Source organism: Diospyros lotus, chromosome 8 (genome assembly GCF_014633365.1).
Source record: "Diospyros lotus cultivar Yz01 chromosome 8, ASM1463336v1, whole genome shotgun sequence".
In the NCBI taxonomy this organism is placed as follows: domain Eukaryota; kingdom Viridiplantae; phylum Streptophyta; class Magnoliopsida; order Ericales; family Ebenaceae; genus Diospyros; species Diospyros lotus.
In genome coordinates, this window is record NC_068345.1 from 27,501,712 (window position 1) to 27,645,890 (window position 144,179).

The following is a 144,179-nucleotide window of genomic DNA, read 5'->3' on the forward strand; positions in this document are numbered from 1 at the left end:
GGTCCTAATCCTAGGAATGATAAGTTAAGGGGTTCTCGCATTGTTGATTCTTTTGGTCCTAAATAAAGGTATCATGCATCTAGATTAGTATTTGAACCTATAGTTTGAGGTTTCTAATGTGCTTGACAATAACCTATTCAATATGAGGAGGTGGTGTGGTTTTAGCCACTCTACTAGCTTCTTGCTAAGAGTGCTTGACATGGTGGCATGGTGGAGGACTGCTTGAAAATCTAACGATGAATAAGAAGTGATCAAGCCTCACGATAGGCACTAAATGGTGTTGCTCGAATGAGCACCTACCACACAAAACATTAGACTATTGGAAGGGTGGGGCTTTTGTCCCTTGAAATAAACTTTGACAACCAAATTAGTATCTCGTACGAAGACGATGAGCACTATAATAATGAGTAAGCTCGAGAATATATTTGTGTATACCTTCTAGAGACTTATCATTTATATAATTCAACCCTCGACAAGTGAGCTAGATTCTTGACAAGGTCATCTTCCATGATTATTGAACAAGATTGTCAATAGTAATCGATCAAAGATTCTTAGATCCGATAAAGGAGAATCTAAGGTGTCAGTAGATTTCTTTTGCTGGGATAGGGAGGAGCATGATATATGAAACCCCTAATAGAAAAGACATATGTCATCTCAAAATTGGTTCCACACAAAAAGAAATATAATGATGTTTTCTCAAATATAGACCCCTCATCATCCTCAAAGAGTTAACTAGGGTCTAGATTGAGCTTTGGTAGATCCAAAGAACCCTAATAGATTTTTATGGTAGTGTCATGACTTCGATTAATCCTTAAACCTAGATATATGTGTTGGTCCCTTAAGACATAGCCACTCAAGAGAGGGGTGAATTGAGTGTTTAAAATTTTTCTCTATTTTAATAAATATTATTGATTATTTATTTTCTCTAAAAATATATAAATTATTTTCTTTTAATTAAATTCTTGTTATTTAATTTTAAACAAATTAAGATTTTAAAACTATATATATGTGAGTTTGAGATTAATAAATTGCAAGTCACAAGATATAGTAAGAATAAATAAATAAGGCACATGTAAAACAATTTATAATGGTTCGGTGTCTCCACACACACCTACTCCACTCTTCCAAGGTCTTAACCACCTTTGGGGTTCCACTAATCTCACCAAGGTTTTCACACTAACTCACCTTGAAAACTAGATACACTTCTAGATTACAATGGGTTCTAGAAAAACCATCAACACCAAGGTTTTCTCCCTAGTTTACCTTAGAAACTATAATCACCTAGATTTTAATAGTTCTAGGAAACCTATACAATCCACAATGATAATTTAATTGTTCACAAATAATTGTCCACACTTGGACACAAATAAACAATTAAACACAAAATATACAAGGCATTATATTTAAATAAACAAATAAATTGTGACTTCAGTTTGAATGGAGAAAATTGGATTCGACTTTGCAGTCTTTTTTTCTCCTCTTGTCTTATGACTCTTCGGTGGATGTGCAATGAATCTTAAGAGTTTTGAGTGCTTTGGATAGGCAATATAAGCAAAAAATGCTCTCCAAAATGAATTTTGAGCTATGTATAAGCATTCTGAAAATTACTGTAGTATCACTGTAGCAAAGGTCAAATTCACTGTAGCAATGGTCAAGTTCACTATAATAACGGTATTGTATACTGTAGCAACGGTCAAAATTCTGACCGTTGGAGGGGCACTGTAGTGTCACTGTAGCAATAGTGAAAAATTAATTTTTCTGACCAAATTTCGCAAAATTATTTTTTATACATTTTAGAAATACTTTGAAAAATAATTTTAATGGAAAATAACATTTTTGAAAATACATACACTTATGAAAAAATGTTTAATAAATTAAATTAAAAAAATATATTTTTAATAAAAAACAATATTTTTGTTAATACATATACTATGAATTTTTTTTATAAATTAATCTAAAAATTATATAAAAAATATTTTTAATAGAAAATAATATTTTTGATAATACACATGTTATGAAAAATATTTTATAAATTAATTAAACATAATTCGATACTATAATTAATATATTTAATAAAAATACTCTTTTTATTAATCACTAAAAATACTATATTTGTATATTGAAAATTCTCTTTTTGTTAATCATCAAAATTTAATTAATATAAACAAATTGACTCAATAATATGCATTGCATGAGATTACATCAAAATCTAAACAAGGGTGCAAGGAGGATTGAAATCTCAAACACAAAGTCCTTAACACAACAACACGACGTCCAATAATCTAAGCTACCACATCTATGGTCTTTCTTTTGGTAGAATGTAATTTCATTATATAAACTCATATACATTTACTTTTAAGGAAAAGAAACAATTTACATTCGTCAATATTTTTCACCAGAAACAAACATATTATAAAAAATTATACTACATGTACATTACTTTTGTACATCTTAGACTACATAAAGAGATATTATGACAAAAATACCCTTCACTTTCATGTACCTCACGCGCTTCTATGCGCCTCATGAGAGATTTTTTTGTCATTAGTACACTTTTATGTAGTCAAGGATACACAAAGGTGTACCAATAGCATTATTTTACTATAAATGAAACTTTGCTTTTTTTTTTTTATAAAAACAAAAAAAAAACCAAAAAAAAGGGTTTTTTCTGATCTTCAATGTCTAATCCATCAAAGTAGTCGATTTCCAGTCAAACCGATCTATCCGATCTAATTGTCCCAACAGCAACTTCGGCTATTCATGTTGCTGAATGACTTAAGTATACTTCATTAAACGAGACTAGGAGATTAATAAGTTAATGGGGCTAGTGATGGATTTAAATAATTTAGGGTCGGACAAGTGAGAGTGTGGCGTTGCGTTGCCTTGACCACCCATAATTTCTGCAGCTGGTGGCATGCATAGGCATTGGATGAGCTTGTTTGTACATACAAAAAAAAAATATTTAAATAACACTTTCATAATATATATAATATATGTATATATCACGCGTGATGAAAATGATGAGCCCCAACCCAGAAGTCTAATCAAATCAAAACTACTACTCTTATCACTGTCAGTGACTCTTCAACTACCAAAATGCCTTTCACTCTCCCTTTTCGTTATGTTTTAACAGCCATGCTGCTCACTTTACTTGCTTCTGTTTTACAGTCTCCTCTTGTTAATTAATTACTTGCTTTTGCTTTTCTTCCAAACGGGTCCTTGTATGTCTCAATTGTTTTCTTACCCATGTGCTGTCAATGAACTCGATTTGTTTTATTTTCTTTTTGTATAGTTCCATTGATAACATCGTTGGTTTGATTCTTTATTTTTAAATTTAAATTAATTTGGTGTTCACTCTCAAGGGAGAGTGACGTTGGACATAAGATGATTTTTGAGATAATTATTTGATGTCGTTAGGTTAAAAAATCCCTAATCTCATGTCATTTGAACTACTACTCTATTACTTTAGTGATTATTATTCGTCGCTATCATTATTAAAGAAATAATTTTATACATAATTGTATGCTGTCATTAGGTTAAAAAATCCCTAATCTCTATCCCTTCAAACATTGACCAAGAACAATTCGCTAGAGTAGTACATATTGGGTTTGTAATATCTCAACAAAAATGGAAAAGAGTACTTGTAGTGACCCTATGATTGGAATGTCATGAATGAATGAATGAACTATTTAAGTTAGAAAAATAATAAAAATGTTATTTGGATATTAATGAATGACAGTTATTATAGTGATGTGTATAATAATACATTACTGCTAGATACCATACAAATTATAAGTATTGAATGTTAAAAAATATTTTCATATGAAAAAAATAATATCTTTTACAGTAAAATCATGTACAAAAATGAGACTAACTCGCAAGTGCATAGTTTAGTTGTCGGCCAAGGGATTGGTAGCCATGATGAAACAGTTGAACACTTTTAAGTGCAAAGGGGGATGGATGCATTCATGGAAAATGGAGAAAGACATAGGACTGGGTGGAAGCCACACAGAAAAGAAAAGGAAGAGAAAGGGGGGAGAGTAATAAGAGAGGGTGAGATAGGGCGAGACAGTCAGGCCAGGGGGATGTCAAAATCCACCTTATCCAAGACTGTCAAATCCGACAGAGCAGGAGAAGAGTAGACTGCAATTATTAAAAATTGCAAAAGGCAAATAATGCTTGAACACTAAGTTGATGTCTTCTGTGTGATATTTAATAAATAATTTTGTATAAAGTTGCTCTCTCTCTCTCTCTCTCTCTCTCACTGTGAATATAATTATTTGTAAAGTTATATTCCCATTAAAGCTGAGGACTCACTGTTATATTACAAAATTATTATGATGGATGGTTACACCAAAAATAACAACTATATATCCAAATAACAAATTAGGGTTACAAATATATATTAATATTGTAAAATTAATGGGTTGGCAATGGATCCATGTGTATATATGTCACTCTCAATGTCAACCCAAAAACTAAAGGGAACCCACAAAAATGGAGTGAGGGCATCGCATCCACACCACCACGCATGCCCCTTAAACCCAACATCTGAGGTTGATATGTTTCTGTCTCAACATGGGATATATAAATTAAAATAATATGTTGAAATTATTTAATGATGCTCAAAAATAATAATCTTCCATGCAACAATGATTCAAGTTTTGAAGTGAAGTGAGTATATAGCTAGTGACAAATGGAAGCCGCTCTCTCCTTTTTCATGGAATGACTTGGAATCCATTCATATTAATACTAATATAATTACAAGAGACACACCATCCATGCCTTATTTAGTTCTTTTTTGCCTCCAAAAAGAAAGGGGCCGGCCGGCGTGCAAACAAAAAGTGTATAAAATTCTTCCCAATACTACGTACTACTATTACTATTACTACCACCACCAGTACTACTACTACTACTACTACTACTTTGTACTTAATTGTAAAACTCTATACCTTTGGTGTTTTCGATTTATTAGGTGCAAAATGCCAACCTAGACAAGGTCGAATATGGGAAGATGCTTATATTACAAAGCACTAAAAAGAGAGAGGAAGAAAGAATAATGAAAAAGGGTAGGTGCCATGCGGATAAGATAAGCCTCACTGACTCATCAAACCAATTAAGACCACCCGCGAGCTTGGCTCCACAAGCTTCTGCCACCCCTCAACCCCCCCTTCCTCTCTCTCTCTCTCTCTCTCTCCATTATCATCTCTTTTCTATAATAGATATATATATATATAAAGAGTAACATTAATTGTGTATAAAAATAACTCTAAACTCTTATTAAACATAAAACTCTTAATCTCATACAAGAACGAGTGCTTTTTCTAAAGGAGCTACCTGCAGCACTCTATTTCTTTATTTTTTTTTTTTATCCTTCTAATATAAAAAGGAAATTCACTTTATGGTGTTACCATTCATTGAAGTCATATTAGGTTTCTTGAAAATTTTGAAATACCCTTGACGTATTCGGCCACAAAAAAATAAATATATATATATATATATATACTTACAAGCATTAAAAGAGAAACTACGATTACGTACATGCAAGAACGTGGTTAGCAAAAAAATAAAATTAATAATTTTTTTACTTATATGTATAATTTCTTTAATATAAGTATATATATATATATATAGGGGATCGGGAGGATTGAGGGGAATTAAGGGGAGCCAAAGCAAGCTTTAGTTAATTAGCTCATATACGTACTGATGCAAACCTACAAACTAAACTGAGCCTCTCTGCTTGGTGCTGAAAGTTGATGCCTTCTTCTTCCACTGAGTATAAATTAATTGTGTATATATGTATGTTTGCATATAAATGTATATATATTTATATATATGGTCATCTCCTCGTGACCATTCATTTCTCCGGTCCTTTGTCCCCCGGCCCCAGCTCTCTTTTCTGTACTTACAATTAATTACCCCACCTAACTTGCTCGCACAATTTAATGCCCTTCACTAATAATTAATGTACATATATATGTAAACATTCATTTCATTTCATTTTCCCTTGCATGCAGACATAGCATAATTATAATTTAACCAACCATGTTAGAGTTACATTGACACCATATATATGTAGCTAGCCCTAGCTAGCTAGATATATAGGTGTACGGGCTTGGATATGCATGACACGCCGGCCATGCATGCAATGTCAGTATCATTTCTCTGATAAGATTATGATGGTGATGATTATGTGTTTATAGCTTATATATATATATATAGACACACACAGAGAGAGAGAGAGAGAGAGAGAGAGAGAGAGATGGGGGGGGGGATGTCAATATTGGAGGGCCAATGAGAAACATGAACGCTGCAACAAATAAAGAAGAGGGACCAGCCGGGCAGCAGTATATGTTTTACTTTGGAGTGGAGACTGGAGAGGCCCTTGAATCAGATTCTTCCTTGGCCACACGCATAGACCTAGAGAGAGAGAATAAAGACACCTAGGGCCGGGGGGGATGAATGATGTTTGGTGTAAAATTTTTAATATTAAGATAATTAATCATAATTTATATAAAATTTTAAGATCATTTAATATTTAAATAAAATAATGATGAAATTAGATAATATTGGTCTATATTTGGTACCAAAAAAAAGTATACTTTAAAGTTATATCAATCTTTTTTATTTGACATGTTAAATTATAAAAGAATATGTCAATCCTGTGAGTTAATTGTTAAAAAATTAATTATTTCTTTATTTAAATAGATTATAATTTTAAAAATATATTTTTAAATTACATAAAATATATTTTAATTACAAATATATATATCAAAATTTTAAAATAAAAAAATAAATTTGAGAAAGAAAGAAAATAGTTAAATTTATTTATATAATTAGGGACAAAAAAAATTGAAACGTTCAATTTCACTAATTAATATATTTATTTAAAATCAATACTCCTTAACTTTCGTATATATAATCACATTTCGACAGAATTATTTTAAACTTGTTTGCTTTATTTCATGTTGAATAATGAGATATGAAAACATAGTATTATTACGTTTTGAAGATAAATATTATATTTTAAATTTTTTATTAAATGGGTCAATAATATGTCTACGTGTACAAGTCTAGTAAACTTATAGAATTTTGACTTTAATTAAAGATCAATAAATAATAATATTTAATTTTAAAAAATTTCAAAAATATAAGGGGATCATATATATATATATATATATATAATCCCTACGTCGTAACATAAATCCAACCCTGGTTATAATTAAACCAAATATTTCGGATGGATGCATTTACACACATCTAAGGTGAAATGTCTATCCTGCCCTTGGACACGTACCATGTATGTCCGGCCTAACATACATGGTCCATAAACATATATAAAGGGGGGGGGGGGGGGGGGGCGGGGAAGTGATATTTATTGTTAAAAATTAAAATAAAAAATCAATGTACAAATAAATTGAGAGTTAAAGGCATGGCCACCCCTGCCCTGCCTGCCTGCCTGCCCCTCCTCCGGCCCGCCGACTACTGATGAGTATCTGCAACACTATATATGAATTTTCTGATGAAGATGATGATGGTGCATGCATTCATGCATGCATGAGGAAGACTGTCATGTTGCAGTGTTTCTCATCTCTATCATCAGAGATGCATCATCACCTTTAATGTTGCAATCGTCATCATTACCATTCATTAATCTCTCCCCTACCCTTCGGGGGTTATTTTACACGAATTTTAATTAAAATAGCCCTTAATTATATGAGTAGTTAAAGTATTTAAAAAGAACTTTTATATTTACATTTTTTTAATAAGAACTTAATTAATTGTCCATTACTATGTTAATTATTTTCCCAAATGAAATTTAATATATCAAATATTGGTAGGTTTATAAATAATATTTAAATATTAGAAAGAATTTCGTTTAACAACTCACTCTTCTTGTAAAGATCCACTCACAAGACGAGAATGATAAAATTTATGGTCACAAAATTTTTTTTTTACTTTTTTTAATTCAACTTACTCGAGATCTTTAATTTGTTATTTATTAAAAAATATTTTTTATTAATTAAATAAAAAAATAAAAATTATCATGAAATGATGTGATGTGATCAAGGTGGACCTAATCTAATCTAAATGTTTGAATGTTGGTTATTGATTTGTCTATTTAGGTATATATCAATACGAAGTTAGTGATGTTACCACAAAAATTAATGTATTTAAAATTTATAAATTATACCTAACTTACTTTATTAAAATGAATCAATGGATTGGAATAGGGAGGTAGGTAGGTCGGTAGGGAGTTAATGTTGTTGTAAACACAAGAAGTAAATAAAGATGATGTGAAATACAAATACTTGCATCAAACTTAAACTTAAACCTATCATATGGGTCACTTCATAACCAATCAAATCAATGGATCCCACGTAAACTGGTTTGCAATTTTCAAATAAATTTACAACTGGCATTGACGGTAGCTTGCAAATTCCAAACACTGCCCTTCCTCCTCCGGACACTGCAAATGCAAACGACAACTATGCTGTCTATTTTGACATTAGGGGGGGGGGGGGGGGGGGGGGGGGGGGGGGGGGTCTGTAGGCAAGATTTTTGAGGCGAGTTTCCCCTCCAAAATAGATATTAACATCGTGTTGTGTTGGACCATAGAACGTACAAAAATTTTAATTTAATTATTTCTTTGCCACTTCCTACAAAACTACTACAAAAAAAAAATTGTATAGAATAGAATGCGATAAGATCAGATTTGATCTGTTTGCTCGACATTGATATAACATTGTCACATCGAGACGATAGTCAAAAAATGGGGGAAAGGGGGGACCCAATTACCCCACCCCCTATTTCGCCCACACCCCCTTTACTCTTGTCCTCACTTGACAGTGTCACATTAATATTGGACAACATAATTATTATTATTAGACACGAGTAATATAATTATTGTCCGATCAAATCCCGCGATAAGATAACAGTAATCTATAATTGTTGAGCATATGTTAAATCGTATTCAGTAAAAATTGTAAATAGTTTGAGTAACTAAATAGTGATATAAGTAAGTATATTTACTAATATAATGAAAAGATTTTGTGAATTTTTAAATTATTTGAATAATTTATTTATAATTTAGTTCAGGCAAACTGATGATAAGTTAAGCAAGTGACATTAACCTAAAATGTTAGAACATAGACTAAGATATGACATATACTTTTTACTCGTTTAGATAAGGAGATTATATCTTTATATATAATCAATGCCCAATCCAACACCAGTGTCTATATATCTAGCACTAGAGTGGTCATCACCTACCTTGTCTTGATATAATTCAAATCCAGCATCATGGTTTTCATTGAGTTATATGCAATGGACTACATTATCATGTCAATTCATAATTCTTGGATTGCCCAAATTGTTATGTCATAAGTTAGCTCAAATCACATCTCAAGGTTAATTCCGATCAGTCCAATTAGTGAAGCCCCAATAGGGTCACTTCCATAGCCCGTGATCAACTAAACCATCCTTCATTTGAGTCACTTATTAATTCTGCAAGATTTAAAGGGAACCATATATATTTGGTGTAAAATTAAAATCTAGAGTCAAAACCAACTTGATCGGATGCGTTTGAGGTGTTTTATACATATGAAATCCACGGTGAAACTGAGTTAAATTTATCTTGAAATTGAGTCAAAACCATATTTGGTGTTTTATATTAAAAGTTTAAGATAAAAAGTTAATGTAACTTATTTTTTAAAAAAATTATAAATATAATAAAAAATACTTTTATTTAATATATTTTTCATATCTTACAAATTTTTTAGTCTATATCTTGATTAACAAAGTTAGCTTAATTGTTAAAAAAAATTATCCTATTTGAATTGTTGGAGAAAAATGCAAATCATTCATAAAAATATATATTAGAGCATATTATTATCTAATTATTTGGATAATATTTTCTTAAAAAATATTAATGGCACTACTTATATATATGTATATAGTATTATTATTATTGGCTTAATTTTATTTTTCAGGAAATTTATTATTGACACAAAAATAAAAATACTAAGAAAGAGGGTCACTCTCTTCTAGATATACGTTGTCATGACAAGACAATATAAATAGCAGCCCAAACGTACAAAGATTTCTCCTCAAAAGTCCAAGTAGGCAAGCAATCATCTCTTCTCCCCGGCAAGGCAATGGGTCCAACCCTCCTGGAAGCTCTGAACGTCCGGGTCGTCGGCTTCGGCGAGAGAACCCTGGTCCTCGCTCACGGCTTCGGCACCGACCAATCGGCCTGGAATCGCATTCTCCCCTATTTCTCACCCCACCACTTCCGCATCATCCTGTACGACCTCGTCTGCGCCGGCAGCGTCAACCCCGACTTCTTTGATTTCCGCCGCTACACCACCCTCGACGCCTATGTCGACGACCTCCTCCAAATCCTCCACCTCCTCTCCATCGACCGCTGCTTCTACGTCGGCCACTCCATCTCCGCCACAATCGGGATTCTCGCCGCCATTCGCCGCCCCGACCTTTTCTCCAAGCTCATCCTCATCGGCGCCTCTCCAAGGTACGCAATGATTTTGAGGAGGAAAGAAGGTATATCTTGCTGCGTGGGGGTGTCAGATGAATTGATTGATACTTTTCGTTGTCAATTTCAGGTTCTTGAACGACCGAGATTACCACGGCGGATTCGAGCAAGTGGAGATCGAGTCCGTGTTCACGGCAATGGAGGCCAACTACGAGGCGTGGGTGAACGGCTACGCGCCGCTGGCGGTGGGCGCGGACGTGCCGGCGGCGGTGCAGGAATTCAGCCGGACGCTGTTCAACATGAGGCCGGACATAACGCTGTTCGTGTCGAGGACGGTGTTCAACAGCGATTTGAGGGGGGTTTTGGGCCAAGTCAAGGTGCCGTGCTGCATAATTCAGACGGAGAGTGACGTCTCCATCCCAGCGTCAGTGGCGCAGTATATGAAGGACCATCTCGGCGGCCGGACGGTGGTGGAGATACTGCCGACCGAGGGCCACTTGCCGCACCTCAGCGCGCCGGGGATCCTGGCCGCCGCGCTCCGGCGATACCTTCCCCGGTAGCAGCACTTTAACCATCTTATTTTTAATATTATCGCAATGCTAATGGGAACAGCTACTGCATGGGGTCCACTGGGGAATAAGGGTAAGATGTTGACACCTGGCAATAAGTAAGTTGCGGAGTCAAAAAAAAAAAAAAAAGAAAAGGAAAAGGAAAAGGAAGGGTGTGCTGGCTGGGGATAGATAAGAATCTTCACGTGAGGGTCACGTGACGACGTGGCCACTTTGTCTTCCTCCACCAAGCGTAGCCTTTGCTTTGGCTTGCTTTTTCTTTGGGTCCAACGGCAGCCACGTTTCTTTCAGGCCGTTGGCAATTGGTGTCTTTCGTATTAATTTGGGTAAAGCAAACAGACAAAATTGCTAAATTTTTAGGCTTTGTGTTGTTACTTTGGTCGATGAAAGATGATGGATAGCTCCACTTTTGTGTATGTAATACCACTGGATTTCAGCCAACCCCTCTTTACTTGTGTACTTTTCTAGTTGGTTACATCATTATTTATATAGTAGTATTATTATTATGAGCTTAATGACTATTCATTATTCCAAATTAAAAGATTAGTCGTGTGGATTTAGAATATCAACCATTCAATAAACCATGAGGATGAGGTGTCTGTCTATAAAAATAGATTTTGTATACGATCGCATTTATTCCATAATCAATAAAGAAATAAGATTTTGGATACGTTTTGCTAAGTGGGCCCGCCGAGCTCTTCAATCCACTTAGGACTTAAGGCCCAATATTTGCAGCCCCAAGCACAGGCCTTGTGCTTTGTGAACTGTGATGCCAAATCTGTCCAAATCCATAACAACCGAAGAGTTGAAGAAAGCACAAGCTGAGTTGAGCCCACGATTGAGATTTTGTTGCATGAACTGAACTTTCCTTTCCTTTCCTTTCGTACCACACAAGTCCTTCCATCTAGTTTGGACAGCCCTTGCCGCAGCCAATCTATATATGCTATGTAATGTACCCTTAAAATTTGATTATTATCTATATCTATCTATATACATATATACGAGTTAATTAGAAATAGACGGCCCACCTTTTATGGTGTTTTTAATTATTAATTATGTATTGAATATTTAATTTTTTTAATATTAGAACTACACTTAAATTTGTTTCTAATTTGTACAACCCCTTTGCCCTTCGTTATATGTTGAAGTTGGGCCGAAAAGTCCAGTCCATTAAAGATTAAAAAATAAAAATAAAAAAAAAGGGAAGGACGGCGGTAACCTTCGGGCTGCGTAGAAGCGGAAAAAACAAAGGCAGCAGCAGTAAATTCTCGCTCAAATCGATCGAGAATTGAAGGAAAACATATGTACGAGTTTGGTTTAGTGGAGAGTGAATTTTTCTTTAGTTTTAGATTACAACCACAAATAATTGTTGTAAGGATTTGTTGGGGAAGTAACTTTATGTATTGTTTATTATTGATGCTCTCAAGTTTGGTTATTAAATTTGAGATTTAACTGTACTTGACTGCAAATTTAATTCAGAGTTTGGTTAGTAATTTTTCTCTCTACACTGGACGGGTTTTCACATAAAATATTATGTTTGTATTTGTGCTTGTTTATTATTCACGTAAAATATTATGTTCCTAGTTTTTCTCTTTACACTAGAGTACTCAACACATATCATGGGAAGTAATTTAAGTGCAAAGCCTTTAAAGCATTGTGTGAAAATTTGAGGATATAATTGAGAATAGTCTCAATAACCTATCCTCAAGCTAATGGGAAAGCAAAAGTCAGTAATCTACCCACATGGGCAGTTCAGCTGGGGGCACAAAGTGCCTCCAAGGTGAAATTTAAGAAAAGGACCAAGGATCGAGTCTCGCTAGCGGCAGTGTGAGAGCAATCTCTCAAAATGAGAGGGGCTCCTTGTGCGCAGTGAGCACTAGTCTAGCCACTGTGTCTAGCTGAGTCACCATGATTAACCCCCTCACATTTTGTCGGACCGGGTGTAAGGGCGCCTGGGGTGAGCAATTCACCTTTTGGGACAAGAAGTCAGTAATATGACTATATTGCATGGGCCAAAAACTCATTTGAAAAGACTAAAAGAGCTTGGATATACGAGTTACCCTCAATACTCCGAGCATATTGGACAACTTATAGAGTTTCTACCAATGAGATGCCATTCAACCTAGTTTATGGGTTAGAGGCACTCATTCTTGTTGAGATTAGGGTTGGATCCCCTTGGTTGGGTGAGATCAACGAGGGTGCAAATTATAAAGCCCCAAAGGAAAACCTAGACTTATTAGAAAAGTGAAAGGATCAAGCATACATTAGGCTAGCCACCTATTACAAGTGAGTGGCAAGTTACTATAATTCTAGAGCAAGAAGCAAGCCACTAACATATAGGGATCTTGCATAACCAACACCCTCAAAGAAGAAGAAAAGCTCTATGCTAATTAGGAAGCCTCTTATAGAGTCTAGAAGATGATCGAGCCCAACACTTGCACACTATAGATACTTTAGAGATGTAAAATAAGCAGGACTTGTAATACTAATCATTTGAAGTTGTATTTACCTTTTGATATATGATGTAATTTCAAATTACTTGAATAAAAAACTTTCAACTTGTTATAGTCTTTTTTTTTTTTTTTGTATATTTTATTTTTTAGGACAATGAATGCATAAAAAAGATTGAAAGGATGGACGGCCAAACAAACCTAGCGTGCATCAAAAGAAAAAAAATGCATAAGAATAATCTAGGGTCTATCATCCAAGAAGATGAAAGCTGTTAAAACATATAATGAGCTAAGTAAACTAGGGTTTTGAAGGAGAAACACTGGGTCTCATTGTGGATGCACACAATAAAAAGCTTGAATAAGTATGAAAAACCATGAAGCATGTGGTTAAACCTTAATCAAGTTTAACACGACTTATGACCGTTTTAGTGTCAATTAGAAGGAAAAGTGCAAAGAACTATTAAGACGTATAGGCGAGCACGAAAATGTCAATTCATGTTTGTGAATCGACGTTGACTGGCAAATTGTGTTTGTGAATTGACAGCGAGACCGAGCAATTGAAGTTGTGAATTGACGGTGACACTAAGTACCAAGCAACCATGCGACAAGAGGAAAAAACGGAAGATTGTGACAAAGGTGTTTGAGAGAGATAAGGGTTCGCAGACACAAATGGCATCCCTTAAATCAAAATTAATACTATTTTGGACAGTTATAAAATTTCATTAAAACTGAAAAGAAAATTCTATAGGATAGCTATAAGACCAGTCTTGTTATATGGCTCAGAATGTTGGGTAGTCAAATATCAGTATGAGCAAAAGACGAGAGTAGCGGAGATGAGGATGCTAAGATAGATATGCGGCCATATAAGAAAAGATAAAATTAGAAATTAGGTTATTCGTAATAAGGTAGAAGTAGTGTCAATCGAGGAAAAGATGAGAGAGATTAGACTAAGATGATTTAGTCATATGAGAAGAAGACCAAGAGACGCTCATGTGAGGAGAGTTAATGAAATAGAATAATTAGTCAAAAAAAAAAGGTAGATATAAACCCAATAAGACTTTGGGAGAGACATTAAAATTTGATATGAAGTGTATAAGCCTAAATGAAGATATGACAAAAGACAAAAATACATAAAAGTCTAGAATTCATGCAGCCGACCCCATATAGTGGAATAAATGGTGGATATATTATTCTTGAGTCATTTAGAGGTTCCTAACTCATAAAATCATACGAATTGAATTGGGATTTTGATAACCATGATTATTGGTATATCATTTTCAATTGGTATCTTTTTTCAAGCAGCATCAATTGGTTTCTATCCTAAAATTTTATCAAGTTGAAGACAGTAGACATAAACTCAATGGGAGTTTTGTCTTTTGATTTTGACTGTTTTGATGACTTCTTCTCTATTTAGGAATGACTTTGATTTGCAAAGATTACTTGCAAATAAACAAATTTTAGGGAATGTGAAAGTCCTCAAAAGAATTCATCAATTCATATCTCATTTCAATTGGTATCTCCAAGGAATTCATGTTATCTAATAAAAAGGGAGGGGGAAGAAGGGTAAAATGACAAAATGAGGGAGAGTATATTGATATCTTGTATTATTCACTAATTTATCCTTTTTGCTAATGACAAAAAGGAGGAGAAGAAAGTGAAACATTTGGATTAAATGTTCACACATCACATTAAAGTTTTGTGTTATTCTAGGATTTAAAGATTAATCAACTAACATATATGAGCTTAATAAGAGTAATATTCTTTTAATCGAGTAAGAATATAGTTTACTTGAGTAACAAGTATTATACTCGACTAACTTATTCTTTTAATCAAGTAAGACCTAGAAACTCAAAAGTTTAATTCATTATACACTTGTATTTACTTGACTATGTGATGGAATAGCATTACTCAAATAACCAAAGAGTTAATTGACTAACTACTGTATTAGTTGAGTAGCTATATCTTTTAATCTAGTAATAAATTTAGGACAAAATGACAAGTCTCTATATATTTTATCGATTAAGAAGAAATATTAATCAAGTAACTTCATACCTTAGTTGAGTAACTAGATTTTATAATTGAGTAATAATTCGTAAGTAAAATGTCAAGTCTCTATACTTGAACATTTACTCTACTAAGAAGTTGATCTTAATCGCATAACTTCATGCTTAATTGAGTAAGTACTTTAGTTGAGTAAAAATTATTTGAAAAAGAGTGAATCTCTATATTTGAATTATTAATTGACTAACTAGCAAGATTACTCAAGTATCTGCATATCTTACTCAAATAATACCAATATTCGACTAATGTTCAAAAAATTAGTCATTACAAAAAGCATTAAATGCATGCAGTTTTCATTTTTTTAGACATCTCAACTACATTTAATGCATTCTGATCATTCTTTCATACACTTGACATGAAATTTATTCTCAAAGACACATCTAACTATTGGAAAAGAGAGAAAACAAAAATATCCTGCGAGTCACAGGACAAAACTTTTTATCTTTTGGACAATTCAACAAGTGCATTGAAGAAACAAAACTATAAATACCCATGACATGCACCAGGTTGAAGTTAGGAAGTCACTTACAAGAATTCTCTTGAGGAAAATGAGAAAGAAAATAAAGATAAAGGATGAGCTGAACTAAAAGCCAAATCTTCTATGTTCATCTATCTTCAAAGTACTTCATACATAGAGAGAGTAGAGGTTTTTCATTATCCATCATTTTACCTTCTCTATCTGTAATGGTTAAATCTTTCATTACAAAAAAGAAAAATATCTTTAACAAGGGAAAATTTATGAGAGAACAAATATCTCGTCGTTAAAAGCATAATTTTTATGATTATAGTGAGGAATTATTTATACTCTCATTAAAAATGGTGCAAAATTAGTTTTTAATGACGGACTTCTAAATTTCTAGCTATTAATTAAGAAACCTCGTCATTATTGAGGCTAAAAAATCAACTTAAATATTTTTCGCTAAATATATATCCATAATCTTAATTAGGCAAATTTTTTTATTAATTTTTCTTTTTCACACTTCATTTTTCTTTTTCTGAAATATTATTTTTCAGCAAAACATCATCTTATTTCTTTTAACACTTCTGTTCATAGCTTAAGCTTTTTACTTCTTCCCGCGCGTCCAAATCTCCTCCTAATCATGTTAAATCCAAATCCCTACCAAAAGGGAGTCTATCTCTTCCCCCCAAATCCAAATCCCTCTACCAAATTCGCTTTCTTCTTGTCAATCCAAATCTAGATTTTTGCCCCTTCTTCGCCTATTGCGCGAACTCGTCTTCCATACAGTCGGCAATCGAGGGCCCTACATATCGTTGTTGCCTGTGTCGTCCTCAATCTTGGTTTCGGGTAAGTTTTTATATTGCTCTTCCAAGTTTTATTTCTTTTGGTTCATTGTTCGGATCTCAATCAATTTTGTGATCTTAATCAGTTGATATTATTTAACATTATTCGATCCTTTTGTTATAGTTTCTTTGAAGGTTGAAGTTGAATTCTGTGTTCATCTATCTTCAAAGTACTTCTTAGTCTTTATTTCTTATTTTTATAGGGATTTTACTCTGTGAGCTTCTACTCATTCATTTGAGAGTTGGTATTCTTGTGAGTTTGTGCTCCATATTTTTTTTTCCCTTTGAATTTACTAAAAGATTATAACTGAGCTTATAAAATCTACTGTAAGCCTTGAAAAAACTACTGAAATGTTCCAACTAAGCCTGTGAAAAGTTGTGTAAAATGTTATAACTAAGCCTTTGAAAAGCTACCATTATAAAAGATAGTGTTCGCCTCTCTAAACAGGCACTTTTTAGTGGATTTGGATAATCCTTGGCGACGAGACAAGGTGGTGGAGTAGGCTGGTTGAGTTAAACCACTTGCTCTTCCTCTTCCCTCAACCATCATCAGAAGATGAGGCATCATTAAAAGAAGAACTAGAGGATTTTCACAAAATGCCATCCTTAGAAGGATCTTTGATGGGTTCAAAAAAGAGTTCCCTTCCTTTTTGCCTCGAAGAAAGTCGCATCTCTTGACTAGAGGGTTAACTAGATTAGTCTCTCAATCACTCAAAGGCTCAGAAGGCTCCACTGGCAACGCAACTAGAAGTCCCCATCTTGTTGTTGCTATGTTCTCACGAATCAACACCTCACAAAGCTAGAGAGGGCTTTGTGTGATTAGCCTCTTGATAAACTCGTAATAGCGTGCGCGAACATCCTTGAGAGGAGACACTTGAATTGCATGCATTTCCTGCTCTCTGTCCTAACACCATTGCAGAGGAGTATTCTTGCCTGCCAATGGCTTCTCCATGAACCACCTAATTTCAATGGTGTCAACCTTACTCGAGAGATTGACAAATAATTTTTCAATCCCTAATAAACTCTTAAAGATAAAAAAAACCTGAACTAGTAATCTATGCCTCACTTAGTAGAAACATGTAGGCACCACATATTTTTAATAGCATAAGACTAAAAATGCCACCAATTGGGCTCATCTGTTTGGCTGAAGTTGGGCATAGACCAAGCAGCTCTTCTTTAAAAAGTTCATCCCAAATTCAAGAATGAGGAACCAAAGATAGGCTTCCAACGAAGCCTTATGGACTTCTATATGGTCTTCGTCAACATAAGTTGTACAGGTATTCATTCCCTTAGGAAGACTTATCTCATAATCCTCTAGGAAGGGGTATAACATACAAACTAACGCAAGGTACATCGCCAAAAATTAGAACCTCTGCCTAGAATTATTTCTATTCCCTTAAGAATGGGAGGTCTCTATGTTTACCTCACTCTCACCATTTCTAGGAGCTAGAGAAAATCTCCTAAAGACTTGGAAGAACTTACCAAAAATTTTGAAAGGAGCGAGAAAGTCTCTAGGAGATTGGTTACACACGAGAGAGTTTTCAAGAGACTAGGAAATGATCAAGAGTCTATGGGAGTGCAAGAAGAATCTTTCGAAAGCTTTGAAGAAATTAGAAGTTTTTAACTCTAACGATGGTGAAAAAATGAAAATGACTAAGGTCCCTTTTATATAGAGGAAGGCCCTAGAAGATGAAGCACTAAAAGGTTGTGAAGATTCTAGAAGAAACAATCTGTACTATCTGATAGGGAGCCTCCAGAAGATTACTATCGTCGAATCACTAGAAAAGAGAGAAACAAATAAACATGTGTGACAGTTCTAACCTTAGGAAATTAAATCCAAGCAAAGATAAACAAGTTCATAAAGACAAGTCTCCATTGAAAAGGTCAACCATGTCCTGGGAAAGTCTCCCAGGAAAAGGCAGTTCGATGATTAAAAGATATTCTTCCTTCCAGGAGTCCTTAAAGGAAGAGTAGGGAGTTCTTGATATACACTTGGACTCAAGCCTAGCGAAATGATTTCGAGGGACGCACTTAAATATGGGGTCCATGGGACTCTCTCGAAAGACTTCAATAACAAGAGGTGAGACATCTTGTCAAAAGAGGACTGAAGTCTCTAAGAAGGTCCTTAGGATCTCCTTAAGACCTTGTTGCAGGGCACCTTCTATGGAAAATATTTGCGAACATATCTGCCCGAGTCCTTTTGATTATCATATAACTGATGATTAATGTCAATCTCACAAAATCAAGAAACACCCATAAGTTAATTCTCACTCAACTATAAATAGTTAAGTCCTCATTTCTCGAGGTAGGCCACTTTTACCTAATTTAGAGCTCTAGAGTTTCTTCCGCAACTTCATCTCTCTAATCATTAGTGTTTGCGTAGAGAATGGCTTGTACTCTCTAATTATTTTCTTTCTCGTAAAATTCTTAAAACTTAAAAGATGACTTTCACCAACAAATAAATATATTTATTGTGTACCAGCAATAATAATGTTGAATATATACTTGTAAGTCAAGGAATTAATTCAGAAAAAAGAAAAAGAAAACTAGACATATAAAGAGCTGCTTAAGTATATAATTGACATTACAATATTGTGTAATATACATTACCCCATTTGGAAGTTTCGAACCTCAGCTCCAACAACTCTCCATCAGAAAATTTTAAAATATAGATCCACTTCGTTGTTGATAATGTTATATAATAATATAAGTCACATCACATGTAATGGAAATGCTTGTATTATATAGAGATACATATATATATATACGAATCATTATCATATATCATAATCATCATCAAGTTGTAAGCTTAGACCTTCGGTTCTGCTCCTGGCCGGGGTTGGATATATATCCAAATCAAAGGTAATGGTGGCGGCCCGTTGGTTTGGACGTCCAGATGTTGCCGTGATTAAACGCCTAACATCTTTTCCATCCGCCCACCAACAATTTGGAAGGTTTTTGTTTCATGAATTACATTCTTGTTCCTTCTATATTTTTTGATAATATAACCAAAAAAAGAGCAAATCTTACTCAAACTCTATATAATATTTGATTTAGGGGAGTGTTTTGCAATTCTTTTTGATTGCTTATAAGTTTTTATTAAAGATTAAACGTTATATAACTTATTTTGTTACGCTTTTGTTAAAAATTAAAAAATTTAAACATTGTCGAGCTTGTAACATATTTTAACAATATTTTCAACAAACAATGTATTAACTTTTCGAAATAAGCTGTTGATAGCTCATTTCATTGATCAAATCAATTACAAATTTATCATTGTTGTTAAAATCCTGATTTTACGCGTACGATTTTATGATTTTACGATTCGAAGACCCCCAAACGATTCAAATCCCATGTAAAATCCAATTTGGGATAAAATCCTATAAAATCTTGATTTTACATGTATGATTTTACGATTTTACGCTTCAGAGATTTCCGAACGATTTTACGATTTAAAGACCTCTATTGATTTAAGTTGTAATTTAGAGGATGCTTCCAACGTCTCAATGTCACATAACATCTGACATTGGAACTTATGCAATGAATTGTTATATTTTGCCTCTAAATTGGAACTTGATTTAACATTGATTACATAAATTCCAATGTCACATAGCATCTAACATTAATTGCATAAGTTTCAATTTATTTGATTTAAATTATAATTTTTACTTGATTTAACATTGATTGCATAAGTAAATCAAGACAAACAAGTAATTAATTAATAGACCACCCAACCCCAAATTGAGATATTACTTAATTTAATCAATGTTAAATCAAGAAAAAATTACAATCTAAATTTAATGGAAGACATTGGAAGCATCCTCTAAAGAATTTTAAGTTATATTTTACCTCTAAATTACCTCTAAATTGCCTATACCAACCTGCTAGTTTTTGAGCTATATTTGGGAAGTATCATTTTTTGAATTATAATAAGGAATAATCAAGTTATTAAATAATATTAATTCATTTTTTATAAAATTATATTATTATAAACATATATTTACAAAAATTAAAGGATATTTTTAATTATCTCTAAAATCTTACGATTTTACGATTCGATTTTACGATCCGATTTTATGAACCCTTTATCGATCCCACTTAAAATCTCGATTTTAACAACCTTGAAATTTATCCTCAAATAATTCAAATATTTACACTCTCTCATCTTCTTCTCTAGTCGCCTCTTCCATTGCCAACTGTCATCATCGTCATCTTTAGCCTAGCGTCGTCATTGTTGTCGTTGTCTGGATCTCCTCATTCCACATCCATTATTGCCTCATACTTCTAGATTGGTTGCCACCTCCAGCCCATCGTCATCGTCGTCTACTCTCTCCTCTCGCTGCTACCCATCCATCCTTCACTGTATATATATATATTAATATCTATTGTATTAATATATTTTTTAATAATTATATATAATTTATCGACATCTAATAATAAAAATTTTATCAGTTGGATATCAATTTATAATTTATTTTTATTAAAAATTAGTATTTTATAATTTTTATTTATATTATTCAGTAACATGTTTATTTTAGTATTTTTTTTAAGTTCTAATAATTTATCAAATTTTTCAAACTAAACACATAACTATATAAATAACAGCTTAAAGTAAATTTATTTAAATACGTTATCAATTTAAACGTTAACTATCTTTTAAGTTTTACACTAACTTATAAATAAAAAGGCTTATAAACTTTAAAAAAAAAATGACAAACCAAACAGCCCCTTACCCTTGTGGACTTTTATATATATATATATATATATATTCTATCATTGTCGGTGTTTGGATCACATTTGCTGTAAAAATAGTATAAAAAACGTGAAACTTAAAAAAAGATAGAAAACTTATAAGCTTGTTTCTGGAAGGGCTAAATCAAATGTGAATGGGAAAAGGGCCATTTAGTCTGCTAAAATTGGCTGGCTGGTCTCCAGCTTACGGCAATTTAATATTCATTACAGACAGACTGGGAAAGTTCGACTCTTTTCTCTAGACATTCCAACAAATAAATAAAGGAAACTAAGGACAACAAATGGAGAAGAATGCGACTATTCAAAGGAATGGACTGTGGTCTAATTGCCCATCAATTCAAACATGACCAAGTCTCCCCTCGACTATACTTTTTAAGTGAGTTTTCTATTTATATTTTTCTTTTTTTATAGAGAGGAGGACCCAAAAAATAATTTAGTTTGATATTTTGGACATCATCACAAATTCTTATATAGTTGAAATTAATTTTTGAATTTATTAGACTAAATAATATGTTAATAAATTATCGACCTGTTATTTTTTTGTTTTGATTCATAACATTCTCATTAGACCAAAATTTTCATATGTATTTTGTATGGGTTAAGTAAGTCTCAAATACTTTTTTAGGTTCCACCCACAAAATAATCATCTTGAATTAATTCTAAAATATTACTTGTAAAACCACCACAAGCACTCCATCCTATCATATCATATGGCGGATTGAAAGTGATTATTGGATTAATTAAACTAAATAATATACTTAACACCTCTTGAATAAATTATTAATTTTGCATTGAATGACGACAAAAGATACTTTAATAGCTAATCTCGTATCGAGATTGAAAATTTCATATTTTAACTTGACTGGTATCGATTTTAAATACTTTCCCATCTTACACTCAAATAGTAGTTTTAGATTAAGTTTGATTAAAATGTCAATATTAGATTAAGCTAAATTTATTGAGTAATGCTATTCATTTAAGCTGAAAATGAATCTTCAGTCTAGGTGATATATTTTCATGATGCATTTTTTCATTACTCAATGAAAATGTATCACTTTCATTAGATATTCATCTCCGGTCTAGATGAATAGCATTATTTAAATTGATTAATCAATTAAAATGTCAATATCAAATTAAGCTAAATTTTATTTTTTTGGTAAATAAAATTATATGGCTTGAAGCTTGAGGGAAGAAGCAACTTAGTACATCTAACGTAGAAAATAAATGAAGCTCAAATAGCAACTTAGTACTTCCTTCATTTGTAAATGGCTCTTTACAAATGAAGAAGGATTAGCTACTGGAGGTTGAGAATTCCATTCCCTAATCCTGACAAAGTAATTCAAGTAAACTGAACGAAATCCCAGTCTCACAAACGTTAATCCAGAAACAAAACGAAAATCAAAACTATCAAGATCGATTCAGGAGTCCAACAGCCAGCCGAACAGGGGCACTGGTGTATTCGATCTGAAGCACATCTCAGGACCGATTCAAACAGAAGCATGGAGCTGAGGAATGAGGCAGAACCACCGGAATCCGAGGCTGCATTTCTCCGGCAACGCCGGGCATTTCGGCAGCCAATGCCAGGTCCCTCTGGAGACCTTGTAGTACAAAATCTCCGGCCAGTTGTAGCAGCAAACGCAAACCAAACCTTGATGCCAGAAGCAATAGACGTGCTCGTAATTGTGGTAGCAAACGGACATGAATTTCCGGCACATCATCTCCGGCACGGTCACGACCTCGACCCAATTCAGACTCAGTTCCCACAGCTTCAGGCTCCTCGAGATTCCGTTCTGCCCGATTCCGCCCACCAAGTAGAGTTTCTCGCCGCCGTTGCTCATCAATCTCACGAACGTAAGCTCCTCTGGCAACTCGATTGTTTCCCTCTCCCATTTCCCGGTCTCCAAATCGAATCCCACGATCGAAAAGGGCTCTGTCGTTGTGAAATACAATTTCCCGTTGAAGAAGACGCCTTCCTGGTGATAACTGTCTGCTAGAACCGAGTCGACTCGGTCGAATCGGTTCCAGTGATGGAGCCTGGAATTATAGAGGAACGCGCCTGTTGGTGAGAGCATGAAGAGTGAGAACCCATTTGGGGAAGAAACAAATGTGATGAAGTCGAAGGCGGACGGGGAAGGGGTTTCGGGGAAATTCACGATTCTTGAAGATCTTGACAAGAGGCTGCAGACGAGGAAGGAGGATGCGGTGGAGAAGCAGAGAAGGCCGCGGGAGATGGAGACAAGAGAAGTGGCGGATGGCAAGCCGGAGAGCCTGGAGGAGAGGCAGATGGATTGCCGGCGCCATTTGTGGAGCTTGGTGTCGAAGAGACGGTACCGGTGACGGAACTGGGGATGGGAAAGCAGGAGAAAGGAATCCAAGTTTGAATCGGAGGAAGAAGAAGATGAAGAGTGTTTGGAAATGAAGGAAGGAGAGAAGATGAGAGAGTTGAAGTGTTTACAAGTTGACCGGAGGCTTAGGAACGCCTTGAGCGGGAGGAACGAGAGGACGTGCTCGAGGAGGTGCTCCGGCAGCCGGCACCAGATTCGAGCGTCCATTCCTGGCGAAGTAGATCGGAAAAGTGAAGTTCTATGATCCGCCATGGGAGAGAAAGTGACGAGAACTGTAATAAGAAAATGGTATTCTGTTGATGACTTTACATACTATGTTTGATGTGGTGTTTGTTTCAGATTTACATGAAAAATTGGGAAGGACCTACAAATTAAAAAAAAAAAAAGAAAAAAAAATTGTGAAGTTATCGTCAACATGGATGGTGATATTTAAATAATGTCCAGTGACTGCTTAAATTTCCAGAAGAGCTGACCATTCACGAGTCCACATTGGCATCCTTGATGCCATGCGAAGAGTAAATGCTATTCGAACACTCTCAAAGGCACCCTTGAGACATAATGGTATATTATGTTTTATCGACTTCAAAGTATCATATCGTGATACGAAGAATGATCTAAAACCTATTATTTTAAATTTTACTTCATCTCTCTCTCTCTCGTATTGGTCGTGTAACCCTTCCTCTCATTCTAGCCGTCACTCTCTCTCTCTTCCGATAGTCGTTGGATTGGTCCGACGCAAGCATTATCCTTCGGAGTTTGTTTGTCTCTCTCTCAATCTCTCGCTCGTGCAACTTCATTTTCGATGTCTCTTGGTCTTGTTCTAGCCCTCTCTTTATCTCTCTCATTCGTCGTACATTTTCATTTCTTCGATCTACAAGGAGGTATGTCTCTCCCACAATGATTTTCAACACACATCCATCATATATACGTGTATATATATATATATATGTTATTGGGTTTGACTGAAACTTTAAGTTTGGATTTATAAAGTTTCGATCATTAAATCTTATTGATTTTTGGGTATGTTGGTTGATGGGTCTTTAGGTGTCAGGTGGTTACCTTTGATCACCAAAAACCATCGACCACGACGCACAGTGGCACTATTAGTGCGTATATATGCGCTATTTGGGTTTGGCTGAAACTTTAAGTTCAGATCTACGAAAATTTGGCCATTAAATCTTACTGATTTTTTGGTATGTTGGTCGATGGGCCCTTGGGTATTGGGTGGTTGTCATTGATCGTCGGAAACCACTAGCTACAGTGCCCGATGGTGGATAGCAATGCATTTTTAAGTTTATCCGAAAATTAAAAATCAGATCTACTAAAATCCAACCATTAAATCTGTCACATTTTTTTGTATATTAACTCTCTTGACATGGTATTTCTAATGATAGACTCTGACCGTGGGATTTTTGGCCAGCGATGGTCGTTGACGACGTTGGTGGCGACGATTGTAAGTTCCGTACGTACGTAGATACATACATACATACATATATATCTATATATATTTACTTATGCCCTTTTGTTCTACATTAATTTTTCTTGTTTGCTTAATGTTAATTTTTTGACTCAATGATAATTTGATTGTTGAAGTGAAAATTAAAAACTTGATTTTTTTTTTTATTGTGTTTTGTGTGCATTGAGATGACAAGGAATTTGGGGTCTCGCAAAGGAAAGCGAGAAGAATTAGGCCTATACAATGAGGGCTTTGCAAATTAGTGTTTAAATATTATTTTGTAATTATTTTAGTTTATACTGTGAATATTAATATTTAATATGATATTTAATTATGAATTTATACTGAAGATATTGAAGTTGAATATTGAGTTTGTGATCTTTGAATATTGTGAAGGTTAAAATTGAATTGAATTGGTTGAAATTTAAATGTTAATAAATTGAATTGGTTTGTTTTGTGAATTTTTGAATTGAAATTATTAAGTTTATTTAAGAATTGAATGGTAAATAGTTATTGTTAATTTTATTTGAATTTAGATATTTATTAATGTGTATATATATATTTTAAATCTATATTAAATAAAATTTAAATTATGTCAAATTTTTTTTATAATAAATTGAAGATTTTAAAATGAAAAGTTTTAATTTTAATTTTTTAATTATATTTAGATAAATAGATAATATAATAAAAAAATAAATTATGTTTTATAATTTAAAATAAATTATATTTTTAATATTTATTTTAACTATTTAAATCAAATTTACTCAATATAATAATTTAAATATAATTATATAATTTTAAGTAAAAATGTTTATTGCATCAATTGTTTGTTTCTTTCATATATAAATAAATATAAAATATTCAAAAACTTTGTTAGCAATTTGACAAACAAAAAATAATTGAAAAGTACAAATATTATTTAGTTAGACATATTTTAAATATAGTTAAACATTTGTTACAAAAAAAATTAATCAAACAATCAAATATTTAAAAAATACAAAATTATTTAACTAATTGTTATCTTACCAAAATTCAAAAATTTTCACTTTTTTCTTTTATCTTTCTAATTTCTTAGTTTGATGATCAATCAATGTTCAATCTTTAAAGTATATAATTTTTAATAATTCAATTTAACTATATCAAGTCTTTTTGATAATATATATTTTAAATTTAAAATAATAAAATATTATTTCAAATAATTTTTGATATTTTACTCTTATATTTAGTTTTGATGATGAAAAACAAATGATTTATATCTTAAATCAAATATATGATTTTCAAACAAAAATCAATTTTAAATACTTTATGAAAATAAAAGGCAAATGAATTATGTGCATGGAGATTTGTAAAAACAAATATTAAGATTTAAAATAATCTCTTAAATGATTTTTTTACAAATTGATTGTGAATAATTGGATAAATGAACCAAAATATTTTCGAAAGCAAAAAATCATGCATGTTCTTTATGGATTGATGTTTTTGTCTTTGACATGATTTTTAATAATGAAATTGAGTTGTATTTTATGATGAAATTATTTTATTAATTTGTATTAACTTGGTGCTTTAAATTTTTTTTATATAATTTATTAACCATCAAAATAAAAATTAATCATACAATTAAATGTCAAAAATATTGTTATAAATTTTTCGATAACATTTGAAATGTTTTGCTTCTATTTGATCAAATTTATTGAATAAAAAATAAATTTAATGTCAAAATATCTTATAATAAATTTTTTAATGGCATTTAGAATATTGTGTTTTTAATTGATTAAAAGATATTAGATGAAAATTAGTTTAACAATCTAATGCCAAAAATCTTGTGAAAAATAATTTGATTGCATTTGAAATAATATGATTTTTTATTTGATTGAAAAGATTGATCCAAAAATGATTTTTAAAAGGCTAACAAAATTAAAATGGAGTGTGCTGCTACCAAGATTCGATCCCCGGCCTCCAGCATGTCCAAGGCCTTATGCAAAATGAAGGAACCATTCTAACGACATATTGCCTAGGCTTTTTGCGCGCACAAATATATATATAATAAATCGATTTTCAGTGTTTTTACTCAATGTATGTCAACTAAACCTCTGATTTATTTATATCTGTGTTCTCTTGTATTTGTGTTTTTTAATTTATTTATCTTTTTAAACATTTCTTTATTTTTCATTTGATTCACATATTTATCTTTCTTATTTTTTTTTAAATTTTACATTTGTCATTTTATATATTTTATAATTCAAATCACTAAAAGCTCAATTGAATCAAAAAAAATTTCAAGTTCTATTAAATTTTTAAATTACTCAATTCACCATTCTCTTAGGTGTGTGTATCATAGCATTTTAAACCTATCAATTTTTACATAAATAATTTTTAATTCATTATTAACCTCTCTACCCTTATTAACAATTATTCACTCCAGCATCTCTACCCTTATTAACAATTATTCATTCTACCATCTCTACCCTTTTAGTTAATAATGTGAGTGATTTTCTTTAATTTATTAAAATTAATTAATAATAACTTAAAAATCATATTAATACTTTTTAATAATGAAAAGATAATACTAATAAAATTATATTTAATTTATTTTTAATATATTAACTTGTGAATCAACAGAAGATAAGATGTCATTTCTTGATCGAGATTTTCAGATGTCAGTCAATCTGTTCAAGCTCATTCTCCGATCAGAAAAGACATAAATAAATAAAATTGAATAATCTAAAATTATCAAATGATACATTCAAATTTTTATTTTAAAAAATTAAAACATAACATAAAATTAACATAAACAAAATATACAACAAATCATGGCTCTCTTTAAACACCATCTTGTAATCTGTCTCCCTCACTATCACCGGTGGTTGTCCGTTTGTCGGCCTTATCACATAAGCCTGATTCTCTCTCTTTCACAAACAAGACCCAAACTTCCTTCTGAATATTTGAATGCACACACAACACAATATAAAAATAAATCACGTTATTTAATTTTAATTTCAACAAAATCATATTTATCATTACCATAAAAAAATAACATAAACAAACAATAAAAACTAAAGCACAAAAAAGTGAATATACATATATATATTTGTATACAAATATACAAAAATAGCCCAAACCAGCCTGCCACCACTAGCGATCGTCGGTGACCATCACCAGTCGGAGATTCCCACGATCAGAGTTTACCATTAGAAACACAAAGTCAAGGGGGTTAATATTAAATACAAAAATGGGCTAGATTTAACGATTAGACTTTTGTAGATTTGATTTTTAATTTTTGGCCACAACTTAAAAACGCATTGTCAGCTGCCACCAACTATTGTGATCGGTGGTTTCTAGCAGTCAAAGACAATCACCTGACACCCAAAGGCTCATCAACCAATATACCCAAAAACCAACAAGATCCAACGGCCCAATTTTCGTAAATTTAAGTTTAAAGTTTCGGCCAAACTCAAATAATGCGTATATAAGCACTGCCAGTCACCACCGGCCATCGTGGCCAGTGGTTTCCAGTGATTAGAGGCAATCACCCGACACTCAAGGGTCCATCGACCAATATACCAAAAAATAAGTAAAATTCAATGGCCGAAACTCCGTAGATCTAAACTTAAAATTTTAGTCAAACCCAAATAACATGTATATACGTATATATGATGGATGTGTGTTAAACATCATTGTGGAAGAGACTTACCTCCTTGTAGATCGAAGTTAATAGAGACGTGCGACAGATGAGAAAGACAGAGAGAGGGTTGAAGTGAGTCCAAGAGACATTGGAGATGTAATCACACAGGCGGGAGATCAAGAGAAAGACAAACAAACTCTGAAATCAAGAGAAAGACAAGCAAACTCTGAAGGCTCAGTTGCACGAGTAGAAGACAACAAGCTTGATGATTAGAAGGGGAAGAAGAAGATGGAGCACACGCGAGAGAGAGAGAGAAAGGAATGAGAGGAAGTCTCGCGCGGGAGATATATAGTGAGAGAAGAGAGTAGGAGAGAGAGAGAGATGAAGGATAGGATTGAGCTTGCGGATTAAAATTGAGGGTATGTTAGTAATTGGCTCAATGGGTAAATTTGTAATTTTGTTGAAGGTGATTTTGAGGGTGGCCGAATATTTAAATATTTACTCTTACAGCTTTACTAATTTTAATTTTTATTTAAATTATACCTTAAAAATTATTAAAAAACTAGACCATAATTATCAATTATCACTTAATAAAATTTTATTTAAAATATTTTATTTTTTTTATTTACACATACATGCATAGGAGCCCAGATCTATTGTCCCATATCCCTATCCTTTTAGTTGTCTCGAGACAGAATATGTTTTTTTCAGACATAATACTTTCATATGAAGAAATGAGTTTTTTTTCTATTAATTATATAATGAATTTTGAAAAAAAAAAGTTAAATTTTCTGTTATTAGTTTGGGATAATCATTGTTTGGTGATGTGTCTTATTTTTATTGGTGGAACAGCCAAAGGGACAGAGAAGGGGACGACAAATCTCGACTCCGTGCATAGCACATCCACACTTATAGTTAATATATATTCACATAATTATGTATATAACCACATTTTTATATATGATCATATTTTCAAATTGTATTTTCGTATCATTATATATATATATATATATCATAATTATATTAAAATGAAATAAAAAAAGGTAAAAACCTCAGCCAAAAAGGGCTTTGCATGGGAAGGAGCTTGGTAATGGTATAGGAACTCTAATTAAGTAAGTGTACTTGATGTACTAGAATTTTTCATTGTTAGGAACTCTTTTAAGTAAATAAGTGTCGTTCGTGTATTAGAATCTCCCATTGTTACTATATATTTGTGATTGAATGAATGAGCAATATGAGAACCAAAAAATTCAAACCAGAAAAATACAACTTCTTCACCTGTTTAAACCTCTACAAATACTTCTCTTCCAATAAAAATTGGTACCAGAGCCCGGAAACGCCATCAACCAATTATAGCATTCTGTCTCAGGCTCCTAAATTGACAAAAGGGCAATTATGAGCTGTGGTGCATTCAGATGAAAGTTCTCTTGGGTCCTCTGGACGTTTGAGATATTGTTGAAGATGGGTTTGAAGAATCAAAGGGTAGAGAACAAGAGCAGTAGAGAAATTTGAACAAAAGAGACAAGAAGGCATTATTCATGGTATACTAAACACTTGACCAAACCATGTTTGAATTAGTAGCCCCAACAGAAACTTCGAAGGAATCCTAGGAAACTCTTCACGAAGCATTCAGTGGACAAGCTAATGACTTGTCCACTGAATTTAATTTTGTTGCTATTGCAATTGAAGAATCTAATGACTTGGAAGATATGACAGTGGACAAGCTAGTGGGTTCTTTTCAAGTGCATGAACAAAGGCTGACAAGGAGAGGAGAATAAAAACCCATATATAGAGCAAGCTACCCTAGTAATCGGTATATAACAGCCTCTCTTCAAATTCCTGCAACGATTACAGGAGTGGATATTTAAATAAAATGGTTAGATATATGCTGAAAGAGAAAAGGCTACCCAAAAAATTTTGGGGATTTGCTATTATTACTGTTGTATATGTACTCTACAGATTTCCTCTAAAAAAAAGTTGGCAATATTGCACTAGAAGAAGCCAAGAGTTGAGCATTTGAGAATTTTGGGAGTGTTGGTTATGCCCAAATTCAAGAAGAGAAGAGGACAAAGGCTAAAGACAAAAGCCAAAAATGCATTTTAGTAGGCTATGGAGAAAATGCAACTGGCTACTGTTGACTACTCTATTAAGTTATTAATGTTTTAATTTGATGAGAAAATAAAAAAATTTTGTTAAGTGATGATAATCAAAACAGTGTGTTAAGGTTAAAGAATGATTGTAAAAATAATTGACTAAGATATATATATTAATTAAGTCAAATTTTTTAATCAAGTATTATTTTATGTTAATCGAGTAATAAAGTAATATCTTTAATTAGGTCAGAATGTTGAATATTTGAATCGAGTAAAATGCTTCATGTAATTGAATAATTTTATGATCAAATTTCTGCATTCAAATAAAAAACTAAGACACTCAAGTAATGCTCTTGTTAGATAAGCCTTGAATCAATTTCAACTGAGATATGATAGTTTAATCAAGTATATTATGTATGTAATCAAGTAGACTTAAGCTATATAATAGGTAATCGATTACAAATCTTGATATATTGGAGTAAACATCAAATGTACTCGATTAAATATGATTTTGTATTCGATTAAATAATATAAATTTATGTCGATACAAAATTAATCGAGTATTTAATTTTTGTAATTAAATAACGATTTCTTTTTATTCAAGTAAATACTTTTTGTAATTGAGTATATGTCCTCCGGAAATTTGTCAAGTATCTCAACTCACTTCATTTCTAAAGAGTTCAAGCACAACGCTATCTCTATCCAATCTAATGAATTTGCCTCTAACTTAAGGTAATCAAACTTAAGAATATGAGAGTATACTGACTCACTTCATCTACATAAAGATTAGGACCCCACAAATTGGACCAAAAGACTCTTACTACTCAATATGCACTCTTTACTTATTTACTCTACTAACTTGAGTGTCGAAAATTATGCTAAGAGAAACAACTCTACTATTTTTTATAAATGTTTGTGTCGAGACAAAGTTGTAATAATGAATTCCAAATACAATCGTCAATATGTAAGTAGTGTGAATCGAAATCTCTTTATTTATTTTAAGATATTAACGCAATACAACACAATAAAAAAAAACTTTATAATGGTAGATTACAAGGTGTTCTTTCTTATATTTCTTTTGGATACATAAAAACCAATCACAAATGTTCATCATGAGTAGAGATGGCAAAATGGGCCCGGCCTGACGGGCTGGCCCGTTGGGGCCCAGCCCGGGACCGGGCTAAGGCCGGGCCGATTTGGCCCGGCCCGCTTGGCCCGTTAATCGGCCACAAACCCCCCCCGCCCCCCCTTAGCCTCGCCTCTCGCCCTCGCCCTCTGCCTCGCCCTCGCCCTCGCCCTCACCTTCGCTCTCGCCCTCGCTCGCCCTCTGTCGCCCGCGCCCCTCGCTCTCAGTCTCGCCCCTCGCCCTCTCTCACTCACGCAGCTTGCCTCTGGGCCAAAAATGGTATCAAAAAAAAAAAATTGGGCGGGCTCGCTTGGCCCGCGGGCCCATGTAGGACCGAGCTAGGGCTAGCAATCTGCTGGCCCGTTTTTAAGTGGGCCAATTTGGCCTGGCCCGGCCCATTTGCCATCTCTAATCATGAGTGGTGAAAAAATTTAACTAATAAATTTAATTTTATAAAAAATCATTAACTACTCATAATCAAAAAAGAAAATTAAACCCTCTAAATTTTATTATGAATTCACCTCCACGGCAACTTGACAAAGAGTGACACTTATTGTTGAGAGGTCAAAGAATAAATCTATAAATATGATTACATGTATTAGCACATAATTAAAAAACAATGTCTAGAAGGTGAAAACAAAATAGAAAATATATATTTCTTTATTTTTACAAAATTATTACAATTATTTGCTCTTAATATAACAAATATTGGACAATCATCCATACAAAAATTATAAATAAAATCTAAATCTTTTTGTAAATGAAAAAAAATTTATGTATAAAAATAATAATTTAAAAAATAATTTTTTATCTAATTATTATATACTTTATATATAAATAAAATTAATTAAAGAAGGTCATCGAGCACCGAGACCAATGCGAAGCGCACACCACTCTAGCTTCGAGGATTAAAGAAAGGAGACGCCAAAAAACAAAGGCCACCACGTGCACCTTCCTTCGTCAAAACAACATTATCATTGTCCCATGATGCTGCTTGTCAGTCCATAAAAAGTAGGTAACGGTGTGGAGCAATTGACTTTTTTAACCTCAAATCAATTTTAGTTATCTTTTAATAAAGTAGGTAAAAGTGTCAAATGACTGTACTTTGGTTTGAAGGTTAAATTGAATAATAAATTATTATACTTTCGTTCTTAACGTCAAATTAGATATTATCTTTTGAAAATTATCATATAAGTTGATATACTTTCACATTTAATACTATATTAAATGTTTAATAAATGATATTTTAATATTTTTTAATTACATTTAGACCGTACCAACCAAACTAAGTCTGGCCCAATTCAAAAGGCCCAATGATAGCTCAACTCACAGCCCAATCTGCGCTCAATTTTGACCCTATGCTAGTCTGTCGCAATTATCATTACTATTATATGTTGAATACTTCCCTATTATCTCTAGATTTTAAGGATCCTATCCACATTTAATAAAGGTTCCGTCAGCACCATATAATCTTCAGGGAGTCGTATCGACGCCGAAAATCTAGTCTCATCACCCTGTAATGCTCGATGCAAACATATATGCAGAAATGCCTCTCTTCTTTCTATATAAATCAGCTCTATTAAAAGTTAAGATATGTTATTTTTTAATCTATTGATATTTTGACACTTTAATCTTGTACTTACTTGGATTTCGAAGTGTTTGCAGGTGTTAGTCACCCATTGTCGTGTTGATCATCAAAGTTCATTCCCTATCGCTGCAAGCTCATATCTCACAATTCCTTTGGTTCGGAAGGAACAACATTCAATTCTATCCTCAATCAAAAAAATCCACCACAATCAACGAAATCTAAATTTGAAAATTTCTATATAATTATAAATTAACCTTTATAAAATCCAATAAAAAAATATACAATTTGTTATTCAAAACATTCACTTTGAATAAAAATAAAATATGTGAAGTAGTGGTACCAAGTTGGCAGGGTAAGCAGCCACGCTGCAGCTGTTATCCCATTCTCAATTCAAAAAAGTCAAAAGCGCACACCCCATGCATGATGCATGTCCCGACACGCAGCATTACGATAATTGATTTGCGCGCTCCTGAGATTATATGTCCACCGAAGTTTTAGGGCCTATTGTATTGTGTTGATCTATAGATAACATTTTTTTACTTTTTAATTTTAACTTTTATTGAATAATTAAAAAATAAAATATCAAGATATTGAGGTCAAGCAAATCGGACGTGGACAACAAAATATAACTCTTATAATTATTGTTTATGTAAAAAAAAAACTTAGAAAGTTGAAACGCGGAGCACTGCTCATGGCAGGGGACAGATCCATGTGTGAGCTGTCCTGGATTGAAGCTCAAGACAACCCATAACAAAATAAAAATTTTTAAAGTAAAATTCAACTCAAATCAAATTCAGCCCACCTTCAACCCACCCCAGCCCAGCCCACCTCAAGTTGCTAGATCTGTCCCTGGCTCATCGTGTTTTTTTTTTTTGTTAAGGTATTATCACTAGCACCTCGATTATTTGACTCTATAAATTAAAGAATCTAGCAAACAAATTTCCACCCTAAAACAATGGTAAATATAAGGACAACAAACATAAACCATAGCTGCATAATCGACAAAATTCAAATAGAAAAACCAACAAAATTCAAAAGTAGCTGCATAAACCAACAAAATTTAAATAGAAAAAAAAAAAAAACAGACAGGCACTAGGCACTAGGCACTAGGCAGCAGGCAGCAGGCAGCAGGGAATCTTAGAACAGGTGAAGCGCTGCAACCACCAAAAGTCGCTGTACAGGAAAAGGGCAGCAAATGCAATTGCAAACGCCCAAAAACCTAAATGAAAATTCAACAATGGCCCCATCACTTCACCACCAACACTCAGATCCCCAAACCCAATACATATACATAGACACATGCATATATTAATCTCCATTTGGCTGTTTCTTGCCTCACAGGTCACAGCCTAACTCCTCCTCGAGTTGCTTTCATGGCTCTTACAGCTCACGCTACGGATCACGTCAATGAGGTTTTGCCTCTTTGGTAATTACAAAGCTCTGCTGCTTCTGTTTGGCCGTCTTGCCCTTTTCAACTCTTTAACCTTTTCCTGGATTCCTCTTGCTTTCTCCGATTCTTACGCCCTGATCGGACTTGGGTTTTCGGTTCCTCGTTTCGATCGCTTTTCAGGCATTGTTGAAGATCCCTTCCATTCAGTGTTAGAAGCTGTAGTATACGCGAAACAATTTAGGGGAAAGGGAGAGCATTATGGTCAAATTTTAAAGAGAAGATAGAAACATTTTCCTGCTCTTTTCTGGAGAAGATGTTGTGTACTTGCTCCGGTGAAAAATTCAAGTTCGAAGAGCCCTCGCCGGACTCGCCGGAATCGCTGGCGACGAGGGATTTCTCGGCGAGTGGACTTTCATCTCGGACTGGTGATTGGGAATCGAAATTTGAAGATGCCCAAGTGGATGAAGCTGAGTCCACGCTCAAGGAGGCTCTTTCCTTGAATTATGAGGTGAGTTTTGTTACAGTTTCTGTTAATTTGTTCATCAAAACAATGTAAACGCCATTAGTTTCGTATAGTTTTCATTTTTAGTTTCTTCACTTTGAAAAACAGTTTTCAGCAACAGTTCACCAAACAAGTTCTTCAAAGTTTACGAGGTTAAATTTAGGAATGAGAAAACGATTTCCGGAACCATAATTAAGTAGGCATAACGTGCATCATGCTCATAGTTAAGGCTATGGATGAAATGAGTAGAGAGCTAGAATTCATGTAGCCTACTCTACATAATTGGATAAAGCTTGACATGTTGTTGTTGTTAGTCTGAATATGTTTGTTGGGATTGCAGGAAGCAAGAGCATTGTTGGGGAGGCTTGAGTACCAAAGAGGCAATTTTGATGCTTCCCTGCAAGTCTATCAGGGGATTGACATTAGAATTTTATCACCAAGGATGAGTAAGGCTATCATGGAGAGGACCCGGCAACGAAAACCTCTTTCTAAGCGAGAAAATACGCTTCCGGGGCTAATGTCACTGCATTCAGTCAGCCTAATTCTGGAAGCAATCTTGCTGAAAGCAAAATCCTTGGAGGCGCTTGGCAGATTTAAAGGTACATTCATTCTATTTTTATGATAACCTCTCTGTTATTCGAGTTTGTGGAATTTCAAGTTTCTTTTTCTCACCTTGAATTAACAATATGAATGTAAATTAGGTCCCGAATTGAGATGAATAGACATGATTTTACTAAGATGAGCAGGCAAGGAGTTCTACGTTTATGGAAATTGTTGATGGCTACGTATTCATACCAATGAAATTCTGTGAAGTAGAAACAAACAAACATAGTAGTAGTGAATTGCAAGGGGTTTGTATGTGCAGGCTGTTCCAACTTCCTGTAGTTCTCACAGTTCTCTTCTTTTTCTGTTTCTTTTCCTTTCAATTTATAGAGGCTGCAAGGGAGTGCAAAATAATTCTGGATATAGTAGAATCAGCACTACCTAATGGAATGCCTCAAGTCATTGCCGAGGACAAGAAGTTGCAGGAGATGTTCCACAAAGCGCTAGAGTTGCTTCCAAAGCTGTGGATACGTGCAGGTTACCTTAACGAAGCTATTACTGCGTATCGACAAGCTCTGGTCAGGCCCTGGAACTTGGATCCCCAAAGGTTGGCTAGTGTACAGAAAGACTTGGCTGCCACTTTGCTCTATGGAGGTGTTGAAGCAATCTTTCCCCCTCAGTTACAATTATGGGTTCCAAATACACCCACAACTAACACAGAGGAAGCAATTCTTCTCTTGTTTATACTTCTGAAAAAGGTTTTGAATGGTGAAATAGACTGGGATCCAGAAATCATGGATCATTTGACTTTTGTGCTCTCTATGTGTGGCCAGTTTGAGTCTCTAGCACAGCATGTGGAACAGGCACTTCCGGGTACCTATAATCGAGCAGAGAGGTGGTACTTTCTCGCCCTTTGCTACAGCGCTGCAGGTCAAAATGAAGCTGCAGTCAACCTTCTACGGAAAGTTTCTGGGTGTTCAGAAGCCAAGCTTATGCTCCACTTACCTTCGTCTTTGCTAGGGGCAAATTTGTGTTCTCAAGACCCAAGGCATGCTCATGAAGGGATTAAATTTGCTCGCAGAGCAATTGATCTAGCAAGCCACCAAAATGACCATTTCATGGGTCAGGCTCACAAATTCCTCGGCGTTTGTTATGGAAATGCTGCAAGAATTTCTGTTTCGGATTCTGAAAGACTTTGCTTTCATAGAGAATCTTTGGACTCTCTAAACTGTGCTGCTCTAATCGATAAGGTCGATCCAGAGTTGATGTTTAATCTTGGGCTGGAGAATGCAACACAAAGGAATCTGAGTGAAGCCTTCGGCAATGTAATGCTGTATTCTAGCATGCTGGCCGGAAGCTCAGCAAGAGGTTGGAAGGTTTTAGCTCTGGTAGCCTCTGCAGAGCAAAGATTCAAAGATGCTGAAACCATAGTTGAACTTGCTTTGGATGAGACTGGAAATAGTGACCAATTTGAACTTCTTAGACTAAAAGCTATTCTTCAAATTGCTCAACAACAGCCCAAGCAAGCAATTGAGACGTACAGGATTTTGCTAGCTCTTCTTCAAGCTCAAAAAGAACAAAGGAAAAGCTCCAATTCTGAGGTCCGTACCACTTACATGTGCCTTTTGTTGATCAATTTTGCAAGAAACTGTCTCACATTTGTATATATATGTTTCCAGATATTACAGGAAAGAAGATTAGAAATGGAAGCTTGGCAAGATTTGGCTAAGATCTACATAAAGCTTGAGTCATGGCCAGATGCAGAAATTTGCATTGGCCAAGCTAAGTCAATCGAGTTCTACTCCCCCCATAGCTGGCATGCAACAGGTTCAGATGTGCAGTTCAAATTCTTTAAGTTACTAATTAAACACAAATTGTTCCCTTACTAGAGGTTTGCATTAGGAAGGGCATACAGTGTAAAATTTTTGTTACTTCATTCTTTTGTAAGGATTTCTGATTAATGTAACTTTTAAAAGTCAACTGACATTATGAATGTCATGTCATGCATAACTTGGTTAGGATAAGGTTCAATGATGTTTAGTTAAAAACAAAAAAATGGGACCAAGGAAAAGTTACTCTCTTGTTGAACATCTGTGCACCTATGCTCTTAATATTAGTATCATATCGAATTTAAATTGGCCTTCTCTCTTTAGGATTTTTTTCTTTTTAATTCAACTCTTGATTGCATTCTTCTCTTTGTTTACTTCTTGTATAGGCTTATCTCTTATATAGTTTTTTCTATAAATGACTATGTGGGACAGTCATAGAACTAATTCAAAGTAATACGAAATCATTGTTTTGAATATCTTGTTTCTTCTAACATATGCGATTCTTGGCTCAAATGTGCAGGTATGTTGTTTGAAGCTCGAGCATTACACAAGGAAGCCCTTGTCGCCTATGCATTTGCATTGTCAACTGACCCAGACTTCGTCCCAGCTATAGTTTCAACTGCAGCATTGTTGATAAAAATGGGCAGCCGATCACTTGCCCTCGCAAGAAGCTTCTTAATGAATGCTCTGCGGATAGATCCAACGTGCCACGAAGCCTGGTGGAACCTTGGCTTGATTGCCAAGATGGAAGGCTCCATTCAACAAGCGGCCGACTTCTTCCAGGCTGCACACGAGCTCAAGATGTCAGCTCCTGTTCAGAGCTTTGTGTGATGAAGAATCAATTCACATTTAGCTGAGCAAATATGTTTGAAGATGAAGGAGCTGAGCTCCATTTGAGGTCTATATAACGAGGTGCCAGTGAGAAAATACAGCGCTTGATTTGCTGCAGAAATTTTCTGAGAATGGGAAGTATATTTCGAAGGTCTTGTAACATGGAGCAAACCACACTCCATTAATGTATTTGTTCATAATTCAAATTTATTTAAATATTATATCTATTTTATTTACATTATTCTGCCGGTGGGTTAGGCCTAAGGGCACATCAAAGAGAAGGGCTGCATAATACTTTTGTTTTATTTGATTTCTAGACGAATGAAAAAGTTGCTATCAGTGGTTTCAAGTAGAGCTAGCGATAGCGTACCCCTTCATCGATCGGTTGCTAAATGATGAATTGCTTGTTGTATGGTGAGAATGAAGAATGATGGGCGTATGGGCCGAAAGGCGAGACGATAACAAGCCATTATTATTATATAAAGGTACTTCTAAATTTAATAAATTTCTAGCAAATCACCCTCCGTTTCACGAGCTTGACAGGAAAAGGCCATGTACATACAGGCTAGGCCGGTTGAGGAGCTTAAGATTTTAACATGGTGATGTTAGAGCTAATGTGGCCTAGTCTACCTCGAGCTTAGTTACAGGAATGTCAGAATCGTATTCTTATGAATCCCACGGATGGTGAAGCTCTTAACATGGATAAGCAGACGAGGAACACGTGTAGTGATGACCTCTTACAAGCAAAGAGCCAAGATTAAGTGGCTCCAAGATGGAGATAGATGAACAAAATTGGTCTTTCAGATTGCTTGTTATTAGACAGAATCGTAAACACATCTTCGATCTTAACCGTGAGAATGGGTGTCACAAGTGGCGTAAATAGGTATTGATCTTAACAAATTATAATAGATAAGGGTGAGCAATCGGTTATAACCGAACCGAACCGATCAAAAATTGTGAACCGAACCGAACTGAACCAAAAGCAATAACCGAATCGACCGACTAACCTCAACAAACTGAACTAACCGAAATCCAAACCATGCTACCCGAACCGAACCGAACCGAATAACCGAACTGAAACACAAAATAACCAAGAAAACAGCCTTGCTGTTGCTATTGGCCACCTAGCCGGGCGGCAATTCCAATGATCAGAACCGATCATCGGATTCCCCCAACCATGGTGACCCACATACCCAAAAATTAAAAGCATCTAATGGTTGTATTTTAGTAGATCTAAGTTTCAAAGTTTCAATGTAAAAGAGAAGTAGCCGAAAAACTTACCGAAAAATCATCAGCGTCGTCTTCGTCTTTGTCTCTGGCCTTCATCTTCTTCTTCGCCATCGGTGACGGCGACGGATGGTGGAGGGAAAGAGAAGAGATGAAGACGAAGAGCTTTCAGCCAGTGCTGATCTACGAAGCAACGAAAAGCATTCGTCTTCGTCTTCACCATCGCAAGATTTGTGGGCGGCCAGTGCTGATCTACGAAGCATCGAAGAAGCAAGAGCCTTCGTCTTCGCCATCGCCATCGAAGAGCCTTCCTTTTTGTCTTCGTCATCGCCAGAACTCGAAGACTCGAACTCGAAGAGAAGAGAAGACATGAGAGAGAGACACCGAGAGAGAAGAACGAAGAGAACACGAAATGGGGTGTCGCGCCCGCGTGCGTGAGGGGGGGCGGTTAATTTGGTCTGCGTGCGGGAAGGGGGTGGTTCGGTTCCCCTATTTGCTACATATACGATTCGGTTCGGTTTTTGAGTATTTTTATCAAAAAAATCGAACCGAACCGAATAACCGATTTTAAAAAAAAATATATAACCGAATTGAACTGCTTTTTATGAAAAATCGAACCGAACTGACTGAATTTTTTGGTTCGGTTCGGTTCGGTTAGTTTGGTTTAACCGAACTTTTGCTCACCCCTAATAATAGAGATTGCACCTAAAGTATAAGAGTAGTTAGAAGGATATGAAATTTTTTAGAGATATTAAAAACATCCAAAGTATTTTAGAACTTTCTAGAAGTATCTAGAGTATTTGAGAAATGGTATAAGAAGGTTTTGGAAATTCTTGAGATCCCTAGAATTCTCTAAAAGATTCTAAATAAGAGTTAGATACTTTTCTAATAAGGTGTGTAAATATCTTTACATGTTGATTAGATGAGTGACATTTGGGACAACCACACCCCCCACATTCTTTCCATGGATGCCTATAAATAGGGAATACTTCATTTGTAAAGGCATCTAAGAGAAGTGTGATATTTTGAAGTAAAATACAAAAGTTTTTTCCAAAACACCTTTAAGATTGTCATTTTCTTTAAAAAGGATGATAAAGCTTTGGGTCTTGATGGATTCTTCCCCAAGTTCTTTAAATTGGCTTGGAAAATCATTGGTAATGATGTAACGACAATCAGTCAAGACTTCTTTTATCATGGCTATCTTTTGAAAGAGTTAGATGTCCCAAATCATGTTGGAATGTTCTCTATAAAGCTATTTAGAGGATTCGATTTGTTTTTCTCCATTTAATTATCGTGCTTAGACTCTCTTTATGTCCAACGAATCAATTGGGGGATAATGATTGGTAGCTCAAGAATTGCTTTATGGTTATAACAGTAGAGCATGCTTGAGAAGATGTGCCCTGAAAATTGGCACCTTGTTAAAGCCTATGACTCAATCGAGCAGGACTTCATTATAATGGTCTCAAATTGTATGAGATTTCATGTTAAGATGATCAATTAGATTCCATAATATGTTATGATTACTTCCTTTTCTATTGAGTCGAATGGCCATTTAATAGGTCACTTTGAATGGGCTAAGAGTCTCCAACAAGGAGATACTCTATCCCCTTACCTTTACATCACAACCATGCAAATTCTTAATGGACCGTTATAAAAGTAACCTAAAATTCAGTATTCAAGCATCATTAAAATAGCGATCAAACAAACAAAGTTATGTTGGTTTTCACTAATGATATATTTTTTTTTCCTTATCTCATGTTAATCTTTTCTTACTTAGCATCCTAATGAAATGCTCCAAGAATTTTGAGGGATTTTCTAGTTTGAGGGTGAATTTTAATAACAGTTGGATGTTTATTAGTGTTACTAATCCTTAGATGACCTCGTAGTTGGGGTGAATTACAAATTTCAAAGTCTATCTTCTACTCATATACTTGGGGATGGTTCTAGTTACTACCATATTGTTGGTGAATGATTTATTTATAATTGAAATTTTTATGTTTGGAATAACATAACTTAAAATACGAAATTCAATTAAATTCCATTGTTTGGAAGACATGGAGAATTGAAGTTTCATTTGTTCTTAGTAAGGTTGTTAGGGTAGTTTTGCTAATAAAATTTGCTTCACTTCATGGAATTGAATTTCTAATAAAAGTCCAAATGAACATTCCTTTCATTCCAAACATGAAAACTTAAATCTAGTGTGGAATTCATTTCTAATTTCAAATTTTCATTGTTGGAATAAAATAAAACTTGCATTTTAATTTTAGAAATTTAATTTTATGGAATTGAACATAACTAAATCAAAGTCTAGCAAAACAGGTGAAATCGAATTCCACAAAGTTAAATAGGCAAATTTTAGGGACAAAAATAGCCAATATTTTTGTTTTTTCATCTCTTTCACTTATTATAGCAAGGCCAAATTTTATTCACTCCCCTTGACTTGTTTTCAAAGACACTTTTTGGACTTTAAAATTATCCTTAAAGCCCTTGTGGTTTCATTTCATTTCATTTCATCCATACCCTTTTCATTAATTTTAATAAAAAAGAATTGTAAATACACTTGCATTAAATAGAAAACAAAAATAGTACGCAACAAAAGGGAAAGCATATGCTAAGCAACACAACCAGACAACCAAAAAAAAAAAAAAAAACAAATAAAATAGACAACATCACTTATTATAACCAAGCAAATAAACATACAACATTAAAAATACAATTTTACATCACGAAATACCTAGGATAAATATTAATAAACAAAGCCTGTATTTGTAAACATTGAAAAAAAGATATCGTAGATAACCAAGTTTAAATAACACATTGAATCTAATGAATTAATTGAGACACAAATAACTTCTAATCATGAAAGCAACGATTGTTATGGTGACAATTCGTGTTGGTGGATCGTAATCGTGTCGTATTGAGACATACGTATAACACGTGTCAGGCTAACCCAAACACGATTCGTTTAATAATTGTGTCAGATTCCTTAAACCCGAACACGATACATTTATTAAACGTGTAACACGACACGGCTCGTTTAACTAAACGTGTCGTGTCGTGTCACCTGTTAACTTATTTAACTCATTTAATTTAAACGGGTCGTGCTATGTTACATGTTAAACGTGTTATTTCGTATATAATCGTGTTAACGTATTCAGATCAATCCACTGACCCTTTTAATTAAACATGTCATTTCGTATATAATCGTGTTAACTTGTTCGGGTCAACTCGTTAATATGTTTAATTAAACGTGTCATTTCGTGTCTAAATGGGTTGACCCACCTAAGACACGAAAATAATCGTGTCATAAACGGGTTGACCTGTTTATGACCCGAACCCAATTAACCCCAACCCTAACCCGCTTAACTCCGTGTCATGTCCAAAATTACCAGCTCTACTCCCATCAAAGAAAATTACACCATCACTTAGACTATAAAATTAGTATAAAACCCTTACTACAATTCTTAAACATATTGAAATTATCAATAATAGTTAATATTTGTAAAAAGTTATGTACATCTATAATCTTATATTGTAATTTGTTACTTTACATAATTAATTAAATTCATAACTGTATGAATAAATAGAAAATCTAACCATAAACAAATTTGTTTTATTAGGATGGTAGGTTAGTTTTACCGTTTATCTAAGCACAAAATTTAAACCAAATTATTTTTTATAGTTTTTAAAATTATTAAATCATAATTAACCACTAAGTTTATGAAATTATGATTTTATAATTTGGGGCAATTTAGTTTAGATAATTTGAGCAGTTAAATTTTATCTCGCTCAACCTCGAAAATGTGAGAGGGAGATAGGAAGGCGAGGGAGGAGAAGAGGGGAGAAAGGGAAAAGAAATAATAATCCTTTTAATATAAGGGGAAAATAATAATTTTACTTGGATTGTGTTACTACAACAGTGAAGTGAAGATGCATGTTATTTTAAAAATATAAAAATTTTACATAATTAATTCATTCCAAACGGCGTGTTGGTTGGCACCAGGCAGAGCAGAGCTCGGTGATCAAAAGGGAGGTATTCTGGCTAGACAATACTGGGAAAGGCATGAGCAATCAATCGCCGGACTCTCTCCGGCCAACTGAAACCCTAGAAATCGAGAACGGCCTATCTCTGGTCCCACGCGTGAAGCTCCTACTCACCGTCCACCGCGCCGACCACTCCGTCAAGCCCGTCGACGAATGGCAGCTCAAGCGCTCCCTCATCGACTTCCTCCGGTCATCCTTCTCCGTCAAAGCACCCGAGGATGACATCCAAGTCCGCAGCTTCAAGGACCTCAAGAAACGTAAGCGCGATCTTCCCGTCGCTCACGGCGCTCTCTTCGTCCGCGACCTAGGGTTTCTGTCGAAGCGTTCGAACGCCGAAGTGAATGAGGATGTCAAGGAGTCGGAGAGGAAGTTTCAGGAGTGGAGGAGGTCGGTTGTTGATAAGATGGATGGAATTGAGTTGAATCTTGAAGGTGTTAAGTTTAGGCTGACCGTTGAGCTGCCGGCGTGTGATGATTTTGAGGGAACGAGGAAAGAGTGGGAAGAGCTCTATGCATTTGGCGATCGAGGTCTGTGATTGGTTCTAAGCTAACTGCTAACCGTAGATTTCTTTATGTATATATTGGAGCTAACTATCGAATTGTGATTATATAGTGTATGGGGATGCATGAACAACTACTGACTAACTTAATTAGTATCGAGAAGAATATAAGAGTAACATGAGCAATTCATTAGGAGGCAAATGATATGGGATAGTTTTTGTTACCTGCCGATACCGATTGTTTTTGTTAGCAGCAGTACCAGCAATAACTTGCAGGTCCATCTGTTGTTTTGCTTGTAGGGTATTCAAGGTCTGCAAGGCAGCAGCCTGATACCATTGTGCTGAGAGGCGTTCCATCGCGGTGGTTTGCCGAGCCTCGAGTTTCGTCCAAGCCTTCCATGCTGGTCACTCATACCATTTTTTCTGCATTTGGGAAGATAAGGTGTGAGTAAGCAGAATGGTTTCTGATAGTTAGAAATGCTTCTGATGCTTTGCTCATTCAGTTTATTCTGTTGAAGTTCACTAGTTGGATTGTTGCTGATTATTGCTTCATGTATAGTCTGATGTTGACTTATGCTTCTCTGCATGATATTTGTTGTGTACCTAGGGTTTTGATAGGAAATTGGAAGAATGAGGGGGAAATTTAGCAGAAGAGTAGGGAGAATCAAAAGAACAAGAAGTGAGGGAGGGAAAGCTCAAGAGAGAGAGGGAGAGAATTTGGAGGAGGGAAATCAGAAATATTTCAAATGTATTCATTCACGTCCATGAATTATGCTGGATCAGTCTTATATACTGATCCAGATAGATAGCAGTGATTTGGCGCCAATAGGGCTGCCAAATAGGTACAACTGCGAGCTACTTCTAAGTACAACTGATTCAATCCAAGTTACAACAGATTCAAACAAAGGGAATATATCTATTATCTATTACTACTCTACCCTTGGGAACATGACAATTTCCCCCTCCTTGAGAGAGTTCTTGTCTCCAAGAACTTCAACAATTTGCCACTGCTCTTATCCAATACCATCTTTCTTTATTTGTTTTATTCCACATCCTTTATTTCTCTTTCTAGGCATCTTCTTCTTTATTCTTAGGTTCTCAAGATCAATTCCAGGCATAAGTTGTCCCATAACTTCAATAGAAGAAACCTTATCGAGTTCAATCCCAATACAACCACCTCCTGCAATAGCTATCCAATCAGGATTGGTATCCACTTTAAGAACATGATCAACTACTCTTGGATTGACATAGTTAGCAGCTGGAACTTGGAGTCTAGAGGAAGGACTAATTGTGACCGTGACTTTCTTTAATAATTCATCACTGTCTAATACAAGTAAAGATGGCAGACTTGCATCCATAACTGCAATTATTGTATTCCCAACAAACCAACTGCCATTCTCTATTGCAAAAATGTCAACAATATCCTAGAAATGCAGCAATGGAGAATTGTAGACTTGTCTTGGACACTCAGACAAAGGCTGTCTATGAGCATTAGAACTAGGAGCTACTGCGACTCTAGTCCTAGCCATCGGTTCATCCTTTAATACAGTAGACAGAAACTTGGATTTGCCAGCTGGAGTAAGAACCAACAAAGTAGCGGGAGTTTTGTTCTGTACAACAAAACTTTTGACTTCTTCAGCTATCTCCCTTAGCTTTGCTCCAGCTACCAACTGTCCTCGAAATTCCTTACCCAATCCACACACCTTCACAACATTAGAAGATATTTTAGCTGAGAATATATCTCCAATCAGACCATTTCCAGTGATAGTAAGGGACTCAATTTTCTTTGCCAACCAAGAGTCGGTTTGACACTGTAGCTCACCAATTGGAATTTGAACAAATACAACACCAGGAAACTCTTCCTCCCGAGCTGTTTCTTGCTCACCGCCGTACACCCAAGATTTATCTTCCATAATTTTCTCCTCCAATGGTGTTCCCATGTCCATTCCTGCAACACAGTCACATTGTTTAGGATCAACAAGATTTCCTCTTGCTATTGCTGTCTTCACTTTATTGTTGCATTTTTTAACCAAAAATAAGGAATCCTCAGCATTATTCGGAATCAAAGGCAATGGAACAGTGTCCTTAAGAACTCTAATATCAATTCCATTTCTCACAAAATTCTGACCCGAGACACCATCCAATCTTTTAGTCCATGCACTATTCACCAGGGGTAATGTTTTGGCCTTGGTTACCTCCGCCACTTCATCCAATACTCTCCCATTTTCCTCTTGCAACCCTTCAGTAGGTGCATCTTGAGGGATTATTTCTTCTTCTAACTTCTCAATCACTGCAGCCAAATTCATCTCAAAATTGCGGGCTTCAAAAGTTGATTGAGCTTGTGTCTCTTTGAAAAAAATAGGATGAATGTCAGATCCCAAAGATCCAGATGTGTTTATTCCCCAGTCCAGAACGTCTCTGTTATCTCCTTTCATTCCTGTCGCTTGATTGACTACATCAATCATCTCTTGTTCTGGACTTATGAGAATATCATCTATAGCATCTCCCCTCGACTTATGGAAGAATTTAGCTGGGATATTGAATTGATACTCCTTAGATAGCATTATGAAAAACTCCTGCATCTCCTCACGTATCGCAAGGGCTATTTCCTTGCGCATTTGACTGGACTTATTATCAAGTCTCCTTTCCCATGTCTCTTGATTTTGTCTAAACTCATGATTTTTGTTGTAACCCATTGAAACAACAACATTCTTCTGCTGCAATTGAGACCCAATTGTTTCACACGTGCATTGTTAGCCATGGCAGAAATCTCACGAGCAAGACAAGTCGAAGACCAAGGAGCATACGCTCTGTACATAGTGAATCCAACACCTTCCATGACCTAATCGGCTTTGCTTCTTGTGACCGATCTATCTTAGCACCTGATTCGCCTTTGGATCAGCTTCACTAATCCCTGTAGTGACCGTGAATCAACTGCTCAAATTCAACTTCCCAGCCGAGAGTCACTTCTCCCCTTCAATTATGATTAGTCTCAATTTCAACAACTGAGACCAATCGAACTCGTTGGAATGCTTTGCTTCGTCTTCTAAACGCACATTGCAACAACCTTGGAAAGCAACTGCGAATCAACCTGCTCTTCCACTTCATCGCAGTTGCCTAGGTAATAGATTCGAGTCCACCTCCTGGCTCGCCTGTTGCAAAAGTCTCCCATACTCACCTCAAATGCAATTCAATAGTCGAGGAGCACTTGCTCTTCTTCGCCTTTCCAATTGGAATAAAGTTAACCAGATTTCAAAGCCAAAATCTACCTCTCGTTTCCCCTTACTCACGACCTAGAATTCGATTAGAATCATCGTCTGTGGAATTCTCTTCACTGATTCATTGCTATGAGTCGTCGGACTTCTAATTGGAATCTCCTGAATCACCGCTCAATCAGTTTTGATAATGGCTGAGGTTTCCCTCTTGAACCACGATTGCAGTAGCTCGAAAACAACAACGAATCAAAATGACCTTCTGCATTTCCTCCACAATTTGAACTGGAAGCCTAGAGTACATCTTGTGAGTTCGATCAGTTCTGTTGTAGCCTCCAGAAAATCGATTGACTCCAAAACAACTGCTATGCTTCGCCTAATTGAGAATTGATCTCTTCTCAAGTCAGCAACCTTGAATCCGTTTCACTGAAATGATGTCACCACCCTTCCACTTTGAGCAGCAAATGGCTTGCTCTCTCAGTTACGATGGGTCTTGGATTCCTTCAGAATTGAATCGAAACAACTACTAGAGATTACCTCGATTAAATTCATAGAGAGTTGTCGTCTCTATTACAATCTTCCGAGAATTTAATTGACTCTGTTGAATTAGTTGCACTAATTCGATAGAATCTCCTAGGCTGCTCGCTTCCCTTGATCGAACAACACTTCCTAGATTTCTCAAGCCGGAAGCCAATCCTCCTACTTCACCTTCGAAATTCGTGCAACACAACTGATTCAACCTGTCACCTCCTTTGTCACGATCGGAGTTGAAAAATCAGTAGCTTGATACTGTCCTTCAAAGTCGCCTTCAAAAGTCAGACAATACTCTGAATTTCACAACCCCGAGTCAATCACTAGCTTCGTCTTCAAGACACGGACTTGGATCTGCCAGAACCACTGAAATCTGCACTCTATCGCTTTCGCTAAGAGTCATCTGAACTTCACCTGCTGCTATCGGTTTCCGTAATCACCTTCAGATTTCGAGAATCAACTACATCGGACAACAACCGTTGATATCCATTGGAAATTAATCAATGAAGAAAATTGTTGAGGAACGATGGCTCTGATACCAAATTGTCGTGTACTTAGGGTTTACCTAAGGTTTTGATAGGAAATTGGAAGAATGAGGGGAAAATTTAGCAGAAGTGTAGGGAGAATCAGAAGAACGGGAAGTGAGGGAAAGATCAAGAGAGAGAGGGAGAGAATTTGGTGGAGGGAAATCAAAAATATTTCAAATGTATTCATTCATGCCCATGAATGATCAGTCTTATATACTGATCCAGATAGCAGTGATTTGACGCCAATAGGGCTGCCAAATATTCGAATCAAGTATAACTGATTTAATCCAACTGCAAGCTACTTCTAGGTACAACTGATTTAATCCATACTACAAAAGTTACAAACAAAAGAAATACATCTATTATCTATTACTACTCTACCCTTGGGAACATGACAATATTCTCCTCGATCATATTGAAATTTCATAATCTAGACGAACTTCAGTGTTTCAACAGAAATGTGCTACTGTTTCCTGGAAATTGCTCATGAACTATGCCTGCATTTGTGCTGATTTACTTGATTTAAGAATTCAAGTTGCTGAAATACTATTTCAGCAATGATTGTTTGACTAAATGAGACAAAAATTGAGCCTGTTCACTGATAAGTTAACAGCTGTTTTTCCAGCTGAAAGTATAACCTTTTGTTTTTGTTTTATTTATTTCAGAAATTATTTCCTTGGTGTATTATTGTGCACTGCAAGATTTTGTTAAGAAAGAAACCAAAGCCTAGAACCAACCTTCACACGCCTGACTCCCTTTTTCTTCAGGAAGTGCATGTTGCAGAAAAGGGCTTTGGTGGGTTTTTTTTATTTTCTGGGGGGGGTGGGTGGGTGGGTTTCTTTATGGAGATCTAGCAATCCATCTTTGACCTGTTTGTCCTTTCTGATTTTTATCCATGAAACGCTAACCTTTGATTTTCAAACTTGAAGTTAGTTTATTTGCTCTCCCGACAGACAGTTAATCTATCTTTTGTTTGTTGCCTAGAAAATTCTGGTAGATAGCATATGCTCCTCTTTTGCTCCTCTTTTATTGTTATTATTATTATGGCCCAAGCCCAGTGTAGTCAGGGGTGAGAGAGGTGCTCTGGTGACCCAAGACATGGAAGTACCTCAAGAGTTTCCAGGTGAGGCTCCTTCACCTGGTCTCCACCTAGGTGAGTGTGGCAAGTGTCACAGGCACTTGCCTAGGAAGCCTGCACAGAGCAGTCTAAGTTTCTTTCTGTTTATCCCATGTTTCTCAATTTTCTGGCCACCATCAAGTAGATTTGAGTGAGGTGAGGTCGAGAGCAGCTGGAGGTTAATTAGCTATGATGGGTCATAGGAACCCTTGATGTGTGACAGCTTGTGGTTGACCCTTTTGGCTACTGCTCTTCACCGGGAGGGTGGTTTGTGACAGGCGATCCTCTGTTGGCCATCCTTCTCTATTCTCCCTCTGGAATCTAGCCAGATCTGCTGTGGGTTTTCCCAAACTGTCAAATGTAGCTTTTGTTTTTTTGTGGAATTTCAAATGAAGTTTTTGTCTCACTTTTGCGTTTTTGTGTTATTGCTTTATATTTTGTATATTTGTTGCTGAAATAGAGTTGAATGTAATATTGAATGTTTTTTGCTGCTTAAATTAGTTTTTGAATATTGAATATTGTTTGTTGGTTATGTTGTTTGCTAATTAAGAATATTGAATAGGGATAATTATACTGACCTCCCCCAAGGTTAGGTAAAATTACACGGAACACCCATGTGTTTCTGGAAATTACAACCTCCTCTCTTGACTTTTGAAAACATGTCACACTTTGCCCCCCTGTCATTTGTTAACATGGTTAATTTTTAGAAAATAACATTGCTGGAAATATGCTTAAATCAAGGGAGATTTGACTTTGATCCTAGAATATTCTAGGATTTATGTTTTATGTAAATATAGTAAGTAAAAGATGTAAATTAGGATGCTGTCTATATTTAGTTTATTTCTTTCCTTCTTTGTTCATAATCCTTTCTTTAAAAGAGGATGTTGTTCTTACTTTATTTGAATCAATCAAGCTATATTATCCTTGATTAGTTCTAAGATGGTATCAGAGCCTCAGATTAAATCTCAGCCATCCATTACCTAGGCCCTTTGCCTTTCGCCATACCTTGCGACTTCGAAGCTTCTCTATTGGCCGCTAAAGCTTGGAGCTGGCCACTTTTAGTCAATTGATCGCGACCACCCAGATCGCCTAGCCGTCACTGCTCTCGGGTCTACTGGTCGCTGCTACCCAAGGTCATCTTCTCTCCATTGTCAACCTCCAAGATCGTTTCTACCTCCTGCGAGTGGAAGTTCTCTTTGGGCAATATCGTTTCAACCCCCAGATCGTTTCAGGAAGGAGACGCCCACTTCGATTGGGTCTGTTGGGTTTGCTTTAGCCACCGATTGCTTGCGGCCTCTCCGCCTTGACCGCCTACTACTTGCTTCAGCCACCCACCGATTGCTTGCGGTCTCTCTGCCTTAGCCACATACTGCCTTGGCCATCGTCCAGATCTTGGTAACCCTATTGTTCCTTCTTGTCTTTTTTTCCACTCCCAAGTGATAAGCTATGTTGGAAGTTACTTATGAAACTACCCTAAACCCTACTGCTACCATCCAAACAAAAATTCCAGCAACCCAACCAAACCATTCTAGCACCCATTCTGTCCAAATCACCACCATTCGTTTAAATGGTGATAATTTTCTTCGCTGGTCTCAATCTGTCCGGATGTATATCCGCGGGCAAGGAAAAATTGGCTACATCACGGGAGACAAGAAGGAACCTACAATGGATGACCCAGCACATTCCATTTGGGATGCTGAAAATTCTATGGTTGTGACTTGGCTGGTCAATTCTATGGATGAAGATATTAGTAAAAAGGGGGAGAAGAAGCAATGCATCCATGTTATTCACGATATCTCGCTTTGTAAGTAATTAGTTCAAATATTGTGACTTCTCAGTGTTTTGATTCCATGCTCTTTCATGTAATCTACTGCTTATGTGCTCAAATGTTGAAGGTTTATTTAAAACATGATAGTCAATATATTTTATGCTTTGAAATTATTTCCAAAGCATTTGATTGAAGGTGAATATAAATTACATCATTAAGGGGGAGATAAATCATTAAGTCATATTTTTTAAGGTTTTTTATCATCATTAAAAAGGGAGAGATTGTTGAGCCAACTTCGTATTTTCATATAATTGATAAATTTTGATGATTAACAAAAACTCATATTGCTCATATAAAACAATGCCCCCCAAATTATCTTATAAATTATTTTATGTTGCAAAAATGCCTTTGTGAATGTTATTATTATTTAGAATATTTTTGGAATAATTTTCGAAAAGGTTTAAATAATTTCCTATGTCTTGAAGCATAAAATAGCTTTTTGTGTTGATTGAGTTGACTTGTCCGAAGGCATATTTCAGCCCAAGTCGACTCGACCAAGAAGGTGTTTTTCGTGTGTTTGTTGCTCGGTCAGCTAAGTCGACTCAACTTTCAGCCGAGTCGACTCGAGCACCAACCGAGTCGACTCGAGTTCTATACGAGTTGACTTGAGGTGTAGCTAAGTCGACTCGACGGGTTCAACGGACATATTTTTGGAATATCTTTTGCAGGTCGTTCTCTTCTCATATTTAAGCTCTTATTCCACGACTAGAAGAATGCTAATGCAATTTTTAGCTCTCACAGCATACAAAAAGGTCTCTCAACGCGTTCTTGCAAAATCCAAATACCCAACGGCTTCCGAGTGTATTGATTTTTCTTCAACAAGTCGCCAAAGCAACAGTAGTTCATTTGTTACCTTTCGGTCATCAGATCGAGGGTATATTATTCTTTTTATTACTTTGTGTTATCGTGCTTTCATTGTTTATATTCAATCCAAGTGTGGACAAGTTCAATTCTTTGTAACTCTTAAATGTTTTTTGTGGATTGTAGTGGTTGCCTAAAACCCTTTTGAATCTAGGTGTGTATGTGGCTTTAGTTTTCAAGGTGAATTAGTGTGGAAACCTTGGTGTTTGATTTAGTGAAACCTCAAGGGTGGTTAAGACTTTGAGAGAGTGGATTAGGTGTGTAAAGACACCGAACCACTATATACCGTCGTGTTCTCCATCGTTCATTCTTTATTCTATTTGTTATTGCAGTGGGTATGATATCTTGAAATCAATAATCATAGTATTTGTTTGGATTCACATAAATAAATTTTTAAGAGCACTCAATTCAACCCCCCCTCCTGAGTGGCCATACCCTAAGGGACCAATAGGTGGTCAGGAAATACAACTGGATCTAATTAGATCAGTTTTCCCATGCCCAAAATGGAAATCCCCTTATTCGATGGCCATAACCTAAGGTGGTGGGTGAGGCGATGTGAAAGGATATTCAGCCTTTTCAATGTGGCTGAACAGCAAAAGGTGACCCTAGCATTTGCCTACTTGAATGATGCGGGAGACGCATGGTACGAAGGATGGGGTGGAGTGAAGGAGTGTTCACGAGGAAAGTTCGTGGAGGATCTCTATGATCGATATGGGGAAAGAGGAATGTTGGATATGGTCGAGGAGTTCAACAAATTGAGGTAGGAGGGGACAGTACATGCCTTCAACAGAAGTTTGAGGAGTTGAAGGCCCTAATGTTAATCTCAAACCCCACCCTTACTGAAGGATACTTCATATCAAGCTTCATTAGTGGCTTGAACGAAGAATTACGTTCTACAATCAAAATGTTTCAGCCTAGGACAATCCAATGTATTGTAGAAAGTGCGTGATTACAGGAAATGATTGTGGAAGCCCTTATGAAGAAACACCAGCCCCTAATCAAAATTCATCCCGCGAACAATTCGCAATTGGAGGGAAATCCAAATCATAGGGTTTATACTAACCCTAATGCAGCTAAGTCTCTTATGATAGAACAAAGGAGACAGGCAAGGCTGTGCTACAGGTGTGGAGAACATTTTAGCCCAGGTCATAGGTGCAGGAACGGTTATTATATATAGAAGTGCTGCCGTGCTGGAGGATGGAAAAGGAGGAGAACAAGAGCAAGTAGGGGTTGGGTGAAGAAACGGGACCCATTGCAGCAAGTTCTTGGGGACAAGAACTCTCTCTAAGGGGGGAAAATTGTCATTACCCAAGGACATAATAGTAATTAGATAATAAGTAGATAATAAATGAATTTTCTTTTAGTTGTATTGAGGAATTCCTATTTAGTTGTATGGTAGTTGTAGTGAGTTTAATTGCCTTCAACTGGACTGATTTGAATATTTGGCAGCCCTATTGGCGTCAAACGACTACTAGATTAGTATATAAGGCTGATCCAATCTCTCATGCAAGATATAGAAGAATATTTTGAATGAAATCTGATTTCTCTCTCTCTCAATTTCCCTTTTTTTCTCTTGGTTCTTCCTAATCTCCCTCCCTGTTCCGTTCTTCCCTAATTCTCTCCCATTTCTTCCGATCTAACTCCCCCAATTTCTTCCAATTACCTTTTAAACCTGTCATGAACCCTAGGTCCATGACAAGTATCTGTAGGATCTGATATTGATTGGTTCAATATTTGGTTGAAGGTGTATAGAGTGGTCCAATGGTCTCTCGGGTGGAAGAGACTTAGGCTCTACAAAAAGGTCCTGATATTCAACCAGTAATAGATCAAGTAGGGTTAGTTCATGTACCTGCCATGAAGCTTGAGCCTGTTCGTGGCTAGTTATTGAGCTTTTCCCTTCTAATTCTCCATAGGTTTCCCATGCCTCCCTGGTTTTAGTTGAGAATAATTGTGCCACTTGGGACATTTTCTTCCATAACAGCTGCCACAGCCTCTTTCCTTTAATCAATTTGCTAGTCCCCATCTCCATATTTCCTTGGAGAACCACCCTCTTTCCCTCTCTTTCAAGGGACACTTCCATCTTATTAATCAAAATTGATTGGACTCATTCCCTTCATCCAATCCACCCCTAGCACTGTGACATCCCCCAAGTTTCAGGAGCCTTAAATCAGCTTCAAAGAGTTCTCCCTACGTTTCCCAACAAAATCCCAAACAAGCGGACTTACTTATCACCTTGTTCCTATTAGCCACAATCACTGATAGTGGCTGAGCATTCGACAATTGACACTTCATCTTCTTAGCAGTCCTCTCATCAATGAAACTATGAGTACTCCCACTGTTAATCAAAACCATCAAGGTGCTTTCTTGTATCCTACCTTCCACCTTAATTATCTTGTTACTAGCCATTCCCTCGATGGCATGTAATGATATTGCCCCATTGTCTTCTTCCCCCAATTCTTCCACTATTGCTAGGTCTTCTTCTTCATCCTCCTTTTCTCCTTCTAACAACAGTAATTGCTTTTTACTGATGCCCTGGTGAGTATTTATCACCACATTTAAAACACAACCCCACTTGTCTCCTCTATTCATTGAGCTTGTCTCTTGGCTATAAGACTTGGGTAGATGATAGGGCTACTTGATATCTAACTCTTGCTTTGGCCCTCAGTGGTTCCCTCCTTTGTTAACCTCCCACCATATTGTATTAACCCTTGAGTTCCTCCCATACTATACCCCCTTTGTTTTCTCATCAGTGCCTTAATTGTTAATTCCTGCAAAGAGGCCCCCTCTGCTACCTCTTGCACTATTTTTGGTTTCAACATCTTCACAGCTGATCTTAGCTCATCACTCAATTCCCCCCCAAAACTCGATATAAAATACTCCTCTGTCATGTAAGGGTTTATACTCAACATCAGAGACTTCAACTCCTCGAATTTGATTTGATATTCCAGCACTGTTCCCTCCTGTCTCAATCGATTAAACTCCTTTACTATGTCCATCATGCCTCTTTCACCAAACATCTCACACAACCTCTTAGTAAAATCATCCCAATTATAAGCATCTTTAACTTTAGACTACCCTTGAAACCACAGATCACGAACATCATTATGATAGGTCGATGCCAAGGCCACTTTGATTCTCATCTCAGCCACCTGGTGGATCCCAAACAATTATTCACATCGCCTGATCCACCATTGAGGTTTCTGTCCCTTGAATATAGGCAATTCAAGTTTCGATATCGGGAAACTAGATTGGTGTGGAAGAGTTGGAATCTCCTGCCTCCTTTCCAACACATTCTCTCCCATCGTAGCCAGATCTACTTTGAACTCCGATGATTCGACATTTCGGTAGCTGGTTCCAATTCCCAGTAGAATTGGTTCCAACTGATCCTTAGGAGGGAAATCAAGTTAGATTCTTACTTGATGATGTTGACCGGAGAACATAAGCATGAATTGTTGTAGTTGATCGCGCAACAAATTGCCTTGCTCTTGCATCTCCTTCCTTTTGTGATCGCACGTATCTCCACATAGCTTCTTCACAATTGCCTCCAACTTTCGATCTAGGTTGAGAACATCTTTATGTTATTTTAAATTTGTAAATAAGGTTATTGGACCAAGCAGCTAATTTTGAGATATATGCTTCCTCCCATATTTGGGTTGAAGCAAATCCTTATATTAACAGAATAAAAATAAAAAAATATGAAAATGCATCCCAACCCATATATGAGAAGATCTTAAATAATATTAACAAAAATCTAAATAGACAATGTGTCAAGTCTAGATCTAAGTGAAGGATCATTACGAGGATACATAGCATGCAACGGAAGCGTTTTTTAAATAAAACTTTTCTCGTATCGATTAGAATCTAGGAAACTTACTTTTCCTACGGATTACCGGACGGAATGAAGCGACAGGCGGAGGATTGGCGGGAGCTTCTTCTCGTGGTGGAGATGACGGCTGTCCTGCAATCCTTCGACTCCTTCGCATCAGAACTTGAAGACTCTCTTTCGATCTTCTGAAGTATGACTCGAACTCGTGGCCTCTCTTTCGGTGAAGAAGAGTAAAAAATCGACTTGGATGAAAAACAACCAAGGAGAGAATATATAGGGAGAACCCTAGGGTTAAAAACCCTAGTGGGCCAAACCCTAATGGGCCAAGTCCATTTAATTAATTTTCTAATTGGGTTAGCCCAATTAATTAATTAAAAAACTAATGAACTATTATTTTTATTCTAGCCCAATTAATTATGGACCATTCTGAATAAAATAATTCTCTCTCAATGTAATTCACCCAACAAGCCAAATGTATTAAATAATACATGAGTTATATCGAGCTACCCCGGGGACCAAAAGACAAATTATTCACGGCTACTAAAATGACCAAAATATCCCTGCTACCTAGTAGCTATATTTTGTCATTCTAAGTGTTCCAACTATCACCATATGGTAACACTGACCCCACGAATAATTTTGCATATGCAACGTCTTTGACCTACTAGTGTAATGACGAAAATACCCCTCTGCGTAACACCCATCATTTAGAAAGGAATAATGTACTAACACCTCTCTAAATGATTTCTACCATCCTTAGATCACTAGTCCAATAATCCGTGACTACTCGAATGTATTTGATTATCACTGGGAGCTACCCAGAAGCACACATTCTTAAGTCACGTTCCCAGGGCCCTGGATTATTTGATTATTCTTGGACAATCACAAGGGGGTGAATCACAGAAACTATCTTGTATTAGTCTGTCTTAGCTAATTAGAAACCATACTCCCAACTCAAAAGGTTATTGATCTTTGATAGACCTCACCTACAGTGAATCTAAGAATATAGCTCTAGGTTCACTAGACCACCAACTAATACTCAAGTATTAGAGTACTCGTCCACGTAGTAGCAGTGATAGACTAGCTCCATGATAATTAGTACTTTGTCATTAGCTTCTACCACAGGTCCACTCTACGCATTCCAAATGCGCTTGTACAATTAGAGTAAACGGACTGTTTACTGGCTAAGGCAAGCCATCCTCCATTAGGATCTATTGTACAATGATCTTATCATGATAGAATGCCCAGTTCTATCAAAAGATCAAGAGTAATATTTTCTTGCTTATTAAGTACCCATGATTCATGCCTAACTATGAAGAACGACCCATCACACGAATCACTTACTTAATAGCATGAACACTTTTCTAACAATTAAATGCAAATAATATATGTGCCACAAACTGACTAAAAGAAACATCATTACCATAAATTAAACAAAATGTGTCTTTAGGGCATACATTTCCAACACTAAGGAGCAAGTGAAAAAAAGGATGGAAAAAAAAAAGATTCAACCCTATATCTATATATTTGACATTGATCTGTATCTTCCTAGAGCATATCAGAAGTACCAAAATCAAAAAATATTTTTATTGCCTTGCGGCAATTGTCTCTGCTGAAGAGGTGGCTGAGGATGATGTGTGGTCAACGATTAGAATCATGACAATATTTACAGGTGTGGAACAAGGGAGGAATCTCTGAAGGTAATGGATGGGGAGAAGGTTATGAGCTACAGGATAATTGAAGAATAGAAAGCTTTGAGTTGTGGCTTGCGAGGGTCAGGGGGATGTTTTGCTGTTGGAGGAAGGCTTTAAAACTCTCAACAGAAGAATGCATCCTATATATCTTGTGAGATTTATCTTTATGTCTTGGCTTATGTCATTAGTTAGCTTATGTCATGGCTTATGTAATGACTCATTTAGTATTAGTATATATAGGTGTGCAATCTATTGTTTGAGTGGGGAATTTATTTCCTCCAATTAGGGTTTCTCTCTCTCAGGTTCTTTGATTCAGCATGGTATCAGAGCCACTATCCAAACCCTAGTTGCAATTGCGGACTGCTCATTGTCTCACCGTTGCTTTCGCCACGTTGCTGCAATTGGCCACTGCCAGCAGTCGTTAGCAATGCCTGCCACTCGCCCGACTCGCGGCCTCCGCCATCACTTGACTGTCGTGGCCTGCGCCTTCGCCAGGTCGCGGCTCCTAGATCTCGCTGTTGGCCTCTTAGATCTTGCCGCTGCCGTCACTGCCACCAACCATCACCATCAGATCTCGCATCGACTTCTCAGATCTAGCCCGCACTAGTGAGTCCTTTTATCTTCCGCGGCATCGTGCCTTGCCGCCTGCTGCTGCTTCTTCCTTCTTCGGTCTGTTACCGATCTCCGACAATCACATTCATTCTCTAGCTGTTGTAGCTGAAGTCGTTGCCACCATCAACAACTGTAGCTGTCGAGCACTGCTGCCTTTAGCCAGTAGCCTTCATATCTGCCGTTGGTCGTCGCGTGCTCGCCTTGCAGCCACCTCGCCGACCAACGCCACTACCGCTGACCACACTATCCGTTGATGACGCCTCCAAATCTGCAACCCCCAATTGTCGCCGTCGACGCCATTACTGTCGGCCACCATCGCAACCCTTGTTTCACTTTGCAGTCATCGTCGGTCGCCTTTGGTTCTTGCGCGACTATCACCGACCGCCACGACCATCGTCGACTTTGCTTCGCCATCTATCGTCCGTTGCCTTGTTGCGTCTCTGATCTTTGCTGGCTGCCTCATCCTCATCGACCATCTGTCTTTCGTCACCGTCAATCGCGGCCCATCCTACTCTTGCTTAGCCATTAAAGTAGCAACCAAGCTTGCTGCCCAAATCTTGGTTCATCTCACCCATATCTCAATTTGGATCAGGTCCGGCCCAATTAATCCCCCAGATCCGGTCAGATCTGGCTGTCAGACCTAAGATCCGGCCATCATTTCTTAGATCTAATCATTAATTTGTCATCTTCGGACGCCATTCCCTCAAATTCGGCCATCTTCTTCCTAGCTGGCCCAGATCTTGCTCCAACGCTGGTATCTCAGATCTGGTTTCAAATCTTGTCATCTGCTCGCAACCCCTCGTTGTCGATTTGTTTCTCTGACGCCATTGTCGGCCCATTCTTTCGATCGCTGGGCCACCTCTTCTCTGTCGGCGTCCTCTCCTTGGTCGATTGACAATCTCTTTTCAACGTCAAAGCATCGCCATCATTGGTGTGACCTTAGATCTCGTGCTTGTTTCTCCTTCCAGTGCGACTCTCAGATCGACGTTCTCTTAAATCTCACGGCCTCTTCTCTTGATCTTGTGCATCGCATAGATCTCGCATCGCTGATCTGCCGTTGTCGCCGCCTCCTTCCTTGCGGCCATCTTCTACAGCAATGCCCTCATGCACCCTCGGATAAACGACATTTGTAAGAAGCTGGACACATATGTTCTAGCTTGTGGGGGAGTGAGATTTATCTTTATGTCATGGCTTATGTCATTAGGATTAGCTTATGTCATGACTCATTTAGTATTAGTTAGTATATATAGGTATACAATCTATTCTTTGAGTGAGGAATTTATTTCCTCCAACTAGGGTTTCCCTCTCTCAAGTTCTCTTATTCAACATATCTTTTGGAGCAATCTTGTAAATACGATCAATTCTGGGAAAAATTTTGTAACTTAAAGGAAAATGGATGCTAGCACGTCCTTAATGGGTTTTATTGCCTGACTTGATATTTTACAGGTTGGTACCTGAATAAGCCCAAACTGTTTTCACCCGATTAATAACCATAAATCTGCTGATTTTGGTTGGGTTGAGACAACCCATGCCTAGTTTACCATTTCTAGTTATCCCCAAATGGTTCTCTCATTTGTCTAGAATTCATGATTCTTTAATCTGCAATGAATTTGTGCTGGTTGTCAGCTATCTAATGCAGCTATCCTCCTTTATCATGGCTTGGGACTGATTGTAAATTATACCTTCAAGGGCACACTAGAGTGTCAAGGGAATTACTTAATCCGTAGGTGGAGTTCCCCATATGTATGCATTTGTTTTAGAAAATTCACGAGCTTTAAAAATCCAAAGTTCAATTTGAAGTTTCAACATTTTGCTGCTAATGTTTCCCAGTATTCAGGGCAGCATCTGCTGCGTATGCAATTATTTTTATCAGCTAATGCTTGTGAGTTTTCAGGACTTTAATATATTTATTTACAGCTTTTTATTCATTGCTGAAATTTTAATGTGTACTTTGTGATCATTGAGCAGCAATGCCCTATTTGTGTTCTTTGTTCAAACTGATACCCTCCCCATTGCTGCCATCTGATAATCTTCTCTCATTGGTGTGGCAAAATTATATGACCTGAATAAAAATCATCTTGTTGCTTATTCTCTAATTACTCTATAGGAACATTAATGTTGCTGAGGACAATGATCTGGCTAAGGATGCAGACGACGAGAGTGGAGACATAGTTTCAGGTCTCCACTGTAAGATTATTGTCCAGTTTGAGAAATACAGGGACTTCCATACTGCCATGAAAGTCCTTTGCAGCCGCTCATTGCAAAAGGTAGATATCTGATATTCTATTTTAAGTTTGAAATTGTTGTTGGAGTTATTCATGAAACTAGATAGAAAAGAGATGTATTTGAATTTAAATGAAACTTGGAGGAAGTGAAATTTCTCCTTGCTGATGTTAAAGTTGAGAATATTTTCATCAGTACCCATTGACTATCAAATGGGAGCTCTCTTTCATCACCTATGGCTATTGTTAAAATTAGATGAACCGACTGTTATTTGGGTGCTGATGTTAAAAACATACCCCAGCAATGGGATTGAATGATACGATGTAGGATTAGATTGCCTTAATCTTTTATGGAGGACTAGTTTGTATTTACTACTAGGAAAAAATAGGCTCAAATAGTCATCTGTTTTTTATTTTTCTTTTTCTTTTTATCTGTCAGATAGCTGAACTTTTTTAGTTTTATTTTTCTTTTTCTGTCAGATAGCTGAAATTTTTTATTTTTTAGTATGAACTGTCTTGGGTGAATTATGTCTTTACCTGTCTATACCGGCTGTTCTCTAATTTCTTCATACTGACGATCATCTATGGGCATGCTTGATTGAAACAAACTCGGAATTTAATTCCATTAAAATGATCAGCCTCTCTGGTAGCTTGGTCAAAAATGTAGCACAGAAGTTTTCTTCAAAATTCATTTTCAATGCCTAGCTTTTTATCATTTTCTGTTTGCTTGTCTAAGTTTTTATTGTTGAGACAATACTTTTGGATGCCAACAATGCTGCAGGAAGGGTCGCGTTTGAAGGCTGATTATGAAGTGAGATGGGACAAGGATGGCTTCTTCCGAAATGCTAGGAGTGAGACACAAGAAAAGCGTAGCCGGATGCCACCACTGGATTCTGGAAATTATAGAAGTGAAGCTCCCAGACGCCATGCTCACTTTTCTCGTTTCAGCCCCGACAATGTGCGTTCAAAAAGATTCAAGGTCACAAATCACTCTATTACGAATATAAATGTGTCTTTTTTTTTTTTTGGCTGGGTTATAAGTTTTGAGTTTTTCATTCATCCAAAATATGTCTTTTACTGGTAGAACTCAACTTTTTCACTTTTTTATATGCACTCACTCACTCACTCTGTGTTATAGGCTCTTCTGCCTTAAAGAAAGAAAAAAGGCATGCACACAAACACGCACCTCCTCTCGATAGGAGAAAAGGATTTGATCAAATATATTAGGCTGGATTAATGGGGTTACTAAATCCGGGCTCTTGATGCAGGAGTGAGAAGAGGAATGGAGTTGTCAAAAGGAGGGGAATTGAGCTGGAAAAGTTTTCCGGCTGAACCTTGCGTGGTAACAATTGAGAAACTTTACTGTCGTAAAGGCCCATTTGTTGTAGAAAAGTTGTTATTTTAAATAACTAATCAAATGTCAGATTATTCAATTAAAATTCAGGCTCCCCTTCTTTAAGCTGGCTCCCTCTCTTTTGATTTTTAGTAAAATGCAAGCTGATCCAGTAAACTCTTTTTCTTGCCTCTTTTCTTTTTTCGAGTGTGTCTTAGTCTCTCTACATTTTGACTCTGCTGTAATCTTGGCTTTGCCTATATTGTGTTTGTCTGTAGCTTTGTTTGACTAACCCGGGTGTTGACCTGCGGTTAAAATCTGCTCCAAGGCAGCGGATAAAGCAGCTTGTTAGGAAAAAATAAGTAAACTGTAAATAGAGATGGCAAAACGGGCGGCCCGGCTTGGCCCCCTTTTTTTTTTTTTTTTTGTATGCGCCAAGCTAAATTCGGTCCTATTTTTGAACAGGCTGTGTTGGCTTGATTTATATTAGAAACGGGGTTCAATAGTACCCATAGATCCTCTGGGCGAGATTATGATGCCAAATGGGTGGGTCCATGTAAATTTAAAAACATATATTTTTAAGAATGTATTTTATAATTATTTTAAAATAAAATAGTTACAAAATATAAATAAAAACAATTCAAACATTTTTATTTATTTATAAAAAATTAAATAAATTTTCAAGCATTCTGAGAGTAAATATTTTCCCAGATTTAAATTCTACATTATAAATCCCATAATTATTTATGTTTATTTTTATTTAGTAAATGATAATAAGTTAATTAAAGATCATTTTGAATTTAAAAATTAAAATTTTCAATACAAGTCAGTCTTATCTTTTGTTTGAATTTCTCTTAATTAAATTTGTAAATTTTATGATATAAAGTTTCAAATATTAATAAAATTAAAATTTAGTCTCATTCTCAAAATTGCAAAGTGATGTTTTTAAGCTCGTAAGTTAGATTCATGATTTTAAAAGTATAATTTAAATTAATTATAATACTATTAATAAGATTAGTAAGATGCTCTAATGAATAGTGACTAAATAAATAAATATTAAATATAATATTACTTTTAAAATTTAAATTATTGTAAATAATACTTGATTTATTAAATTATTTTGACTTTTGTAATCTTTTAAAAAAATTTCTTCAAATGGATCATGCCATGAGTTGACCAATGGGTGTCATGTTGGGCTAATGGTTTATGTTGGGTTGTGCCAAAATAATAGGGTCGTCTTAATCTAAATGGCAGATCATATACCTCTAACTTGATATAATTTTATATTTTCTAGTTAAATTAGTATAACTTAATCTTAAGTTAGTCTATTGGATGAGCGAGCAGTGAGTCAATACGACCTACTGACAACATGACTCGTTTGACACCTTTAATCATAAGTTTATTTAAAGTTTTGAAATTTTTTATACCACATGAATAAATCTAACTAACAACCTTTGAGGCTTGGCATATTTATCAAACCACCCCTCTGGTTTGATAAATTAATGGACTCCCCTATCATTCAAAAATCAGGTAAATAGATAATTTTACCCCTATGTTTTCCTCTCATCTCTTCTCTATATTCTCTCTCCCTTTTCTTTTCTCTCATCTTGAACAAATAAAAAATAAAAATTATTAGTAGCCGTCAACATTGGGGGTTCAAATTGAACCCTATATCAAGATAGATCCAACTATGGTTAAAATTCAACCAAATTGTTGCCTGTTGGGTTGAATCCCAACCATAGTTGGGTTCGAATCTTAGTAATATTGGGATATTGAGTTCCCCTATATAACCTAAAGATCCCAGAAAACCTAGTGATGGCTAGGTTTCAATCCCAGTCATCACAAAGAGAAAGAAACAAAATAAAAGAAAGGAGAAAGAATAAGGGAGAAGATGCATTGCCATCCGAGAGAATGAAGAGGTGCAAAGAGAGAATATATAGGAGAGATAAAGATGGAGAAAAAAAATGTAAATATAAGATTATTTTTGTGATTATTTTAAAATTTTAACTGTCATTAGTTAACATTAGTAGGGGTAATTGTTGATACAAATTTTAAAATTTACAGGAGATTCCTATGATTTTTCAAACTAAAAATGTGGTCTCTATTATTTGGCAAAACCTCAAAAGTGATTACTGTAAATTAATTACTCATAATCTAATTGTATGTTCCATTGGCATTAGAGAACATTATCAGCTATATGACTGAAAAATTTGTCAGATTATATACATAAATATAAACTAAGATATATTAAGGGTTGTTTGGTTATGGGGAATGAACTATAATTTTCCATATCTATTTTTTTTAAAAAAAATATAAATTAAGTTTTAGTTTTTAAATAAATTAAAAAATGCCTTCAAGTATTAGAAATAAATAAAACTAATTTTTAATCTAAAAAAGGAAATATATATTCAGAAACCTGATATATCTTAATTATTTTTTTTTTTTGTAATTTGTATTAGAGATAGAAACCAAGATGTATTGGAGAAGATTTTAAAAAACTATATTTTCTAAATCCCTAAACTAATAAAAAAAAAATCATTTTAGGTATTTTCCGAGTTTAGTTAAACTTTTGAAAATTTTATGTTTTAAATTTCTATTGTTTATTTAAATAAATTTGAGAAAATTGAAATAAACACCCTTAAGGTTTTAAAGGAATTAAAATTCCGCCTACCTCTCTTCTTGTTAAACGAAGGGATAAAATGATCATTTTATTGTTCATTTTTTTTTGTTCTTTTTCTTCTCTTGATTTTAGAAAAACAAAGTGATTGTGTCAAATATATAAAATATTCAAATCATCATCAAAATTCATGAAAAATTCCATGATTAGAACACTTTTATGAAATATCAAATTTAAAAGATGTTATTGGACTTTTCAAAAAAATATATAAATTTGATTGTTCATAACTTCGCTCCAATTGTGACACATTTTTATATCTCGGGTACTTGACTAATTAAATCTCTATCCTTTTATAAGAGTTACATATTGTTAGAAAGATCTTCCTGTAGGTTACAACATATACAAAACTCGTCTTCTCTTTTATTAAGTTTTAAATTTCTTATATTTGATTCTAAATCAGCTAGTTTGACCAAACGATTATATTTTGCAATAGTTATCAAATTAGGCATATCTTTTTTCCATAAAAATTGAATGGATGTGAAATAAAGTTTGCTGAAACTAGACTTCTTTTAACCATCATTCGGATTTTTTGTATAATTTAATACATTTTCTACCCATCACAAGAAGCCATCAAAATGGATTGCTTTGTAGTAGAGTTCTGGTTTAAACCATTCGAACATGTTTTATGGGAAAATTCATATCTATGTGTAAAAAAATTATTTTTCAACAATTCTTCAGCCAAAAGTTTAACAACACATCCTACTTTTGGAATTAAAAAAAAAAACTAAGGACATACTAATACACTATAAACTCCGTTTAAGTCAAAATAATAGGCATTACTGAACATAAGCATATATGTCAATTTTTCATTTCAAACAATCATGAGAAAGTTACTTACATCTCAACCTTTCAATGGTCTATATATTATAAAACCCTACTAAAATGAAAGATACATAATTTAAAAGATCACAAAAATATGGACTTACAATATGTAACCAAAAGGAAATACAATGTTCATCCATGCATGGTTCTTATTCAAAAATCATATTCTATGTTAATATCTTCTCTGTTATTGAAAAATCTGTTCCCATGTCTACATATTTTCAATATATATATATATATATTGTAAAAGAAAAATACATTTGGGGATAAGCTATACATTTACCAAGTATTGCATAAACATTTTGACATGCATTGCATTTTCCAACAAATTTCAAATGGATTAAAATATTCACATATAACATGCATTTTTCAAAAAATGGCCAAATGCATAAATTCACCCTTTAACTTTCACATTTTTTTTATTGTGGTACCCTAAACTTTGCTTGGTTTTAATTATACCCTTGAACCAGCCAAAATGACATACCCCTCAATTTTTTTATCCTTTTTCTTTTATTGTGACACACTCATCTTTGCTTGATCCTAATTGTACTCATGAACCAACTAATTCCATGTCATATGAACACTTGGTCAGTTTTAAAACTGCAATTGTTATTTACGCGCTTCTAATAACTTGAGATCTGTTGTCTCTAGATTTGGATTGATAGTACAATATATTGTTGATATTAATGGGAACAAAATTCAAACTTTCAACACTATCTTTGTTTTTGTTTCCAAACTTCCCAATCTAAACCAGCCAAATAATAATACTGCTTCTATTTCTGTTCTGTCTTCCAATGAAGATGACGATGACAATAAATGTGTGATGATTGGATTGTGAATTGGAGTGGGGATTTGCCCAATTCTTTAAAATTGAATTTACCTCTTTTTTTGGTTTTGAATTTTTTAATACAAATAAAATTCACATCATCAACGCTAATAATCTATTATCTTTTATCAGGAAAATGTACATCATAGTTGTAAGTTAGGCTGATCAAGTGTTTATATAGAGTGAAATTAGCTGGTTTAGAGGTACAATTGAGACCAAACAAAGTTGACACTACCATAATTAATAAAAAAAAGGCAAAAGTTAAGGGGTGAATTTATGCTATATTAACTAGTTAAGGGATGTAATTGAAACCAAATAAAGTTGAAGGTGCAATAATAAAAAAAGACAAAAATTGAGGGATGAGTTTATGCATCTGGCCTTCAAAAAATACCTAATAAATACATGTATTGTCACTTTAAACATTTTTCACAAGAAATTCAAAACAGTATTCATGAAATTAAATCATTATGTCAAATAATATAAGAAAAATTTTCCCATAGTCCTTCCCATAAGAATGTGTTTAAATAAGAGTTATTTTATTCCTTGACTCTTTTTTTTAAACTTCTCCCCTTTTTTTTTTTTTTTTTTCTCTCAAACCTCACCCTTAAATCTATAATAAGGTAAAAATTCATATTTCTATTATAAGTTTCTTTTTTAATTTTGTTGTAAATTCATCTTTAAAAGAGATACTAAAGGGTAGGAGTTGAACTTGCAACCCTTTTAATAAAAAAATAGATTTATGAATTAAAATGAAAAAATTCCAAAAAAAAAAAAAAAAATGTTGCAAGCCTTGGTCACACATATTATTGCCCAATATCAATTTCATTTTTCACTTATTAACTAAATTAAATAAATCTTCAAGCCTTATTATTTCATAACACTCACTATTAGCCGATTAACACTCGAATTTATTTTGGATACCTTTTACAGCCTTGCTTAATTAGAAAAAAATTCTTAAAATTATTTTTTTCAAATTGCTCAAGTATCAAACTTTTAAATAATATCACCAATAGGTAAATTTTTTGAATAATAATCCATCAAACCCATTTAATGAATTTTCCTAGAAAATTAATTAACTAAAAATTTCATAAAATTTGATAATTGTAATAACACCCAAATTTATAAATAAATCGTTAGATCATTCATTTAATGATGTTTCCCTAAAAAATTAATGCTCCCAAATCTTAAAAATTCTTGATAGTATCGAAATTACCTATTTATTTGTCAGCCCAAGTATAATTCAATGATTTTTCTCATAATTTAACACTCCAAAATCCTATGAAATTTTGAGGTGTTACACTACCACCCCCCTCAAAATTTATTGTCGCTAATCATTGATTTCCTATTTAATAATTATTTTTTTTAAATTAACACTTAAAAAAATCTTATAAAATTTTAAGATGTTGGGACCCCCCGCCGCCCAACCTCTCGGTCAAAGGTTGTTGAGCTGCCCCAATAGTAAGGTAGGACAGACAAGTCCTTTCGCAGCACGGGATTTTTGTCATTCCCGAAATCGAGGACATTTCAAGAGCATTGCGAATAGTAAACTCTTCAAATCTTTTTAGAAGTCACGGGAGAGCACTTGAGATGGAACTGCCTTATTTAAGTATAAATCGATCGCTTGTCTACTAAAATGAGTTTGTGATCCCATCTAATTTACTTAGAAATTAAATTAAAAAAAAGAGACTAATCTCTTTTAAGACTACATGAATGAAGCTCGGATACTCAGATCATTAAAAAAAAAAAAAAACATTTGAATACTTGCGTTAAGATATGTCTGTTTGGTATTGGATGGGATAAGTCTTTAAATTTTTTAAAATTATAATTTTTGAGAATGTTTTTAGAAATTTTTTTATTTCTAAAATTTATATAATTTTATATTTATTTAGTTTTAAATATTTTGAGTAATATTGGGTATTTTTTTTTCTGGGAATCTTATATTTTTATGTTTGATTTAAATGCAATATTATTGAAAATTTATGTTATTTTCTTAAAATTATCTTTATTTAATTTTTTATTTAAAAATGATAAATTCCTCTTAGTATATAAAATATTAGAACTCACGATCTCTTTATGAAGTCAAAAAATATTTTTTTTTTTACACATTATGTATATATGTGTGTATATATATACACAATATATATGTTTGTTTAAATATTTACTTTAATTATTTCTAAAGAATTTTATATATAAAGCATTCAATGGTAAAAATAATCATGAAAAAGCTATAGGGTTATAAGAGAGTTAGGGATGTTTTAGTCTTTTTATTTGTTAAAAACTTTTCCTAATTCATGAAAATTCAAGATTCCCAACCCCTCATGAATTTTTTTTTTTTTTTTTGTGAAAAGTTGTTTAAAAATAAATCATGGGAATGCTACTTTCTTAGGATTCTTTTTAAAAAAAGTTGTACTAAACATGAGACATTTTTAAGAATCTAAAAATTTCTCTTATACCAAATGTCCCGCTAAGATAGACAACACAACTTCGCCATCCAGGCTACTAGTTTGGTGGTGTTTTTGGTTAATTGTGTAGGGGTGTGTAAATAGTTGGATTGGTTATCAAATTAATAGAAATTTATTGTAGTATTCCAAAATTTTGAAAATGATAAAATATATATATATATATCAATTTCTGTATTTGAGGATTTAAGGTATTATGATAATAATAATATAATTACAAAAATAATAAAAGTGTAAATTAAATTTACTTAAATTAAATTTAGTTAATTAAAATGCTTAAATTTGTGTGGCTGTGCGCGTGTGCTTAGAGGTTAAGCAAAGTGGCCATTTCTTCCAAATGGAAAACAAAGAAGAAACAGAGAGAGAGAAGGGAAGCAATGTGAGAGGGAGAGCTCGCGAGGGAGCTGGGGGCCAAGAGCTCAGGTGAGAGAGAGAGAGAGAGCTTAGCCAAGGGGGAGAGGGAGAGAGATAGAAGGAGGGAGTGGCTCGGTGGCCATGGCAACTGAGTACCCAGCAACGGCGGCGACGTGGAGTAGCAACAGTAGCGGCGGCGCGCGCAGCCGTGGGAGGCGGGGCTGGCCAGTGGTGTCGCTGGCTAGAGGCGGCGGCGGCTGGAGGAAAGAGGCCGTGGCGGTGCTAGTTCGGCTGCGGGAAGAAGAAGAAGAAGAAGAAGAAGAAGAAAGAAGAAAGGGAGAAGAAGAAGGAAAGAAGGGAGAAGAAGCAAGGCGCAGGGGCACGGGAAGGAGAAGAAGAGAGGAAGAAGAAGAAAGAAAAAGGAAAGAAAGAAAAGAAAAGAGAAGAAATGAAAGAAAAGAAAAATAAGGGAAAAATAAAGGACTTTTGGGATTTTTCGGCATGGAAAGTGATTAGGTACGTGGGTAAAAATTAGTAGAAGCGAGATATGTTTAAATTATAAATTTTACACGATTAGAATTAATTAATTTGAGTCCCGGTTGTATTATTTGCTAGGAAATATTTTAATTCGCATCGGGAGCACAAGAAAGACTGGAAGTAGCTGATTTCAGGTAAGTTCCTAACCCTCTCCTCCTATTCTTTAATTCCCGTGAAAGACTCCGTGGTTTTTTGTATTTGATTCTTTCCCTTCGGGTACTCTAATGGGGTCAATCGTAAATAAAATTTAGTGACGGGGTCAACCGCCCCCATTCCTTTCGGAATAATGCTGAACCCAATTTGGGGACTAGGTTCCTAGACGTGCGGGTTTATTTATGATTTTTCTCGATTTTATTTATAGTTCGGTTAGAGCTATCGAGCAGTGGGGTAAGGGTCGGTTGTTAGTGACATTGGGGTAGATTATTGTACGGCCCTGAAGTGGACCGTCGGGTGGACACTCCTAGTCACTGGCCGTTGACCGGTGCCGGGCACTGTTGACTAGCTCTACCAGTATGTGATTTACTGCACGTTTAGATTCATTATATTACTGTCCATGATTTGATATGCACATGGGTACAGGTTGCATATTGGGATATTCATTTATTGAGTATGCTTGGACACGGACATTCTAGCTTGGTTAGGTTGCATCCAGCACGGGTATATGCATCGCGTGTGGTTTACTATGTGGGCGGAGCATGGCCTGATGCTTGGATGTATGGGTGCTAGTGTATCACGTTGATGCTCACTACGCCATTGCATTTCTATGTGCATTGCATGGCTACTGGTAATATATAGTTCTTGGACGGGAGTACCGTTCCGAGGGAGCCTATGGCTCGGGTGTTGGGAGTACCGACATGGACGGGTGACGGGAGTACTGACACGGGACAACGCGCGCAGGTTTGTTGAAGATACATGTTGCATTTCAGGGAAGCGGCAGGTTGGTATGGGATTTGGGTGCCAGGTGTCTTGTGTGGGCCCCAAGGACCGGTATGTGTTTTTATTATGCTATACTATTGTGTTGTAGCGTCTCATGGCTTGTGTGTGCCTGGGGGTTGGTGTCCTGGGGAGAGATTTCTGGTTTTGTGCAGCCTTCAGCTTTTCTTTTCCTTATGCTTGCTGAGTCTCTCGACTCACCTTGCTTTCCATCATTCTAGGTAGTGGTAGCGTGGGCCATGGCAAGGGAGTTAGATTTTGGCAGTAGAGTCAGTATGGTGTATAGGCAGTCCCGTTTGTCCCGGTCAACTCTGATGTCTGAGTATGATTTACTCTATTATTTTTACCGTGCCAGGTCATTTCTCGAGTCTCGTGTATGTTGGCACAGGAGTCTGTTTTCATCTATTAATCTTTTGACCACTGTGCTAGTGGTGTTCCCGTAGGGCATGCATGTATTTAGCTTTACTTCCGCTATTCTCATTTTTGAGTATGCATGCCAGGGTGGTTTTTGTCTCGTGTTTCATTCTTTTTGCTTTCGTAAGTGCTCTTGTTCGGGTAGTCCTGGTGGTTGGGGTATTCGGGCGAGGGTGCTTACAAAAGAACGTGTCATTAATTTTTAGTTGGACTAAATGTTGAGTATGATCAAATTAGGGTCCAAGTTCTTGATAAGGATTCATATATATCCTTTAATTAGACATGCTCATTCTTATGTGAAGCAAAAGATTAGGAAGGCTATGTTACACTATACTTCTAAGAAAATAACAATATTTGTTAATCCTATTAACTAATTAAGATAGCAAATGTAAGCAAAGCCATCTCAAATAGCGGTTTTTAAGGGGTAAGGAGCACTTGACTAAGTAGGGTTTCAAGAACTATTTATAGGAAAAAGGTTCAGATTATTGAAATGACTAAGGTTTCAAACTAAGAAATTAATAAATGCATAAAAGTACATATGGGAAAGGAGTTGGTTTTCAAATAAGGAAATCAAGGTTTTCAACCCTTATTTATGGTTTCCAAATAAGGGGGAAAAGAAAGAATAGCATTAAGAATGCAAACCTTGTTGTCTAGAACAATCTCCTTGTTGTTAGCTTATCTCCTCCCCTTTTTTTTGTGACATTGTGTGCAATGTTGTATTGGTTTGAGAGTGAGGCATCAAATGGTTTAACATAATCTAGATGTTCCCATATACATTACTTGCATGGTGTTGAGCCAACTTGCATTATCTACTTATGTTGATAATCAAAAGCCTTGTGAAGTTATTAAAATAGTTAAAAAAAAAAATAACCAATCAAGTTTTGGAAAACATGAAAAACATTGGAACCCTACCCAAAACAATCAAAGGTGACAAAATTCAACTAAAAGTCGAATATATTTTGAATCTAAACAAACAAAGGTGAGTTCAGTCAAGTGAAGTTGATCATAGTTGAACTTTTCTACATTTTGCTCCGTAGCTGAGTATAGTAGAATTTAGCAATGCTAAGAGTACAAGCGACCTTAGGCGATTGTATGTTTATGCAGTCAAACTGTTCCCTTTTCTAGACATTCAAAGGTGATCCTCAATTGATGAGTGGAGTTGACCTACAAAAAGATGTTTTTTTTAATGGCCTAATAGCAGCAAAAAGTCGAATCTCATCACTTTTTTGCAATTTAATCCAAACGTTTTAATTTTGATAATTGTATCTCGATTTGATCAATTAATTACAATTTTATTTATGACCTAAATGCGATTGGAGAGGCGTGTGCCTTTACTGACATGGCACGCCACCTGTCATTACAAAATATTTAAGTGGTCCCCACATGTACACATGTAAAAAAATGCTATTATATATGTTATATATATACACACACACAGAAGGGTGGGCAAGGGATAGAATGACAATGACGAAAGAGGAGAAAGACTAAATAAACCAAAGCTGGATACCATTGGGTGAATCAATTAGGGCTTTGATGGATGGATGGAACTGAAGATGGATGAAATCAAAGAATCGAGAGGAAAGCAAGGGGTTTGAACTTACAATTGGAAGATGAGAGGAAGGTTAGGGCTTTCTTTGGAGATGGAAAAGAATTTTGTTTTGGATGGATCGTTTGAAAGTCTTCTCTTTGTTTCCCAAATTCTCGATCAATTCTCTACACACAAATTGGATTAAATTCTTAGAAATGATTTGGTGAAACCCTTAAATTCAGTGAAAAAAGATGATTTAGTGAAAGAAGATGAACTAGTTTAACCCAAAACAAAGCAACCACAGTTTATCCCATATGAGAATTTGTGTTAAACTAAGATTCTCAGATGGATCGTCTGAAGACGATTCGGTGAAAGAAGACGAACAACAAAATCTCTTTTATCGTTGTCATCGTCGCTCACCTTTGCCCACCATTTTCTCTGTGTATATATATATATTTAACAATTTTTTATTTTTTATTTTTTTAACAAGTGTACATGTGAGGCCCACTTAAATATTTTTTTAATGACTAGTGGCGTGCTACATCAGCAAAGGCACACATGCCTCTTAAATCAGATTCGGCTCGTGGATAAAATTGCAACCAATCGATCAAATCGAGATATAATTTCAAAAATTGAAACGTTTGGATTAGATTGCAAAAACGTAATACGGTTCTAGTTTTTGCTTCTGTTAGCCCTTTTTTATTTTTTTTTAAAGTTCCAAAGGCTTGCACAATCTATCTTAGTTGACAACACATGTTCATAGTTGAGTTTTAAGACCCCTGTTGAATCCATTGCACAACCCCTCATTGGGTTGATTTTGATACTTAACAAAACATGGTTAAAGTGTTTAAATGAAATCTCAAGGGTTACTTTAGGTTTATCCAAAGTATCGATAAGTTTAAAAGCAAAATTGAATTGCAAAGTATTAGAACATGTTTTGGGACATGTGAATGATTTGAAATGAAATTTTAAGTGTTCAAACATGTCTCAAATGATTAATACATAGGTTAAGCTTGATTTTAACTTATTATTCGAGTATTAGATATCATTATTAGAAGAATCTCACACTACAAGAAAAATCATATTTAGCGACGAAATTTAGAGACAGAATTATTCCGTCGCTAATTTGTGACGGATAGCGACGGACGGAATTTCCGTCGCTAATTTTTTTAATTTAGCGACGGAATTAGCAACAAAAATTCTGTCACTAAATTTTATTTATTTTTTAATTTTTTAATTTTTTAGCGACGGGATTAACTCGTAGATAAATTTTATTTATTTATTTTTTTATTTTATTTTATGGCGACGGGGTTAACCCGTCGCTAACTTTTAATCCCATCCCTACATTTTATTTATTTTCTTTCATTTTTTTTTATTTTTTAGCGACGAGGTTGACCCCGTCACTAAATTTTATTTATTTATTTTTTATTTTTTAGTGATGGGGTTGACGTGTCGCTAAATTTTAATTTTTTTATATCTAAATTTTTAAATTATTTATTTATTTTTTAGCAAATTTATTTTTTTATTTAATTTTTTTTATTTTTAGCGATGAGAGTAACCCGAAGCTCAATTTTATTTTTTTTATTTATTTTGCTAAATTTTATTTTATTTTATTTTTTAGCGACGGAGATTTATTTATTTAATTTTTTTATATCTAAATTTTAATTACGGGGCTAAATTTTATTTATTTATTTTTATTTCTTAAATTTTATTTTTTTATTTATGTTTTTTTATATCTAAATTTTAAATTAATTAATTTATTTTTTATTTTTAACGAATTTAGTTTTTTTATTTAATTTTTTTTATTTTTAGCGATGGGTCAACCTCGTTGCTAAAAAATTAAAAAAAAAAAAAATTAAATTCGCTAAAATATAAAAAAATTAAATAAAAAATTAAAATTTAGCGACAGATCACACCCCTCACTAAAAAATAAAAATAAAAAAATAAAAAAATTAAATTTAACGACGGGTCAACCTCGTTGCTAAAAAATAAAAATAATTAAATAAAATAATTCAAATTTAGCAACGGGTTCCATCCCATCGCTAAAAAATAAAAAAAAATTCAAATTTAACGACGGATCTAAAAAATAAAAATAAATAAAAAATAAAAAAATTCAAATTCACTAAAATATAAACAAATTAAAAAAAAATTAAAATTTAGCGACGGGGTCAACCCCGTCGCTAAAAGATAAAAAAAAATTAAATAAAACTAAATAAAATAATTCAAATTTAGCGACGGGGTTGAAAATTTAAAAAAATAAAAAATATAACAAAAATATTTCAAATTTAGCGACGGGCACAACCCTGTAGCAAAAAAAATAAAAATAAGAATAAATTAATTAATTAAAATTTAGCGACGGGATAAGGACTAATTCTGTCGCTAAAAAATAAAAAAAATAAGTAAAAATTAAAAAAATTTCATTTAAACATATCATAATAATTTTTACTAACATTAATATTAGTAAAAATTAAATTAATAATTTTTAAATATATTACAAATTAAAATTGAAATAAAAATATAATTTTTCACTGCTAATATAATAGTTAATAAAGTTTTATTTGAATTAATAATGAAATAAAATTAAAATTAATATTCATTTCCCTTTACTAACATGAAATATTAAAATTAATATTACTAAATAAGTTTATGAAATTTTGGTGTATAAATATAATTCTAAAATATTTGGAAAAGAATACTATAAATATATTTTATGTATAACAATAAACAAGAAAACTTCCAGATCAGCTGGCTCGCGCGTTTAATTTGGTCATGAGAGGTTGGGGGTTCGAATCCGGTAGAAAACTTGAGAATAATAGTTGGGGGAGTAAAATCCAACGTTGCGACGCAGCGAGTAAAGGCGCAGCCACGTGGCGCACATGGAAGGTCAGGGTTTGGTACTCGTTGAATTTTGAATTTTGGGGTTCAATTTAGCGACGGAATTAGTGACGGGGTCACACTCGTTGCTAAAAAATAAAATAAATAAATAAAAAAATTAAATTTAGCGATGGGCTGACACCCATTGCTAAAAAATAAGAATAAAATTAAATAAAAAAAATTAAAATTTAGCGACAGGCTATACCCCGTCGCTAAAAAATAAATAAAAAAATTAAAATTTAGTGACGGGCTCAACCCCGTCGCTAAAAAATAAAAAATAAAAAAATAATTCAAATTTAGCAACGGGCCAACCCCGTTGCTAATTCCGTTGCTAATTAGCGACGGGTACAACCCCCGTCGCTAATTCCGTCACTAAAAAATACCCGTCGCTAATCCCATTGCTAAATTTCAGCGACGCCAGTTTTAGCGACGAAAATGTACCTATCACTAAATCCGTCGCTAAAAAATTTAGCGGCGGATTTTGATGTCGCTAAAACGCTAATTTTTTGTAGTGTCATTAAATATTAAGGGTTAAAAGCTTGAAATGAGTGTTAGTGTTTAAAAACAATTATAAAGACTATGAAATGGACTCTTAATGTTTAACCTTTTCTATTTTTATAACCTGATAGGAATTTGAATGATACTCAAAGTCTTAAAAGTAACAAATCATGTATCAAAGGCTAAACAAATGAATTAATCGAGTATGAAAACTTTAGGAAGTATTACTCAAGTATTTGCTCAAGCAAAAATATCTCACTCAAGTAATTTAGACAAATTCTAAGACAAATGTTAAAAAGACAAAGTCTTACTCAAGTATTGAGGTGTATTATTTAAGTATTTTACCAAAACATCAAGAAGGTTGAAAACTTAATCGAGTATCAAACAATGGATCATATGTTAAAAAGACAAAGCCTTATTAGTTGAGTAATGTTCTACATGTTGGTGATATGCCTTAATGTTAGATTTAGATAACATCTATTGGCATATGATTATTCCTTGCAATTTATAAATGGTCATATCCTATTTCATAACTCTCCGATTGTATATGAATGAGTCTCTAGATATCTAAATGATCTTATTCTTAAGTTGTTAAGAATATGCGACAATGATCTATTACACAGGATTTCTTAAAGTTATTCCTAATCCTAAAATTTCTTAGACGGGGACTATGACTAATCGATTATGGGCTAGCACATGAACTACTACATTTGATTAATATGAAATATTAATGATAAAAGATGATGAGCCATATGCCATATTGCATGAGATGTAAATAGAAGACATGTGTGTAGGTTTTGGTTGAACATTTACTAAGTGTGACCCACATAACAGATTACATAGTTGAGAGGATTAATAATATGTTACTAATTTTTGATTGTGTATTTGGTCCTTAGATTAGAGGCAACATAATTGTCTTGTATGTCGGTATTAGAGATTTGTCGTTGATTGGAACCATCTGGTGTGAAAGATGAGAATGCTCTTTGTGTGGTTTTTGTGTAGTGGTGTATGAAGGCAAGTGATTGCAGATGAGATCCATTGACCTCCAATGTGAGGTGAACATGCTATACGATCTCAGTTAGTTGGTGATTGTAGAAATCCTTGGCCAAGGTACATGGGATAAAAAATGAGCTTCTAATGTTGAAAGGAGTTTTAATGTGTTATCATGATTACCCCAAATAGGATCTTGGCATAATTATCGAGTCTTGTGAGTTTAGTCAGTGTATGGCTGTCACTCGATCGAGATGTTAGTTAGTGAAAAAAATATAGTACACGATAATCGAAAACTTTAAAAAGGTTTTCTTGAAGTTTGACTCCATTGCTATTAGGATAATCCTGACATTATGCTAGAGGTCACTCAGGACATTTCAGGGTGTTTTGAGAAAATGAAGAGTTTTTCTTAGTAGATCAAAATGTTCGATCGGCATCAAAGAGTTTGATGTGTCCTGATTGCTACATGGCTATGAACTTAGAATGTCACACTCAATCTAGGCATAACATCGAATTAGTGATTCTAAGCTGGTACATTATTTCTCCATCATTAAGAGTTAATGGGTATTAGAGGGATAACACAAAAGAGAAGAGTTTCTACATGTAATTAATTCTTGATAACATATTATTATGCATAATATTAATGTGTAGAATTGTTATACATGTTATATATTATATAAGAATTGATAAATTAAAAAAAGAGGCAATTGGCTTTTGTAAAAGCCAATTGAAAGAAAGAAAGAAGCCATGGGCAGGTGCATTAATTGCGCCTTCACATCAATGAGTGATGTTATTCATCTCTAGTAGAGATGAACATTGATGATGTGGTAGCCTATGTGAATTGTATAGTTGGCATTACACATTTATTTAAAATATAAAAATAAAATTTGTTGGACGTTATTTCATCTTCTCTAAGCAAACACTTTCCTCCACATAGGGTGCCACATCACCGTTGTTCATCTTTACTAGAGATAAACCACAACAATTGGGGAGAGGGGACAGTGCAATTGTTTGCACAACCATGCCTTCTCCTATTTCTCTTTTCTTTTCTTTCATTCCTTCGTCTATCTTTCATGCCACTTTGCTCTTAATATAAGTGATATATTATATATAGATATAGTGTGCGGTAGAGGAGGCAAGATGAAGCAGTTTTTATTCTTCTTCTCTATTCTTCCATTCTCGACATGTGATGTATATATATATACAAAAGCAATAATCCTTTCTCTCCCTCATCTCTCGGCTCTCACAGTATATGTATGGTATATAAAGGCTCGCCCATAAGCATAGATTTTTTAGACAGCTGCCTAGGGCTTTCCTTCCAGATTTAATGCCTAGGGGCCCCTTTCAGCTTAGGGCCCTTTCAAATCCAACGGTTAGGATAGATCCAATTATATTAAAATATATGTACATAAGCTACACATGGAGCAGTGGGCTGCAACAAGAAGAAGAAATATATTAAAATTGAAAGGGGAATGGGTTGCTTATGTACATATATATATATAATATTTTATAATAATATTCAAAAAGGAAAAGAGAGAATTCATATAAATAATATTTTATAATAATTTTTAAATGTAGAGTATTCCTTATAAAATTTTGCTTAGGGACCTAAAATTTCAGGGCCGACCCTGGATATATATTGTATAATAGGAGAGATAGTGGGCTTGGTAGCTTTTGAGATAAGGAAGAAGATTGCAAGTATTGTAATCATGTGGTTGAAGGTGTCGGACGCAACAACTTCTTGGAGAAGCTTACGAACAACAATCTTAACAAGTGAAAATTATTAGGAAACCTAGCAAAACATTATAGTGAACAAGTCCCGCACAGGAGTTCGTTGTAGCCATTGTAGGAGACCAATACATGGTAGCCAACAATCAACGTTTCTGGTGTTGGCATGAGTTGTTGGTGGCCAACAGTGGGCTGTTACAGGCGGCCAGTAGTGGTGCAATTTGTTCTCCGGTGGTTCCAACTGTTATGACGACAAGTTAGGTCTAGTAAAGGATTATGGTGGCTACTTAGGCGTAGATTGACTTGATCCCTTACACTTGTGGGGGTGGCTTGATCATCCAAGGACAGGTTCAAGAGTGAACGTGGAGCTTGTTCATGATGGGTTTGCGGGAGCTCAACCGGGAGATCGAATGGTTCGAGTTAGATGCATAACAAAAGCAACTGAAATATTTTTCGAGCTTGAGGTAACCATTACTGTTCAAGCATTTCCATATTGTATGGTTTTATTATATGCATATAGTTGTTATTGTGTCTTGCAAGAAATGATTCGTTTTCGCTGCTTATTTATATGGTTTTTGAAAAAGTTTTCAAAATCGATTTGTCTTCTTGCATTTACTGCTAAGTGTTAGCGCATTCTTTTAGTACATTTCTCAGATAATCTGTAAAGTAATTGAGAGCTCCAGAGTATTAATCGAGTAATACTTTACTTTTTTTTTTTTTGGTTTCGCACCATCACGAGCATCCTTGCCCTGATGCCCTATTTTGAGGAGAGGAGTTAAATCCAGCATACCCAGGCAAGCGACCGCAAGGGGATTCGAACCTGGTATCCAGGCTTTCCCACCCCCTGCGGAAATCGCTTGGGCACCCTTGGGGGGGGGGGGAGGGGGAGTAATACTTTACATTACTTGAGTAACTTGTAGAGAATAGAGAGATTCAAAAAATTAGTCAAGTAATAGGTATTTACTACTTGAGTAACTTATAAAGAAATAGAGAGCCTAAAAAATTAGTTGAGTAACAAGTATTTGTTACTCACGTAACTTGAAAAGAATTCAAAATGCACTTAAGACATTACTCGAGTAACACCCATATAATACTTGAATAATATGGCCTGTAAAACCTAAAATTTGAAATATAGTCATTAGGTCGCATTTAAGTAGTTTAAAACAACATCTAATGCCCGAGTCCTCGGACCGTCTTAAACTCACAAGTTTTGTTCGTAGCTTGGTCGTCACCACTATTCCCAGGAGCTAAACAAGAGAAAAGATGCCGAAGCCCATAGAGTCCCCTTGTGGAAAGGTCTGCTCAATAGGGAACAGACGCATGATATTAGATGCCTTAGTGCAGTGAAGGGGTGAGTACCAATGGACCTGCATAAAATGTTTCCTAAACCCCATTCTTTCCACCAATATGCATGAATGTGTAGGGCAAAGATCAGTAATTTGGAAGGGGTGCCACCCTCGTCTTTGTGTCCAAAGATAAATTGAACTATCTCGTGGGTTTTTCTCGAGCCCCCAATGAATAGAATTCTGAGTGGATGGACATGGGCCCTACCTAATGGCATGGGGCACATATTAGAGCACTCTATTTTGGTGTCACGGTTCGACCTAGTGTCTACATTTGCGCCTATTTTGTTTTAACAGTTCGGCTCATCACCTACATCCGCAATTAGAAAGAATACCAGCGTTTTGTTTCGACAGTTCAACGAGACGCCTACATTTGTATTCAAAATATCTCTATTTTGTTTTGGCAGTTCGATGTAATGCCTATGTCTGCAATCAGAAAGAATATCATCGTTTTGTTTCGACAGTTCGATGGGACACCTACATCCGCAATCAGAATATTTATATTTTGTTTTAGCGATTTGGCGTAATGCCTACGTCCGCAATTAGGCATGTTGAGAATGAATGTCAGCTTGAAGTACATAGTTGCTTCAAGAGGTGTACTTGTTTCTTCCTTGTATTTTTATGGGACACAAAAGTCACTTGGCATTGCGCTATTCTGAGGTAGGGGCTTGACTTTCCAATTTAAAGAGCTCATTAAGAAATGCTTTGATAATATGTGCTTCAGATGAGCATTTAGTGGATGTTTGGATACTTCTATTCGAACATCTTTATCTCAAATCCCATTTATTCATGATCAATTATTCAACCAAATCTTGGTTCCAAATACAGAAGATTGACATTAGATCGAGCCTAGGGAGTTCCATTCCCCTCACTCCCCAGGGTGAGCCAAGTTTGACTTTAGGTTTATTTTTGAGTTGTTGCAAAACAAACAACATGCACACACACGCATACACACATATGTAATGCGCATACGCTACCGCTACTATACTCATCTATTACAAATATGTTTTGTTTGCATGATTCGGTACTTACATCTACATCCGTGAATTATAATGAGCGTTCCTACTTGCATTATGGACTTATTGGTTTCCATGTCAACCGAACATCATAGATTCTAATCATGATGTAAATTGTCTCTGAACTCTTTGAGAATGGCACTCATGAAGCAATCAACATATTGCCTTGACAGCTCACATAACCCTTTGGTTTTAAACCATTTATGGCAAAGATCATGAGAAACCTTCACCGTAGCTGATCGCATTGTCCCGCCCGCTTAGGGCTCGTGAGGACTATAATAGTCACCAAACATTTCCTGACAAAAGGGGCAGATGTAGAGATCAAGAAGATGAGTGGTTGTAGAAATATATTAGCTACAGAAGGTGTTGATAATAATCTACTCTCATCAACCCTTCGTGAAACACGTTAACTCCTCATGGCCTCATGTCGTACAAGAAGGCACCCTTTTGGTCTGCAATATGCTCGGGTAGGTAGAAAGTGTGTCTATGAACTAATCGACTAGAGCATCTCGGGGAAAATGTTGCTTCACTTTTGAATGATTTTAGGGCAACGTTCTTTCTCAGGGGCCGACATTGCTAGGGAGAATAACCTTTTCAAATACAACCTCGGGCAATGGCTGTTGCCCGAACTTAGATCTCAAAGAATATAATGTGAGGTGCATTTTGTTAGTTTAGATTTGATCATACCCAGGGGGAAAAAAAATTATTTTTCGGTATCACATTTTTTCATATTTTTATGATTTACAAAATGAAGAAGAAGATAGATGAATACCTTTCAACGAAATCTAATTTCCACGTAAAGTCACCCCTTGTAAAATCCTCCACGTGTAGGATGCTGGGTCGGTCCACCCAAAATCACATTTTTGATCCAAGATTCTCTCGAGAGAAGAAGAAGAAGAAGAAGAAGAAGAAGAAGAAGAAGAAGAGATTTTCTCTAAAATTTCTTTCTGAGTTATTGTTACTTTGGTTATGCATTATGGTCTTCTTTATAGGAATCCATAACGAAACCCTAAGGTGTGTTTGGGTCGAGCTTAATGTGCTAGCATTAAATCCAACCCAATTTTGAATAATATCAATAATTTTATTCATTATAAAATTATTTAGTTATTCTTATTTATCCTTATAAAATAAATGCGCCAATATTAGTAATTTCCAAAATTAGTAATTTATCTTTCTCCTTTTAAAAGTCATTTCTTATTGGGTGGGACTTTCTAGATTCAAAATTAAATTAATAATGAGTATAATCTATTATTAATTTTCGTAAATTATAAGTGACATTAAGTAATATGTCATGACTACTCAATTAAATGTTAAGCGGGTATAATGAACATTTTACTACGATTCCGTGCAATAAAGTTCCTCTATTATCTTATATCCTAACAAGATATGAGATCATGAATAATAGGTCAAATCTCTCAATCTCTTCATATGACCAAATTCATAATCATTCTTGATTAGTGTGACACAACTTATGAAACACACATTCCATCGTCATAATACCACGACCAAGGATTTATCATCAAGTGATTATCAAATCGTATAGGATATCCTAATTTCAAACTCTGAGGTGATAAATTCTATGTCTAATGCACGCATACCTCTACTAGATTAGGTATATAGATACGTATAATCATTCTTGATTACAACAATTATATAACATCATTGATTTTCTAATGCATCAATGCATAGGTATCTATGTCATCTTAGATCTAAAGACTAGTTGCACATACGCAGCTAACATTTAATCATTGACATGTGAGCAATAACCCATATGATTTAATGTTAATAGTCTCGTTCAGTGAAATCGTTTATGTAATGAGCACCTATTTATCTTCCTTCCATATCTCATATAAAATGGAATGAGATTCACCAACCTTCATCTTTAGCATCTCATATTGAATAAGGAGGAAAACGATATGCTAGCCTTTACTAGTTGCTATTATCCAGGTTAGGAACTTTATAGCTAGAAACTTATTTATAGCATAACTAATCATGGATTAACAGTTACTCATATCCTTAACACTTAAGGATGGTATCCATAACTAATGGATATATGTTTAATTTAAATCATATTATAATTTAAATAAAAATATAAACTTGTCATTTTTATTAATATTTAAAGAATTACAAGACCAAGTCCCTATGTCATTAGAACTAGTCTTAAGAGCTTATATCCAACATGTTCTCCTATCCTTCCTACTTTCCTCGGTTAGTTTTCGGTCGATTGATCCGAAGAATGCTCATGAAGTGAGATAAGAAGATATGCTTTTCCCCTTAGGGCTAGCGTAATAGTAGGGGAAAAGACTTGGAAGACTCATAATAGTAGGATAAAAGCCTCGCGAATCTTCCTGAAGAATTTGGAGTGTGACTCATTAGGAGGCACTGCAGGCTTATGCGAAAGCGTTGCCAAAGGCTCCCAAACTGAGATGACGTCCTTGTGCATGTGGACCTTATGGGCTCTGTCGTGGAATATGACTTATTGCTTGTTTTTCACAGACGATGCTAAATTATTATTGCCTAATTACAACAATTAAATTTATTTGTCTTATGAAACAATTCAGGTAAAGTCCAAGCAGAGGCCTAAAGTCCAGGGCACCACAAGAGGGTTAATAGGTGCTGGGCTCAATTTATTGTCTGGGAGAGCTAAGAGGACATTGGGAGTCTCCGGGTGGCTTCTGAGAGTTTCCAAGGGCCTTCCTTGTGCATGTGGACCTTATGGGCTCTGTCATGGAATATGACTTCTTACTTGTTTTTCACAGACGATGCTAAATTATTATTGCCTAATTACAACAATTAAATTTATTTGTCTTATGAAACAATTCAGGTAAAGTCCAAGCAGAGGCCTAAAGTCCAGGGCACCACAAGAGGGTTAATAGGTGCTGGGCTCAATCTATTGTCTAGGAGAGCTAAAAGGACATTGGGAGTCTCTAGGTGGCTTCTGAGAGTTTCCAAGGGCCTTGCTTCTTGAAGAGTCTTTGGAAGGATGGCACTAGAAAGGTTTGAAAACATAGAAATAGTTAGAAGGCACGCGAGAATCTTCCCCACATAAGTCCTCCGATACCTAAGTCAGACAATGATGTCTTGAAGCAAAAGTGTGAATGTATGTATGTGTATGCTTAATGTATTTGATGGGAGTCTTTCGAAGGTTTCTGTGTGGTTCAGGGTTTAAGTCTCTGGGTCTTAAGTTTGTGTGTGAAAGAGAGAGGTCTCAACGAGTCCAGGCCAAAAGGTTCTTTTGTTGTGAAATGGGTGAGTATTTATAGACTTTTGGTGATGGGGTCCACGTGACACATGGCATGCTGATATGATTCTTCAGATTCTTTGGAAAAAATGCATCAGATAAGGTCGGAGTCTGGAGATATTTGTTGGGATTACATAGATCTTATCATATGCGCAGCGGAAATTAAATTTAGTTTGCAGGTATCCCGTTTTTCAAAAATTATGGTTTAACTAATTGGAAACAAAAACGAAAAGTTACCTCTTTGATGAAATTTGATTTCACCGTTAGATTTCTCGTCGTTTAATCCTCCAAGTGTAGGATGCCAAGTCGATCCACCCAAAATCACTTCTATCCAAGAATTTCAAAGAGAATGATAAGTAAAGAAATTTTTCACAAAAATTTCTAACTTACCTCTTTGAATTCAATAACACTTCTTTAAAACTCTCTCAACCTTCAAGTGATTCAAGAAAACATCAAGTGAAGTAAATGAAGAGATGGAGAGCTTATATATACATTAAATGGGTTAGGCTTCTCAAGCCCATTCCATTTAATGTAATTGGGCCAAGCCCAAATCATTTAAGTTAACTTGAATCCAATAGTGCTATTGCGCCAAGCCTAATGTGCTAGCAAAAGGCCCAACCCAATTAATGATAAAATAATTATATTCATAATATAATTATTTAATTATTCTTATTTATCCTATAAATAAATGCACTATTATTAGTAATTATAAAATTACTAATTTATCTATTTTCTCTTTGAAAGTGATTTCTTTTTGGGTGAGACTTTCTGGGTTCACAAATAAATTGGCAACAAGAATAATCAACAATTAATTCTTGTAAATCATGAGTGACATCTAGCAATATGTCATGATTACCCAATTTATTGTGAAGCGGGTATTGTGAATATTTTACTACGTTACCATGCAATACGGTCCATCTATCATCCTATATCCCGACAAGATATGAGATCATAGTCAGTAGGTTGAATATCTTAATCTCGTCATATGACTAAATTCAAAATCAATTTTGACTAATTATGACACAACCCGTATGGAACAAATTCCATCGTGATATTACCTTGGTTAAGGATTTATCGTCAAGTGATTACTGGATCGCATAGGATATCTTTCTCATAAATCTCGAGGTGATAGATTTCATATCTGATGCACACATACCTCATGTATCACTGAATCAGGCACATAAATACGTATGATTATCCTTGATTAGAACAACCACATAATATCGCTTATATCTTAATCCATCAATACACAAATATCCATGTCATCTCAGGTTTAAGGACTAGTTGCAAAATCGCAGCTAACATTAAATCATTGACTCGTGAGAAATAACTTATGTGATTTAATGTTAACAGTCACGTTCAGTGAACTCGTTCTTGTAACAAGCATCCACTCATCTTCCTTCTATATCTCATATAGAATGGCACGAGACTCACCAACCTTATCTTTCAGTATCTCATACTGAATAAGGAAAAAAATGATGTGCTAGCCTTTACGAGTTACTATTATCCAGATTAGAAATTCTACAGTCAGGAATATGTTTATAGTATAATGAACTGTGGATTATCCGTAACTCGTATTCTTAACGCTTAAGAATGGTATCCACTCCTTATTATACTAATGGATGTATGTTTTATAATTTAAATTATATTGCAATTGAAATAAAACATAAACTTGTCATTTAAATAATATTTAAAGAATTACAAGATCGAGTCCCTTTGTGTCACTAGAATTGATCTTCAGAGCTCATATCTAATAATATTTTTGGGGTCAAAGTCTCCCAATGTGAGAATCATTCGAATAGGTCCAAAGAATCTTTAGAGCCATCGAATAGCTTGGATCCAAGAGACTTTGAATGAGTTTTGGACTTTGGGGGTGCTAGGGCTAGATCTTTCCAGAGACTTGTCAGAGGCTCCGAGAGACCTCTCTGAAAGAGTCTTCGTGGTTATTTTCGATGTACTTAAAATATTTTTATAAATTTTGAAATTTTTAATTTTAATTTTCTTAGGACACCCCCAGAATAACTTTGAATGACGTTATTGATCTTTGAGCTTTACGTGAGAATGGGCTAACGAACCATGACATGACCTTTAGAAAAGATCAGAGGCCTCAACCTTTATCTATCTTTGTCTTTGATTCCTTATCGAGAGATTTGACTTTTGCAAGTAGTTGAGGTTCAGTATCCTCCAACCAGAACCAAGTTAGTTACATATGGTTCTAGTAAGCTCAATAATGACTGAAGACAAAACATGAACCACGCGATGAGACACCTAATTAAGTACCCCAAAGAGGTCGTCGATCACCTTTGGGAGCTTTGTCGGTGACAAACCAAGACCCCTCTACCTTCACAATAGACACCCACCTACTTTCCTAAGCCCCTCGTCCCTAATACACCCAAGCGATATGAATCTTACTAACTACGCCAAACAACCTGAGTTGTCGCCTCTCATCAACTATATATGACTAGCCTGGACCCCCTATAGTCCATCATTAGAAACCCTAAAGCCCAGATGTAGGAGACTGACTTGCCTTCCTAAAGAGAAGGGAAGGGTATTCGATTAGTTGTTGCTCTATTATTCGTTTGTGCTCTGTTTTCACTTTTGTGTATTCTTGAATAAACAATTTTTGTATTGTTAGATTCCTAAAGCTTGGAGAAGTCTAAAGGATTACAAATAAGTTTTTAAGATGAATTTGAAGTGGAACACAATTGTTATTTTTATGAGGTGGACTTAAGCGCAGAGTACAAATGTCTAATCGTTACAAATTATTTATTTTATTATGTTGATTGTTTGAGTGATCTTGCAACATTACAAATCCTATATCCGGTATCAAAATATAAAATAGATTTGAGAGAAATATTAAAAATAAAAAAAGAACTTTTTAAAATTAAAATAAACGTAATTAATTTATTCCCTGTTGAGTCTAATCGCAAGTAGGGGACAAACACATAAGGGATTGTGTAATAATCTATTAGATAAGGGCATTTTTACCTAACATTCAACCAAAATATATGCTAATGTTCAAATAATTTAAACGTATGAATCCAAGGATAAGTGTCTCCTGTCTACTCAGTATTTTTTTTTTTTTCCCCATCTAGTAGTCCCTTATGGTAATGAAATACCTAACGTGAACTATATGTGAAAATTTTTATATATACCCGAATGACACATTTGACTAATCATCATGGATTGAGGGGGAAAAAAGTGACCCTAAAATAACATGTCAACATTTTCTGTACAGAGATGTTATATGAATACTATTTACTGATGGCTGGGCGACCATTCCTATGAACTCCATTTCTGGGTTATGATCATGAGAAGGCACTCAAATTACAAAACAAAACAAAAACCAACTCAACTAGACAATTTAAAGCTGTTTGTTGAGCTACTTTCTAACCTAATCAAGGCCGTGTCATTTACAGTCCTAAGACAACGAAATTAAAACCCAAAAAGTATCCGTTTTCACCAGCTTTTCCGGCGACGAGGTGACACCGCAACATCAACAGTACTTGTAGAAGAAGATAGCCACTGGCCCCTCACAATGTTCTTCTTGCATATTCCTTCTTCTTCTTCCCCGACCGCAGGTCTTGCACTTGACCTCTCTCTGGCCATGGCCGGCACCAAATACCACCCAAAAGATGTGCACAATATAGCGAATGATCGGCCGAACACCGCCAGAAGCAACATGATCAAGATCATCGCCGCCGGCAAGTACCAGCAAGGCCTCCACATGTCCATTGTCGTCTTCCATGAATACCTCTTCTTCTTCGGACTCTTTCCATCCTCTTTTTCATCTGAATTGTGCGCTAAACCTTTGCTTATGTGCTTGTCTTTGTCTTTGTCTCTCCTTTTGCCTCTCAGCCTGACCACAATTGGCTTCAAGTTGTTGGAATCGGAGAAGACGAAGCGAACGAAGGAGATGCTCTGCGAGTCCTTCTGGGTGTAAATCTCCTTCTTTTTGTGTTCGAGCTCGGCTAAGAGCGCAGAAAATTTGTCAAGCCCGCGATTGGCGTATGGGTTTTTGCTGTCTCTGGTTCTGAACAAGCTGATGCCGCCGCTCCTTCTTAGCTTTCTTTGCGATGAATACTGGCAATAATCTTGGTCTTCTTCTTCCTCTTGATGATGAAAGCCACCGGCGCCACAGATGAATGGATTGACCATCTTGGAAATTAAAGAGAAAAATACACAGATATTCGATGGATGTGTTTTTGAATGGATGGAGAAATGATTTTCTTGGAGATGAGATGAGATGAGAAGATGGGAAGTGAGACTTGATCGATTGTGAAGGAAGAAGAGATACTTATATGGGACGCTGTTTCTGTGTGATGGAAGAGATGCAATGAAGACTGGTGCAATGTCAAATCAAGTGCTTGAAGACCAGATCAATGGAAGCTCCTTCCAAAATTTGACTAGCGGAATGTTAAAGGCGATGCATAATTTTATATATATTTATTATGATGTTACGCGGTGGGTGTTTGAACTGGTCCCAGATGCATCATCCATAGTTAAAACCTAAGAAAACGATATTTCTAAAATATAACTATATATATATATATATACATACACATATAGGCAAACCATGTGGCTAGTGGTACCTAAAGTTTAGGATAATTGTACAAATTAACCTTGACGTTTGAAAAATTATGAGTACTTCTAAAATTTAATGTTATATTACAATTTGTCCATAATCATTTGATAATCTCAGCATTAACAAAATTACCAAAATACTCTCTTCTCTCTTACCTTATTTTGCTTCGTCCCTCATTTCATTTTTATGGATGTTCTTCTCTCTTACCTTATTTTGCTTCGTCCCTCATTTCATTTTTATGGATGTCCTTTTCACCTGATTGTCGTCAATTTCCCTTCATAGTTGTCGCTTGCAACAATCTTAATAAATTTCTCTCTTTTCTCCTCATCTTTCTTTCTCTTTTTTTTTTTTGTTAACGTACCACCACTAGCACCCTCTACTACTCGGCTCCATAATTCCAGCAGGAGATGTAAATCAAGGAATCTAGTAGCCAGTTTCTATTCCTAGCCTTTCTTCGCTAATGTGAGAGTGGTCTGATATTTTTTTAATTTTCAACATAGCCTCTGATTGTTGAGCTTTCTCCCTTAATCAGGGTTCAAACACGAAACTTGAGAGCCCAAAGAGCAACACTTCAGTAATTCTTATTTTGCGAGTTGATCTATGCCCAGGGAACTATATTTCTTTCTCTTTATATTTTAGGTTTAACAAACCTAGATTTAGGTATCAAACGAAAACCTAGATTGAGGTTTCAAACAAACCTAGCTAGATCGAACCCTTAATTTAGGCTTAGATCGAACCCTCAATCTGGGTTTCATTTGGTTTTTGGTGGAATTTTACTAGAAATTAATCCCATTGGTGGTGATAAGATTGATAAAACCCACTCGATTCCCCCTTTTCCCCCCTCCTCTCTCTCTCTCTCAAAACTCATATTTGAATTTGTTCAATCGTCAATGATATGATGTCACAACATAAAGATATATCTTTTTCTTTCTCCCTACCTTTTCCTCACTTATTTTCAAATGTAAATTTTAAGTTTGAGATGAATTAGTTAGGGTAATGAACCCATCTATGTTCATCACACATGTCAATATAGAACCCACTGAGTTCATTGTTAACATCACTGACAAGTTAAGGTGATAAACTCAGTGGGTTCAGTTTTTTTTTTTAAATTTTCAATTCTCTAAAATCAAAGGATAAAGGAGAGAAAAGTTATTTTATGCTTTTATTTAATAACAAAATAAATTATTATTATTTTTAAAATACAACGATTAGTTCTTGCAATTACATCAGATTTGATGGATTGTTATTGAATTTTCTCATATTTATATTATGAATTTTTCTATAATAAGAGATGTATTTAATAGGCTTCAATTAATATAACTTAATCAACCAATTATTAGGGCGCATTCAATTGAGTTATATATTGACTAAGGTACAAGGGCACGTTAACTTTTGATGGATTTTTTTTTTTTTATATTTAATCATAAACAAAGTATAATATTTTGTATAAAAATAATTGTTTGCTCGTGACTACAATAACACAATTTTTATTTGTAGGTAATTATCGTAAGTTCTGGATGGAGTCCCACATAATTTGATTACATGATACATACACCTCACAAGACCCGTGAATTCCCAGCTCTGATTACATCATAGCATGCATGGATATGTACCAATGAATGTGTCGCAATGTCTATATGGATCCACATCTCTAATTAAAATAATTTAATGGATAAGACCCAAGTGTTAATTAAATAATGGATGTAGATAAGGTAATAAGTTAATTATCTCATGCTAATTTATATAAAAAAAAAAATACCACGGGTGACTAAACTGAAAATCGTTATCCAAATTATAATGTCTTAAGGGGGTATTTATTAAAATGAGCAAGATAAGAGACATCAAGATAAGGTTGAAATGCATTCCAGATCAAGATATGAAATGATCAAGATAAGGTTGGAAACCATTTCAAGATTTTTATCAAGGTATTTGTTAAATTTTTTAAAATGCATTAGAAGACACAAATATCTTTTTTTTCTTCTTATCTATAAAGATCAAGATATGCTTATCTTGAGTAGAAAGAGATAAAAATATTTTAAAAGATCAAGATAAGGGGTCAATAATGATTTTTTCAAGAATTTTTAGATAAGTTTAACAAACATATTAAAAAGGATAGAAGTCCGAGATATATTCCATATCTTGACTTTTTCATTTCATATCTTGATTGACAAACGCAGCTAGAATAAAAATAATATGTTGCATAGAAGTTTAGTTTATATGCACAATCAGTTGAAAATTAAGGTTGTGTTGTGGAATAAATTCCCATGGAACAGAGACAAACAAACCCAAAGACTAAAATGCATGTATACCCCACAAAAGTTGCAGTCAGGTGACGGAATTAATTTGTCCAAGTAGTCAAGAGAGGCCCTCACACATCACAATTACAATCCTATCATTTCCACGCCAATTATTATTATCTCAAAAGCCACAGGCTTCTAGAAAGCACCGATTTCAATTCAATTGACAAATTTGTGGGTTTGCATTGCTTTAGAGATATTTTGTGGTGTTTATAATGTTATGTGAAGATTCTTTTGTATAATATACAATCTTTGTTATTGTATGATATACTCTTCATATTAATAAATGCATTGTTTGTATCTTTTAATTTGTATAAGATTTTGATACCTTTGGATATCATCTTTTAACATATAAAAATATTATGTACTAAAAATATATATAAATGGTGTATATTGAGTGGGGGGATTTAAATAGATTCTAGATTTCAATTAATCTTATTTATATATATTTTAACTGTATACCATTTTTATACTTGTTTTATTTGTTAGTAGGGTTAATTAAGTGATCTATTTAAATATCCCCCATGTTAAGGCATTGACTAAAAATAAGATATAATAAATATTTAAAGTTGAAAATGAGATATAGTAATATTAATTTTCTATAAAATAGATATATATGACCAATGCCAAACATAAAAGAATTGAAATTCTTCATAAAATTAATGGTAACAATTTTTTAAAAATCGAAAAACTAAGTAACTAAGAACACAACATGTTTCAACTTACTCAATGAGTGTTAGTGTTAGACTTTTTCTTTCCCGCAAGTGTACGGAATCGTAACAAGTAATATAATGATGAATCAAGTATCGTTCCCACGAGGATTGGTTTTTGGTCCCTACTTTAACCACTATTAACTTTAATAAGCCACACACAACTCAAAGAATACTCAATAGAAGTTTTATATAAATTAAAACTAACTCACCAAAGGAAAACACAAAATAATTCTTTAGGTTTTAAATATGGAAATCTAATGCGCTAGGGTTCATGAATCCACCGTAGTTCTATATTTGGTTTAATCTCTCAGTGATTGAGTTTTATAATTCTTGCTTTGATCTGAAAATTGATGATCCTAAGTTAATCAAAAGCCTCTCTCGATGGTCAATCGAATCTATGCTCACATATGAGATTAATTATCTCTAATTAATCTGTAAATATAAAAACATGCATTTATCCACAATGATCATCAAAATAAGATTTCACAAGGCATAACGGTATCTCTACCTATTATCGAACCTTATGTCATTTATTATCAAGTGCTAATCTATATTGAATATCTCGAAAGCAATATAAATCACAAACACGTTCTAATGGCGGCCAAGCATCAAAACGGAATTGGTGCATAACAAACGATCAACTCAAAAGACAAGAATAAAATAAAACCCAAATACTTTTAATTAAACCATCATTGAACTAGGTTTCATCAATCACCCTAGCCACAAAGTACTTAGCCTAACATAGTTTCAACCAACGAAAAAGTAATAAAAACGGAGTTCATGATGTTGCAAAGAATAAAGAACAGAAAAATAAAACCAAAACCGAGGATCTTCAAGAAAATCTCCCATTTTTTCCTCAACTTGCCGTCTTCTCCTCCTTCCAAAAACTAACTTAATCTCCCAAAAATAAGCCTTTATATAGCTCTCTTTAGGTTATCAAAGTCCTTCACCTTGAAGGAGTCTATTTCCCTTTTATTTGGATTAAAACGGGCTTAAAACAGCCTTGTCACGAAGCTTTGAACCCTACCGTGGTATGCTTGTTGCTGCAGACCCGTGAGCTCTAGAAAATAATTCCTAAAGCGGTCCTACAGCGGTATGCATACCGCTATAAGCCCGCTAGCCTTCTTTTTTGGCCTCTTGCTTTATCATCTTCAACTTCTTATTTTCGATACTCTTTTGCTTCTTTTTAATTCGAAACCTGACCATGCCTCCAAACTTCATTTCACTCCCATCATGCACCAAAAATCACTCTTTTTGCTCCATGTTCGCTTTAACACATGCTCCACATCTACATAACCATATATAGAACCAAATCAAGTAGAAATCATGCTCATTGAATGTATAAATGCTAAGTTTATAGACCAAAATAAGTGTATAAAAGACACTTATCAAGAACAATATTCACCATCACAAGGACATTCAAGAAAATTTTACTATGAGTCATTCAAAATAATATGATAAACTCTTGGGATTATTGTTTTTGTGTGGTCTTTTGCCGCTCGTACCCTCAATTTCGATGAGGAGATAAATCGCAGATAGAAACTTTATCTCACTGCGCAAAGTAAAAAGCTAAATCTAAAATTTACTGGTATAAATCTCAGCTTATCATGACCCAACTACTTGACCTATACTTTGAAAACAATAATACCATAAACTCTTGACGCTTAAATATGTAAATTGTATATATTATAGGTGATTCATAAAATACTATATTTAAAATAAAAATTTAAGTTCAGATATGAAAAGAGGATTACTTTGAGGAGGGGGTGTTCACAGTTCTTACTAGATAATAAAATTGAATCAAACCAATATGATTGGTTATTTTGATTTGGAGTTATTTGTTTCCTAGTTGAATTGTGGTTCTTTTTTTTACACTCCATCAACATCTGGTCCAGTTTAGTTAGATCATCAAGTCTATGAAGCTCAGCCATATCTAACTAATATAAATTGATGATGTCTTGGAACTAATCATCACTAGATTCATCTCATATTTGTATTTAGATTTTCTAAGTTATTCTCGATCTCAAGCTTATTTAAGACTTGCTCAACTTGCAAAAAAGAAGATAGAGTTTTATCTCTTGATAAATAAATTTTAGGATGATCAAATCAATCACGAGATTAGACGTAAAATAATATAATAATGGTATAATAATATTATTATCAATTAGTTATTTGACATTTGAAATTTATGTCGATTCGGATGATCAAATCAATCATAAGATTAGACATAAAATAATATAATAATAATAATAATAATATTATCAATTAGTTACTTCACCTTTGAAATTTATGCCTTTATATGGGTACAAAGGATTGCCGATGAAGGATTCAATCACATCACGTAAGAGATATGGATAACCATGATTATGCCAGATGGAAGGTTGGATTTGAATCTATGGACTAAGGCCAATTCTTTCACTTGGGCTTAATATGCTCTGCATTAGATCTAGGATGCCTATTGGTCTTAGGCCAGGCCTGAAGTACTTTTGGGCATGTGTCACTTTTAAGGCGCTCCTACGAGAGGGTATTTTAGTACTTTCGCCTAGGATTAGAATCTTTTATCATCATAAATTTCTTCAGCTAAATCAGACGGTCAATCCTTAATTAATTGGACTTTGAATATCGTAACAAATTATTTATTATATTTTATTTTTTGTCACTAAATTTTAATTTTTATTTAAATTTAGTCTCTTTTACGAGTTTTATCAATTTTTGTTAGCGAAAATTGGCATGACATATAATAGTATAAACTCCGAAATCAATTGATGTTAAAATTAATCAAAACCTACAATAAAGTAATTTTAGGGTTTATATTAATATATGCGATTGCAATTTTCCTTAATAGAGTTTGAAGAAAAATTCAAAGAGAGACTAAATTTTAATAAAAATTAAAATATAATAATTAATTTTTACAAAGTGTTAAGTTTAGTGGGTAATATTGCGATTTGACCACATTACTTCTATTTGTTGAAATGTCCACCTGGTTCTTGTTTGTTTTTAGAATTAATGTTAACATAAATTTCATAAATCTTAAGATTTGGGCATGTTAAAAGTATGATATAATTTTATAAATTTATAAAAATTGAGATCTAATGCAAATTTAATTGAGTTGGGCTAGTTAATTTTATTTTTTTAATTAGATTAATCTTATATCCAAATTTTTTAATTTGAGGGTAATTAATTTGTGTTAAGATATATATATATATATATAAAGGATTTTAATCTTTTAAGTAACGTTGATAGGACAACTTAAATATAATGATGTATGTCCATTTTATCAAATTGTTGTGCTAAAATAATTAAATGGATGAGTCTCACATAATTACTATATTTGAATTGATATATTATAGCGTTACTTATTATAAATTAAATAATATTATTTAAAAAAATAAAATTCATATATATATATTACAAAAGGTTTATTCGAATATATAATAAAGGGATTATTACGTTGGAATAGGGGATGAGGTCGTCCGTTAGGCATACGGCGAATTGGCGTGTCCCGTTTATCTAGAAGAAATTCCCCAGAAAAGGACCATTAATTAATGACAAGAAAAAAAGGAGGATAGGCACGTGCTGTTTGGATCCTTCCTCTCTTGTATTTATTTGTGTGTGCCGTGTGGACTCATTAATTTCCAACAAAAGGATCATTAATTAATTAATTTCACTTAAAGAATTTTTTCTTGTTTTCTTTGTATGAATTCGTCTAGCTAGTAGGTGAGATAATCACGGCTTGTTTTTTATTAGATAGAATAGGAGAGCTAGTTTTACTTTAATCTAATTTAATTTAAATAATAAAATTTATAATTAATATAAGCCCATTATATAAACTAAATTTTGTTATAATGTTAAAAATTGTAAACATTAGCATTTTGTATTGTATGAAAGATGATTTGTACAACGCGTGAGATGTATTACACGTCACGAATAATATATTTTAGAAATACCCTTTATATTATGTAATGCGTTTTAACTTGTACAAAATATATGTCACTTTTAATAAGTGAGCGTAACCCAATATTATATTATTTGATGGTCTCACTTTGTGTAGATTAGGAGTGGCAGTTCGTGTTGGCGGGTCGTAATCGTGTCGTGTCGAGACACACGTATAATACATATCAGGCTAATCCGAATATGACTCGTTTAATAATCGTGTCAAATTTCTTAAATCCGAACACGACATGTTTATTAAACATGTAACACGATATAACCCGTTTAACTAAACGTGTCGTGTCGTGTCGTGTCACCTATTAATCTGTTGAACCCGTTTAATTTAAACGGATCGTGTTGTGTCACCTGTTAAACGTGCTATTTCGTGTATAATCGTATTAATGTGTTTAGATCAACCCACTAACCCTTTTAATTAAACGTGTCATTTCGTATATAATCGTGTTAACGTGTTCGGGTCAACCCGTTAACACGTTTAATTAAACGTGTCATTTCGTGTCTAAATGGGTTAAACGGATTGATCCGCCTAAGACACGAAAATAATCATATCATAAACGGGTTGACCCGTTTATGACCCAAACTCGATTAACCTCAACTCTAACCCTTTTAACTCCGCGTCGTGTCGTGTCGTGTAATCAGGTCGTGTCCAAAATTATCAGCTCTAATGTAGATCTGTTGGGCTTTGTAGTTGGGGTCGGCATGTATATATGCCACCAACATGAGTCAATTTGGTGGTTATCAATCCTATTCATTTTAGTTGTCTCTAGCTACATGCCATTGGCAAAGTTCCTTCTTGATTTTAAAGTTTGACTTTCTAAGTTTGCAACATGGAAAATATGTTTGGGCAACATATTAATATCATGGCTATCATATGTGGCATTGCTATTATTTGATAGGATGGTTATCTAACCCATCAGAGGAAAGACTCCTAGTCAGCTATGTGGGTGTTTGTAAGATGAAAAATACTAATTGGAGTCCTGACACGTATAGCAATGGTAAAGCATTTTAAATTTTATAGGGAATATCAAGATTTAGAAGGTAAAATTATTACCAGAAGATAACATTTAGCTAAAAGGCAAGTCTCGTATGGATTGTACTGAATGAGCAAGTCTAAGTGTGTATAAACTATATTTGCATCCAGATTTACTCTAGGATGCATTAGGGAGAAGGTCACCTATCTCTAAAAATTAGTTAAACGAAGTTCGAACACCTTAGGTGAATAAAAAAAAAAGAAACTTAATGGATCGAGATAACAACTTAATTGAATTAATTTATTATAGGAAAAGTTGTATTATAATAGCTTACAAATTGTTTCTTATGATCGAGATTATTATTAAAACCTTGTTCTAGCGTGTACAGTAATTGCTCTAGTCATGTGTTGATAGTTAATAGCATCGAGCTATATATAATTATATTATTCTAGTTGGATTAAAATAACTTTTAATTTGTCAAAAATAAAGATAGTCCCATGCTAGTGCTGATTTCTATGAATATATACAAGTTTCTTAAACTAATTAGTAAGAAAAAATAACAAGTCATTTTTTCTGTTATTCATTTTAACATTTGTTAAAATGAATAAAATAAGATTATAATATTTTTTGAATCAACATATGGAATGATCAAGATATGGTTAGAAAATATTTTAAATTTTTTAATAAATTGGTTGTTAAATTTTTTTGGAATGCATTAGGAGACATATGGGTCTTTTTTTTTCTTATAGTAAGGTTCAAGATAAATTTATCCAGAGGGAGAAGGGGTAGAGATAAATTTATCTAAATAATCCTAAATAAAAAGTCACTTGACTTCTTTTTCAAATATTATTAAATAAATTTAACAAATATAATAAAAATCACAATTGTCTGAAATATTTTTCATATCTCACTTTTTTCAGCTTATATCTTAATTAACAAACACTAACTAAGTTGATTACTATGGCCATTTAAGGAGAAATTGAAGAGTAGAAATTTGTAAGATTTCAAGGTTGGTGTACATATTAGATTGAAGAAGGTTGACAGTTCTTCTTTAATATATATATATATATATATATTTATTCTTAGAAGTTATATGCATGTATGTTCTCTTAGAAAAATTCTGAAGTTTTTGTTCTTGAGGAAGGAAGCTTAGGAAGGAGATTCTTGGGAGAGTTTTGCACTTGTAACCTCTAAGGTAATTATCCTGTAAAGTATATACATGTATTATATATATATATAAAACATACATAAGTATATATATATATATATACATAACAATACAAAGAAAAGTTAAAAAAAAAAAAAGGGGGATCTCTCCAACTAAGATCCAGATCTATGAGATTTAATTCAATTATAAATGGATTTAGGCCAGATAATTAGTTTATTGAATTTAGATCTAATAATGAATCTAGACTACCTAATCCATTGATAGGCTTAATTAATTAAGGTGGAGTTAGAATGGATACCCTCTATCTATCTATCTATCTATCTATCTATCTATCTATATGCAATAGAATTTATTTTATACAAAAATTTTAGGTGGGTACTTCTAAATGAATATTAATTAATTTTGTGGGGGGTGGGGGTGGAGAAAAGGTACCATTGACCTAAGTCTTACAATTGTAGTCGATGGATGGATGGTAGTAACAACTAATCTGGACTTCTTTGCTACATTTGAAACCTGCACTTGTGGACGAAGAAAGCATATGCAAAACATGAACATCTTTAATGCTGCGATCTACCTGTTATCTCTGAGATTGAAAGGTGATTTGTAATTTTGGACTTCTATATATAAAGATTTTTTTAGATTAGATGTTTTTCTTTCTCATTATCATTGGTCAAACCTAAATATGTGCTTTAGACAAGAATTAGGAAAAATAAAGAAAAAAAGGGTTATGATGGAACACTTGGCACTTTATTAAAATATATATATGTATTTATTTTGTAATAGAAGTAGTAGTACACAAATATTGACACGGTATGATTAATTCCACAATTTGAACAAGAAAGCATTCCAGTCACCATGTACCTCCACGTAGGAAATCGCCCCAATTGGTTCTTGTGACGATAATGACTCCTGAAATTAAGAAAGATACGAGCAAGGATAGAACTCATCTTTCGTAGAATCCTACACATGAGAGACTAACAAATGAGATAAGCCTCGTATATATACACGTAGAAGGCACTAGTCCTAGCATACTAAAAGAGAGGAGAGGTATTCAACTCTTCATAATTAATTAGGTTTACAATTGAATCGAATCAAGTCAACTTTCATTGACCTTAGGCTCAAGTTTAGGCTCGAGCTCGACTTGAGCCTAAAAGCTCGACTCAAGCTCGAGCTCACCAGAGCCTGGTGGGCCAAAGCTTGAGCTCGAGCTCAAGCTTGACAAGCTTCTGGTGAGTTTGGGCTTGAACTCGAGTTCGAATTTGTCAAACATGATATCATTCTATGCAATAAGAAAATCAAATTACTTGTCTAGTTATTTTAAAAATACAACATAATCAGAATTAAAACAAAGATCTTTTCAATTTAACTTCAATCTATTTTGAATTTTACTCTAAAATATTTCATGTAATTTCCTTATTGGACTACAAGAGTGTTGGATTAAAAGCCATGTTCACTGGGAGGGTGTTTGGCTTATTGGTTTGACCATTTATAAGCTATTAAATTAACTTATAAGTTACGTAACTTAATTTTTTTTTACACGTTTAGCAACATTTAATAGCTTAAACACTACTAAGCTTATAAGCTATTTTACCAGTGTTTGAGATAAGCTCCCCTTCCCCTCCCCTCTCCCTTAAATTTTCCAAATAAACTCCTAGGAGCTTTTCGTGTTGGCTAAAAAAATTATTAATTTACCCTCAAATAAAATACATATTTACAATATCTACCATTCTTCATCCCTCTACTTTCTTTATCGTCGTCCCCAGACCCATCTCCGTTGCCGTCATTCGTCGTCTTCAACCTATCGTCATCTGTCCATTGCCTTTAGCCCATCGCTGGCGCCTCCATCTTTTCCTCCATTGCCTCCATCGCTGCATCCTCTCTCTATCATCGTCGCCCCCGTTGCCTTGTCTATTCACTATATATTTATTTATATATATATATATATTAATGTATATTAAATTAATATATTTAATATTTTTATTAAAAATTAATATTTTTATGAATTTTATTTGCACTATTCAATATGTCTATTTTCGTCTTTTTGTCAAGTTTTAATAATTTATCAGTTATTTCAAACTAAATACATAATTTTATAACTGATAGTTTAAAATCACATTTATTCAAATACGTTATCAATTTAAACGCTGTCCAATTTTAGGTTTTACATAATTTAAAAGCTAAAAAACTTATAACTTGCTTTTAAAAAGGGTAAGCCAAACAGCCTATGAATTTCACCAAAACAGTAATAAGAACCCATATTTACCAAAACTAAATCCACTTATCCAATGGACTGCACACTACAAGAGGTTTGATTTTTTCTGGCGGTTAAAAAACTGCCGGAAAAAGCAAAAAAACCGCCGGGAAAACTTTTACCGGCGGTAATTTTATCCGTCGGAAATACGTCCGTCGGAAAATATTACCGGTGGTTTTCAACCGCCGCGAAAAAAAATTACCGACGGTTTAGTCAAACCGCCGGTAAAAATAATAATTCCCGGCGGTTACTAAAATCTGCCGGCAAAGGTTTTAATTTACCGACGGCTTAAAACCGCCGGTAAAACATCATTACCGGTGGTTTAAAAATCGCCGGTAAATTAAAACCTTTGCCGGCGGTTAAAAAACCGCCGGTAAAACATTATTATCGGCGGTTTAAAACCGCCGGCAAATTTTTTATACTGGCGGTTTATAAAACCGCCGGTAAAGCCGGCTATTTTAAAAAAACTGCCGACGGTTTAAAACCGCCGGTAATAATATCATTACCGGCGGTTTTTAAACCGCCGGCAAAAGTGTTCACAACGATAAACCAAAAAACCCACCGACAATACTAAAAAATTTTTTTTTACAACCTGTGTGCTTGTATAACATTAATCAAATGCAATCAAAACCTGTATAACAAAAAATCACCAACAATTTTAAAAGATTCACCGACTACACACAACTAGTATAACAATTGTATAATAGATCTATATAAATACCATTACAATTTTAAAAGATCAATCTTGTCACGTCTCATTACTATTCCATTTTTGTACATACAAATCAACCCTTAAACTAAAACATGTCCAAGTGACCTCAAATAACCCTTGACTACACCACCATGCTGCTTCAACCAAAATTGCATATTATATTTTTTCGATCTGCAGTGAAAAACAATAAATCTATAAGTATGTGCATTAACTATGAAATTGCATAAAACATGTTCAAAATTGCATAACTATATACAAAAACACTTACATCTGAAACCCTCCATGGTATTGTAGTTTTACTGTTATTAGCATCCCTCAAGACACGCATCCCAGAAAATTGTCGAGGCAATGGATATAAAGGTTTCAGCACTTTCTGAATACTAATTTCAACAAATTCATTACCTAGCTCTACTCCCCCTACAGATTTGGTCGGATCAATGGATACAATGATTGCCTCAGCAACAATATGGCGAGGTATTCGTCCATTCATCAAGTGAACAAATTCACTAATCTGTCATATCATACAAAATAATAAGAATTACTTAGTATATAATATCATGAGTATCCATGAGAATGATAACAAAGCAAGGTGTTCTTTTATTATTTTTTCATATTAATTTGGTATCTTTTGGTATGAATTTTGCGTGACAACAAGACATAAAACCATTTCTTAACGTAGATACTAAATTTCCACTTCCTAATCTAGCATGTAACATAAAACTTGCAACATCAAGAAACTATCCTGCAAGCAGTCAGAATTATTTGCCCATCATGGCTCCTTGTCATTTCTACCGGCTATCATCGGTTATTTGACTTTTTAAAGTTGAAAATTGACCTGTTAATTAATTTTATTTTATATTATTAAAATCATAGAATACACATACAATCTAAATTGTTCTTTATTCTTTAACATTAACATATTAATAATATTTATTAAGCTTAACATTAATCAATCAATCTGGAGCCTAACGCTATAAGGCAACAGTTTGGATTTGGAATGCTTATCCTTGGGAAGATCATAAAAATGGAAGCCAATATGGCTACAACAATTCTAGTAAGAGCTTTCTTCCATGTTAATAATAATGTTAACAATCATCAAATAAAACTAAGCAAATTTCCAGAATGCTTTGGCCCAATCCAAATTAATTAAGCACAGTTAAGTCTTGTTAGATCACGGCTTTAACAAGGGCTTCCTCTCTTACCAAAAGACAATACACAATTGTGAGAGATAGTTATCAGTGTGAAAAGAATGCTGCCAAAAAATCATGCTAGCTGAAGTTACTTACAATAAAGAACATGTTGCACAGAAATGGTCATTAGTTCAGTTCCCAGCTGGAGACACAACTAGGACATGAATGTGAGGTTTTGATGATGAGCTCACGTGTTGGTGTTGGGTTGCTTATTTGTTAATGTATTTCCATCTAAGTAATATAAGTATGTTTGTTGTTTGTTAATTATGTATTTGCAACCTATTGTTATCTTTGTTATTTGTTAATGAATCTCCAATTGTGCTTCAAGGTTCTAGAATAACTGATCAATCTAGGAGTGAAGTTATTAGTTATTTATGTTCTTGCCTTCTCTCTTCTCTTGGCTTGCCATCTGTTTTATGTTCTATTTATTGTCTTTACGATACCATTAAAGAAGAATGCTCATGGAACAATGAGCAGAGATCCTGCTTTATTCAACCATTTGTAGATTTCATGTCTTATCCCCACATGTTGTCTTCTTGCTAACATGTTCATCCTTTTGATACCTCATTTGTGCAGCTCAAAACTTTTGACTGATCATTAAGCATATTATTGCTCTTCCTCAATTGATTGCAGCTTTGAGTTGATTAAATGTTGAGATCAAGGTTAGAGAAGTTATTCATCATTGCAAATGCAACACCTTTTGTAGCATTTATCTAGAATTCATGTTTGTTTGATTAGACAAGTTTTATGCCAGATTCATGATCAAAGCTCAGTTTTGCTATTACACGTGAAACCAGGGGATCAGAGATGCCTCAGAGATAACCAGTGGAGCAAGATCAGAGATGTCAACAAGACGAGCCAAGGAGGAAGAAATGGCTTGGAGGTTAAGCGAAGTGGGAGAGCAGCTGGAAGCAAGTAAAGCCAATGAAATGCAGCTGAAGGGGAAGCTGGAAGCTGTGGAAGGGGCCAAGGAGGCACTGGAAGCTGAAATGAAGAAACTGAGAGTGCGGCAGAGCAGTGGAGAAAAGTGATCGATGTTGTAGCTGCAGTGCTTACTGAAGGAGTAGAGATGAATGGGAGACGGATATCTGAGAGATGCGGATCCATGAATAAGCACCACGGCAACATGTTCAAGCCATCGACTGGCGGGTACACAAGCTTTGTTGGTTCTCCCAGCCTCGGTGACGATACAAATTATGGTTTTGGGAGCAGAAAGAGGAAAAGCTATGGTATTAGAATGTTTAGGGACTTGTGGAAGAAGAGGGGCCAGAAATAATAACAATCTCTCATTGTTAATGGGAAATCTCTCTTCTTTGCTATGTAGTAGTCTTCTCTGCTAGTGTAATGGTGATTGATAAATCAGTTTGCGTTTATATTGGTTTGGCCTCTTGGGTCATCATCATCATGTACACAAACACTATTATTAAGCTCTTAGATCCTCAAAGATGGCCTTGTTTTGCTGCTCTATCAGGTTTGATTAAGTTTTGAAGGCCACTTTATGGCACATGGACTTCCCCCAACTGTAATCTTGAAAGAAATGGCTCACTGTTGTGTCAACTGTGATCAAGGGAAAATGAACAACTATATGAGTTGATTATGTTTACTGTAGTACCACGTTATTGTGCTAAATATAATACCAATCATATGCTAATAAACGTTCATACAAGATAAGTGACTGCACTCTCACCCTGCAATTAAAACACAAAACAAAACACAATAAAAATTTTATATTTTATTTATTTATTTAGGCGAGAGGTTTATACTCGTCAGTGTACGAGTGCAGTTGTAGTTCAAATTTAAATTTATACTTTCTGGATAAGTCCAGGTCGTCCACTGAGAGATTTATTTATGGCAAAAGAAAAAAAGAATGTCACACACACGCACACGCATTTAGATGGATTGATAACATGATTTTTTTATGATTTTTTTAGATAACAAATACTAGAAAATAAAGCAAGACAGAAGTTGAAATAAATACTAAACGTGAGAATATGAAATTGGAAAGTACTTGAGTTAAGACAATTTCAGTGCCAACCCGTTGATTCCCAAATATTAGCATAAAAGATTAGCAACATTAATTTAATTTCAGATATGAGGATTTGTTATTAAATGCAATTAAAGATAATGATAGCTCTAGTTTAAGCAATCCCCATACATGATATGCGGGATTCTAATTTAAGAAACTACCATAAATTCAATTACAATTAATACACAAAACAACTAAATTAATCATCCGGGTTTGGGTATGATAGCGTTTCCAGTTCTAGTAACTCTCATGCGTGACATGAAAGCTCTTAGGCTTACGCTCCAATCCAAACCTAGTGATTTTTCAATAATCAAAACACACTCATATTGAAGTTTAAACCAATGTTACTCATTTAAAGCGTAGCTTTCTTTGGGAATCATTGGCGTTAGACACTGTCCTTGCCTTAACCCAAGATTAGATTTAGCTACTCATCTCTATTAAATTAATTGACAACAATTTAAATGACATAATTTAAATAACAGAATTTAAATGACAGGAATTAAAATAGAAGAAACTAACCGGCCATTTAGGCGGTAGATAATTAAAATACAAGAATTAAAATTGCAAGAATTTAAAGGCAAGAAACTAACCGTCCATTTAGGCGGTGAACAATTAAAATACAAGAATTAAAATTGCAAGAATTTAAAGGCATAAACTAACCGTCCATTTAGGCGGTGAATAATAAAGTAATAATAAATGACATAAGAATTTAAAAGAAGAAAGGAAGAAAGGAAGAAAGGAAGAAAGTAAGATCACAAGAGAAAATACTAAAGAAAATGAGAGAGAACAAAAGCAATTCTCAAAGAGAGAATTCTAAGGAAATAACTAAACTTTGATTCAAGAATAATAATCACACTTACAAATGCAATCAAGTGATCTATTTATAGGCCACAAGATGCAATACAAACCACACAATTTCAATTATTCAACTAGACATAATTATATCTAATGGGCACTCACACACTTAAAGTTAAATGGATTTTAGCTATAATACACACCTAATATTAAATGGATTTTAGCTAAAATACATACCTAATAAAGCATTCATAAAGTTAAATGGATTTTAGCTATAATATCCACCTAATAGTTAAGTGGATTTTAGCTAAAAAACACACCTAATAAAGCTCTCACATAAAAAATAAAAATAGATTTCTATAAATTGATTTTTAATCTTCATTAGGATTAAAAATAATCCTTGGGCCTTCTCCAAATAATATCTTCCATGGGTTGCTCAAATTGGGCCTTAATTCTTCATGGGCTTAAATTCTTCATGGACTTTAATTTTTCATGTGCTTGATTTCTTCATGGACTTGAATTCTTCATGGGCTTGATTTCTCCATGGGTTTGATTTCTTCATGGACTTGAATTCTTCATGGACTTTAAGTCTTCATGGGCTTTAATTCTTCATGCCTAAAAAAATAAAAATAATTTAATATTATTAATAAATTATATATTATATATATGTATTAGACATGGCACATATATATATATTATATTATATTATATATATTACATGAATGCATATAATGATGTATATGTATTATATATAATTTTATATATTATTATTATTATTATTAAATTTTACTTTAAAATTTCATTTCATTCATTTTTCAATTTAAACTTGCATATAACCATAAAATATATATTAATATCTAATTTAAACTATTTTTAAGATCAAAAGAAGGGTATAATTATAACAAAATTTTTATAAAATTAACCACTAATCACACCCCCCAACTTAAACATTGCTAGTCCCTTAGCAATCAGACTATACACATGCCAAGTTTTAATAACTGTATGAATGTAAAAATTTCAAATTTGAAATCGAAATGCATAAAATTGAATAAATAATTTAGCATTCTAAATCAGATTTTTGGTTAAAGATCATACAATCTCAGGAATAGCAATTAGGATGACCAACACACAGACTTACTCTCTTGAAGTTTTGACTCAAATCTCACTATGGATTTTCCCTCCAATAAAAAGGATTTCTCAGGTGTACACACAAGGGGGTGCACCGTTATAAGAGTAAATGCAGAACAAGTTCAAAACTCAGTGTCATCCCAAATACAAGGAACGTATTTTCATGAAAGAACAAGGAAATTGATATAGCTTCATGATTGGAATAATGCTCTAGATGAGTAACTTCTGAATTTAAACATGATTCCCTACTCCAAACTCGAATTCTGAGATCACATGATTTATAGCATAAAATGGGACCAGACTGGGTTGTAATGGGGCTATGAGGTTAATACGGGTTGTCAAAGAAAAGGTAAATTATGGAAAGTGTGTGTGTCGGGATTTTTTTTTTTTTTTTTTTTTTTTTTTTTTAAGCAGTTATGCTGAATAGCTAAGAGAAGTTGCCCCATTTTTTTTTTACTTTTTTTTTTTTCTTTCTTTTTTTTTTCTCTCTTTTTTTTTTTTTTTTTTTTTTTTTTTTTTCTTTTTCTCTTTTTCTTTCTCTTTAAATATGAAAATAGATAGACAGATTAATTCCCAAAAACACACCAGGTTGGTCAAAATTCATATTGTTTTGGGTAAAACGAAGGTAGCGAAGAAAGTTGTACTACAAATGGCTCAAAAGGGCTACCAAAGGAGGTTAATTTAAAGAAAGAAAAAGGTTTAATAAGCTCAAAATGAAAGAAATTGATCCCCTTATCATGCTTCTACAAAACGATGATACTCAGTCATCTAATTCAGAGTTTGAAACCAGTCAAACTTATCCGTTATCATACTAGACATTCAATGCGAATTGATGTTTTGAAGCCATTGAAAAGATAAGATAAACAATAAAGCATATTTAGAGTAAGTGTTATTTCACTCAGAATTAACGGTTATTAGGCTCAAACACTCACTTGGGTAATAGTCTCCACTTTTGTTGAGAGATCATACAGTGTACTAATCAGCTAATTACTGTTACCTTTGACTTTATGACCGATAACTAATTTTTAAATTTTGAATCCCCGATGAATGCAAATTACTTATTCTAATGCATATACGTTTTCAAATAAGAAATCAATGCATTCATGTTTTGTATTGCAAACTTAACCGGCTATCAGTGCATAACTTCAAGCTTTAGGAATAGCATTATTTAAAACACATAATTTTTTTTTTTTATTATTATTGTTTTTTATTTTTTTAATAAGAGCAGATAAAGATAATCAAAATCACACAATACTACAAACTAGCAATAGCAAACTCACAGTTAAATATGAACCAGATAATTCATAATTAGACCTTACACCCCCCAACTTGAATTGCAGTAATAAACTAGGGTTGTTAGGAATACCTGTAACTCCACAAGTCCATAGATTTGCTGTGAACTGCTAAAACTTAAACAACAAATGAGCATACCATATATATATATATTTATATTTTCACACCAAAATAAAAATTCCATGCAAGTCATAAGATAAAAAAATGCGTCTCAAGAGTACAAAAAGTACTCCTTACTCAGCCATCTTATCAAAGACTTTGCCTAACAACATTCCACAGTTTTTTTTTTTTTTTTTTTTTTAAGAACACAACCAAGAAAAATCCTGCAAGTTGTTCAATACTTAAAATGCGTCTCAAGAGTACAAAAAGTACTCCTTACTCAGCCATCTTAATAAAGAGCATTTCTCACAGTGATAAATCTAAATTAATCGGACCCCTTTGGCGCTTGTTACTAATTGCCTTAGACCAGTCTATCCAAGGCTCATAAGGATCGTGCTGTGGAACATAAGTGTGTAATTTTTCTAGCAGCTCATCAATGGTGGATGCGGAAATGAGAATCTTTCTTGCTGAAAGAGAAATGAACTTTTGATCCACAGCCTGATCAAGAAAAGAGAGCAACCCATCAAAAAAATGGTTAACATTTAAAAGTCCAATTGGTTTGGTATGGAGATTACTCTTGGCCCAGGAGATTATACAAAACATTTCTTCAAGTGTTCCAAAACCTCCTGGTAAAGCAATGAAGGCGTCTGACTGATAAATCTTACAAGCCATACGCTCAGACATAGAAGTCGTTTCTATAAGTTGACCGCGTGTAATCCCAGAAATATGTGGTTCAGCTAAAGGGAATGGCATTACACCTACCACAGATGAATTTCCAAGATGTACAGCTTGTGAAACATAACCATTCAATCCACGACTTCCCCCTCCATATACCAAATTAATTTTTTTCTCTCCTAATTTTTTGCCTAGTTCGCTTGCTGCAAGTGCGTAACAAATATCACTCCCAAGTTGAGAGCCACAAAGTACACATATGGTTTTGATTCGACGAACTAACTGACCTTCCATGTTTGTTCCTTTTGTATGCCCTGGAAAGAGATTTAGCGATCAAAAGTAGCTATACAACAATTCAACAAGAAATAAATACAAACAAAAATCATGCGTATGTATAAGTAGTTGTGATTGTGGCTCACATCTTCCTCTGGTTTTACGTCCAGAAACGGCTTAAACACTTTCTATGAAGCGGGGATAAGCTTCCCATCCAATTTTCTTATAGATTGGCAAACAGGGTCGTTTTTAGTCAGATTCCCAAGACTATAGCGTTGGTGGTCACTTCTAAACTGGGTCCATAAAGCAAGAAGTTCTCTTTGCACTATTCCACACGGATGCGTCTCAAGAGTCAATCGGATATCATCCAGAGACTCCTTACTCAGTCCATCCTTTATGAAACTAATTTTATCTTCTCGATTTATGGACGTAAACCCCACAGATTTGCATCGTGTGTTACAGGTCCATCGAGCACATTTGTAACAACCATTCACTCTTTTCGCTCTTCTTTTCTTCGCAAAACTACTCTTCCCTAAGCCTGGAAAATGCTTAAAACTAGGTGAAGTTTCACCAGCTAATCGAACTTTTGCTTCGATCAGCCAACGAATATCTTCAGGGATGTTATTAAGCATCAACAACCTAAGTCTTTCACACCTAGCAACATAAATTTTTTTCAAATCATTCTGCGGGAGAGATGGATAGTACTTGTGAATTTTTGAGAGATAAAGATCCATTTTTTTTTTTTTTTTTTTTTTTTTTTTTAACTATACTAAGAAAAAAAAAAAAGTAAAGAACTATAAACTTTGCAAAAGGGATGAGAGTACCTGATCGGAGGATAACACAAAGGAGAGAAGATTGAGCTCAAGAAGGGTGACTTGCCTCATACAGATATGGAGTCTCTTATAGAGCAACGGTCATCACTATTCTACACTCGAGTCGAGACATGTCACAATTACAGGGTCAGGCTTGGCGTCTCTTTTTCAACGCTTGGTGCCTCATTTTTCAACATTTGGCAGTGTGCCTTATCCTTTATAGGGCAGTGTGATTGCACTGCCTAAGAAAAGATAGCTACCACCAGCGTCAATTCTGTCTCTCTCAATTCAAATTTTTTTTTTTTAATTTTTTTTTTTTTTTTTTGTGGTAAATTTTTATTTTTTTTTTTATTTTTTTTTTTTAGTAGGGGCCCAATAAAATCATATATATCACACAAGACAATATTATCAAGTCAATCAAAATTATTTCACTAATAAATCAATAAGTACACCTTACCCCCCAACTTAAATTGCGCATTGTCCTCAATCGGCAATAAAATGATAGAAGATAGGCATACCTGACGGTCTTCAATACATGAACTCGTATGGAAAAATTTTTATTTAGACTGCATACAGAGAAACACTATTTGAATCAAAGTTAATTAAGTAATGCAGAAAATGAACAACTTATATATATACTTCTTTATTATTATTATTATTATTATTTTTTTTTTTTTATTTTTTTTTTTTTATTTTATTTTTTTTTAAGATCTATAAACATCCATTTAACCTAAATGGAAAGGTGGTCTTTTAACGTCAGATTCCCAGACGACATGAAACTTCCCTTATTCATCAGATGATGGTGGATCATCCAAATCCATAACTCCTTCATTCTCCTCAACACTACCCTGGTATGGTTTCAACCTATGACCATTGACTGTTAGAAGCTGTCCTGACTCCGGATTTTCTATCTCAAATGACCCATATCCTGAGATGAACTTGATTACAAAAGGGCCGACCCATCGAGACTTCAATTTTCCTGGGAATAGATGCAATCGAGAATCGTACAAGAGTACCTGTTGCCCTACCTGAAAGCTTTTTCGAATGATGTGCCGATCATGTAACTCTTTCATGCGAACCTTGGCCAATCGTGCATTTTCAAATGCTTCATTCCGAATTTCCTCAAGTTCATTCAATTGGAGCTTCCTGGATAAGCCTGCTTCAGTTAGACTCTTGTTGATCTTATGAATTGCCCAATATGCTTTATGCTCAATTTCCACCGGCAGATGACAAGATTTACCGTATACTAGCCTATAGGGAGACATTCCCAAAATTGTTTTGTAAGCTGTCCTGTATGCCCAAAGAGCGTCTACTAGTCTTAAGGACCAATCCTTACGATTAGCAGCAACAGTCTTTTCCAATATGCGCTTAATCTCCCTATTGGCTAGCTCGGCTTGACCATTGGTTTGGGGATGGTATGGTGTTGCAACCTTATGCAGTACACCATATTTCTTCATTAATCCTGCCACAACTTTATTACAAAAATGGGAACCCCCATCACTGATGATTGCTCGTGGCATCCCAAATCGACTGAATATGTTTTCTTTCAAAAATTTCACGACAGTCCTATGGTCATTTGTTCTGGCCGGGATTGCTTCTACCCATTTGGACACATAGTCAACAGCAAGTAAGATATATTCATGACCAAATGAATTGACAAATGGGCCCATAAAATCCATACCCCAACAGTCAAAAACTTCTAACACTTGGATCGGATGTAATGGCATCATGTTTCTCCTTGACAGACTTCCTATCCTTTGACATCGATCACAATTTGAACAGAACTTGTACACATCCTTGAACAATGTCGGCCAATAAAATCCACTCTGAAAAATTTTTGCAACTGTTTTCTTGACAGAAAAATGGCCTCCACATGCAAGAGTATGACAGAAATTGATGACACTTTGTTGCTCATGATCGGGTATGCATCTACGGATGATTTGATCAGGACAATACTTGAAGAGGTAGGGCTCATCCCAAAAGAAGGTTCTGACTTTTCTGAAAAATTTATGCCTATCTTGCTTACTCCAATGGTCTGGGATCAGACCAGTTGCCAGGTAGTTCGCAATGTCAGCATACCAAGGGACAACAGATGATGCACGAATAACATTCACTTTAAACAGTTGCTCATCAGGGAAATTGTCATGAATTGGTTCATCAAATTGTGTGAGATCTTGACTTGGAATCCTTGACAAATGGTCAGCCACCCCATTTTCTACTCCCTTCTTGTCTCTGATTTCAATGTTGAACTCTTGCAGGAGTAAGATCCATCGGAGCAGACGGGGTTTTGCATCTTGCTTTGTGAACAAATACTTCAGAGCAGCGTGATCAGTAAAAATGATCACTAGTGACCCTACGAGGTAAGATCGAAACTTGTCCAGGGCAAAGACAACTGCTAGTAACTCTTTCTCTGTAGTGGTGTAATTCTTTTGTGCCTCATTAAGAGTTTTGCTAGCATAATATATCACATGAGGTTTCTTATCCTTCCTCTGCCCTAACACAGCTCCTACCGCATAATCACTAGCATCGCACATAAGTTCAAACGGGAGGGACCAATCAGGGGACTGAATGATAGGTGCTGAAATGAGTGCATCTTTCAATTTATCAAAAGCATTTTGACAGGCAGGACTCCATTCAAACGGAACATCTTGAGACAACAAATGGCACAAGGGTCTTGTTATGGTGCTAAAGGAAGCAATGAATCTCCTATAAAACCCTGCATGTCCCAAAAAACTTCTGATGTCTTTCACATTCCTAGGGATGGGGAGTTTTTGAATTGTTTCAATTTTTGACCTGTCTACCTCCATCCCCCTAGATGAAACGATGTGCCCCAAGACTATGCCCTGTTTCACCATGAAGTGACATTTTTCCCAATTGAGTATCAGATTTGTTTCCTCACATCTTGCTAAAACCTTTTTCAGATTCTCCAAACAGGCCTCAAAGTTACTTCCATAAACAGAAAAGTCATCCATAAACACTTCAACAATTTGCTCAACCATTTCACTGAAAATGCTCATCATACACCTTTGAAAGGTGGCTGGAGCATTGCATAACCCAAATGGCATGCGCCTGTATGCAAATGTCCCAAATGGACATGTGAAAGTTGTCTTCTCTTGATCTTCTAGTGCAATTTCTATCTGATTGTACCCTGAGTACCCATCTAAGAAACAATAGTAGGCTTGGCCTGCTATTCTCTCCAGAACTTGATCCAAGAAAGGCAAAGGAAAATGATCTTTCCTTGTCACAGAATTGAGCTTTCTATAATCAATGCACATACGCCATCCTGTCTGGATGCGCGTGGGAATCAGTTCATTGTTCTCATTTTTTACAACAGTGACTCCAGACTTTTTGGGTACTACCTGTGTTGGACTTACCCACTTAGAATCAGAGATTGGGTAAATTATTCCAGCATCCAATAGCTTAAGCACTTCTTTTCTGACAACTTCTTTCATGTTGGGATTTAATCTCCTTTGCATTTGCCTAACTGGTTTTGCTCCTTCTTCCAAGAATATCTTATGAGTACATATCAAAGGGCTAATACCTTGCAAATCTGAAATGGTCCATCCTAATGACTTCCTGTGTGCTTTTAGAACTTCTATCAATTGTTGCTCTTGCTGAGGTGTCAAACTTGAAGATATCACCACTGGGAATGCTTCCCCTTCTCCTAGAAAGACATACTTCAAATCACTGGGTAATGGCTTTCTCTCAGGCGTGGACTGATGGCTATCAGGAGCCATGAGCTTACTGTCCAAGTTTCTTAATGGCTCTAAACCAGGCATCCATGTAGGCTTCTCACTTTCTTTGCTTATGACTTCCACTTCTTTTATTTCTTCAAGATCTTGATTTCCTTCTTTGGGTCTTCTCATGAACTCTTCAAAACAGTCATTGGTCAGTGTTTGGATCAAGTCTACCTCCTCCACTTCACTCTCAGTGTCCTGATGTTTGGCTACCCTGAAGATATTCATTTCTACAGTCATGTTCCCAAAAGATAGCTTTAACACACCATTCCTACAGTTGATGATGGCATTTGATGTGGCAAGGAATGGTCGACCTAAGATGACTGGCACAGGAGGTTGAGGACCCTGATGTGGCTGGGTGTCCAAAACGATGAAGTCTACTGGAAAGTAGAACTTATCGATTTGTACCAGAACATCCTCCACAATTCCTCGTGGAACTTTGACTGATCGATCAGCCAGCTGAAGGGTCACTCTAGTGGGTTTAAGCTCACCTAATCCCAACTGTTGATACACACTGTATGGCAACAAATTGACACTAGCTCCTAAATCCAAGAGTGCCCGATCAACCTTTTGACTTCCTATGATGCATGTAATGGTTGGACAGCCTGGATCTTTGTATTTGGGAGGAGTTTTCAATTGGAGAATGGCGCTGACTTGTTCAGTTAAGAATGCCTTTTCATGCACATTTGTTTTCCTTTTTACAGTGCACAGATCTTTCAAAAACTTTGCATATGAAGGTGTTTGTTTGATTGCATCCAACAGCGGGATGTTGATTCTCACTTGCTTAAACACTTCATATATATCTGCATTTTGTTGCTCTTTTTTCAAATGATTCAACCTTTGTGGAAAAGGTGGTTTGGGCCTGTATTGAATTTCTTTCTCATCTTCTTTTTGTTTTTCATTTTTCTCATTTTTTTCATTTTTCTCATTTTTCTCATTTTTTTCATTTTTTTCCACGGTGGATTCATAATCTTTTGGTTCTTTTTCTTCATCAGCATGTTGGTTTATCCTAGGATCAGTTGGTTTCTCAATTATTCTTCCACTTCTTAGGGCAGTCACTGCTTGCACTTGTTCATGAGTGTTGGTTTCACTATTTGAAGCTTCTACCTGGTTGGTTTGTCTAATTGGGTTAGGATTAGTTTGGGATGGAAACCTTCCGGGTTCTCTCACACTCAATGTTTGTGTTATCTTGGTCAACTGGCTCCTAATGTCTTCTACAGCTCTATTTGTTTGGTCTTGATTTTTGACAAGCTGAGCAACCTGATTATTGATACCTGTTTGACTTTGGATGAACTGGTGCAAGGTATCTTCCAAAGATCTCCTATGAGGAGGTTGGTAAGTATTGGATGAAGAACCTTGATTTTGTTGGAAAGTGTGCTGTTGTGCAGGGAAGGGAGGTTGAGAATGATTTCCAAAATCATTTCTCCAAGAAAAATTGGGGTGATTTCTATTATTGGGATGGTATGAATTGTAGTTCTGATTATTCCCATAATAGGCTCCACTCTGATTTTGATTTTGTCTCCCCTCAAAGTTGTGTGAATGATTGTTATTAGTCTGCCCATACAATACCTCCTTGAAAGCAGGTAGGGTAGGACATTCTTCAGTTGAATGATCTATTGCATCACACACAACACACTTTACTTCCACTTGATTAACAGATTGCACCTTTTTGGGTTGCATGTTTTCAACTTTCTTTGTTAAAGCAGTTAGTCTTGCATTTAAATCATCACTCTCACTTAGTTGGTATCTCCCTCTAGGTTGTGGATTTTCTCTTGAATCAAGAGCAGATGTTGGACCAACTTCCCAGTTTCTTGTATTCTCAGCCAATGTGTCAAAGAAGTGGAAAGCTTCTTCTGGAGTCTTCTCATAGAATTCTCCATTGCACATTGTAGAAACTAGCATTTTCAATTGTGGAGTGAGTGAATCATGAAAGAAACTGACCACTCTCCATTGCTCAAAAGCATGGTGCGGACAAGTGTGAAGAAGGTCTTTAAACCTTTCCCACGCTTGAGCAAAATTCTCATTTGGTTTACAGGCAAAGTTCATGATTTGTCTTTGAAGAGTAGCAGTTCTGTTGGCAGGGAAGTATTTTTTTAAGAAAGTTGTTTGCATTTCTCTCCAAGTTCCTATAGATCTAGGTGAGAGAGTGCTTAACCATATTTTTGCCTTATCTTTCAGTGAGAATGGAAAGAGTTTTAATCTGATGACATCCTCATTTACTGTATGGTCCATGCAAGTGCTACATACTTCCTCAAATTCTTTCATATGAGTATATGGATTTTCAGAATCCATGCCATGAAAAGTTGGCAACAATTGGATTGTGCCAGGTTTGAAGTTAAACCTATGGTGGTTGATGGGAAGAATAATACAAGAGGGGGTTGTCTGCCTAGGAGGATGAAGATACTCTCTGAGGGGTCTGATCATCTCCTGATCAATGGGATCAGGGTCACCGTGGTCACTACCACGTGCAGACATGTTGTGTGCAAGTGGTATGTTCTCATTGTGTTGAGACATGAGCGATTGATTTTCTACAGTTCTACCAGACCTAAGTATCATACACAATGGACAAACAAAAATAAAGTAAAAAGAAACAGAGTTACCGAATTTATCAGGAGATGCTTCTTCTTTCTCTTTTTTTTTTTTTCTTTTTGTTTTTGCCTCAATCTCCCCGGCAACGGCGCCAAAATTTGACTGCACTCTCACCCTGCAATTAAAACACAAAACAAAACACAATAAAAATTTTATATTTTATTTATTTATTTAGGCGAGAGGTTTATACTCGTCAGTGTACGAGTGCAGTTGTAGTTCAAATTTAAATTTATACTTTCTGGATAAGTCCAGGTCGTCCACTGAGAGATTTATTTATGGCAAAAGAAAAAAAGAATGTCACACACACGCACACGCATTTAGATGGATTGATAACATGATTTTTTTATGATTTTTTTAGATAACAAATACTAGAAAATAAAGCAAGACAGAAGTTGAAATAAATACTAAACGTGAGAATATGAAATTGGAAAGTACTTGAGTTAAGACAATTTCAGTGCCAACCCGTTGATTCCCAAATATTAGCATAAAAGATTAGCAACATTAATTTAATTTCAGATATGAGGATTTGTTATTAAATGCAATTAAAGATAATGATAGCTCTAGTTTAAGCAATCCCCATACATGATATGCGGGATTCTAATTTAAGAAACTACCATAAATTCAATTACAATTAATACACAAAACAACTAAATTAATCATCCGGGTTTGGGTATGATAGCGTTTCCAGTTCTAGTAACTCTCATGCGTGACATGAAAGCTCTTAGGCTTACGCTCCAATCCAAACCTAGTGATTTTTCAATAATCAAAACACACTCATATTGAAGTTTAAACCAATGTTACTCATTTAAAGCGTAGCTTTCTTTGGGAATCATTGGCGTTAGACACTGTCCTTGCCTTAACCCAAGATTAGATTTAGCTACTCATCTCTATTAAATTAATTGACAACAATTTAAATGACATAATTTAAATAACAGAATTTAAATGACAGGAATTAAAATAGAAGAAACTAACCGGCCATTTAGGCGGTAGATAATTAAAATACAAGAATTAAAATTGCAAGAATTTAAAGGCAAGAAACTAACCGTCCATTTAGGCGGTGAACAATTAAAATACAAGAATTAAAATTGCAAGAATTTAAAGGCATAAACTAACCGTCCATTTAGGCGGTGAATAATAAAGTAATAATAAATGACATAAGAATTTAAAAGAAGAAAGGAAGAAAGGAAGAAAGGAAGAAAGTAAGATCACAAGAGAAAATACTAAAGAAAATGAGAGAGAACAAAAGCAATTCTCAAAGAGAGAATTCTAAGGAAATAACTAAACTTTGATTCAAGAATAATAATCACACTTACAAATGCAATCAAGTGATCTATTTATAGGCCACAAGATGCAATACAAACCACACAATTTCAATTATTCAACTAGACATAATTATATCTAATGGGCACTCACACACTTAAAGTTAAATGGATTTTAGCTATAATACACACCTAATATTAAATGGATTTTAGCTAAAATACATACCTAATAAAGCATTCATAAAGTTAAATGGATTTTAGCTATAATATCCACCTAATAGTTAAGTGGATTTTAGCTAAAAAACACACCTAATAAAGCTCTCACATAAAAAATAAAAATAGATTTCTATAAATTGATTTTTAATCTTCATTAGGATTAAAAATAATCCTTGGGCCTTCTCCAAATAATATCTTCCATGGGTTGCTCAAATTGGGCCTTAATTCTTCATGGGCTTAAATTCTTCATGGACTTTAATTTTTCATGTGCTTGATTTCTTCATGGACTTGAATTCTTCATGGGCTTGATTTCTCCATGGGTTTGATTTCTTCATGGACTTGAATTCTTCATGGACTTTAAGTCTTCATGGGCTTTAATTCTTCATGCCTAAAAAAATAAAAATAATTTAATATTATTAATAAATTATATATTATATATATGTATTAGACATGGCACATATATATATATTATATTATATTATATATATTACATGAATGCATATAATGATGTATATGTATTATATATAATTTTATATATTATTATTATTATTATTAAATTTTACTTTAAAATTTCATTTCATTCATTTTTCAATTTAAACTTGCATATAACCATAAAATATATATTAATATCTAATTTAAACTATTTTTAAGATCAAAAGAAGGGTATAATTATAACAAAATTTTTATAAAATTAACCACTAATCAATAAGTTGGTGGCATCATACAATTAAAACATCATCTATAGTTCTAATATACATATTGAGTTTGATGATCACATTCTGGTACTGATAATCCACAAATTTCAAGCATCTAATCTATTTGATAGCGAATTACCTCTAAATGATGATCACATTCTGGTACTGATAATCCAGCGCATTCAACTTCGGGTGATGGTGTGCTTGCATGTGTAGCAGAAGCACTAGCATATGAGGATGGCTATATTTCAAAATAGTTTAGTTAATATATATAGTAAACATGTAATTTTAAATCAAATGCACTAATGAACGACATACCTGTCTCGGTTGTGGTATATTGTCTGGAGCTGGTGGTATATGTCCCATTGCCTCAAGTATTGCACGAACTTGCATTTGAACTTGACTTTGGATTTGAACTTGAAATTTTTTTTCTAGCTCGGCAGTAATTTGGGCACGCATTTGGTCATACTGCTCTTGAGGCACTTGATATTGTTGTTTTTGTCTAACCTTAGTTGGGCATGTTCCAAGTCCTCCCATCCTTACCCTGCCATGCCCATCTTTGCCTAGTATTTGAGTAAAGACATCTTCTAGCGAATCTGGAGTTTGTTCATCTGTGGGTATTTGTGACAACCTTTCATCCATTTGTTCCTCAAAAAACATTTCACAAGTTAGTTACATAAGTCGACAAGTTAAAAAAACAAAATATATCTACAAATTTCAAATTTTAGAAATACATACGATTATATATGAAGATGTAGAATCTACTATCTTTCCACTCTTTTTGGTGTGTGTCTTTTTAAAAAGCTTGATTCTATCTGGCTCATCTCCACTTTCAATAGTCATCTAAAAACATATATAAGATATGAAATATATTAAATGTTTAAAGTTTAGGCATTACTAATTAAATTATCAATAAATATATATAACTAATATCCATTCTATTCTTACCTGGTGTCTAACCTGAGGATGTGATCGCCTACCGCTAGTGTGACCCATCTTTTGCTTATCTCGATTGCCACGATTTGTCACACTACGTTCCTACTTGTAATATGATATTAGAACTAAGCATAGAGAATCCATCTGATATATCTACCCATACATAAATCATACATACCTGTGTTTGCTCACTTCCCCAATACTCCACAAGAATCTTCCACTGTTCTGGGTCCACCCCAGGCGGTATTTTTGACAGACGAGCTGCATCTGTCTCATGGCAATCATAATGCTTCTTCAATGTGGCTTTGTATTCTCTCCACTTCTTGGAAGCATGTTGCAAGCAAATTGATCTCCATGTTGTGGGTACATCAGTGTTATCCTACAATGATATCCTTATTAGAGTATAAAAGTTTAGAGTCAGATAACTAAGAATCAGAGATGTTATTTACTTACCAAGACCTCTTGCCAGATGCGCTCCTTATATGGTTCCATCCCCGGTGATCTCCAATCAGTAAATGTAAGGGGAGCAATACTCCTTACCATCACACCTAGTTGGGTTTCCAACTTAGTTGCCATCTCCCCAACTGGTTGTCCTTCAGCATCAAATTCAATATGAATCTTCTCCTTTCCCCAATTTGAAATTTGTCTTGATATTCCTCTTCCTTTCTTGGCAGTAGATGACATGGAGCTTGTACCTGCTAAAACATAATAACACAATAAATTCAGATTGAATTAGGAAAGAATAATAATTTTTGGTATTTACCTTGCTGACTATGTGAGTTTTGGGGGTTGGATTGTGAGTGGATCAAGTCCTCTTCAGGATGATGGAGATGTGGCGGGACTGGGTTTGGGGTTGGATGATGGGATGGAACTGATTGTGAATCTATACTACGTGACATGGATCCAAATGGCCAACGAGTCTGCCTCTTAGGTGCCATCAGTGTAATTGCCTATTATTGATTTGAATGTAAAAAACAATCTGTTAGCATATCAATTTAGGTTAAACAAAAATAACAAATCAAAACATAAAAAAACTGAAAACATAAACATATATACATACCACATCATTAAATATTATGCAAGGAAGACATATACATGCCACTTCAATATTAGAAATCATTATCATCACTATGTGCAGTATAAGGAATGGAATTGTCGTCATCATCTGATATATCGACTAGCATACCATCCTCATCAGATTCTCCAGAAGAGTAGTCTTCATCAGATTCTCCTAACTCTGCATGTAAGGACTGATCATTGTTGATTTCAACATGATTACTAATTAAAGCATCTTCCTCGTCACAGCTCCCTACCACATTTCTTTTACCCATGTTATACAAATCTCTAGGTGTCATCTTCATGACAACGTGCCATTCTTCATCAAGAGGATCAGCCACATACCACACTTGTGATGCTTGAGTTGCAAGTATAAAAGGTTCGTCTGTTGGTTTATTCTCTTGATACATTAAACAATTAAAATTTACAGTTATGAAATTCAAACTGTCAACCTTCATCCCTCTGTTATTGTCAACCCAATCACACTTAAACAAAACAAATTTGAATTCGTTAGAGTATCGTATCTCAACAACATCTGTTAGGACTCCATAAAAGGTAACATCACCACTAATAGGACATTTATCTTTTGAACTAGCATAACTTTCAGTATTTGCAGTTAGTAATACTCCACTGTTTTGAGTCATTCTTCTCCTTTCTCGACGCCTCGTGTGGAATTTGAATCCATTTACGATGTACCCAGAATACTTCCATGCCCATGAGTGAGGCCCAGCAGCTAATGTTTTCACTTCATTGGGTACATTGTGACCACTTACTTGCAATTCATAAACCTGTTTTGTAACATGTTTATAATTCATTACGCAAATAAATATATGCAAATTATAAAATGAGTAGATATGGATGTTTAGGGTGTGGTGGCAGCATGTTAAGACTTACATGTTTTTGAAACCATGATGGGAAGTTTTCATGGTGTTTTTGTGTAATTTCACGATTGCTAGCACCTCTTCTTTCCAATCTAATGGATTGTAAGTGTGTCCTGCATTGTATGCAAATGATAGGAATTATGAAATTAAAGTACACATTTTTTTTTATTATGAAATAAAATTGATCAACCAGATTAAGTTATAATAATCTTACTCTCGATAAGATGAAATTGTACTACAATTTGCTAGCACATAACGATGGGCTTGTTGCAATGAAATCTCATCCAATGTGACTAATTTCCCCTTTTTTGGGATAGGTTGACCATGTGCACCCTCATAATTTCGAACCGGCCTATTAAACTTTGTTTCCACATCATCCAAATACCTTGCACAAAAAGTCAAACACTCTTCTGCCAAGTAACCTTCAGCAATAGATCCTTCTGGATGACTTCTAGTCCTTACATACTTTTTCAATGTCAATAAGAACCTACATGATAAGTTACATTATCAAGTAAATTCACAATATTTACTTAAAAACGAACAAACAAATTCACAAATTAAAAAAATCATGGCTTAATATACCTCTCGACTGGATACATCCACCCAACGACTTGATAAACAATAAAAAGTTTACAATTTAAAATATAAAATTTTACATAATAAATAATAGAGTAAGGACAACATTCAACATACTTAAATGCTCAAACTTAGTCATTTATTCTTTATTCTATTACTAGCGTATACTCGTGCCTAAAAACACGGTGTAAATAATATTAAGATTAAAATATAATTATAATTTATATGTATTATGTTAAAATTTATAAAGAATTTGTAACAAATTTGTTTGTATTAAATACTCTACAAAACTCAAATAAGAAATGAATATATAAGATTTATAATATTCACTAATATTGTAAATCAAAATATAAGAACAAGTAAAAATTAAATATCAAACAATACATACCAACCTATATTTTAAAATTATTAAAAAAAATAAATATCAAATAATGCACAACAATTAATAATTTGTAATCTAAAAGAAGTTAAAATTAACTTACATACCAGTTAATATTATTAACATTGATAGGGGAACTTTGGTTCGGGGTTGGAGAATCTTGGGTTCCCCAACCGTGCACAGTCGGAGAAGCCTTGGGTTCTCGACCATGAGTGGTCAAGAAGCCTTGTGTTCCTGAACCTTGGGTTTCTTGATCATGTGTGGTCGAGAATTATTTAATTTTTATATTATTTTAATTAAAAAATTATTGTAATAATACAAATAAATGAATTCTTTTTAAATATTTGCATCTTTAATAATATATCATTATATTAAATGCTATAAAGCCCATATCCAAATGCATGAGAGAAAAAATGAGAAAGCATATGAGTGATATCTGAGTATGTGGTCTCTCCATTCGAATGCTTAAAAAAATCATGGCTTAATATATCTGTTAACACATTTAATACACGGACAATATATGCTTGCCCCAGGAGACTTATGTCTATAGGCAAACTGAATAAACTCCTGAATTCCTTGTTCGTATCGAGGATCTAGCCTGTTTGATATGTTAATCCAACTCTTATTCAGCTCCATTAGAATAATTTATATATCAAACCTGCTAAAAATAAGGATTCAAAGATTGAATTATGCAACTTTTATAAGAATAATATAGAAAATATATAAAAAATATTAGCAAAGACAATTTCCCTCATCAATATGGATGGATATACATGCATGTAGGATGATGAATGAACCAATTCTCTCAAGGCATGGTCAAAAGCACCCAAATTTCTTTTAACTTTCGACTAAGTCAGCTAAAAAATGAACGTGCCATATACAAAGATCTCTCTTGTGACAAAGACCATCAAGAGAATCAATAGCCATCTGTTAATCATGTCTTCTAATAGTGGAAATGGCAACCGATTCAAATCCCCTAGCTATATATATATATATATATTAATGGAAATGGTTCTAAGTTTGGTTCAAAGAACCCATTTCGTGGAAGCTGCGCACATTCATTGGGTCACAATTTCTTGTTATGTTTGGCCGCCACCCCTCATGCATGTAAATATAACATATAATATATATTGATGGTAATGGCTAGTTAAACCCTCCTTTTATTTCAGCCACCAGATATCTTGTGTGTATTCATGGCTAGCTTTGTGCGGTTCAGAAAGTGATGGCGCCCTTTATCATTGACTAGATGTGTTTTTTTTGGTTACATGCCAAGTAAAATATTAAATAAAATGAATGTCTATCTACTGATAAGTTGTATTTTGTATTATATTAATGTAAATATATAGTATATTAATGTAAAAGTATCATAAAAATATTGTCACAATTAATAATACCTCATCCTTGATTAAAGCCACCCAGCCAGCTAGCCTGAGGAGGACAACATGTCCCCCCTTACTTTTGGGTTCCATTCCAAATATTATATTTATAAATCAATTTGATAAATAATGTTAATTTCAAATAAAATTATTATAAATTTATTTATGTTATATAATTTATGCAAATTATTTATTAATTTTTTTTATAAGTAAACCATTTTTCTATTTGTAATTGCAAGGCGACAACGTAAAAAGGGCTACAAAGGGTGATGTGAAAAATGAAAAAGTTGCTACCGACGACGAGACTAAAAGGAAAAAATAGTTGAAAAAGCAAGAAAAGGGGGTTTGCTGAATTAATGGAATTCCACCACATAATTGTACCATCGGAGCAGTGAGTCGCCGTCTTCGTCTTCGTCGTTGTTTTCTTTTATTCCCCAGACAAATTAAAGGAAGCCCACTCAGGTCTCTTAGAAGAATCAGTCTGCCAATCGGTTGTTGGGCTGTTTCGTAAGCCCTCAAATGGCTGAAATTATGATCTTTTGAAGTCGTAAAACTTGGCCGGTGAGGATTTGTTATCAATAATTACAAGTTACATAGATAGATGATTATGGTTTCAGAAAAGACGTCACTACTAAAAGATCTTAGCCAACTTAGCCTATAAATGCAACCAAAATCAAAGCACAAAGTACAAGCATATCATAGCATCACCACTAACTGGTAAAACAAAATCAAAGCACAAAGCACAATCAAATCATAACATAGATGATGCTACTGATCTGGAACGGAGAAACAGAGGATCAGTGAGCGAAACAAGCTGGAGACAAACCTGATCAAGGAAGAACAACTATCGCGGAGCAATCGAACTGTAATTTACCCCAATTCCAATCACCACTTCTCTGGTTGCATGTGCGACTGATCAGTGAGCGAGGGAGGGCGAGGCCGAGGGCGATAGCGCCTGAGAGTGAGCGAGGGAGGGCGAGGCCGAGGGCGATAGCGCCTGAGAGTGAGCGAGGGAGGGCGAGGCCGAGGGCGAGGCCGACTGAGAGTGAGCGAGGGAGGGCGAGGCCGACTGAGAGTGAGCGAGGGAAGGCGAGTCGAGGCGAGCGAGCGAGGGAGGGCGAGGCGAGGCGAGGCGAGCGAGAGAGCGAGGGAGGGCGAGGCGAGGCGAGCGAGGGAGGGAAGGCGAGGCGAGCGAGGGAGATCGAAGGAGAGAACCGGTTAGGGTTTGCAGGGGGGGATTTTGGAAGAAATCGAAGGGGTTAAGGACGCGCGCGGGGATTATACAGATACTATCCCCGGCGGTTTTAAAACCGCCGGTGAAGGGAAAACATAACCGGCGGTTTAAAAACCGCCGGTTATTGTCAACATCACCGGCGGTTTTATAAAACCGTCGGAGATGTGCATGCTATAACCGGCGGTTTTATAAACCGCCGGTCATGTTGACTCCATAACCGGCGGTTTTAAAAACTGCCGGTAATGCTAACGTTTTCCAGGCGGTTTTTAAAACCGCCGGTAATGGTAACGTTTTCCCGACACTTCCTAAAACCGCCGGGAAAACTTCGCCGGCAATACCACTTTTCCCTGTAGTGGCAAGAGCCTATAGTTTTCCACCATAGTATGCTTGTAGCCGTGAAAGAGAAGCAATAGAGATAAAACTCAACAATAATCTATTTCAAAATAAGAAGTGTAGAAAATATTGGTACGGTATTCAACAATAAACTATTTCAGAATAAGATGTGTAGAAAATACTGGCGATAAGAGGCGACGAAGAAAGAGGATGTAGCAGCAAGAAGCGGTGGTAGGTGACGGCCTTGTAGCAACCGGCTTCAGAAAGGGCTTCGACGAGAGGTGACAGTGAGAAGCGGGGACAAAAGGCTTCACAGAGGGCGGTTGGCTTCACCGTGGGTCTCTTCTTCGTTCTCCTCTCTTCAATCTTTAAATTGGAATCACAAATGAATTAGGATTTCTAGAAGACTATTTATATGGTGGCTTGTATTGTAATTTATAATATATAAAATATAGAAGTTTTTATTATGTATATTACTGAAAATGTGTACAAACTTTCATATCTTTTAAATAATTACTATATTTTCATGGCACCATTATTTATATATATATTGATGTAATATTACATAATTTATAATAGTCTTATTTAAAATTAACAATAATTCTAATCACTATTATAAATTATTATTAACATTTGGTAAAACTATTATATTATTATGAATTTTACAATGTCTTGTCAGTTTATAAATTTTGTTTGTAGATAAAATATTTGAAATGTGCATTTAATGATATTTGTAATGATTAATTTTTTAAAATTTAGTGTAATATTAATCAAGTAAACTAGGTATTACTTGAGTGAGATATGCAGTTACTCGAGTAAATCTTTTTATACTTGAGTAAAATATAAATTTACTCGGCTACAACTTTCATTTAGTCGATTAATAATTCAAGTATAAAGAGTCACACTTTGTCTAATAATTTTTACTTGACTAAGATACGTAGTTACTCGTTTAATAATACATTCTTATAGACTTGACATTTTGAACATGAATTATTATTATTTGAGTAAGATTTCTGGTTACTCAATTAATAATACAAGTATAGAGACTTGTCATTTTGACCCAAATCTGTTACTCAATTAAATGTTACAGTTAGTAGTTACCCGACTAATGTACCGCTTAGTCGATTATCTCTTTGGTTATTCTGTAATATTATTCTATTATATATTTAAGTAAAACAAGTATATAATCGATTAACCCTAAATATTTGGGTCTTATTTGATTAAATGAAGAAATTACTCAAGTACAACACTTGTCACTCAACTAAACATTTCCTTACTCAAGTAAAATGATAATTACTCCCACTACAAAAAAAATTACTTTTTAGTGGCAATTTTTTTTGGCATTTAGTGGTAATTTTCAAAACTGTCGCAAATACAACTGCCGCGCAGCATTTAGCGGCAATTTTTACAAAAAGCTGATATAACCACTGCTAAGTGATATTTTTAGCGACGGTTTTCAAACCGCCGCTAAAATTAATTGAATTTAATATTAAATTATTTAATTTAATATTAAATTTAATTATCAAAAAAATAATTTAACGACAATTTTGGTAATTTTTTGTAGCGGTTTTGAAACAACCATTGTTTCTCGCATATGGGCCAAACTAGTGCTCGCATGGAGGTGTTGCTCAGCCTTAGCACAAGCGGGCGTCAGGCCCCGTCCTTGCGCGCTTGCGTGTGGCCATTGTCGCGAACCCTCGCCATGCGCGCGCGCTCGTCCGCCCATTGGAATTTATTCCATCAATTTTCAAAAAATGCCTTCCCCGAGTTTCGATCCCGTGACCTCTCGTACGCGTGCGCGCGCGAAGTCACCTGATTTGCAAATCCACCTTGTAATATACTCGCGCATATTAATTATAAAGTAATCGAACTACTATTTTTCAGAATTCTTTTTGGACCCACAAACTCAAGTTTTTGAAATTACACTTGGCCCCAAATTAAATAAAATAAAAAATATTTTTTTAATTGAATTGAATTAAATTAAATTAATTAATTGAACTCTCAAAACACCTAAAAAAGAGTTAACATATTAAATTAATTAATTGAACATAAAATGTTTTAAACTAATTAATTAAATAAAATAAATTAATTGATTAATTAATAAATTTAAAATAAATAAATTATTTAATTTTATTGAATTAAATTATATAAATTAATTGATTAAAAAAATAAAATTATAGATTATTTTGTAAAATTTAATTTATTTTTATTTTTAAGTTATTAATTTTTTTGGAAATTTAATTTTTTATTTTTTAATTACTAAATTTTGCTACAATTTTTTAAAATCGCCGCGAAATTTAATTTTTAATTTTTTTATTACTGAATTTTACAGCTATTTTGACAAAACCATTGCTAAATTTAATTTTTTTATTAATGAATTTGATCCCCTTGAAAGCTCTTTTTATTATAAGAAGAAACCTTACCTTCTTTCTCTTTCAGTGCTACTATAAGGCCCTTAAACTCCTCCCTCATGACACTATTGCGTTGCCCATGGGGACGGGGTAGCCCCAACTTCCATAGGTCCTTGGTTCGACCTCCTAATGAGAATTGAGGTCCTTGCGCGGGCGTCTCATCCCTAAGACTTGCTTGCTCTGTATGGAATGCCCCATGGTTCCTCGATTGCTAGCCGCAGAGAAGAATGCCATCAACTAGGGCGCTATTGGCCACTAACCACTCGCTCGCCGGCTGCTTGGGCTCCGCGTTTCAAGTTCGTTATCCTACCTTCTTTTCCGCTCCATCGGGAGCCTGACCCATTTTTCTATCTTATCTACTGCCTTGCTCCTTGGCTTCCTACTACTCCAGTCGCTCACTGTAATAGCTTGCTTCTCGGGTGGCTTGCACCCTAGGTGGTGCGGCTGGGCCAGAGTGGGCACAGCAGTCGGCCTACGGTGATTTTGACAAAATTGCCACTAAATTTAATTTTTTATTACTGAATTTTGCGACGGTTGTTTAAAATCGCCACAAAATTTAATTTTTTAATTTTTTTTATTAATAAATTTTGTGGCGATTTTTCAAATCGTCGCAAAATGTAATTTTTTATTTTTTTATTAGTGAATTTTTTATGCGATTTTCAAAAAATCACTGCTAAATTTAATTTATAATTTTAAATTAATTAATTTTGCGATAGTTTTTCAAAACCGTTGCAAAATACCATGTTTTACGGCGATTTTAAAAACTACCGCAAAAAACTTATTTTTTTGTAGTGTCTATTAAACTCATATATTAGTTGATTAATTTTCAAGTAACATCATATCTTATTATCCACACATTCTAATGGAGAAAGTATATTAAAATTTTATGTTTAATTTCTCATTGTCAAAACATTCTTAAAATCAAACTCAAGAAAATTTAATGATATTATTATAATAATTTAAAATTTGATAATTTTATTTAAATAATATTTTTATAAAATTATAAACATATTTATTAATGTATTTATAAACAATCCCATTCGCGAGCCTCTAAACAATCCAACTTGCAAGCCTATTTAGAATTTGCTCATGAGCCTCTAATCAACCCTAATCGCGAGTTAATGAGTCGAGCTTTACTGAGCTCATGCTCAACTCGTTTATAAATTCAGTTTTAAAGTTAGACTCAAATTTGATTTGTTTACTTTAACAAACAAACTTGAATAGACTTTTATCGAGCTGAACACCAAGCCGTTCGTGAACAGCTCGACTCATTTGCAATCCTATCCATAATATCAATCCACTCATCATTGTTTTTATTGCCCTAAACCCTAAACGATTCGACTCATTTATGACCCTATACACGATATTGATCCATTCATCATTGTTTTTATTGCATCTCTAGCACCATCTAATTTGCCATTTGAGAATCAATCAAATTGGTCAATTATTTTTCCTGGTTATAAGCTAGCTGAACAAGTGTCCTAAATTCTTATCCCATTTCACGTACAAGTGCCTTCTCATTGGTCAAACTCACAAATTTCATGAGATGTAGGTGTGTGTTTCACCAATTGACAAATATGATAGCTCACAAAAGTTTATATGGAATTCATTTATTAGTGAATTATATAGTAAAAATGTTGATATTTAGAAAAATAAAAAAATCATGTAAGATAAAGTGTTAGGTTATCGAAGCCAAGCTAGAGGTTGAACACTCGATCAACTCATGATTTAACTTTGAATACCCAATTATCATGAGAAATCTATATCCCGAGCAAATTGTACTCCTAAGTTGCCCAAGAATAAGCAAGCCGAAAGAGCCTAGCATGGAAGTATCTTCTTTATCAAGATATGGATAATCTATACAAAGAATAGTTCAAGCTGAAAAAGATCTCGAGACACTTATATGATAAAGTGTTTTTCAGAGACAATTCCCATAGAATAAACCCTCAACAAAAAGGCAATTCTTATGATTTTTTATTATGGGCTTACGTTAATTATAAATTTTATTATTTAAATTAAATTAGATTAAAGTAAAACTAGCTCTCCTATTCTATCTAATAAAAAACAAGCCGTGATTATCTCACCTACTCGCTAGACGAATTCATAAACGTGAATTTCTTCTAGATAAACGGGACACGCCAATTCGCCGTATGCCTAACGGACGAGCTCATCCCCTATTCCAACATAATAAACCCCTTTATTATTATTCGACTAAATTTTTTATAATATATATATATATATATAAATTTTAAAATAATATTATTTAATTTATATTAAACAAGATTAATGTAATAATTTAAATTTAATAATTATATAAAATGCACTTTGGACAGTCCAAGTCCAATCTCGACCCTCACCTTTGGACTGTCCGGGCCTTATCTTGACCCTCTCCTTAGACTCAATCTCGGCTCAACCTGATCTCCTTTCCGGACCCAGCTTTGGCCCAGCGCCAGCTTGCCACAGCATCATTGCAAACCCATTGGATATTTGCACAATCGTCTTAGATCCCATCCTCATTAGGTAGATCCCATCTATATTAATGTGGGTCCCGTTGCCACCATGCTACCACCTGAGAACCACCACCGGCGCTGGATGACCAGTCCCATCACCTGCAAACACACGTCTCATGCATACATGAGGACATCTCCTCCTTTTATATCAACTAGCTCTTTTCAGAGTCAAGATATGTTCTCACCTCTGACCTATCGATACACTATCTCATCTTACTCTCTTGCTGACTCGACCGTCGGAGTGCTTGTAGGTGCCAGCCGCCCCCCCGACGGATCTGTCTCCAGAGCTCACGCCCCGCATCCGATCGTCCCCCTTTGGTCAGGAAGGAACATCTGGCGCCTACCATGGGGCTCGATAAAACTTACCTATCCTATAAGCTCACAAAAAGCCTTTCAAACCACTCTCTCAGCGGCTATGCCATGACAAGAGCTGGAGATACCTATACCCAGAGGTCAAACGACAACCACTACCTAAACACCAGCACCTTTTCCTGCATTGGCCCACCCCCGGTCAGTTGGACAACCAAGGCTGTTGACACCATCGTTGGAGGTTTTACTAATGGAGTGCCGAGTTTGGCATAAAGTCAATACCCTCACGCACCAAGAAGAAGGCAAGAAGAATAGCTCGATGGCGGCACTCTCACCCTGCAATTAAAACATAATAAAAAAAAAACACAATAAAACTTTTATATTTTTTTCTTTATTTTGTTAAGAGATTTATACTCATCAGTGTACGAGTGCAGTTGTAGTCCAAGTTTAAATTTGTATTTTCTGGATAAGTCCACGTCGTCCACTGAGAGATTTATTTATGGCAAAAGAAAAAGAATGTCACACACACGCACACGCATTTGGACGAATTGACAATAAGATTTTTTTATGGATTTTTAGATAACATATACTAGGAAATGAAGTAAGGCAGAAGTTGAAATAAACGCTGAATGTGAGAATATGAAATTGGATAGCACCTGAGTTAAGACAATTTCAGCACCAACCTGTTGATCCCCAATTTTTAGCAGAAAAGATTAGCAACATTAATTTAATTTCAAATATGAGAGTTTGTTATTAAATGCAACTAGAGATGATGATAGTTTTAGTTTAAGTAATCCCCATACATGATATGCGGGATTCTATTTTAAGCAACTACCATAAATCCAATTGCAATTAATACACAAAACAACTAAATTAATCATTCGAATTTGGGTATGATAGCGTTTCCAATTCTAGTAACTCTCATGCGTGGCATGAAAGCTCTAAGTTAGGCTTACGCTCGAATCCAAACCTAGTGATTTCTCAATAATTAATACACACTCATATTGAAATTTAAATTAATGTCACTCATTTAAAGCACAGTTTTCTTTGAGAATTATTGGCGTTGGACACTATTCTTACCTTAACCCAAGATTGGATTTAGCTACTCATCTCCATTTGAAAGTTAATTGATAGGAATTTAAATGACGTAATTTAAATAATATAATTGAAATGACAAGAATTAAAATAGCAGAAATTAACCGGTCATTTAGACAGTAGATAATAAAAAGACGTGAATAAAAATTGTAGAAATTTAAAGATATAAATTAACCGGCCATTTAGGCGGTGGATAATAAAGTAACAATAAATGACATAAGAATTCAAAAGAAGAAATACATAAAGTAAGATCTCAAGAGAAAATAATAAAGAAAAGAATATAGAACAAGAGTAATTCTCAAAGAGAAAATATAATAAAACAACTAAGTTTTGATTCAAGAATAATAATTACTCTTTACAAGTGCAATCAAGTGAGCTATTTATAGCCCACAAGATGTAATACAAACCACACAATTTCAATTATACAACTAAACATAATTATATCTAATGGGCACTCACACACCTAAAGTTAAATGAATTTTAGCTAAAAGGCACACTTAAAGTTAAATAGATTTTAGCTAAAATATACACCTAAAGTAGCACTCATAAAATAAATATTCAAAAATAAAAATAGATTTTTACAAATTGGGTGTTTGGTCTTCTTTATGTTGGATTTGGGCCTACTTTATGATTAAAATGCTTGGGCCTTTATTAGGATTAAAATGCTTGGCCTTCCTCCAAATAATATCTTCTATAGATTGCTCAAGTTGATCCTTAAACATACGGCTAGGAGCTTTAATTGGCTTCAAATTGATTTCAAATTGGCTGCAAATCGCAGCTTCACGCTGCTTAATTCAAGAACATATATTATGTTAGTATATTATATTATAAAGATATATATATATATAATATCTTTCACGCATGCATTGAATATATGTATATGTATTATATTTATATATATGTATTATAATATATTATATATTACATTATTATTATTATTATTATTATTATTATTATTATTATTATTAATTTTACTTTAAAACTTCATTTCAGTCATTTTTCAATTTAAACTTACATATAATCATAAAATATGTATTAATATATAATTTAAACCAATTTTAAGATCAAAATAAATGTGTAATTATAACAAAATTTTTACAAAATTCACCATTAATCATACCCTCCAACTTAAACATTGTTAGTCTCTTAACAATCAGACTATACACCTGCCAAGATTTATTCATAATAACTGTATAAATGTAAAAATTTTAAATTCGAAATCGAAATGCATAAAATCGAATAAGTAAGTTAGCATACAATTGAGCATTCTAAATTAGATTTTTGATTAAAGATCATACAATCTCAAGAATGACAATTAGGATAACCAACACACAGACTTACTCCCTCAAATTTTTGACTTTAAACCTTACTGTGGATTTTTCCTCCAATAAAAAGGATTCCTCAGGTGTACACATAAGAGGGTGCACCGTTATAAGATTAAATGCAGAACAAGTTCAAAACTCGGTGTCATCCCATATACAAGGAACGCATTTTCGTGAAAGAACAGGGAAAATGACATAGTTTCATGATTGAAATAATGCTCTAGATGAGTAACTTCTGAATTCAAACAAAATTCCCTACTCCAAACTCGAATTCTGAGATCACATGATTTATAGCATCAAGTGGGACTAGACCGGGTTGTAATGGGGTTATAAAGTTAATACAGGTTCTCAAAGAAAAGCTAGAGTGTGCAAAAGGTGTGTCGAGAAATTTTTTTTTCAGCATTTATTTTAAAACAATTGTGCTGAATAACTAAGAGAATTTCCCATTTTTTCACCTTTTTTTCTTCTTTTTTTTCTCTCTTCTTTTCTTTTTTTTTTTTAAAATATGAAAAAAATTAGATAAACTAATTCCCAAAAGCACACCAAGTTGGAAAAAATACATATGGTTATGGGTCATTTTCCCTCGGTGTCATCCCAAATACAAAATTCATGTGGATTTGCAGGCCTTGAGTCACCTCGGTTTATCTACAACAAAGCTTTGTATCAAACAGTCCCAGCGGATCTCGAATCACATCGGTCTGCTGCCTTTGGTCTCAAGTTACCTCGGCCTATTTACAACAAAACTTTATATAAAACAAGACCCGACGAACCTTGAGTTACCTTGGTCTGCCTCTTTTAAACTTGAGTTACCTCGACCTATCTACAACAAAGTTTTGTATCAAACAAGCCCTAGTGAAACTCGAGTTACTTCGGTCTGCCGCCTTTAGCCTTGATGAGTTACCTCGGCCTATCTAGAACAAAACTTTGTATCAAACAAGCCACGGTGGACCTCGAGTTACCTCGGTCTGCCGTTTTTGGTTTCGAATTATCTCAACTTATCTACAATAAAACTTTGTATCAACCAAGCCCTGTCAGACCTCGAGTTACCTCAGTCTGTCGCTTTTGGCCTCGAGTTACCTCGGCCTATTTACAACAAAGTTTTGTATCAAACAAGCCCCAGCGAACCTTGAGTTACCTCTACCAGCTTTTGTCTTTAGTTACCTCGTCCTATTTACAACAAAGATTTGTATCAAACAAGCCCCAGAAGATCTCGAGTTACCTCGGTCTGCCACATTTGGCCTCGAGTTACCTCAACCTATCTACAAGAAAGCTTTATATCAAACAAGCCCCGACGAACCTCGAGTTATCTCGGTCTGCCGCCTTTGGCCTCGACTTATCTATAAGAAAGCTTTGTATCAAACAAGCCCCAGCGGACCTTGAGTTACCTCAATCTGCCGCCTTTGGCCTCGAGTTACGTCGGCCTATCTACAACAAAACTTTGTATCAACCAAGCCCTAACGGACCTTGAGTTACCTTGGTCTGCCGCCTTTAGCCTCGAGTTGCGTCGGCTTATCTACAACAAAGTTTTGTATCAAACAAGCCCTAGTAGACCTCGAGTTACCTCGGTCTGCTGCCTTTGGCCTAGAGTTACCTCAGCCTATCTACAACAAAGCTTTGTAACAAACAAGCCCCATAGGATCACGAGTTACCTCGGCTTACCGCTTTTGGCCTCTAGTGACCTCGACCTATCTACAATAAAGCTTTGTATCAAACAAGTCCCGACGGATCTCGAGTTACCTCAATCTACCGCCTTTGGCCTCGAGTTACCTCGGTCTATCTAAAATAAAGCTTTGAACAAGCCCCGACGGACCTCGAGTTACCTCGATCTGCCGCCTTTAGCCTTGAGTTACCTCGGCTTATCTAGAATAAAGCTTTGTATCAAACAAGCCCTAACGGATCTCGAGTTACCTCAGTTTGTCGCCTTTGGCCTCAAGTTACCTCGGCCTATCTACAACAAAGTTTTGTATCAAACAAACTCCAACGGACCTCGAGTTACCTTTGTCGCCTTTAGCCTCGAGTTACCTCGGCCTATTTACAACAAAGTTTTGTATCAAACAAGCCCCGGAGAACCTCAAGTTATCTCGATCTGTCGCCTTTGGCCTCAAGTTACCTCGGCCTATTTACAACAAAATTTTGTATCAAATAAACTCCGATGGACCTCGAGTCAACTCAGTTTGTCGCCTTTGACCTCGAGTTACCTCGGCTAATCTACAACAAACTTTTGCATCTAAAAAGCCTCGACAGATCTTGAGTTACCTCGGTCTGCTGCCATTGACCTCGAGTTAGGTCGGCCTATCTACAATAAAGCTTTGTATCAAACAAGCCCTGGCGGACCTCGAGTTACCTCGATCTGCCGCCTTTGGCCTCGAGTTACGTCAGCCTATCTACAATAAAGCTTTGTATCAAACAAGCCCCAGCGGATCTTGAGTTACCTCAGTTTGCTGCCTTTGGCCTCGAGTTACCTCGACCTATCTACAATAAAGTTTTGTATCAAACAAGCCTCGGCGGACCTCAAGTTACCTTTGTCGCCTTTAAGCTCGAGTTACCTCGGCCTATTTAGAACAAACCTTTGTATCAAACAAGCCCCGGAGGATCTCGAGTTACCGCGGTCTGCCGCCTTTGGCCTCGAGTTACCTCGGCCTATCTATAACAAAGCTTTATATCAAATAAGCCCCGACGGACCTCAAGTTACCTCGGTCAGCCGCCTGTGGCCTCAATTTACCTCGGCCTATTTACAACAAAGTTTTGTATCAAACAAGCTCCGACGGACCTTGAGTTAACTCAGTCTACTGCCTTTAGCCTCAATTTACCTCGGCTTATTTACAACAAAGTTTTGTATCAAACAAGCTCCGACGGAGCTTGAGTTAACTCAGTCTGCCGCCTTTGGCCTCGAGTTACCTCGGCTTATCTACAACAAAACTTTGTATCAAACAAGCCTCGAGGGACCTCGAGTTACCTTAGTTTGTCACCTTTGGCCTCGAGTTACGTCGGCTTATCTACAACAAAGTTTTGTATCAAACAAGGCCCGACGGACCTCGAGTTACCTCGGTTTACTGCATTTGGCCTTGAGTTACCTCGACCTATCTACAACAAAGCTTTGTATCAAACAAGCCCCGACAGATCTCGAGTTACCTCGGCCTATTTACAATAAAGCTTTGTATGAAACAAGCCCAGGTGGACCTTGAGTTACCTCAGTCTTCCATCTTTAGCCTCGAGTTATCTTGGCTTACCTAGAACAATGTTTTGTATCAAACAAGCCCCAACAGATCTCGAGTTACCTTGGTCTCCCGCCTTTGGCCTCGAGTTACCTCGGCCTATCTACAACAAAGTTTTGTATCAAACAAGCCCCAACAGATCTCGAGTTACCTTGGTCTCCCGCCTTTGGCCTCGAGTTACCTCGGCCTATCTACAACAAAGCTTTGTATCAAACAAGCCTCGGCGGATCTCGAGTTACCTTGGTTTGCCGCATTTGGTCTCAAGTTATCTCGGCATATCTACAACAAAGTTTTGTATCAAACAAGCCCTGGCGAACCTCAAGTTACCTCAGTCTGCCACCTTTGGCCTCGAGTTATCTCGGCCAATCTACAACAAAGCTTTATATCAAACAAGCCCCGGTGGACCTCGAGTTATCTCGGTTTGCCACATTTGGGCTCGAGTTATCTCGGCCTATCTACAACAAAGATTTGTATCAAACAAGTCCCGACGGACCTCGAGTTACCTCGGCCTATCTACAATAAAGCTTTGTATCAAACAAGCCTTGGCGGATCTCAACTTACCTCGGTCTGCCGCCTTTGGTCTCGAGTTATCTCGGCTTATCTACAACAAAGCTTTGTATCAAAGAAGCCCTGGCAGACCTCGAGTTACCTCGGTCTGCCGCCTTTGGCCTCGAGTTATCTCAGCCTATCTACAACAAATCTTTGTATCGAACAAGCCTCGAGGGACCTCGAGTTACCTTAGTCTGTCTCCTTTGGCCTCGAGTTACGTCGGCTTATCTACAACAAAGCTTTATATCAAACAAGCCCCGACGAACCTCGAGTTACCTCGGTTTGCTGCCTTTGGCCTCGAGTTACCTCGGCTTATCTACAACAAAGCTTTGTATCAAATAAGGCTCGGCGGATATCAAGTTACCTCGGTCTGCCGCCTTTGGTCTTGAGTTATCTCGGCCTATCTACAATAACGCTTTGTAGCAAACAAGCCCTGGAGGACCTCGAGTTACCTCGGTCTGCCGCCTTTGGCCTCGAGTTATCTCGGCCTATCTGCAACAAAGCTTTGTATAAAACAAGGCCCGACAGATCTCAAGTTACCTTTGTGTGCCTCCTTTGGCCATGAGTTACGTCGGCCTCTCTACAACAAAGTTTTGTATCAAACAAACCCCGACGGACCTCGAGTTACCTCATCTTGCAGCCTTTAGCCTCGAGTTATCTCTGCCTATCTACAACAAAGATTTGTATCAAACAAGTCTCAGCGGATCTCAAGTTACCTCGGGTCTGTCTCCTTTGGCCTCGAGTTACGTCGGCCTATTTACAATAAAGATTTGTATCAAACAAGCCCCAGCAAACCTCGAGTTATCTCGGTCTTCCGCCTTTGGCCTTGAGTTACCTCGACTTATCTAGAATAATGTTTTGTATCAAACAAGCCCTGGCGGACCTCAAGTTACCTCGACCTATCTACAACAAAGTTTTGTATCAAACAAGCCCCAACAGATCTCGAGTTACCTTGGTCTACCGCCTTTGGTGTCGAGTTACCTCGACCTATCTACAACAAAGCTTTGTATCAAACAAGCCTTGATAGATCTCAAGTTACCTCGGTCTGCCGCCTTTGGTCTCGAGTTATCTCGGCCTATCTACAACAAAGCTTTGTATCAAACAAGCCCTGGCGGACCTCGAGTTACCTCGGTCTGCCGCCTTTGGCCTCGAGTTATCTCGGCCTATCTACAACAAATCTTTGTATAAAACAAGGCCCGACGGACCTCGAGTTACCTTTGTTTACCGCCTTTGGCCTTGAGTTATGTCGGCCTCTCTACAACAAAGCTTTGTATCAAACAAACCTCGACGGACCTCGAGTTACCTCATCTTGCCGCCTTTGGCCTCGAGTTATCTCGACCTATCTACAACAAAGCTTTGTATCAAACAAGTCTCAGCGGATCTCAAGTTACCTCAGGTCTACCGCCTTTGGCCTCGAGTTACGTCGACCTATTTACAATAAAACTTTGTATCAAACAAGCCCCGGTGGACCTCGAGTTATCTCGGTCTTCCGCCTTTGGCCTCGAGTTAGCTCGGCCTATCTACAACAAAGGTTTGTATCAAACAAGCCCTGGCGGTCCTCGAGTTACCTCAATTTGCTGCCTTTGGCCTAGAGTTACCTTGGCCTATCTACAACAAAGTTTTGTATCAAACATGCCCCAGCGGACCTCGAGTTACCTCAGTCTACCACCTTTGGTCTCGAGTTACCTCGGTCTATCTACAACAAAGCTTTATATCAAACAAGTCCCGGTGGACCTCGAGTTATCTCGGTCTGCCGCATTTTGGCTCGAGTTACCTCACCCTATCTACAACAAAGATTTGTATCAAACAAGTTGGCATTTCACTCGAGGTACCTCGAGCTATCTCGGTCTATTTCACAAGGTCACCCTAGCAGCTCTCTCTTGTTCACTTAAAGCATCATGAAGTTTATTCAAATAAAGCTAATCGCAAGCTTCATGGGTCCCGCTAAAACCCACTATGGAATAAGCAGACACAACAACTCTAAAATCATTCAATACAAACAAAGCGAGGAGAAAGTACAAGGTACCCACATTCGGGAAAACTCTCATATTTTACTCTATTCCGTTACAAAAGCATGTTCGCAATACAAGACTTTATTATGCTTTCGACAGTCCACAAAAATACAACCGAACCCGTTCAAAACTCTATCCTAGCCAAGCTTTAGCACAACAAGACCAACCTAGCCAACCAATCTTTAGCACAGCAAGGCCGCATCTATTGTCAAATATCGCCCTCTGTAGAGCCCTTAGCAGCTTCCCAGCGATGATCTCTAGAGAAACCGACGACAACATCATAACCGCCCCTGACCAAACAAATACTGGGTTGGTCTCCAAAATGGTTGCACGCAAATCGCTCAAGCTCCCTTCTTCTAGCTCGAAAGCTTGTTGCTCGAGCATCCGACCTAGGGGGCTGTGAACCATCGGAGCCCAATCTCGGCCCTCTCTTTAGGCCCAATCTAAGCCGTTTCCTTTGGACCGTCTGGGCCCTATCTCGGCCCTCCCCTTCGGTCCAATCTCAACCCAACCTGATCTCCCTTTTGGCCCAGCATCAGCCTGCCACGGCATCATTGCAAACCCACTAGATATCTGCGCAATCGTCTTAGATCTCATCCTCATTAATGGCGAATCACATCCATATTAATGAGTGTCCCGTCGCCACCATGCTACCACTTGGGAACCACCACCGGCGCCGGATGGCTAGTCCCATCACCTGCAAATGCACGTCTCAACCATGTAGGAGAACATCTCCTCCTTTTATATCAACCAGTTCTTTTCAGAGCCAAGGTGTGTTCTCACATCTGACCTATTGATACACTGCCTCAAAATTCAGTATTAAACAACTGCTGCAAAATTCAGTAATAAAAAATAAAAAATTAAATTTACCAGCAATTTTGTCAAAACCGTCCCCAAATTCAAAAAAAATTAAATTTAGCAGTGATTTTGTCAAACAATCACAAAATTCAGTAATAAAAAAATAAAAAATTAAATTTCAAAATAAAATTAATAATTTAAAAATTAAATTACATTAAATTTTACAAAATAATCTAAAATTTTATTTTTTTAATCAATTAATTTATTTATATCAATTAATTTATATAATTTAAGTGAATTAAATTAAATATTTATTTATTTTAAATTTATTCATTAATTTATTTATTTTAAATTAATTAATCAATTAATTTGTTTAATTTAATTCATTAGTTTAAAACATTTTATGTTCAATTAATTAATTTAATTTAATTCAATTAAATTATTTTTTATTTTATTTAATTTGGGGTCAAGTGTAATTTCAAAAACTTGAGTTTATGGGTCCAAAAGGAATTATGAAAAATAGTGGTTCGATTACTTTATAATTAATATGCGCGAATATATTACAAGGTGGCTTTGCAGATCAGGTGGCTTCGCTCGTGCACGAGTGTATAGGAGGTCATGAGATTAAAACTAGGGGAAGGCATTTGCTAGAAATTGCTAAAAATTCCAGCATGTGCGATGGGGCAGGCGGACGTGTGTGTGTAGATGCGCTAGGGCCGGGCAGCACCTCCATGCGTGCACTAGTTTGGCCCGCGTGCAGGAAACAATGGCAGTTTCAAAATCGCTGCAAAAAATTACCAAAATCATCGTTAAATTATTTTTTTGATAATTAAATTTAATATTAAATTCAATTAATTTTAGCAGCGATTTTAATACCGTCACTAAATTTAAAAAATCACAGCTAAAAATATCACTTAGCGGCGGTTATACCAGGAGTTGTTAAAAATCGTCGCTAAATGCTACGCGACGGTTGTATTTGTGGCGGTTTTCAAAACTGCCACTAAATGCAAAGAAAAATCGCCGCTAAAAATTAATTTTTTTGTAATGACATGGCATTATGGATAATAGTCATGTTGTCTAGTTGTGATAGTATAGATGATCCTTAGAATTTATTGTTTTCTATATTGTCTTTGACCACTACTAAGCACTTCCTAGGACCTCTCAAATCATCACAGGGATATGGAAAAATTCTTATGATGAGTTAAGAAGTGTTGACCAATGCCAAACGGGTTTTGGTGCTATCGTATGTTAATGGACAATAAACTTAGAAAGTCACACACTATATAGTGTTACGTTTGGTATCGACACTATGTACCTATTGTGTCTCAGATATGTCATTAAGTGTTAATAATGACAGTGTGTCAATTGTTGATAACCAGAGCACTGAGACTCGATTGCCTCAGCACTAGCAGTTAATTGGCTAGTGGACAGGTGTCAACTCTCGATGCCGCCTCAGCCCTCCTTAGTGCGTGTAACGACTGTTATTCGGTCTAATTATATTAATATGGGAAAGGAATATTTAATTAAGGGGATCATGAATTTGAGACATTATATGTGTTATTTTTAGGTAACGTGACCAAAGTAGAGGGGATGTGAAAAATCAAAGGTTTGAGTTTAATGGAAGTAAGGACCCACAACTTTGCAAAGAATGTAAATAAACATTTTATGAAAATTGTGGAGTTTGATTTATGTTTAAACTATTATTTGTAAGTAAATAATTTCCATTTATGTTATTTGTAATAAGGGCATTTTGGTAATTGAGGGAGTGTATGGATATATATATATATATATATTAGAAGAAGAAATTAGAAGGCAAAAATGGGAAAGAAGAGAGGGAGCGATCGAGAGAGCAAGGAGGGGAGGCTAGGGCTTGATTTCCTCTCCATTTTTCTTTGCTTTTGATGCTTCAAGGAAGGTTTGAGCAAGTTAGGAGTAGTTTCATCTTCTTTTCCTCCTTCTTTTGTCTTAGTTTCTTGGCTATGGAGGTGTGGAGGTTGTGGTGGTTTCTCCAAGCAAGGTTTTCAAGAGGTTTGAAAAAGGCAAGTTCTCCTCTACTCCTCTTCAAAATCTTTAAATCATGATGTTTTGAGGATTATTTGTGAAAGAAGAGAACCCCCATGATTTTTATGCTTTTGATTGAGATCTATGTAAAGATCTTTGTAAATCTCCCTAAATTCTTGAATGTGATGGTTGGAATTATCTTGTGACTTCAATAGGGTTTGTTCCACCCTATATTTGTTTGGGAATGGTGTATTTTGGCTTTAGATTTGAGTTTTGGGAGAGTTGGAGGAGTTTGTGGGTGTGTTGTTCGTCATTTTTGGGTTCTGAGGGTTCAAGAGTCGACTGGCGAGGTCTGGGAGTCGACTCCCCAAGGTTTTCTCTTGGTTAGGTCGCCTGAGGCAATGTTACAGTCGATTGTGCACCAAAAGTCGACTGCCTGCTGTTGAAAGTCGACTCCCGCGGTAGACTACACTGTGCACCCTATACTATTTTGATCATAACATTTTGTATAGATATCCGATTGACAAACCGTTTGAAGAGTTGTAAACTAGAATCGATAGGCTTCGATTTGATATATTATGGGTATTATTTGGATAATATCTGAAGGGTCTCCCTAGGGTTTAAAGTCATACCAATTAGGATTGGGAGCCAATCCACGATCCATGGCATTTCTTGGTTTGAGTTTTAGGGTCTCATGAATGAATATTATGAGAGATGGTTGAGATGCAAATTTGGAGCGCATTTCATGCACTAATGGCCTCGAGTGATAATGAGCATTCCTTGACATTTCCCTGCTTGAGGTTTGGGTTGAGTAGAAATTATTATGGGATTCACGACTAATGTGCATACTTTGGGGCATGGTTTCGTACATTTTCATGTATATGTTAAGTGAATAAGGGAGCCAAGGCATTGGGTGGAGCAGATTGGCCTTAAGGGTGTATGCCATGGGTAGGCGTGACCCTAGGAGTTGAGCTATTTGGCCCCAGTGACCTCGTGGCCTATGATGAGAATTTGACCTTGGGTGGAGCTGGTTGACCTCAGGTGTTAACTTGGAGTTGAGCTATCTGGCCCCAAATGTCAATCGATAAGTGTATAAATCTTGGGTCGAGCTGATTGGCCTCAGGCATTGCCTTAGGAGTGGAGCTGTCTGGCCCCAAGCATATGATATTATCGGGGATATAATGTCAGGGTAGGGATGTGTGCATGCATCATCTCTTATTATTGAGTTTGTGTGCATGGTATGGTTGGGCTAGTGTTTCACCTTCTAGTAGGTGTACCTTATTATGGGCATTACAACCTACTTGTATTGAGTTATATTTCTTTTGTGGCTTATTTTTATTAATCATGATTTTAATATTTCATTGTTATACTTGCTGGGCCTTGTGGCTCATTCTCTTGCTTCTTACACCATTCCAGGAAAAGGTAAAGGTAAGGCTGAAGGTGAGTCTAGCAAAGGTGGATCTCCAGGGACTTAACTATGTACCGAGATTACTTAAAGACAAGGTTATTAGAAGTCTTTTGTTGTGTTATAGAGAACTTGTCACTCTCTTATATTTTGAAGGCCTATGTATATGTTATTGTGGTCATGGCTTGGGGTTTTATATTTAATGAAGGCTTAGAACTTGTGTAATTATGTCATGAATGGATGTGCATATGTGTTAATACATAGAGTGTTTATGGATGTTTCGATGTTATTCCTCTCTGGTGGTGGTTGGGTTGAACGTTTTTAATTGAGTTGTTTCTGTATCATTCTATTGATGACCTCCTCACGGATCCTTTATGCTAGCCGAGGCTCCGGGTGGCGGGTCGTCATAGTTTGGTATCAGAGCAATGGTTGAAGGGTTAGGATGAGTCTCTGTACACATAGGTATTTTGGGGGTAGTTAGGGATATGTCCCATGGTTTAATGTGCGCTTGGTTGAGGATATGATTTATGGTTTGATATGGGTTTATAACGTGGATTTAAGTTTTAAATGTGTTGGTTGTTCATGGAGGATGAGTACACACCAAGGGAGGCCACCTACACGTAGTTGAGGCAGTGGTCGATTTGTGCCCGCACATTTAGTTGCGTCTGAATATCCAGAAGGGTTTATTAGAGATTAGCGCTAGGAAATAATGAAATTGCGAGGGCTATGGCAAGGATGCAGAGGACGGTTGAGGTACTTATTGTTGTCGATGCGAGGCAGGGTGATCAGGTGCCTCACAGGGTTGTAGGGCACCTGGTGGGCATCATTGTTAACACGACTACTGACCCTGTGGGACAGGGCACTAGCAGTCTTGCTGGCTGCCAGCTGTTTAAGAATATTATGGCACTCCAACCTCCGAGATCTATGGAGGTGTGGATATTTTAGTGATAACGAATTGGATACTATATGGGGAAAAGCATCTACGTTTAATGGGTTAGGATGATAATTAAGTGTTATGGTTGGCTTCACTCTATTTGAGGGGTAACATGGAGCAGTGGTGGGAAATTGTCAGGCAGTGGTATACTGGCAGGAAACCCACATGGGTGGAAATACAAGAGGTTTATGAATTTGTTGAACGGGTGTAAGGCAGTAAAATGGTGGCATGCAAGTTGTGTAGGATGTTACCTGTGGTGTCCTATAGTTTATAGATAAGTTGAGTGTGCTCGTCCTTGAAGGATGAGGAATTTAAATATATTTCTAATTATGCTAAGTACTAAATCTAAAGGGTCGATGGCTGCTTGAGGGCATGAATGTCTCGAATGGTGTTATGTCATGGAAATGGATACTCTTTTGGGACATTATTTTATGTGGCAAACTAGATCTGCGGGACACTTTTAAATTCAGTCGACTCAACCAAGTTGCTTGCCTAGCGATGTCTAATGCATGTGGTGATGCCTTCCTAGTGTAATCTGGTGTATGTGGAATGTTGGCCTGTGGTGTCTTCCTAGAGAATTCTAGATCATGTGGAACTATGGCACATGATATTTGCTTAGTGGAAGCTAGTGCAAGGGGAGCTTTGACTTTAGATGCTCGCTCGGTAAGAATCTGAGGCATGGTGGGACGTTGGT

The 144,179-nt window shown here is 35.2% G+C and overlaps 5 protein-coding genes across 5 annotated transcripts; 3 read left to right on the top strand and 2 right to left on the bottom strand.

Annotated features, from left to right (window-relative positions):
- Nucleotides 1–10,096: 10,096 nt before the first annotated feature.
- LOC127808880 (probable strigolactone esterase DAD2) lies at nt 10,097–11,576 on the top strand. The gene is made up of 2 exons (XM_052347573.1): nt 10,097–10,531; nt 10,623–11,576. The coding sequence occupies exons 1-2, from the start codon at nt 10,158–10,160 to the stop codon at nt 11,050–11,052; spliced, it is 804 nt and encodes a 267-aa protein (XP_052203533.1). The 5' UTR covers nt 10,097–10,157; the 3' UTR covers nt 11,053–11,576.
- An 11,377-nt stretch (nt 11,577–22,953) lies between these two features.
- On the bottom strand, nt 22,954–24,322 carry LOC127807292 (F-box/kelch-repeat protein At5g43190-like). Its single transcript, XM_052345006.1, has one exon. It carries the CDS (start codon nt 24,221–24,223, stop codon nt 23,114–23,116), a length of 1,110 nt encoding a protein of 369 aa, XP_052200966.1. The 5' UTR covers nt 24,224–24,322; the 3' UTR covers nt 22,954–23,113.
- Nucleotides 24,323–35,006: 10,684 nt separating this feature from the next.
- LOC127807160 (protein NPGR1) lies at nt 35,007–39,277 on the top strand. The gene is made up of 6 exons (XM_052344819.1): nt 35,007–35,282; nt 35,427–35,754; nt 36,089–36,347; nt 36,682–37,892; nt 37,971–38,118; nt 38,641–39,277. Exons 2-6 carry the CDS (start codon nt 35,560–35,562, stop codon nt 38,949–38,951), a joined length of 2,124 nt encoding a protein of 707 aa, XP_052200779.1. The 5' UTR covers nt 35,007–35,282; nt 35,427–35,559; the 3' UTR covers nt 38,952–39,277.
- Nucleotides 39,278–44,159: 4,882 nt separating this feature from the next.
- LOC127808226 (uncharacterized) lies at nt 44,160–62,590 on the top strand. Its single transcript, XM_052346664.1, has 5 exons — nt 44,160–44,749; nt 45,022–45,163; nt 61,037–61,196; nt 61,933–62,130; nt 62,420–62,590. Exons 1-5 carry the CDS (start codon nt 44,242–44,244, stop codon nt 62,423–62,425), a joined length of 1,014 nt encoding a protein of 337 aa, XP_052202624.1. The 5' UTR covers nt 44,160–44,241; the 3' UTR covers nt 62,426–62,590.
- A 25,320-nt stretch (nt 62,591–87,910) lies between these two features.
- Nucleotides 87,911–89,109, bottom strand: LOC127807327 (uncharacterized). Its single transcript, XM_052345056.1, has one exon. It carries the CDS (start codon nt 88,880–88,882, stop codon nt 88,184–88,186), a length of 699 nt encoding a protein of 232 aa, XP_052201016.1. The 5' UTR covers nt 88,883–89,109; the 3' UTR covers nt 87,911–88,183.
- Between the last annotated feature and the right edge of the window lie 55,070 nt (nt 89,110–144,179).

Excerpts from the sequence above, each read along its gene's own strand:
- LOC127808880 (XM_052347573.1), top strand. The coding sequence starts at position 10,158 with ATGGGTCCAACCCTCCTGGAAGCTCTGAACGTCCGGGTCGTCGGCTTC. Across the intron at positions 10,532-10,622 it reads CTCATCGGCGCCTCTCCAAG|GTTCTTGAACGACCGAGATT; the intron begins GTACGCAATGAT and ends TGTCAATTTCAG.
- LOC127807292 (XM_052345006.1), bottom strand. The coding sequence starts at position 24,223 with ATGGCGGATCATAGAACTTCACTTTTCCGATCTACTTCGCCAGGAATG.
- LOC127807160 (XM_052344819.1), top strand. The coding sequence starts at position 35,560 with ATGTTGTGTACTTGCTCCGGTGAAAAATTCAAGTTCGAAGAGCCCTCG. Across the intron at positions 37,893-37,970 it reads GGAAAAGCTCCAATTCTGAG|ATATTACAGGAAAGAAGATT; the intron begins GTCCGTACCACT and ends ATATGTTTCCAG. Across the intron at positions 38,119-38,640 it reads CCATAGCTGGCATGCAACAG|GTATGTTGTTTGAAGCTCGA; the intron begins GTTCAGATGTGC and ends TCAAATGTGCAG.
- LOC127808226 (XM_052346664.1), top strand. The coding sequence starts at position 44,242 with ATGAGCAATCAATCGCCGGACTCTCTCCGGCCAACTGAAACCCTAGAA. Across the intron at positions 45,164-61,036 it reads TCTGCATTTGGGAAGATAAG|GAACATTAATGTTGCTGAGG; the intron begins GTGTGAGTAAGC and ends ATTACTCTATAG. Across the intron at positions 61,197-61,932 it reads GCAGCCGCTCATTGCAAAAG|GAAGGGTCGCGTTTGAAGGC; the intron begins GTAGATATCTGA and ends ACAATGCTGCAG.
- LOC127807327 (XM_052345056.1), bottom strand. The coding sequence starts at position 88,882 with ATGGTCAATCCATTCATCTGTGGCGCCGGTGGCTTTCATCATCAAGAG.